At 39.8% G+C, this 144179-nt stretch overlaps 2 protein-coding genes across 2 annotated transcripts; both read right to left on the bottom strand.

The window, feature by feature from the left end:
- Positions 1 to 2326: 2326 nt before the first annotated feature.
- On the bottom strand, positions 2327 to 8637 carry OLFML1 (olfactomedin like 1; the record flags this gene model as incomplete). The annotated part of the gene is made up of 3 exons (XM_082283945.1): positions 2327 to 3105; positions 6146 to 6434; positions 8512 to 8637. The coding sequence occupies 3 exons, from the start codon at positions 8635 to 8637 to the stop codon at positions 2327 to 2329; spliced, it is 1194 nt and encodes a 397-aa protein (XP_082140071.1).
- Positions 8638 to 70575: 61938 nt separating this feature from the next.
- On the bottom strand, positions 70576 to 130910 carry SYT9 (synaptotagmin 9). The gene is made up of 7 exons (XM_082283911.1): positions 130736 to 130910; positions 100527 to 100881; positions 98368 to 98914; positions 73197 to 73317; positions 71988 to 72159; positions 71275 to 71404; positions 70576 to 70691 (listed from the first exon to the last, which is right to left on the bottom strand). The coding sequence occupies exons 1-7, from the start codon at positions 130881 to 130883 to the stop codon at positions 70584 to 70586; spliced, it is 1581 nt and encodes a 526-aa protein (XP_082140037.1). The 5' UTR covers positions 130884 to 130910; the 3' UTR covers positions 70576 to 70583.
- Between the last annotated feature and the right edge of the window lie 13269 nt (positions 130911 to 144179).

The following is a 144179-nucleotide window of genomic DNA, read 5'->3' as shown; positions in this document are numbered from 1 at the left end:
TCCCAGATGAGCACAGGAATGGGACTGTACTTTGTGTTAGACAGCAACACTAAAATATCCATGGGGATTAAGAAAAACAAAAGCAGCTCAGAAGTTCATCTTAAAACTATAAAATAGAGCAAAAGTGAACCTCAGACTGAAAAGAGCTTCCCCCTCTCCCAGCCTCCAGGGCCCAAGAACTTTCCTCAGTGGCCTCCCACAAGCTCCTTGTGTGGTGCTGGCACAGTGGCTCAAAGGATGCCAGCTCCTGTCCTCCCCTCTCCCTTGGGGCTCCATGCAGAGGACATGGAATCTCCTCACGCTGCTGGGATGGAGCCCGGGGATGGGAAGCAGGGCCCACGCAGCATTTGCCAATGAGCAGTTCTTTTGTGGAGTGCTGGGAGCCCTTGTGCTTGATCCCTTTCCTGCTGCTGGGATGTCCGGGTGCTTCTCTTACTCTTGGGCTTTAATTCATTACAAATTTTGGGTTTCCAGGGCAGCAAGGCCCAGTGAAGACCCTGCCTAAACTTTTGAGGATTGCACATTAGAATCTGTATATAGAATAGTGACACAGGCTTCCTCCATTGTGTTGTATTGTGGCACAAAGCACATCTCAAGAACGCTTTTTCTAAAGAGCAGACTCGATCCATATTTACATCCAAAGACTTTATTTCTTAAATAAAGAAAATTACACATCCTTTCCAGTGAAAGTTCTCAAAGTGTTCCAAAGGTGGCTGATACCATTTTGCATTTACATGTTTGTAATTCTACAGACGAGGAATAAACGGCCAAATACTGCCTTTAACTGGCGTTCACACAGGAAACCAGCGCCAGCCCACCTTCCTTCCAGCCTGAGGACATCTTTAGCTGTGCATCCTATGTCTGCTGTAACACTGAAACAATGCTCTAGTCATCAAGCCTGCTTAGAATGAGATAGTTTCTTTTGCTAAAGGCAGAGTATCACTGTTGCAGCCCAGCAGTCTATACACTCTTCATTTTATTCTGGAACTCCTTTTCAAAATCATTCCCTGATGTCTGGCTCTTCTGTGGGTGCTGTTTTTAAACAGAACAACAGCTCTTTCAGTGTAATGAACAAAATGGGCTTTCTGTAGGAACAGCTGTGGATCACTTTTCAAGTACCATTATTTGTGGTTTTCCTGGGGGGATTTTTTTTGGTGTGTTTGTTTGTTTGTTTGTTCGCTGTTAGACAGAAATGCAGCTGTCATTAAAATAATTTTAAAAATACAGTCTGTACCTCTATTTCACACTAAAAGCCTTTTTTTTTTTTTTTAACATTATTTAACATTTTAAAGATTATTTTTGAAACGAAATACCTGGAGTTTATCTGTGACTCACAAACCCAGGACTGAGCAGTGCCATGCCCTCACCTGCACTCTTGTGCTCCTCTGAGCCACCTTTTCCAGGAGCTGGAGGATAGGATGAGAAAGATTCTGCTATAATCAATGGAAATGACTTGAAGCGTTGGGGAAAATGCCTCAAAAGTAGATGCTGAAAGAGAACTAATGAGAAAAACACCCAAAAGTGACATGCAAAAACCTTTAAAAGTAGTGTATGCTAGAGAACACTTCACCTAGAAACATTCCCTCTGGCACACAAACAGTGATGCATTCAAAAATTAGTGAGAAGTAACAACTTGAAGCTGATAAAGGTGAATATTTGGCTGCAGCTAATGTATTGGCAGGATCAACAGTGGTCTGTACAGCTACGTGGATAAGAAATGTGTAATTTTCACGGAAATACTCTAGAAGTTCAATGATTAGAAGTAGCTTTGATGTGATGTATGAGAGTTTTATGTTAAGTATAAACCATGTTTGTGGACGTGTATATTCCTATGCTTTGTGGTAAGATAAACCTCTCCTGTTAAAACTTCTATCTAATTTCTCTGGAAGCATGTGATTTTATATTGCTTACTAGAAGGCTTTCTACAGTGATCTTTAGATCTGTGAAGGTTGTCAGACTGTGTTTTGGACAGGAAGGATTTCTTATTTAATTTCCATGGCACTGGAGCAGAAAATATAGTTTCAATAGGAAGAGAACTTGTCAGAAATGGGTTATTCTTTTTTAAATTAACCTTAAAATTTAGGACTAATTTGTGTGTGTGAGGGGGTTGTACATGTGTGGTATTTAGTCATCGTGTAATTTATATTAATGGAGTCTTCACTTTTTTTTTTTGGACATTAAGATTACTGTGGCAGGTAAGCCTTAAGTTATGCAAAAGAGATGAAAGTTGTAACAGATGGGAACAGTGTAATTTTAATACACATTAATGGCTATGTTGACCTGGGACTGGTGGCTTTAAAGTCTATTTAAGAAGCTGCTAAATATTCTAAACCTTTTGCTCTGTGTGAAGCTTGTAAATGATCTGGGATCCATCACCCCAGGCAAAGAGCTGCTTCTCCTTAGGATTGTAGTGTATGGTGGAATGGCTCCCCTGGCGTTTGGGGAAGTGCAGTCCTGGGTTCATATAAGTATTTAGGGCATCCAAAACATCATAAATACACTGGATGCGGGAGGTGCCTCCAGAAGGAGAGTTGTAGACCACGTGGAGTGTGTTGCAGGCCATGAAAGCTGCCTCAGCATCCTTGCTGCTGCAGGGAGTGTCCCAGGAGTGCTCCACGGCCATGGTTACGTGGTTGATTTTGGTGATGACGATGTTTCCCCCGGTCTCTGGTTCTGCATGGAGTGCCCACAGCCCCTGCTCGTCAACAGCCAGGTCTATTTTTGTCTGTGGAGAGAGCTGGTAGGCAGGAATCCTTCCAGCCCCCGGCAGCAGCATTTGGTCAGCTACATTTCTTTTCTGGATATTGAATTTAATGATCTCATTTAAGGAGCCGTATCTGTGGTAGAAGAGGAAACCCTGATAGATGACGTGGCCAGTTCCTTCCCAGGGCAATGGTAAGGGGATTGTGCGAGCCTTCAGTGTGTGATTGTTTTCCATGAAAGTCATGATATTTGCAAATTCCAAAGTCATATTATTTACAGAGCCACTTAATAAATAAATCTTTGTATGCTTTTTGCCAGGATCTTTCATCCAAGAGCCATGCTTTCCTCCAGTCTTCTTAACTACCTTTAGGGACCTAATACCTGCAAGCACGTGGTCACAACCTGCAAGAAACACCCAAAGACAAAAAAAAAAATTAGAATATCTGTAAATTTTCTAGTTTCTTTTCTTTGAATTATTTAGTTTCTTTTAAATTCATCTTTAAGGCCAGAGTCAATAAATCAGTAAAGGTGTCAGCAGCGTGGCTATGGTAAATAGTGCTGAAAGTAGTGTTATACGATATATAAACTATGTTATCTTCATCTATAGAGTGTTGGGTTCTGTTCTATTACACCAGTGTTATCCAAAAGGGGTTTGGATATTTGTGTGCCTGAGAGGAGACCAAGAGCACAGTTAGTGATTTTGTGATTATTCTTGGTGGTCCATTTACAGGGCTATAATTTTTACTTCAGAGAACTGACTTCTGGTTTAGATCAACGCAGTAAAAGAATCAAATTTATTTCTTGTTGGAGGCATATGAATTAAAATCCATTATCCTTATAGGCTACATGTATAGTATTTTTATTTCAGGACTGGTCTTATCCTCAGGTAGCCTCTTCTTATGTATTTATAGTATAAATAGAAATAAAAATAGATCAGCATAGCAGAAAGCCAAAACACTGGGCTATCTTCCCTTCCCATCCCCTTTCCCAACACCTGCACACAAAGGAACTAGAACTAAATATAGATCACAAAACCAGGGATGTGCATGCACTAAGGCGGCTTTCAAAGAGCTGGTGTGATGTCTGCTATCAATTCCTGTGCCAGGAGCATGGCTGGTGAAACCACACAGCTGTTTACCTCACTATAGGTTAAAATTGGCATCAGCAGAGAGCAAGTCACAGCTTTGGCTTCATTACATTTTGCGTGCACTCTGCAGGGATGTCTCAGACCAGAGAGCACCAAGCCTGTGAGGACCCAGGCATTTAGACTCTAAGACCTTTATCAAGCAAGTTTTTCCTTTCTAGGAAAAACTATTGCAAAGCATATTAGCAAGCTCGTTTCCCAAAGGCACTCATAAATTACGAGGCGCAGCATTTGAAGTTTAAGGAATTGCTTTCAGTGGAGTGTGGCCATTTCAGTAAACAGGACAAACAAAGCTCTACAGCAGGAAGTTCTGGCAGCAGATGAAAGAGAGAAAGCAAAACCAGCCCCCTGTCTGGCCTGATATGAACCTACTGAAGTCATTGGCAAGATTCCAGTTGCCTGTAGAAAGCAATCTTTATGTCATTTGTGTGTGCTGATACCCTCTAATCAAAGCTGTTGGATACTGCTGCTACAGCATGGATTTTGTTTTTCCTGGGAGTTCTCACTCTGGAAGCACCTTCCCTGAGCAAGCCACAACAGCTTTCTCAAATTTAACATTTATTGATTAGATAGGTTAAAAAAAATTAAAGCTGCTGAATCAAAAACCCTAGGAAGCCTTAGCAGCATTTTCCTCTGCAGGGGAAATAACCAGATTATTGTCTGAAATCTGTGGACAGTGTCTCTCTTCTTCAGAGAAGATTTTTAACTCTCTTTGGTTTTTATAACAGCTTGGAGGAAGACTGAGAAATTCACAGTAAACAAAAATGTGCAGAAGACAATGTCATGTTTTCTACCCAAAGCAGAATGAGGTAGCAGCTACTGCATATAAAAGCAGTGATTCTGCTTGATTGTTGTCTTTGGTGTGAACTTGAGCCAAACCTAGTAACAAAGCCGGACTTAAAAAACCTCTTTTCCACTAGATTTTTGAAGTGACTCAGCAAAAACAATCACAGATTCTGGTTAAGACATGACAGCAGAGAAGCAGAGCTGCTATTTGCTAGAGTTGAGGGTCTTTCTACTTTTTCTAAGTGCTGTAAAATCTACACAGGGACTACTTTTGCCATTAAATTCAATGGGAAAAGCATCTGACTAGTACTGACAGTAGAGAACAAATTGAAAATAAAGTTACTATGAATTGCTACAATAAAGTTAAATGTAATAATTTCCAGCAAAGGAAAATGGAAAGTAATTTTTCCCCCGCTGAAACTCACAGAAAGATACAATTTTCAAAGTGCCCTAACCGCAGTCAATTTAAAAATCCCCAGTTTTTTTCCTCTCTGAAAAAAATGCCTAATGTTCAAAAGTTCTCTAAATGGAAAGCAGAACTATTGATATTCAGAGCACTGAACTGTGGAGTACGAGGAGAGCTCAGAAGCAGAATAGGTGATTGCTTTTGTGAGCATCTGCCTTAATACTGATTTGCTAGAAAAGCTCGAGGAAGAAATTGTAAACTTATGTGTAAAATTAGTTCAGCCTGATTCTACTGAAGTCAGTGCAATTTTATAATTGATAATGCTAAAGTTTTTTCACCTGGCTTTTAAAAAAATAACAGTTTATATTTCTTATTATTTATTTTTCATTTCTTACTACTGTGAAAAGAAAACAGACTGCCTTAAATATGTATATAATACATAATTTAGACACATACCTAAACTTTTCAAGGTAAAGATAATTATAAAATGTCATTTGTTTTAAAAAAAGTATAGATTGTGCATATATTCTTCATACTGGGTACCGTAACCCTTAATTTTCAAATCAGAACTGAGCTTTGCTTATGGACAAGCCTGTGTGCTCTCTTGATAAAGGAAAAGGAGGGGAAAAGGAGAGGAAGGATGACAGAGCAGGACAGTAAAGCAGATGCAAACGGTACAAGTGAATTAAGTGTTTTTATTAACTCGTGAATTTTCTTTTGAGATTTTGACCCTGCCCAATCCAAAAAGCAAAGACCACCATTAGTTCCTTAGTACAGCTGCAGTACTCAGAAATGTGTTTCGCAAGAGCACACCTTCAGAGGATTTTACCTTACTTTATAATAAAAAGCAACTTCCAAAGAGATTAATTTCACATGCAGTAGAATTTCTGCAAAGTAAATGTTTGAACTGTATTTTTCTCCCTCCCTCTCCCATACCTTTTTTGCATATACATAATTTTTATAAATCTACTATTTCCACAGCCCAATCCCCCTTGCAATTATCTGTGGTGTTCACAAAGCTGATGAAAATCTGGTATCCCTGTATGAGCATGGGGTAGGGGTCTAGCTTCTTCACACCAAAGTTCTGAAAAATAAACTGTTCTTACTTGCATTTAGCATGAGTTTAAGTCTCTTTTTTTCTTTTGCCTCTTCAAGCAGCTGCTGTTTCACCAGGTCTTCATGCACTTCTATGCAAGCATTGGAATCTGTGACAGATCCAAAATAGTCAATGTCCCTCTGTGCATGGTCAATCCTCAACAGCAAATTCTCTACTTCACTCTTAACCTCAGCCTTAGCAGTGCTCAGCCCTGCCAGGCGGGACAGCACCGTCTTGGAAAAGTCTCGGAATTCCTCCACGTATTCCAGCACGTCTTGGTTGCATTTCTCCAGCCTCTTCTTGGGTTAGAACATGGGAAGAAAGTACATGGATAGATGTGGATATTCTGTGTATATTACAGCCTCAGTCATGATTACTTTAAAAACCACGCTGTTCCCCCCTTCCCAGTCCCCCTGCACCCATCTATTCCAACGCAATGGGCTGTTGCTGGTATCTGTGTGAGGAGAACCTCTGAGACTGGCACAAAATTCACAGGTCTGGACAAAACCCCATGTTTTTAACTTGACTTGGTTACTGACAGCCAGATGCTTTGTTTTGCTGCCTAAAGAAGGAAAAGTGCTCTGGTGGAAGCAGCCAGAGATACTTAAAGGGTTCATGATCTCTGATGACTTGATTTCCAGAAACCTTTTGGCACCCTTCCTGTAGGACCACCAGTGAAGCAGTCTCAAAGAGTTTTCTGCAGGAAATCTATAGCCATGAGCATTTCACATTTTACACCTCTTCTGACCCAGGCAGAATCTAGTGTGGCTATTTTTCACCCATTTAAATGTGAAATGAAAATACTGAAATGCTATATTTGAGGAAGTTTTGGGTTGTTTCTTTTTTTTTCTTTCTCAAGTCACTGGCTGTATTAAAAAAACCAACCCAAACCAACAACAACAAAAAAACCCCAACCAACAACAACAAAAAAAACCCCAAAACCAAACCAAACAAAAAACTGAACAGAGAAAGCAAAAAAATAATTTCTTTACACCTAAATTCAAATTATCAGTGCTTTCAAAGGTAAGTAATATGGTTTCTCTGCTGCAATGCAGCTGCTTCATAGGTGTCTTGAAAATAGTAGCCCAGCTGCCACTTGGGGAAGATGAGGAATGCGAGTGGATCTTTTAGCCCAGACACCCAATAGGTAGGTCTAACTGCTAGACTGGGTGTTCTGATTTGGTGCTTCATGCACGGATTCCAGGTGTTTTGTTTTAAGGTGAGAATGTCTGAGTTTTCTGAATGAATGGTGTTCCATGTAAACCCGGTGGTTGTGGTTGGTTTGCTTTGTGAGCTGTGGTTTCTATGTGCTGCCTCCTCTCTCCCCCATTTATACAAGACTGTAAGTCCCCAGGAAGCTGCTTAATTACTTTCTACAAAACCTTTATTTAAAATGTTTTCAAGTGCTGTCTTCAGTATCTGCCTCACCCTTTGTCCTGTTCTTTGTTTTGTGCCCCTTGCACCAAATGCCACAGGTAGAGTTACCTCATTTTTAATGGTGCCAAAGGAATAGAAATTGCCAGGTGAAGTTACTCCTAGAGTGGCAGAGAAAATGTAGATCTCAGTCTACAAAATGGAAAGAGGATATCAGGCTAATCCTTCTGTTCCTTCTGTGTTGAGAAGATAAGACTAATGAGGGCTTTGTACAAAAAGGGACGTGAAATCAGGTGAGTTAGAGCTTCTCTAAAAGTCTGCCAGTGCAAGTCAGGAGCCAGGCACACGTCAATAATTTAAGATAAACAATATATGATTATAGCACACCAATACTGAAGAGATGTTTTGCAGTACTGGTAACTTTTTACTGTAAAAGAAAAAGCCAGAACTGCTGCATTTATAGTAATTGAAAGGAATTCAAGGAATTGAAAGGACTGCATTTCAGTCTCCCAGATATTAAGGATTTATTCAAAGTGCAGATACACTTCTGATTTGCATAAATGCATCTTAAACTACCCTTTCAGGTAGGCATATCTGTACACAGGAAAAGCAGCTGATAAATTTCCATCTCCTTGCTAATAAATACTTGACAGCATTTCTACTGGTTACAATATGTTTATACAATTCCTTAGGATGGACTGTGACAGTACTATTTAAGTTTTTGCATTTTTAGCTAAATTAACTGATGCCATAAAAAATACAAGTGAAAACAGAATAAAAACATAACATTATGAAGTTATATCCTGCAACAAATGATGTGGTAAGTAGGGACCATCATAGTTAAAGTTTTAGCAACAATTTTACTCGTTCATTGGAAAAAGCTGGAAATTTACCCTCCTGATTTGGTACATCATACAGACTGTCCTGGGCTCAGAACATCCCCACATTTTCAAGCCTCTTTGCAGTTAGGTAGAGCTGCAGAAGGATTCATCAGGCACATACCTCCAGAGACAGGAAACGTTGGTCAATGTAGCTCAGCAGGGCTGCATCCTGCATCAGGTACTGTGCTGCTCCCATGATGCTCATGAGGAATGGAATTAGCAAAAAGTGGACTTGCAAGACTACCATTGTACCAGAAAATTTTGAAGGAAAGTAGTGAATCAGTTCCGTGGGCAATCCCAAACGCCACCAGTCCAAGGTCAAATGCAATTTACTGTCATCTGATGTGGAAAAATAACACTAAAAATTACCAAAAAGTTAAAAATACTGTGGCTGAAAACATTAGAAGGACTTAAAATGGCTGTTGCATTTTATCATTAAGAAAGTAATGTTGTGGCAGAGGGACTGAATGTGTTTATTTCTAGGAGCCAGATGACTACTTCTCGGTTTGTGATCCTATGATCAATCCCAGATGTTCAGCACTGAGTCACATCGAGCCTGTAGGCCAAATTTTATTAAATACAAATAAAAGTAATTTATTTTCCCCTCCTTTCCCCTCCCATCTGCTTTCCCGTGTGACCAACCCTGCAGTATGTGCTCGGTGCAAGTCAGAGTGGATTCACAGTCGGTGGAACACAGGCCAGCCCTTCACAGGGGGGGTCTGATGCTTAATGTCTGTGGCTGTAAAACTAACTAAAGCAATTGATTTCACTTCCACTATTCAGCCTGTTTACAGCAGGACTGGAAACCATAGATAAAATTATTAAAAGAAAAGTTCCTCCTCCTTTTTCTCTTGACAGTGCTTTTCCAGCTCCTTAACACAGCTCTGTGTCAGTTTAGTGGAGTCCATGACAGAAATCTCCTTTTGGAATAATAGTTGTACTTGGTCTGACTTAAAAATTAATTATAATTAACTTACATGAGTCTACTGCATTTGAGGAAATTTGTATTTATTTAATTTCATCATTTCCCAGACTGAATGACTTGTTTGGAAAAAAATCACGGCCATGCTAACACTGTATTTGCTAGAAAAACCATGTGTTAGGAGCTTAGAAAGCTCCCTTTGTATCTGAAGCCAAACTGGACACCTCTGCTTCTCAGAATTCTCCACCTCTTCACTTTTTCCCCCCCCATTTTTCTTTTCTTTTTTCCTTTTTCTACAGTTTTTTTTTCTCCGCACATTTACCGAGCTTTCTTTCTCTTTCTGACTGCCTCATGTGTAAGCATGTGAATGATTGCAGAATTCAAGAGTGTGTGTCACAGCAGGCAGATTTTTTCCTCCATGTGTTTGACTTTTGCATGGTAGCTGTGTGTGCTTTGCAGGCAAATTCCCCACGAGTGCACAGATGAGTATTCTGTATTTTAGCACTGCTCTACCCCAAGAGGTGCACACAATTTGCCAGCTCCTATTTACAGGCACGGCCAGTGATGCACAGAGAGGTTAATACTTGATTCTTCACTCCAGTGACATTTCACTTTACTCCAGAGCCCCTGCTTGAGGGGACAGAGAGCTTGCACGGAGAGCAGACACCTTAGGAAGTCTGTAGTCTTCCTTGATTCTGTCCTATGGAACATCTTGACATCGTGTGCTGTCTTCTTCTCCACAAAATAATCAGCTGCAACACCGGGGAAGATCAACATAGGAAAAAACTCCCTTTTCTAACCTCCAAGGTGAACCTGGAATCCTTCAGAGCTGTTCTCTGAGTCTTGTATGTCTGTCACAGGTAATGACTGGGAGATGAAGTCTATGAAATTCAAAATTATAAACTTAATTTCAAGAAAGCATATTTAAAAGTCAAGATGTAGATATAGAATTAATTTCTTTCCTTCATCTTAAGACAGGGAAAATTATCTAAAAGGTAAAATATCTTGAACCGCTGTACAGCCTGGATAAGCTTAAAGATGCTGTATATGGGGCTAGATTTTGGGAAGTTGCTCAATCATTTCTTAGAATCACCAGCAGCTGAAAGACCAGAAGCTTCCAAGGATTTCTGTTGATGAGGCATTCCCGTGCTTATTAAACCATGGTCTCATGGTAAATGGCAATGATGGTCCATGTCAAATGCACCATTCTGGGAAGGCATGGCACAGCATCTGGTTCAGTCCTGAGCTTTGTTGAGTTTTAACATTAATTTTGCTTTGGTTGTTATGTACTTTCCACTTCTGTTCACCCGAGATTTATACAGAAATGTGTTTTTTTCCAGCTACATACTATCTGTGTAACAAACAACCAAATAAATATCTATCTATTTGATGGTGATTTAAAGCAGGATTGCTGACATGCCCGGGAAGATATTCATCTCAGTGCAAAGGATATTACACACTAACAGAGCAAAAAGTTCATTCTTAACTCAAGGAACTCTTTTTCTTATGACCATTGCTCCCTTGATTTGAAGGACCTCTCAAAGGTCTAAAAGGAAATAAGTGTGTTAATGCAGGTGAATATGCCTTTTCACTGTTCTTGTCCTCTCTCTGGCTGGGATGTTACTCTTTTCTTCTCAATGCTGCTTCTTTGCTGCATTTATTCCACCTTTCTACCATTTGGTGTCTGTTTTGACAGCTGTTAGATATTTTCAAATGAAAAATAGGCATTTTCAGCTCCAACTGTGTTTGTGGTTTTGATTTCAGGTGCTTGATGGAGTTTTATGTGTTTTAAAAGCGATGTTGAAAGCAGTTCAGAGTGTACACTTGATTTGGGGGGAAAATGACATTTCTTTCAGATATTATTTCACTCATACGATTGCATTCTGTGTTTTGCTGTTTGGTTTTGGGTTTTTTATAAGTCAGTTTCTTTCTGTCATTTCAGGTGGTAAAACTAGAGAAGTGCCACAATAAATCAGGCTCTTTGCAGCAATTCTCAGCACTCTGTGGTGCCTGCAAAAAGTGTTACTGTCAAGGGGAACGTGTGTAAACTCTAAGTTCACTTCAGAGAAACTCTTTTCTCCATCATTCTCACAATGGAGAAATCTCATCTCCTGAGATGGGGCCTCAGCCTGGAGACCTTGAGGTTGCTGTTCAAGGCCCTTCCCTGCCTTGTCTGAGATGAGCCTCTCTGATGTGTCACGGATCTCCAGCTCTTCCACATCACTGCCAGAGCTTCTTGTTCCAGCTCTCCTTCAGTTCTTCGCCCTCCAGTCCCACTCTGGTGTCTCAGTTCCTCACAGGAATCACAAGACGTTTTTCCTTCTGAGCTTTGGGAACATCCCTGACTCCCAGGCTCTCTCACCCTTCTTGTTTGGCTTTTCCTGAGACATGGACACTGTCCTGATGGCGTGGCCTATGTTATTACAGCCCTGAGAATAAGTGGGAAGTCCCCACTCCTGTCACTTAGATCCGAGCAATGCATAGATACACCAGATTTTACTCCTGAAGTACTCACTGGCTTGAAACAAAGTTAACTATGTTTTTCAGCTTTAATTAACCTCAGCATGCAAAGCAATAATAAATGAAAAAGAAACATCAGAGTCTGATTTAGAGCTTCTACCGATTTATACACACCTGCATCAGAGTAATTGCTGCTCAGCCTGATGTTTCAGTGATATCCCAGTGCTCGTGTGCTCATGCAGGTTATTTTTTGTGACTGCAATTTTGTTTAGTTTACAGCTGGCTATTTGGGTAGGTTTTGATGCTGGTGAGTCAGACTGATGTTTTATATTAATAAAATAGAGAGTATCACTGTCTACATCTGTATTTTCTAATTTTGTTCAGACTTGTGTCCGCAGAACTTAGTTCCTTGTTATTACTGGCCACTAGTCCAGTGCTGAGATCTGTGAGGTTAGAAAAGACCTTTGTCAACATAGGAAATACACACTTAATTCCTATTCTGCCACTGCCTTTTTCTTTTTAACCACGCTCCGTTTTATACCCTACAAAGTGACTCACATTTCTGTAAAAAAGACAAACATATGAAATCCAATTGAAGTCCTTACGTGGTGCTCGGCCGTAAAAACAGTGTTGGGAGTGATACCAGTCAGGAATGCTGTACACTATGATAAGGAGGAGGTTTGGCAGAATTTTGGGATTCGGACAGAGGGCTCCACTAGGCGGCTCCCAAGCTCTGGGAACTGGAAGGCAAACTCGGCTGACACACAAAATTCCAAAGCCGCTGAAGGAGATACAACACGCGGAGGGAAGTGTGGTTCGCATGGTGCAGAATGACAGCGAGCCAGACCAATGGACAGCTGCTCCCAGGCTTTAGGGACCCGCTGCTGCAGGGCCGAGCTCGCCGTGTTCGGGGTCTGTGCCCCCCGAAACAGGGAATGCCAGAGCTCCCTGGGATCGGCAGGAGCCCGGGATGTCCAGCACCTGCAGGAAAAATGAGTCATCTCATCAGGACTGGCTCTACAGATGAAACCATAAAGGCGAAATAAACCTGCATTTTATTTGTATAGATTTATAGTTGGAGTTAGCTGAGTTGTAGAATCATGGAATACTTTGTGTTGGAAGGGACCTTTAAAGCTCATCTAGGGAAACCCCCCTGCAATGAGCAGGGACAGCTTCCACCAGAGCAGGTTGCTCAGAGCCCCATCCAACCTGGTCTTGAGTGTTTCCAGGGACGGGGCATCCACCACATCTCTGGTGCCAGTCTTACCTCACCCTCACTGTAAATAATTTCTATCCTATATCTGGTCTGAATCTACCCTCTTTTAATTTAAAACCATTGTCCCTTGTCCTCTTGCTACAGGCCCTAATAGAAAGCCTGTTCCCATCTTTTCTATAAGCCCCCTATAAGTACTAAAATAACCCAGAGAACTTCATCTGGACAGGGATCATGGAATAGTCTGACATAAAAATCAACCATGTGCAGTTATTTTGAATGGTCTGTTTGTCTGTTTGTTGCCGGAATCACATATTCTGTTGATCAAAGACAATTCCTGGTAGCTTGAAACTTAAATTTGTACAAGCCTAAAACTAAACAAACTTTGAATTGCATAATTCAATATAAACCAGTATTAAAATTTTCACTGCTTTTGGCTTGTTTTCCAGTGTGGGATCCGCTCATGAATATTGTCACTAAAATTCGTTTTGCTTGAATGTTCATGTTCATTAAACCTATTCACAGGAGTGCAGTAGTCAAAATGACTTTGCTTTAAATTCAGAGTATTTACAGGAAATGATTATGACAATTGCCCAAGTAATTTCAGTTGAGAGGGCCTGTTGTGGTTTTTTGGTTATGTTTATTTTTGAAATAGGCCTTTTAGGTGTGAGGCATAACTTCTGAAAAGCTGAAAAGGTACTTTTTGAGTTTGAAATGCCTAGGATGTTATGTTTCCAGGTGTTTTTTATTGTTTATTTGTGTTGTTTTCTTTTCTTCGGGGGTAGTAGACACTGAGATGATAACATTTCCTAGTATTTCAGCATTGTTTCACTTATTGTTGCACTGAAGAAATGGATTCATAACCTGTACTTAAGTGTTGCAAAGAACCAAGAAGGGCTCTGTATACACTTGGGAAAGCTGTTAAAACTTAGCAAGTAACTCTCCCTCTGAGCTGACTAAATGCCACCAGCTGGTGGAAGAAACGTGTTCAGTGATGACAAATAATGCAAATGCTCGTGAGTCAGTGGCAGGTATGAGGAGAGTTTGTAGCAGGGTGCTGTGCTCTGGGACTGCAGCAGCGAGTTCAGGACCCTGGTTCTGTTGTTTAAAACCAGACCTCTGATCCTGCACTGAGTTTCCAAGTGGCTGCTGATGACACGTTTAGAGATTTCAGTGATGGTTACGGTGCTGGAAACTTGAGCTGAGTAGAATGGAGTTGTGCTAGCAAGTGTCCAATTAAATCTACCCAAAACCTAAAAGATAGGAAAACGTCTATGAACTGGGGGAACTAGGACAGAAAAGGCCCTGAAGGGGCCGTGCAGGAATTGATGAGGATGGTTGAAATTCATTGTGCTGGGTTTTTTTCACATTACCAGTAAAAATGAGTCCTATAAAGGAAGACGGGCCAAGCCTGAACGCCAGAGTCATGCTTGAAAACAAGGGGTACTTTAAAAAACTTTTAAAGAAAGATCAAAATATGATAAAAGAAGAAAATGCCTGTGATTGTTTCTTGCTATTTATGTCTGCTTGCTATCACCCAAATCCTGGTCTGAAGGTAAGATTAACAAGGCCTGTTGTGTTCTCAGTTTTCTGCATAGGAGTCTTGAGATTTCAACTTCTGGAAAAATTTGTTGAATTTTTACACTGTCCAAGAATACTTCTCTTGATGAATTCAAACTTAAGAATTGCATTCAGGAACCAAGCCAAAGAGACATATTCTGACTTTAAATGGAGATCTACAGGTATAGATTTCCGTGTCTCTCTAATCTGGACCCCAAAATAAATTTCATCACTTTAAGTTTTCTATTTCCAACTTTTATTTCTGCCAGCCAATTTATGATCTCAAAATTATCCCTTATGCATGCCAGAGAGTCTAAGCAAAATAAACTTAGTAATCATAGTGCAAAGCAGGGGCTTGTGAGCTAATAAGCACAAAAAAAGTACATAAGAAGAGAGCATGATTTTTTGAGGCACGTTAATCTGAGCATTAGTTCAGAGCAATCTCCTGGCAGACAAGCTGCAGGTCAGGAAAGGGTGTGTCCATTGGACCTGCAGAACAGTCAGCTGTACAGCTTTTCAAACTGACATTTTTCAAAGGCCCATCATGTCAAGACACTTTCACATTCTCATTCAGTGTATGCTTCATATTATGCTGCACCCAATCTCTGAAAGTGAATAGAAAATACAACATTCACAGAAGACTCCAGATTAGAGAGAGTCTCTTCCAAACAAACAGAGTGAACTCTAGGCATGACACATATGCAAGAAATGGGTTTTGTGGCCTGTGTGCTCTCTCTAAGGTTAGCACTATCACATTTGAAAGTCAGTGTATCAGATGCAGTGGTCCTAGTGCCAGTTTATGATGAATAATAAAGCAGATGCACTGTGCTGCCTGGAAAGGATATAAACAAGTTAAGCTGTCATGAATAATAGATAACCATTTCTTTAATTCTTCTTTAGAAGTCAGCTTGTTGTTTAGCAGTGCTACCACTGTTACACTGAATCCATTCCCCAAGCTTTGTTTTATCTCCAAAATTAATTATCTCCATCCAGGGAAAAGGTCACACATTTCTGTGCACAGTGTACAACATTTTGCAGTGCTGTATCAAGTGGATTTGATCTGTTCCCTTTGACCTGTCAGGGCTCAGTGCACAATGAATCTGTATGGTTTGAAATGCGAGTTTCTGCTGAAAACACTTCAGTCTTGTCATAAAAATATGCAACTTATAGAGTGCTTTCTTAGGAGGAAGGCTGGAAAGGACCGAATCCATTCAGCAATAGATAATATGTGGTAAAATTTTCCATCTCTCTACCCCTCAGTCGGCCAGACAGTCAGAAACTGTTTCTGTTAACTGATTAAAATAGAAATTCAGTGCCACCATTGTGGCCTTTCAGTGGGTTATAGGAAAAAAAGGGAAAAGCTGTTCTGCCCTGCAAGCTATCCAACCTGGCTCTGTTTGTTTCTCTGAGTAGATAGGGCATGACTAACTCAGCCATATGTTCAAACATAAAATTCCTGCTGTGATTCTCTGCAACAGAGGACAAGCAGCAGCTGTACATGGGGGAGATATCTTTACTGCACTTGAATCAGCCTAGTCCTCCAATGGGACATATTTATTCCTGACACTTGGGAGCCAGCACACTGCTGCATGTTTTAGGCTGCTGGTATAACAGCGAAAATCATTCCCTTCTCTGCACATGACACGTGAGCATCACATCCAAACGTTCTGCCACAAATTCACTCTCTGCCCTGTGCACTCCTGCCCCTGGCAGAAGGACTGCACTGTCCCTGTGGCAGTGGCATTGTCCTGGGCCCTGGAACACTGCTGGGTTGATTTGGAGAATAGAGCCCGGCAAGCAATCCCTGCAGTCATGCTGTGCTGCCACGGCAGAGTTAGCAGAGAATTTGTGTGTGGTAGTGCTAACAGGTGAATTTTGGGCTGTGTTCATGTCAGGACATGAATTATGGGCTGTGTTAGTGCTAATTCATGCACATGTATTATGTATATACCAACACACGTACAGGTAATATGTATATCCTTTTAGATCCTCTGAAAAAAATTCTCTCAGTGTGTCTGTCTGAAAGGTGATTTAAAAATATGTCACTGCCTCACATGGCATAAAAGCGACACATCAGATTTGGCCACTAGCTTATTTTTTGTGACTTTCTTCCTGGTCTTCATTACAGTCTGGTTGCTGCTCCTTCAAACTCTAAAGTACATCTGTCATTTACTAATGTCACACTGAATGAAATGGCACAGGATGTAGGAAGAAATCCTCTGGGGTGTTTCTGAAGAGATTTTACAGAGAGAGACTTCAGTCTTTAATTCTAGGCTTCATGTTCTCTTTTACTGGAAATGCCTCTTAAGGAAATACTACAATTTCCTCCATGTTTGGCATGTGCCAGGTATTAAAAGGTGTGGACAACTTTGTAATCTGTCTGAAGGATATCCTTGTGTGCCACCTTTTGCTACATGTATTGTTCTTGGCTCCTAAGGGGCATTGTTGTCACACAGCTGAGGATGTGACATGGCCTGTTAATTACAGATTAGGCTCTCAGCCTGCCTTTTCCTGCCTCCATGCAGGACTACATAGTTCCTGTTGGTGTGTGTTTCACGTGGCTTTTTATTAAACCTTTACAAAACAAATATGCTCGTCCAAAGTCTTACAAACAGAAAAAAACTAGAGAGCTAAAGGTGACTTACAAGAAAGCAATGCAAGGAGACCTGGCAGCCCAGATAATGCATCTGTAGCCCTACAAAGTAACAGGCCCAAAGCTGCAAACACACAGTTTTTTGTGGAACAACCAGATGCTGCCACTGGAAACTGTCTCAGTTTGACATCTATGGCCAGATGGTCAAACCCGTGCCCTCTGTATATTGTAATGCATGCAGAGAGTTCTGCCAAGTGTAACAAAATAGGAATGTGATCCAGGCACTGTCAGCAGTTAAACAGGATTACAGCAAATTCTTGCATATACAGCCAAGGGACATCAAGTTTTTAGTGATGGTTTATGCTGCATGTGTGACCTGAGTGTGAGATCTAAGCTTTGGCCCAGCAAGGTCCTGCCCCTCAGCAGCTGTTTCAGTTTGGGGTGGGCAGATGCTCGTCCCAGGAGGGAGGTAAGAGGCACTGGGCCTCTGGTGTTGTGGCTTCTCAGTTGCTACTGGTAATGGATTTCATTGTTCCTCTTTTGTTCTGTTCTGATGTACAAAGATACTGAAACCATCCACAAATTAAGTTAACCTGACTTTGAAATGGAAACAGGAACAGTTTCTGAGAGCATATAGTGACAGGAATTGAGAGCCCTGCCTCTTAAAACCCACTAATTGCATGGAAAAATGGACTTTTGTTGTGTTTGTAATGCTGGCTCTCTCCTGAGCAGACTGCTGTGAGGCCATTCAGTGCATCTGCCGAGGTGGGCTGGGAGTTAAGGTACAAACCTGGTCCCAAATCCAGGCTAAAGAGGGATGTGGATAACTGCAGTTACCATAAATGAGGATACGCACATCCCTAAACTGTCTTGAAGTATTTGTGACAACTATTAGGGGTGGTATGGCATTGGAGGAGAGAGCTCTTGGATAACACTGGTGGATCAGTAAAGTGGTAATTACAGATCCCACGATATGCTTTGTAACGTGGAGTGTGGCTCCAGCTGGACAGTCTGCTAAAAGTGAACTCTGGATAATTTCTTTCTTATTGAAGCTGGCATCGACTAAAATGAGTTGAAACCAATTTTCCCTTCTCTCTCTAAGCATTACCTGGTTTCTTGGCATTATTAAGCAGTTGTGTTTTTCACAGTTACTGCATTTCAGTCATAAACATGGAAGGTGAAATACACCTTGGATGAAAGATGCCACAGACCACTGAGTGCCATTATGGGCCTTGTTTCCACTGTAGTTGTTGGGAATGCAATTGTACACTTGAGAGTCTTTTTTACCTACCTAATTACCTAGTTTTTCTGTCTACAACTGGGCTAATAAACTTTAAAAGCCACGGAAAGATTTTACAATGCTAGTGGTACAAACAGAACATTTGCCTTTATTCTTACTGCTCCAAAGCTTCACAAGCTGTGCTATCCCAATTACCTATTTTCAATGAACACCATCCCATGAGAAATTTCCAATCCTCTGTAATCTAACTGAATATAGACAAAATGGAAAAAAAAGCACATGGAAGAATCAGTTTGCCCAGCACGGCTTTTGCACAGACTAATTCTTGGGAAGGAATTTTAATCTACTCCTAAACACCTAGGGTGATTCCTCCAGGTAGCAAGTGCCAATTTACGCTCAGTGAGAAACACACAAGTAAATGATTGGTATGATGTACTTCTATTCTCTGCAGCAGTATCCTTGATGCTGAAGAAGAGCTGCAAACTCCCCTTTTTTTCCAGACTGTGACATATGGGCTGGCTGCTGCAGTGCTGCTTTTGCTTGTATCAGATGGGATTCACTTAGAGCAGCACTGGGAGTCGGGGGGAGGTTGTGCAGCCTCAACAGTTGAGGACACAGTCAAACCTGACATGAGAATGGAATTCTTCTGGTTTCAGCATAACATTGCAGATTACAGGAGTTAATTGGGGATTAGTGATTCAGAAAATATGGTTCTAGATCATGAATTTATGTACTCAGTGATGGATCTGTGGTTTGAGCAGTTCACACGCGTGTGGAAAAAACGTCACAAAGTGGTTTAATACAGAACAGCATGCAGACAGTTTGTGCTGGATTTAGAGCCTCAGGGTAAGCAATAGTTGCATGGAATTGTACTTTTAAGTAAAGAACTGCCTGAAGTTTGCAAACACTCCCATCTGGGACCTCTTTCAGTTTTATTTTCCTTTTGGCTCGAGTTCAACAATTTTAGGTGGTGCAGTGTGCTCAGGAGGCTTTAATGTCTGTGGTGCTCCCCTGCTGCAGCTTCCCCCAGCCCTTCAGTGTCTTGAGAAGCAAGTCAGAGAGCTCATGCAAACTTGCTGAGGTTGACAGCATTGCCTTGCTTTTGTATCCACATAAAGGGCTCACGAGAATGATGCATCCAGAAACGGTATGGGAGAGAGCGTGGATGGCTATAAACTATGTAATTATGCAGTGTATTGGCATTGTAAAGGTATGTTTTCCTTATCCAAACCCAGCAAGTTTTCTGAATAATATCCAATATAGAATAGTCAATTCAACTGAATTTTAAAAGCCTCTTTTTGAGATTTGTGCTTACCTATTTTGGAATGTCCTGATGCTTCACATGCTCTGATTTCCTTTTTCCTCCCTTTCATAGCTGCTTGTAATATTAACTATATGCTCATAAATAAAAAACCACCTCTCTTGCCTGAAGGAAGTTTATTATGTTTCTGTAAAAGATTGGTTCAGGGAGTTAAATTCCACTGGACCACACATGCTTGCAGGAGCAGTCATGAATTTTGCAATTGCAAGCATGGTTAAATCTTTTATTTATAAGTTGACGTACCTTTTATACTGTCAGAAAATAGTGAGCAGAATGTACTTCTGGTGCATCTGTCTTAATGTCAGGAATGACTGCCAGTTTACAATTTCCAAACAGTTTTTTTGTAATCTCAAACATCAGTCTCCAGCGTGAGCTCCTGGGTCCTAAAACAAACAAACAGAAACCCTGTCTTGCTATAAATAGAAGGCAAACATGTTTTGATAAACTGATTTTAAAAGAACCTTCATTTTATGCAAAATATTGTGGAGAAAACACAAATTGTGACGGTCTATTTAATTACAACTGGCAAACAGAGGGAGCTGGACAGATTGTGGCTTTTAATTCTCAGCACTGCCCATGGGGGCTGAAGAAGCTCGGTTCTCCCAGAACTCATTATAATCGATCTGACGTAGCGCTGCCATCTCAGAGATTTCTGAAATACAGGATTTCTGCAGAAAAACGGGAACAAAAAAGACTAAATCTGCACATAGATCTGTGTTCTGTGGTTTTTCAGCTCTTCCTGCTTGGCCTGTGTGCATGTATGTGCATGCACACTAATGACTCAGAGTTAAGCTTTTGCCTCTGAAAGCCTCGCTTGTCTTTTTTCCAGCTGCATCCCTTGACGTAATAAAAGGTATCATGTCTCCCAATAAATCTTGCCTACCTTATACCCTTAGGCTATTGTAACTACAGCAATGTTAGGTGATTTGCAAGCTCTTGCATGTGTATTTCAGCCAGGCTGTGGAGAAGTATAAAACAAGGTAGATGGAATTTGATACATTACGTGATCCACTACATGTTAGTATTTAGATTATTTTTAGTCTGGCTCCTGTAAAGAGTTGGTAGCCAGGACAAAGCAGGAATATCTGGGGAAGCTGCACAGCAGAAGTGATGAGTAGGAGGGCTACTTGTTTATTTCTCAGAAAAAAAAAAAGTGCACTTTAGCAATTTAATTTTACATTCTGCACATGAAACAATCAAATTTAAAAAAGCTGTCTCTTCACAGCTTTCTGCATTGAGTAGCTTTCAAATTATTAATTAATAGAATAGGAAATGTTTCTGCAAGACTTAATCTGAATAATAAATAAGCAGAATAATTTACTACTCACCCTTTGCTAAACACATACTCAACAATTCCAGTTAAAAGCTATGTTCTGCTGCTGTTCAGTGAAAGTTGTATTATGTGAAGATTTAATAAAAATTACCAGTAGGAAATTCAAAAGGCATTCAAAAGCTCCATTTTTATATTACAAACAATGTATTGTTTTACTAATAGTCTTTATAGTGAAATAAGGTGGAAGTCCACCCAGGTGGATTTCATTCTGTTTTCATTTATCACAATATTTATAATACCAGTCCTTTACTGGCTGAAGCGAGGAATCCCAAGTCTTGTTCAAGATTTCTGTATCACATGAGTTTAAAGACAGTTAACAGCACTGGATGGAATGTGTGGAATGGCATCAGTGATACAACAACCAAACAGTGAAGGACTTTGGCAGGAGATGTTTTCAGGATTATAGGCCTCCTTTGAGACAGTGATGAGCCAAACTGGGATGTCCTGTGGGGTCTTTCAGTTCCCAGTTGGACCAACCTGCTGCATCAGAGTGGCCCCACACGGGAGTTTAGATTAAAGAAGTGTTCTGCTGCTGAGCCAGGAAGAATAGCTGCTTTCTTCTCTTGCTTTTTAAAGTGTTACCACAAATCTCCAAACTGCTTTTTCTTCAAATGTTCAGGGAATGCCACAGATAAATCAGAGTAGACTATCCATTATGGGATGTATCTTGATGATTGTTTACCTCTCAGATGTCCTTCAAACTAATTTGGACTAAAACAAACACTGGAATTTTCTGTCCTGAGTGCCTCAGATGTGATTTCTGACTGACTACCTCAGATGAGTATTATGTCATTTGGCTCCTTCAAGTCAGGAGGATAAAAAATGGGCACTGTCAACTGAAAGCACTCTAAATAGCTTAACAGCCATTACCTTAGGCAGTACCTTTTACTCTTCATTTTTTCTTGATTCCAAATATGACCTTATCTTTATCATTTGTTGACTACTTTCTCAGATTTGAAGCCTCAAGAAGATGAAGGTGCCTTCCTGTACCCAGAATAGCTCCCACAAATCTGCCTGAAAGAGTATTTTCGAAATGCATCACTATAAATCATTAAATATTTGCAATGGGGGGGACACAGATAACCACCCATTAAGCATGATGCTTTTCAATGTCTAGCCTGGAAAAGATAGGAGCATATTGATGCTGCTGAGTGAAGCAACCTGATCTTTGGTTTCTATCCTTATCACTGTTCCAGGAGCCAACACAACCCATTCCTTCAGAAACTGAAGGCATAACAATATTCTCAAGAGTAATCAGTACCAGAACATGTTGCTTTCTCAGACTCTCACATGGTATTTAACAACCACAGTAGGCTGTACATAAGTGCCCCATGTGCCTGTCGTTTACAGCAAAATATTTATTTCAAAATATTTTATGGATGTTAATTGTGCATTATATCCAATAAAACATATAGGGAAAGAAAATTTATTTCGGTTTTATTTCATCTTTCTCTGAGTTTGAAAGCTCTTTCGTTTCTTCACAAGCATCTGGAGTTATTAGGAGCAAGTTTTAGTGACTGAGATATTTATTAAAACCACTTTTGATTTGAAAAGTAGAGCCCAATACTTAACCCTCAAACCCCACTTTATAAAGTAGAATATAAAACTGAATTCCTAATTCAATGCACTTTGTCAAACGTGCCAGAGTTTAAATAAACCCACAAAATTTTACAATTTTATGTTCTATTTTTGTTTATACTTCCTTGGCAGAAAGACTGAGCATTTAAGTCCCCCTGCAGAAATATTTCAAAATTACAGGAATTAGAGCTGCAGTTTAGAGGTAGAAACTGCTTTTGAGAGACTGAAAGTGTTCTGGAAGCTGTCCTGAGCACGATGGTCCCACTGTGAGCTGCACTAACTCTTTTTGGACATTGACATTGCACAAACTTGGAGTTCTGTCAGATCCCACGGGATATTGCAGGGGAATTTTCCATGTGATTTTCATGCTGAGCTGAGGAACCTACTGTAAATTTTGGGAATGCACTGAATAGAAATGGCTCCTGTTTAGCTGGAAGTGTAAAACAGGGGCACTGCTGTGTGAGGGGTTCTGTGCTGCTCTGGCAGAGGTTTGGGTGGAATTGCCCTGGGTGGGCACACAGGGTCACCCAAACCACCCTCTGCAGAAGCTCTAGGGCTCCATATAATGGTGCAGAGGGATTTTTACTGACACACTGTGAGAGCTTGGGGTTCTTTCTCTGCAGAAAAATAATAGGAATGGCATGGCTGGCTGAAGAAAAAGAAATCAGGAGGATAGAGACAGAAAATCCTTAAGAGAAGGCTGGGGTCAGCCAAGCTTGAAGAATGTGGGTTTTTTTGTTTGTTCCTTGTGGTTGTTTGAGGGAGCAGTTAGTACCAACTGTGAAAAAGCAAAATTGAGTGTGGGGGGATATTCTGTTGAGTGTTACATGGATTTACACACGCAAACAAGGACAGCACTTACTGCCTGCATCAAGGACAGGCAGATATCTTTCTGGAAATCCCCTAAAATGGACTCTGAGTGCTGGACAAACAGGCACACCAGCTTCAGGGTGTGCTGTGTGTACACTATCTGCACCCATCCCAGCCTTCATGACCTGTACACTCCATTAGAGGAGTGTTTGATTTGAAGACCATTAATCAAATTTCCCAAGGCAAAAGAAACATTAAGCAATTAATTAAGATATAATACTAGACTTGTAAGAGTGTTCCAACTGCACTAATTAATCAGACCAAGTTGGAAGATTTTGTTTAAGGAGCTCCGAAGCACTTTCTGATACACTTCAGAGAAGGGAGCTGTAGGTATTGCAGATGAGAGCTGAACTATTCAATATACCCATTTTGTACTCACATCTGCTGCCAATATGATGGATTTTGTGTTTGAAAGTCATGGTGAAATCAAGATCTTTTTTTTTTTTGTAGTCACAAAGGCCTTTGCAGTAAGTTGCAGTTTGGTGAGACAAGGGAAGCTCATCTTTCCCTCTGCTAAAGCAGAAGAAAGCTGCTTGGAACTTTGAAGGTGAAGCCAGGCTCCTGTTTTAACCAGTCATTTTGGGGAACTATGAAAAGAATATACAGTTAGGAAAAGCTAGAGCATGCTTATGCTCACAATTTTTAATGTTTACTGCAGCAGCACCTAGGATCCATGGGTTGAAGGCCCTTTCTTGTGGACACTGTACACTTTCTGATGAAGAAAATGCTCCTGTGCCAGTAGCAGAATTTAAAAACTGCAGAAGATTTCTTCATGTTTTCTCATGATGGGCACAGGCAGATACTTTGAGGATCAAAGTGGGAGGTTCTTCAGGTTTATACCAATTGGATGGCAATGTTCATTTGGCACTGTATGTAACAAGGACTGGTCTGTTAGCTAATTTTTATCTGAAAGCTTTTCAAACCAGCTCTAATTTTAGAACTCCTCTTTCTTGGTCTGTTGTATGAAGGTCCTGGATGAGGAAGTTCATGATAAACCTCCTATGGTCATTCATGCAGCAAATAAAGTCATGGGAATTAGATCAGATGATCCCAAGACTGTATTTGAGAAATGCAACCATTAGGTATGGAAAGATGTAAGAAAATATCTCTCTTGACACATTATCAGCTACAGTAAACAGGAAAACGAATGAAATATTGGTGTAGATTTTCAGACTAACAGTTAGTGTGTGAATGGATGTATTTGGTTCTTGGTTACTGGAACATATTTTGGTTGGTATGTCAAGAGGCTTCCAGAAACTCACCTGACTTTTTGGGATAGATATTGGTTGGAGAATATGCCTGTGTAGAAGGTAGAGAAAAAGTTCATTAACCAAAAAGATCTGTAGCACTTAAAATTCAGTATGGAGAGCCTGCAGTTATTAAAAATCAAGAAGTACAAAATTTCAACGTCATAGAAGATCTTTGACAAGTGAGGCAGCAAAACGGATGGGGTTTTGACAGGCTGAGTCAGATGAGAGGGCAGGAACTGTATTGTGTGGGGTTTGTGTGATGAACTGTGCCTGTCAGCCAGAAAGAGATTTGCTAACTCAATCAAGGTTAAACCAACACCAGCCAGGACTAACAGGCAAGTAACTGGCTGTAGCAGGAATTCCTCCAAAACAGGTGAGCATGAGAGTAAAATATCTTTGCAATGTTCAAGAGGAAGATACCAAAATAAAAGAACATGACTGGGAGGCTAACTTGGCTATCAGCTTGGGAAAGCAGCCAGATGTACGTTTCCATAGAAACAAAAATGACAGATTTATTTAAATGGTTGCTTCAGGGCCAGAGTCTTCCCTTACTGCCTAGAGAGGGTTCATTGGCAATGGATGGAACAGACAGGTGCCAAGCTGATGAAATCATCACTGGTAATGAAACCATTAACTGAGAGGGAAATCTTGCAGGAGAAGCTGATACATTTGGAAAAGTAAACAAGCTGTCATGCAATGCTCACCCATCTTTGCCAGGCTGTCTTTCTGAACTTTGCTAATTGGTCAAATAAAAGATACTACCTCTGCCCACAAAGTTTATCTTTCTTCCACTGATAGATTATCATGGACCAAACACTACCATTATTAAAAAAAAGTTGCTGCTTAGTTGTAGCTTAGTTGTAGCTGTTATTTATAAGCACCTCCTTCTTTCCTGAGATCTCTCAGGAAAACTTTGAAAACCAAAATTCATGAACCAACTCAAACTGTGACCTGGCTATCGGAGGGTTGTTAGAGTTTGTTGGGATATGATAAAAAGACAACATATTTTTTATGTAGAAAGAAGTCATGCTAACCTTACCCTCTTTAATATTTAATGGTTTCAGGTTTCCAGTCTCAGGCAGTTTTTTCTCTCTTAAATCACAGAATATCAGAGAGGTGCTGCATAAGACTGATAGCTGAGAGGGCAGATCATTATGTGTTCATTGTTCTGATTAAATAATGTTGAGGTTTTTTATCACCAATTTCTTCACTATTTCAAACTTAGAAACCTGATACTGCCACATTTGAAGAAGGATTAGGGCATATCCCAAGATATGAAAGCCTGAAATGAGGGAAGATTCCATCAGGATATGGTTGGGAAGGTAATTTTCATCATAGCCAGACATACGTATCTACACAACTTACCCCAATTAGTATTTATAAGTTGATTTTTTAAAGGTCATGCGTGTTGCATTCTCCTGATGAAGTTAAATCTTAGATAACATGTATTGGATGGAACTACAATGTTCATTAGTTCACATTGAGGTATTTAATTTTTTATATTTTAAATTTAAGCTTTCTGTCACTGGAATACATTAGTTCTGCTCCAGAATATTTATCAGGCTAAATGGGCAATATTTTCACATGTTTAGATAGTTTTATATTTGCACTTTAAAAAAATTCTATGTTACTTTTTGATAAAATAAAATAAATTCCTTGTAGCAAAGCTTCAATATATATTTATTTCTTTGAAATGCATAGAGTCAAGAAATTATTGTGAGTATTTATCTTTCTGGGTAATAGGTGGGACTGAAGGGGAGGAGAAAGGAAACAGGGAAAGTCAAATCTGGACTCGCCAAAGTTTGCAGCAAAACTTTCAGTTGCATGATTGGGACCAAAATGTCATGAAAGATTCTAGGAACATTATTAACAAATGAATATTATGCCTTTTCATACTGTTTCTATGCTAAATCTGCTATGCCACCTTGATCCAGTGAGGTTTTTCTTTCTCCTGTCTTTGATACTATAATGATTTATGTAACACACTTAACTTTAAATTCTTGTACAGTCAAGTTGAATTAATTGATTTTGCTAGAAGAGTAGCAAGCTTTTCCCTCTTACCCTTGCAATATGAAATATTGTATTTTAAGTGTACACAGCCAATACAAAATCTACATAAAACCAAACAAAAATTCTGATACAAGAATGAATTGTTCGGTATAAAAGCTTTTTGTGAATTTCAGCAGGAACATAAAAAAAAAAAAAAAAAAAAAAATTTGCTTTATGATTAAAGATTGAGACAACCAAGTCAAAATTACTCTCCTGCTATTTACAAATCCTCTTTCAGTAAGCCGCTTCCATCCTTCTCCAGATATTTTTGTGTGTCTCTTTTAGGAGCCCTCACTTCAATATAAATGGAGATGAAATCGAGCTATATGAAGTTTCTTTTCTTTCTTTTTCTGTGATGGCACCATTTGCACAATTTTTTACTTGTCTTTTGTTATTTTGCATCCCTTCTCAGCTTTGCTGCTATTGAAGTAAATGAATGCAGCAGCTGCCACTCAGGTTGGTTCTTCTGGAGTGTGGAGTGTGTAAAGATTCAAACATTGAATTGAGTTTGGAGAGTGCTGGGAGACTGGAATGTGAACAGCCCAAATCCCAATTTTCTCTGGAGTCCTTCTCTCAGGCACAATCCTATCAGTCAGATCACCACCAGTATACTGACATATCTAGCAAGACAGCTAATAAATCTGAAATCTCTTCTCTTGTCACCAGCTGTGAGCTCTGTGCCCCATGCAGCAGGCACATCCTTTCCAGCAGACAGAGGCAGGCTGCAGGAGACAGGAGGCACTACAAACCCAAGGAATTTACATTTAAATCCCAGTTTGCACACTGGCTTTCTTATGATTTTGGCACACCAGCTCATTCTGACCTCTCACTGCCTTTCACAAGTCTCTGTGTGCATCAAAGTCAGATAGCAGAGCACGAAATGCATCAGGGCTTTGGCTTGGAAGGCCCATGCTTTGTTATGGCAGATCTCTATAGTCTCTGCTATCTAGTGCTGACAAGGCTGTAAGTTATTCTGGAGTAAATAAGGCTTCACTTGGCTTAATCTGTTGGTTCTGTTGTTTGGCTCTTTATCATAATGACTTGACATAATGATCTTTTCACGAGGGCAAGCAGAAGTCCCCTCTATTCTCTGCTGGAGCAGAGCACTGGGCTCTGCCTTTTAAGGACATTTTAGGGTTTGCAGGAAACTTCCCAAGATGAGGAAACTTGGAAGTCAGTCCCAATATTCTGTCACTGCAGAAAAAGGAAGCAGTGACAGCCTATGATTTGTCACAAGACAAGAAATAACCTTTGAATATTGGTCTCATTAGATAGAGGCTTGTTGTTATGGTAATATTATCATCCCAGTTGATGCAGAAAACTGAACAGGGTCACAGAACAGCAATTACAAGGCATGTCAGAATGAAAGAACTGGGTAAGAAATAGTCTTTCAGGAAGGGATTGTTGGCAGGTTTCCCAGGAAACTTCTAACACAGAGGTGCCTGATTCACCTAATTCCTTGATGCAGTCCACACAGCACAGCAATAATTGCCTGCTTTCTGAATGAGGATCTCGGGATCAAGACCATTCACCAAATCCTGAATGCACCACATTGAGCTAGGAGATTCTTTTCTCTACCTGTCCCACTTAGGGACAGGTAGACTTTATCCTGCAGGCTCTTGGGGCTCCAATTATGATACTGAAAACTTTCAAAACATTTCAGAGTTTGTGAATGAGGTGATCATACTGTGTATATGCAGTGTTTAATATACACAGAAAGATGGTAGCAGAAGGGAAGATTTTGAAGTTGGTGCTTTTGAAAAGCTCATCAGAAAGAACTGAAAAGCAAAAATAGTTTCTAAAGAGATGGAAGATTAGGACTGTTAGCATGGGAAAAATCCTTTGCTGTGCTAAGATGAGCTTTGTTAGATGAAGTACTTTTTTAACCTCATTTAATGAGCAAAGAGAATGTTTAATTAAAACAAACAGCAAGATTTAATTGTTGAGAGTAAAATTTATCTGGAAGTTAAATAATATCAGGGGGCTGAAATTTGTTGAATGGTCTTGCTCCAGCCCTGCTCTTTTATCTGTATGAGCTGTTTTATCTGCTGTTGCAAGTGGTTGTAATAGAATCAGATCTAAAGTGTTGTGTGAGAGTTTGGAGATCTTAGAGGCACTTTTTTTCATGGGTTGTGATGATATCTCATAAAACTCAGTGCATTGGTGTTGAAAGTCTACAGCTGGATCATGGCTAGGTTTATAGGCAGCCAAAATTAAGAAGCAGCATTGCATTCTCTTCCTGTCCTATTCAGCCTTTCTTCCTTAGGGCAGGCACAAGCAGCATTCACAGGTTTTACAGAGGGCTAAATGCTGCCTAAAATATTTTCTTGACCTTCAGTGAGCAAGAAAATGTTTCTACAGTTTAAAACCAGGCTTAGCTCAACTTTAGGACTTCCCTCTTAGTTGAAAAGAGCCTCATGCTTTGTCTATGATGCTGTTCAAAAGACACTATGATTTGAACTAACAGAATTGGTACAGCAACTTTGGTGCTTTTAACTATTTCCTCTTTTCCTTAAAAAACACCATAATAAAACTCTTATGTGAGGAAGTGAAGGAGGAGGACTTCTGTGTTGCCATTGTCCCTTTTCCAAGCCTTCCTCATGACACAGGACATTTAAAATGAAATTTTTAGACCCCTAGAGTCCCAAACTCCATTGAGCCATTGATTCCTGTGCAACTTCTGTTTCATGTTAGCAGTGCTTAAATATGTCTAGAATACCTGATCTTGGTGTGCAAGGTACAGGTATTTATCTACAAAGAACCAGTTTCTCAGTTCAAAAGCATTCAGGATATGTTGATTCTAGTAAATTGAACAGCGCCAAGGAACTTCAGTGTTAATCAGAATATTATTTTCTGTACTGTCACACTCTTCAAAAGGTCTCCTGCTCACTTTTGGCCTGACCTCACTGCCACTTTCCCAAACAGGAGCCAGGCAGAACTCAGGCATCAGTGTTGGTCAGGAGCCTTCCCATTCTGCCATCTGAATGCAGCCTGTTTTGGCAGGGAAGAGAGTTTATTAGTGTGACATGAGCCATTACATGCCAGGTGGCCTGAAGGCCAACCAGCAGGCTCGTGCATATTAATTTATTAGCATAGCAAAGACATACTTAAAGGTTTTTTCATTTTCTTTTTTTCTTTTTTTTTTTCCCAATCATTAATTGTAATGAAATTCAGTTTCAAATTTCCATTAAAAAAAAACAAACCTTAAGGCCCTTGGTTTCAAAATGCCAAAATTAAATGTTCCATCATTAATACACAGCAGCTCTTCTTTGATGAAATCACTCAAAAATTCATTTGTGTGCAAATAAAAAGTCATTTTTTCTGAAATGGTTTGGAAAATTTCTTCAAGTTTTAGTGCTTAATATTCTTTCTAAGTGTGGAATTGCTTCAGCTCCCACAGTCCTTCCTGTTCATAACTGGTTGTATGGAATGAGAAAAAGAACAGAATTTTTCTATGATTTTCTGTAACACCGATCCTTAGCAAAATGACAAATTGAGAAAGATATTAATGGTCTGATCAAATAACAGACACATTGCAGGGGGGAAGCAGAAAAACCTGGTCTGCTGAAAGAACATGACAGAAACAGAGGCTGCACCTGGTTAAACCAATGTCTGTGAGGGGGAATGACATTGAAATGCCTGGAATCCTGCCAATCCTGCTTGGGATGCACAAGGATGGAGCCACTGGAACTGGAACGTGCTGGTAATTGATGATGATAAGTCATGGCTTGGAGCACAGCAGCAGCATTTGCGCAAGTATGTGCAGACATTCAGGTTCTGAAATGTGACCCTGCTTTTGGGAAGCCAGGATAAAAAGTCCGTGTCTGCCCAAAAAATGCTATTTTCTGCCAGGCAAGAGTCAACAGAAAGATGTGATGGGTTAGGTAAGGTGAAACTCCACTAATTTACATTTTTTATAACAACAGCCAGTGCATCCCTTTGCTCTTAGAATTTCAGGATCTTTAGTGAGCCAGATCCTAGAGTGTGGCAGAACCTCCCTCTCCAGGGAGTAGAGCAGAGTCCTAAATATAGCTCAGTCTGGAAAGTGTTTGGATGTCACTGGGGTAGGGAATGTTTTATGAGGTTTCCATGTATAAATAAAAGATGAATGCAATTAGTCCTCACCATAGGATATTTCCTTCGATGTGACCCAAATTTATTTTTTCTATGGCTTTCAGCAGGAGATGTGCCATCAAATGCCTTTTGAATATCAAACGGTTTGAATGAGCTGCCATAATCAGCTCCATAACCTTTTATGACCATCTTTGTGCAGAAAAATTTTCCCTTTGAAATCCATATTGGCTATTCTCTTTCAGGTTATTACTTCAAATATGCTCTGCAACTCTCTCCTAATTAGTGATTCTAGCTTTTTTGTAAGCTACAGATGAACAATGCTATTTTGGTCCCTCCAGGTCAAGGCTGCATGCACATCATAAACACTGTGGCCTCATCTTTGTACTTTTGGACTCTCCATGCTTTATTTGTGCCAGTGATGTTTTCGTGATGATTGCCACAGCCTCTGAATTCACCCTGGTTTGAATCTGGGCCATCAGATTAATTCAGAGCCTAAGATTTCCATGAAGATCCTGGTAGCCAGATCTGCTCAATACATCCAGTGGTCACACCTCATTTTCTCCAAAACTAGAATAAGACCAGCACTATTAAACTACTGATGTAAATTACTGGTTCTACTGCAGTTAGTCATAAAATCACTGCCATCAATTAAAATTGCTTAGAGTCCATGTGCAGCCCAATGTCTTCTCTAGGAGCAAACAATTGGAATGAACGCTGAAGGATAATGAGAGTAATAATCTGTAGGGGATGCTCTTACCCCTGTGCTGCTCTATAACCAACCAGTTTTAACAAACTTATGCACCGTCACCCTTCCAGAAGTTCCAAGTACCCCACTAATGGTATTATTGTGCATGGAGTAAAGGACAGTTGTTGGTACAAAAGGGACACTGTCTTCACTGAAAAGAGCTGGCCTTTCCACTCAATTGCAGAGCTTTGAAATCCATCTTTCTTTGGAATTCCTCTCTTCCTGATCCTAATTCCCTGCTTGAAACAATCATTACTTGTTTCTGGTATTGCCACCTCTGAAGCCTTAAGTAGTTATGAGGAAGAAATATAGAAGCAAGGGAACTTCATATTAGAGAATAAATTTTATTCCCTGGATTTATATAGCCAAGTAATACACTGAAGACAGAAATAGCAAGTCAAAGCTCAAAGTATGACATGAAAAATAAAGTGAGACATGAATGCTTAAGATCCAAAATTCTAGACATTTCAGTGAAAGAAACTTTGAGCTTTGAAGAAAAATGACTGGATGCTGGGCACGGGGTTGCTGCTGACCCCGTGTGTGGATTTTGGAGTGCAATTATTCAATTCTACAGTGGAAACCCACAGTTTTACACCACTGTTTGATAAGAAGCAATCTCCATAGAAGCATTGCGTAGTGAGGCTTTGCAGTGCAATAGAAATCCATCACACTGTTTCAGATTTCCAGTAATTGTGCTTCAGCAGTGGAACGGTTCAGTCTTCATGTCTGTAAATAATGTTGTCCGATTAATAACCTCAGTGGTTATGATCTTCCAAAATCCCTCAGGCTGACGGAAAACCAAGCAGAAAAGAATTCCTTCTGTAGTGTTGAATAAAAGAGACTTAAATGGGGGAAATGAAAAGACTTTATATAATGTGGAATCATCATCAAGCGCAGAAAGAGCATTTGTCACAATAGGAAAATTTGTACATGCTGAAGCTTTCAGTACGTTCCACTCACTGTCTTACCAGTGCTACAATCCCTTAGATACTGCTGAGTATATTATGGTTTTTTATTTGATTTTCCATTTGATTATCATGTGTTACATTGTATACCTCAGTCATCACCAAAAAAAAAAACCCCAAAAGTTTCTGAGTATGCGCTGGGTCTTCATGGTTTTGGGAAAAGGCAAGAGAGTTCTAGGTTGACACTATTGAACACAGATGAGAAAATCCAAATATTTAAACAGAATTGAAACCAGATCAGGACAGGCCTTGTGCTTTTTGTGGAAAAAGAAGAGAAATTGATTATTCAGCCTGTGACTTGCTGAGAAAAACTAGAGCTTGTTGTAGAAATAACAACAAATAAGCCTAAAACATGCAAATTTCTTTGGAGATAAAATAAAGTGACCTTCCATAATGCCAGTTCTAGCTGGAAGCACTTGTAGATGACTGAACTGTAATTTTCTATTGGAGTAGCAAAATATTTTTATCTTGATTTTTCATAAGTAAAATGGTGCTATATTGAGACAGGAATTCTAAGCTGAATGAGATTTTAGCTCAACTTTGGAGCATAAAATGTAAACAGTTCCACAACTAGTTATTATCTTCAAGGAATGTCATATCACTAATTTCATATGATTTATCCAATTTATCTGTATTACCTTGAGTTATGGTCCTGTCATAGTAACGCTTGAAATTCTATTTTATTTCATTAGAACATGCTGGCATCTTTTCAGAAAAGGTTTGTTTGGAGGGAAGGGAAAGCTTTTTTGTTTCAGGTTTTTTTTTTTTTGACAAATCCTTTGTGAAATACTGTCAGGCGACTGCACTTCACTCCCTTGTGGCTAAAGCTGGAATTTTGTGCAATGGATTCCCACTGTCTTTTCTTTTTTAATCAGTGTAAAGCATTAAATACTTGTAAGCTTCTGGCTTTTTAAAATAAGCTGTTGATTCAAAACTAATTTCTGGTTACCTGCTCTAGGTTTAGATTTCAGATTTCCCATTGACTCTGAGATTGCTTTTGCATTTGTCTTTGCTTGAAAAATTGTGTGCAGTGCAGGTGACTAGCACTTCCAGCACTTTTAGAGATGTCTGTAATTATTGTGTGTTTATGGTAGTCCTTGAAAAATAACTCACCATCAAAACAACTCAAAGTACTTTTAGATGAAAAGCACGTGGATTCTGCTTTTTGGATTTTGAAGTGTGTGAATGTAATAAAATATATTTTGCAGTGGTGAAATTTGTGTCATCATTCCAGTCATTAGATATGGTATTCCAACTAGCAGGAATTTGATGTTTTTTCATGGCAGAACCAGTAAAAACTTTAATGCTGTTTGATAAGCAGAGATCCAAGCAGACAGAACAACATGGTGCCATGAACTCTTATGGCTTTCAGTACTTCCTCTAAAAATACACAGAGATGTATGTAAAGATGCTCTGAGCATCTGTGTCCTTGTGTACTTCCAGCATCCCACTGAGATCTCCAGAGTAAGCTGGAATCATGAGTCTGGATGGTGTAGCTGAAGTGGCATTTGAGATGTTTCTTTTGAAGTGCAGCAATTTGGTGCACTTCTGCAGGTTTTCTTCTGCAAGTTTGCAAGTGACTTCCCTAATTCAACTCCTCTCCCACATAAACTCCACAATCTCTTTACAGAATAATTTTTCTGTGAGCTTTTAAGAGAATTACTCCACAGCAGCATTAAACTCTACTCCTACTTTTATTTAAATTAAGCCTGATAAATCAAGTTATAATTCCTTCCTGCATCAGGGGGTTGTTTTTCCATTCAATTTATGGCAATTGCAAATCTGTATAATTATCTGTATTCATGTCAATTAAAGACTATACTGGTGTTAGTGCTGTGTTGTAGTCAAATAATTTTGTAGTGTTTTAAATACAAGTCAGCAAGCACTGAGCATCCCTGATTTCCTTCCTTTTTTCTTTTAATTTTTCCTTCTCATGTGCTCTTTCTGTACTTTTAACTTTGGGAAGGTTCATCACTGACATCATTAGATTCAGCAGTGCCTTGATTTTTTTTTCAGTAACAAGTTCCTGAATAACTTGGTAGCTGCTGAGAAAGTTCTGTGTGCTACACTCATTAATTTTTCTGAGCAATGGTGTGACCATTCTCATTTTGGAAGGTAATGTGCAGTTGAATGGAAACATCACGTATTAACTGTGCCATTCACAGCCTGGAACAGCTCCAGGAGGGCAGAGTTCAGCAGCTTCTCTGTTAAACAAGAGAAAATTTTTATTTCTTCCCCCATCAGGATGTTCATTCATTAAAATCTTGGTGCTACATCCTGTTTTCTGTCACAACTTCCAGAGTTCTCTTCCTTTCTTTCTTCTGTCAAAGGACATCAGATAACCTGAAGGCTCAGTGAGGACCATGGAGAAAGAAATGCCTGCCAGAATCAGAAATCCTGATGAAACAGGCAATTTGGGTAGATCCAGATTCCTGTGACACAGGATGGTGTGTGCCAGTGGGACTGAGTTGCAGGAAAGAGTAAACTGGCTCTGGGGGTCTTGAGATGATCCAAACATACTGGTCAAATGTTCTTTCTTTGGGTCTAGAGAGTTCCTGCTCTCATTTTGTGATTGATAGGCACAAAAAGAATCATTTTGGTGAGCTAGTATATAATGAGAATTCCTACAGTGGTATATGAATCTATGTTTTGACTATTTGGTACAAGCTGGCGCGTCTGGTCAGTGCAGAGCAGCTTTCTGAAATCCAGAAGAACCTTTTTCTACCATTTACCAACACAGAATTTCTACTGCCTGATCATAGTACTGAACTTGAACTGGTAGATTGAATGATGTAAATGCGAAAATTAAAACACAGTGAGGTAAATAAACTGCTATCATATACATATGGCACATATCTTGAGATATATTACCAAAGCACTGTCTTGTTTCATCTGGCATAAATCTGTCACTGCCTTTGCCTTCCTGTACTATTTCTAGTATCAACTGCAGTTAATATGCCTTCCATCACCACTAGATTCCACCAGTGCTCGTTCACTTCTGCCACAAAAAGCCGGAACAGAAGAAGTGCACTAGGAATCAGAAATAAAATTAATTCAAATTCATGTACGTTAAAAAAGTTAGAAAGGTTCTTAACAACTTTTATCTAAGAGGCAGGAATAAACGTCTGAAGTTCTGCTCACCAACAAGAACAGAAATGTAGTTAGCATTTTCCTGTTCTAGCTGTTCTCAACACTGTCATAAATTATGGGGGTATTTTTGGGTCTTTTAAATGTATATTATAAAACAAGACAGAGAAGGTTATGCAAGTTAAGTAGCAGGAATGCTGTTAGCTGTAAAAATCCTGGCACAGAGACTCCCAGGGATTTCAGAGTCAGAGGGGCCGTGTAAACAGAATCTGACCAAATATTTGGGTTAGAAATTCACAGATTTTGGGACACAAATCAATAGCTTGAAGGCCAAGGTGTGGTCAAAGCAGCTGTATAAAAATGGCCATTATTTATTATATTTCATCATAATCATTAAAGATGAGCAGCTTCATCTCTGAAATTCCTGACTACTCCATCAGACCTTACAGTACTCATATGTGCATGAACCTTTTTCTCTGTGTGTTGTTTTTCAGCATGAAAACCAAACCCAAGCACACCGTTCATACTGAAGAGTTTACTTCAACTCCTTTTAGTGCCAAAGATGAACCATGAAATAATTGGAGAGCACATGTCGAAGCTTGTATTTGCCATAAATGGAAAAACTGGAACGATTGGAGGCTGCAGTCTACTTTTACTGAGAGCAACAGAGGAAAGGGACCAAAACTAAAGGGTTCTGTGAAAAACCAGTGAGCATGTGCCTATGTGAGTTAATCTCTGCCTATGTACATCCTTTGAGATAACCTGCCTCTGGGCAAAAAATAATAGCTGCATTTGTGGCAGAGAGGCGATTAAATATTTTCCATTTAAAAATTCATCATCTGAAAGTAATAGAACACTACATAAACAGAATATTTTCATAAACTATTAATAACTTAGTGATTATTTAGCTTTTTATACTGGCTGGATTTTGTTCACTGAAAATCTGTTAGAAATGCATAGTTCACACTAACTTACTTTAGTGGCCACAATGATTTACCCCATTCTTTGTATTCTGTCGCGATAATGATTAGCAATTGGCTTGTAATTATGTTCTCAATAATGAGTTTTTGCTGAAGATTGAGATATCACAGAAGAATTTTCTGCAGTTCTGGATGATGATCTCAGCATTTTCAGAACTGTTAATTCCTTGTCTTTCCCTGCACGACCGTGCTGTTATCTCTGTTCTGGTGCGATAAGGAGAAAAACCAAAGAACATATCAACTGAGAGAAACGAAAACTGAGAGCCAACAAGTTTCTTCCCATGGGCTTTTTACCTTAAAACCACTTTTCCAGCTGACTTCCCCAACACTCACCTGCATCCCCGACTGCGGGCTCTGAGACGCTCCGTGTGTTTGTTTTCCCATTATCTCACAAGGAGAAGGTGTGGACGGGTTTCCAGCCACTGGGAGCTGGCAGAAGGGGGTTTTACCCCTCACGTGCCAACACAAAGAAGCCCAGAGGTCAACGCTGAAAGCCCTCTGGAAGGCAGCACTCAGTGGCCAACACACAATGAAAAAGGGGTAGAGCTCCTCACCCAAAAGGGGCTGCATCTTCCTGTCCCTCTTTTGCAAGCAGGTGGGCGAAAACAAAGAAGTAAAGCGAGGGGACTCTCCCTATGTGTTCCACGCAGGTTTATTCCCGTGAAAAGACAGGGAGGAAGAGGCGCCCAGGGATCTTATAGTGGGTACAGAATAGGCGGGGAAAGGGATCTCAGCCAATGGGACAGGGACAAGCAGGTGGGATTGACAGGAAGGCAACCAATGGGAACAATACATAGGAGGGACTCAGGGAAGGAGCCAATGGGGCGTCGAGGAACAAGGAACTTTCTAGAACTAAAACATCTTAAAGAAGGAAAACGACTATACGTAACTTCATGCATAAAACAAGAGGACAAAATATTAACCAATCAGGGGAAAACATGCAAAGACAGAACAAGGGAATCATGGGCTCTCACCGTGACTGAAAGTTGCATGCTAAGCTTGGGTTGTTACACCACAGCTGGTGATCTGAGTTCTCCTCAGGGCAAAGAGTAGCTGCAGCCACCTGCACCGCTACAAAGGTGCACGTTAGCAAATTTTGTGTCAACCCTGCAAACTTCACCTTGCAAAACGTGACCAGTGTGGAGACTGACATCACTGACAAACTGTTCTGGCCGTATGAGGTCTTCTGGGGGAATGGATGCAAGGATAGGTGTGCTGCTGCAAACACTTCCAATGGATCAGGGGTTTTTTGTGGGTGGCCAGAGGACAGAGAGCAGTGATATTGCCTCTACCTCTGCTTGGCTCTGTGTTGCAGAAAGCAGGTAATTAAATTATGGGACTGTTCAGGCACACTGGGTTTCTCAGATGCCCTAGAAGAGATTGGTAGCAGATAGCTATTAGAAGAGCTGCTCCTAAAAATCAATTAGCTGATTACCGAAAGTGATAGTAAGAGAATGGGAGCCTTTTTTCCCAAAGGCTGTGGATGAAAAAGCTTGGGAACAGCTGTGTTTCTGTAGGTGTCTGTCTGGGCAAAGCTAAGGGAAATTGAATTTGGAATTGAGTGCAGGAAACAAGGTCTGGGATTCAATGTGATTTCTGAGTATTTTGCAGGAAGGCTAACAAATAGTGGCTTTTAGAGACCTTCTTGAGATCAGATGGAAGGTGACAGCCCTGATTAGGAGGCGTGACGGATGGTCCCTTAGGAGTTTGAGGCTGGGCACCTTCAGAGAACACTGAGGTTCTTGTTAAACACGCCTGTGAGGCCTGAGGCAGCTGCAGCTACGATTGCAGACCTCTCCCAGAGCCAGTCTGAGCTCAACCAGAGTTGCAGGAGTAGCTGAAGTGAGCCAAAGATATGTGACTGAGAAAAGTGATATCTGAAATAATAAAGTGCTCTCCAAAAGTGCTCATGGTTAGATTATGAAGCCAACACAGCCAGTTCCTCTGGAATGCTTCTTGTGCTCGATGGGAATTTATATCAGATACTTCAGGCATAAGTGCCCAGATGAATTTGATTCCAAATTTAAAGAATGCTTTATGTAATCACTGGAATTCATATGGCTTTAAATATTTTGGAGACTATAAAGATGCTGGGATATTCAGCTTTACAAGTACTATTGAACCTGTTGCAATCAATAGCAATGAGTTTTGGCTTGGTGTTTGTTGTTCCTGTCTAAAAGTGCTAGAAGCGAAAGTTATATTAGAATCCCAAAACCTCTGCCAGCAATATGCCTCTGAATGTTTAATTTGCATTTGTTGCTGTGTTGTCTCTGTCTATACATAATCTGCAGCATATTCCTTTAGAAATAAATTCCCTTTATGTCAGAAAGATCTTGGGGAATAAATCTCATAGCATGGTTGAGAGTTAGTTCTGCACAAAACTAGTTCAGAAGCCTTGTATTTGGGAAATCAGTGTCTGGAACTGGAACTCCAAAAGCAATTTTCATGATTTAAAAATTACTAAAGAGCAGTGGCTGTCAGAAAAAGAGGCTGTGCAAGGCCTGAGAAGGGAAGTGTGCACAGGAACTGTGTGCCAGGAATGTTCAGGCTGGTGTCTTATTTAGATTGGCTTTCTCTTCCTACAAGACAGAGACTTCTGTGTCAGAAATAAATATCATAAAATAAATAAAATTATAAAATGAATCTTAGAAGTTGCCGAACTCTTTTTGTGCCAGCTGAACAAACATTTTGTGACCCATGTTCTTACTGGGATCAGACTGTATCCTGGCCCTTTTGTGATAGGTTGGATCAGCACCAGTCAGCACCTTCCAGGATCAGTCCTTGTGTTTGCATAGAGCATTCCTGAGCAACTAAAGCAACAAAAACATTGGTGACAGCTTTCAGTAAGTAAATTAATAATATCTATAAAACACTCACATCTATTCATGGGTCCTGTCTTCTAAAGGTTTCTGGTACCATTCATGAAAAAAGGATTAGGACAAGAGAATGAGAGCCATGCTCACCTGAATGCTGCACTCTTGGAGTGCTGCAGATTTTAATGCTGCAGCTCTGAATCACTTGGAAAAAACACTTTCAAGAAGACAGTGAGGTACTTGCAGTCTCTTATTTCTGTACCTTGGAGCCTCTTCCCCTCTGTGAAAGTACTTAAAAAATGACCCTATAAATGGTTGTGAAGTGCTCAGAAACCATTGTAATAAGGAATGTCAAAGTACACCCTCTCTAACATTCCAGATCAAAACCATATGGAATATGGGGATGATTTAGATACACACAAACAAGGTTTCATATTAATGCAATATGAACTGAAGGGTCCGAGTTTTGGCTGGCTCAAAACTGCTGTCTGCTCTCAAGTTTTCTCTACTAGTTTGTGTTTTATTCACTTAGAGGCTCATGGGATTTTTCCATTCTCTGGACAATGAGGCTTGTTCATACACAACCCTGCCTTTTGTTGTTGAATTTACAGAGCAAAATCTTCTTTTCAAAATCTGGTTGTGAGGAAGCATGTGGATGGAAACAGTGAGAAATTAATTAAATGGGAAGCTTATTTTAAAGATAAGGGAATGTGTACCTGACTAAATATGTAGTGTAAATAATGAATGCTATATCTGTAGTACAAACAATGATAATGTACATCAGGCTGAGCTAGCCTGGGGGTCCTGTAAGAGCTATGCTGTGTGTGTGTCCCATGGGAGCAGGAGCAGAGGTTCTGCATTTCATTAGAGCTTCCGACAATTTTGTAGATCTCAGGCCTGCTGGGATAAGAGATTGGCCTTACATGACTTTCTCAGATGAGATGTGGTGTAAACATGTTTCTTTGGCTGGAGTTTTCACAATGTTTTCCATGATACTGGATGTTCCTGTTCGGATGAGGAGGCAGCTGGCAACTCATGTGTGCTTTGAGCAAATGCACTGTAAGGCATCCCCAGCCCTCCTGTAAACTGGTATAGGTCAGGTGTAACAATGGTGATATTCTGAGGGAAGTAGATAGAAACTTTTTGTTTGGTTTGGTTTGGTTTTGTTTTGTTTGTTTCTATCCACCCAAGATACTACAGAGATTATGGCCTGCATTTAGGCAGTCGATGAAATATTTCATTTAATACATGTTCTGAAGATCAGTCAAGCATTGCAGGATCCAGAATCTGGTGTCGTCCCTTTGCTCTCTTCTATTTACCTGTACCTCTAATCACAAGAACTTTATGCATTTTTCATTGTCCTGTATTAGCAGGATTTGCTGTGCTAAGAACACCTGAGCAAGATCAGAAACTCAGGATTAGTTTAGGTAATTTCTCTGATTATTTCATAAACATAGTAATCAAAACCAACTTCTTCTTTCCAGCAGCAAGAGGAATACAGTGGCAACACCTACCAGCATTTCACTTTTGTAGCAGACAGATGTAGAGGGAACTTTACTACAGCAGCTGAACATGCTTAAGCTAAAATCTTTGGTTATCTCTTTTCTTAGCTTTTCACACTCAAAGCCACAACGTGGAAGTTTCCACCACTGAGGATGTCCACAGTGCTAATGTATTCAGCACTGAATAAAGCTAAAACCCTCCCGATGTCTGTAATTGTTTTGCTCATTCTAAAGATTCTGTAATTAAGAAATAAATATTTAGTTCTGCTGGTACACTTTCTTTGGGTTTCCTACTCCTCAAAAGTATGGAATTGCTCAGTAGTGTTTTTAAATGATTGTAAGTATCACCCTCTTTTTTTTTTTCAAATGGTAATAGAGGAATAATTGAAAATATATCCACATTTATATATAAATAACACCATAGTAGATGTTACAACGCTCCTTTAAACTTTCTATCAGTGACATACACTTTGGCTTTATTGCTCTGCTCCTTCCTATATGAATTCCCCACGCCTCCAAGGTTCAGAGGGTGGAATTTCACACTAACAGTGCTCAAGGGGCCCCTGCTAGTCTTTGATTATGATCTTTTCTGGGTCAGATTAATAATTCATACAGTATTTCTCTGTGAAAAGAAATATGTTGCCTGTCATCTCCTGTCACCTTTTTAAGGTTTGTTTGAAGCCTTTAACAGGACTGAGGCCAGATATAAGTTCATCTGAGCATTAAACTTCATAGAAAGGATAATTACTAGGTTATATGGGCAGGCGCCAAGTAAAGAGCATTCTTAAGTTGGATGTGTTTTCTGGATTTTCAGCTATTAGACTGTGGAGCACCTTCTCATCGAAAATGATGGAATATCCATTACATGAGGCACTTAAAATGCAATTGATAACTCCTGACGGAGGAAAAAAATATCACTGTGGGGAATAAATTCACTCTGTGAAAGAGCTGTAGAGACAAATAAAATTTGCAGCATATTTGAGGGAAGCAATGCATTTTTCATGTATCCTTTTTCTGGTTGCTTTAGGCCATTTCATTACTCATAAGATCTTGTTCGTGTTCTTTGGGATACAAAAGTTATTTGATGTAGATTCTATATGTTTTAGATTTAAAAGGTCGTGTTTGACTTAAGAAAAAAATGAGGAAATTCCTCTCTAAGTGAGGAAATCCATTTTCAGAAGAGAAAGTAATGTCATAAACATGGATTCGAACTGAACACTTTAGAACAGAAGGTGATGCCCAGGGATCCTGGTTAGCTTTACATTGGCTCATGGGGTTTTTGGGGTTTTGGGGTTTTTTTGTTTTGCTTTTCCCCAGTCATGCTCAGTTTGCCTGTAGTACTTGGGACACAGTGTTCTTTGCTGTGCCCTTGCCTGTTGCCTTCTTTCACAAGCAAAAGAGTCCAAGTGTGGCTTGGCAGTCTCATGAGGTTTCTTATCCTCTGAAATGATGTTCAGGGATAACTCTGGACAGGGATGAGGAGAACCTCCTTGTGCAGACATCCATGGCCTGAGCATTCCTGCCTGCAGGAAACAGATGAAGAGAGAGGTTTGTCCAGCCCAAGACATGGCAATGCTTGCTGAAACCCTTGTCAAATAATGGACTTTGGTATGACTCTGGGAAAGTCACCACTGTTTTACTTCCCTGCCTAGGGTGCCAAATCTGAGGAGAAATCTGTTAATCTGATTTACTCTGTACTAGAAAAATTGGACTATGTGTGTTCTTCTTCTCCTACAACCATGGCCCTGACATAGAAGAAGGCTTCTGCTTCAAAGCAGTCATGCTTCACTCTTTAGCAAAAGAAAATAGTAGTTAACTTCATGTTGAATCTCAGTATCCAAGTCTAAAATGATTTGGAGCACTTTACATTAAATTGAATCGAATAACTGGAGTATGAATAATATTGCAGTGACAAGATAAAGTCTTGTTGTGTTTTGTTTGAAAAAGAAATGAATGTATGGAGGGTAATAATGTTAATACTTTCTGCACAGATAGTGGATGAGAACTGTGCTTTTCTTTCACATTCCAACAGGCTGGGAGAGATTAATTTCTAAAATATCAGCAGGGATTACAGCATAAAAAATACTGATATAGGAGGGGCACAGAATTCCTCTCTTTTAAAATGGTATGGATATGATTGAATTGCAGATGAGGGACTGGAACTTTTTATTATAGCAGTGTGAAAAGGTAGATAGGGCTAAATGACTCTTGGAGGCAGAGATTTCAATAACACTGAGAATAGCAATATAACTTGCAAGGGAAGTATTAAGCACAAAGAAATGTGTGTAGAGATAGAAAGGCCTAATCGTATATGTAAGTACTTAATCTGTGGCAGAGCTTGAGACAGCTTAGACTGCATCTGGAAGAAAAGGAAGTGGTCTTTGAGATTATCTGTGTTACATTTTCTGAGGAGAACTCAGGACTTTTTTTTGAAGACTAAAACCAGCAGCACCTGGTTGGCATGAGCTGGAATTAAAGGTGTCCTTAACCACAGTCTCCAAGGAGAACAGTCAGTGTTTGCTGCATTTCTGGCTCCAAATATTTCACCGTGTTCTTAAATTCTCACTGTACTAGGAGGGTGAGAAACAACTGCCATTAAATATGACCTTCCAGTGCTGTATTCTTTGAGGATTTCTTCAATCTGGGAGAATCCCCTTGTTCTCAGAGAGGTTTGAGAACTTTCTGGAGGTGTTTAACTCCCACACCTTTGCCTCACACCAAGCAAAATTGTGCTTTGCTGTTCCTTGCTCTCTGGCTGGACTAGATGCTGAAGGAAGGTTCATGTTGAAAACAATAAAGGATGTTGTAGATCATATCCATAGTGATTCATCAAAATGCATGTGTGGGATGGAAAAATGAGAGGTTTTTGGCTATGACCCCCTGTGTTTTTGCTAATTCCTTCAATGCTTCTATGTAACTACAGTTATCACCACTGTAAAGTCAACAAGCCCACTGGAAGAGCACAAAGCTCTCTCCTGTTTTTGGTCCTCTCTTATACAAGCATTTTGTGTTTCATACCAGATATTATAACACTGCTTAGAGGATAGCAACCTAATGATGATTATATGGTTCTATTGCAGTCAGTAGATCTTCTGAATAGATTATTACAATATTTTATATAAAAATTCAACAGGAGCAAAATAAAGTCAAGCCTTTTTGCTTTATCAGGAGACAGCCAGTATATTACTGAAATCAAGTACCTTGACATCACATAAAAGAGGTAGCTTAGATTACAACTTTCTCCAATGCATTTTATTCAAAGCAGAATATTTCAATGAAATATACAAAAGTATTTACTAGAACTGCAATTTGTGTATGTAAAGCAGCATTGTCAAAAATGTCTGAGCTGACAAATCAATCTTAGGTGGAATGGCTGAGATGCCTTCACTCTAGAGTACAGAATCCATTTTCAGAAGAGTTTTTTAATGGTTATCAGTACACCACCAATTACACATGTCAGGAGAAAAATGAAAACCACACGATTTCTACACTGTCCCAATTTTTTGCTTACTTGTGCCTTTGGTATGCTTCAAGAAGACTTTACCACGTGGCTAATACATAATTTCAGAGTTTCACTGTGTAATCCCCAAGGCTCAAGCAGTAAATTCACCCCCTGAGTTACCATAATGTAGTTTTGCTGGAAGAAGCTGCCTTGCTGTGATGTTTGACAAAACCCAGACCAAAGAAACAAATAAGCCAAAAGGGGAAAAAATAAAAAGAAATGAGGGGCTGCAGGTGGTCAGAGGTACTTCCCAGGAGACCTATCATTTTTCTGTTTTGAGAGTAGAGTCACTATTGTTTTTAAAGCTTTCTATAGATTTATTCATAGAGCAGCCCTTTAGTTTTTCCAGCAGTCAGTCATCTGTACATGGCAAAGCAGCAGGCTCTGGTCAGCACTTGTGGGTGCTTTTGAAGGCAGTGAGTTCTCTCTGTGGCACTGTGTGCATTCTTCAGAGGGCAGGCATGGAGCTGGAGCCTGGGGTCAGCTAAATCTGCTGCAAACACGTTGTTCTGTGAGGAGACAGGAGCAGCTTTCAGGAGAGGGATGAGTGAGCCCTTCACAGCTGGCAGCCTGTTCTGCCCAACCCACAGAGGAGTGTGAGTTTTGCAGATGAGAGCTCAGAACCATGACTGTCATTCAAGGAGAAAGATTAAAGCTTTCGGAGCAGGATTTTCTGACTGATTTGAGAAGTTCCCACAGTGCTTGCAAATTCACATGTTTCTTCCAGGGAGCACTGTCAGTGCTTCATCAGGAAACTTGACTTCAGCAGAAACACGGAGGAATAATTTTTCTGAGGAGGTCTCTAATGAAGAATTAGGCTACAGAGCTCCTCATTTACATCTTATGGATCCATTTCTTAGCAAGCCTCTCATCTTTTACATTAGCTGTCACCGAGGCTAGCAATCAGCTTTGCAGGATTTAAGATCAGGCCTGTTGGTAAATCAGCAGGCTATATAATAAATTTTTATGCTTTTACCTACTGCTTGTACTGTCACCTGATTAACAATCTTATTTTGAAGATTCAGTTTGGAGCATTTTTTGTTTGTACATCTCTGGAATCACTGTTAGCCAAATTCGGGTACTGGCATAGCTGGTGCCCCAGGTCAGGCGGTTTCTCTGTTTTTAAGCTTTTGTTGGTGGCAGTTGAAAAACAGGTATCTTTTATGAGAGAACATAAATTCTCTCATAAAGAGAATTTTACTTCTAATTCTAAAGACTGCCGCTCAAAACTACAGCTTGTTATGTTCTAAAATCTATTCTCGGTTATCACTTGTCTGAAAACGTGAAAATAAATGAAACTGAAGAAATGTTTATTGGTACCCAATCTTGTTTAGCAGTTTGTTCACACTGCTATTAGTGCTTCTGTTTTAGGCTGAGATTCTGGGATGAAATTTTGTGGTAAAGGAATAAACTGTGTGTCTGTAGCACCGCAGGATAGCAAGATGGATGGCAGAATTAATTACATGTAGACCTTCTGTGCTATATGATACTTTGCTTAGTAAAGACATGTTGCTCAAGATCAGTGGTTGTTACCCAGTCTGTAAAAAAAAAGAAAAAACTTGAATTCTTGCTGCCAAACTCTTTGAAAAAATTATTCTTTGATAAAATTACTGGTTGCACATGCATATGCTTATACATAAAACAGGTTCTCCTGCATTCCATGCTTCAATGTCATCCTTGAAATTTAAGTTCTATTTATAAAAGTTGGTATGATCCTACCAAAAGAGTAAGTTAAGAGAATCACAGAATCATTAAAAAATCAAGAAGTACTGTGCACTTGATTCATTAACAAGCAGTACATTTGATAGGTGATGTGCAGTCACAGGTGAAAAAGGACTGCTATTTATTTGGTTATTATTACCATATTACCAAGAACTGGGCTGTGCTCAAAAACTAATTACTGCTAGAATTTACAGGTTTGGGATTTTATTTCGCTTCAATCTATCATTTTGTGAAATTAATTTTATTTCATGTTTTCTTTGTATACTTGCACACTATTTTCTTTGCACACTATTTTCTGTTTGGACGCACAAATTGTCTTTTCAAAACTTCACAGCTGTAAATTTGGGATCAATGGTTTAATAGACTTAGACACATGAAAATAAGATGTGAATACCTTAAATGCACTTTTAAATTATCTGACACTCTTCATCTCTGCTGTTTTCATTGATGACTAGGTCTGACAACTTACTAGATACAGCTCAAAAAGGATTTGAAATTGCCTTTTAATTCACACCCTAAAATTGTCAGACAGGTTTGTGAAGAACATGTTCAAATGGCAGCATATTGTAAATGTATAAAATAATTTTATTATCTAATTTAAAAATTGAACTAACCAATAAAGTAAAACAAAAAAAAAGTGAAAACAAAAGCATCTTATGAGTTCAATAGACTAAAGAGGAAGACAGCACTCCTGTCTAACTGCTAAGAGATGAAAATGTGTATTTTAAAATGTTGGATATAATTTATCTTGGAACATATGTCGCTTTAGACAAGATGACACATCCGTTAAAGAGAATATCCAAATTGCTGCTCACAATATTAAAGTCACTGTTCTGTTCCAGCATATCCGTTTAATATTTTCCCTGAATAATATTTCAAGGAATATTATTCCTTTATTGATGGTGAATGCACTGGTTTATATCTCTGGCATCCAGGCACTTTGCTTTCATTGAGAAAATTTGTTTTGATCAGATTTTTCCTGTCAAAGAGGAAAATATTTGGTCTTTGATTTCCTGCATATGTCTGATACAGATAGGCAAGAAGCAAGTAGCGATCATAGTGTTGTATATTTTTACTCTTTACTGAATTTTTCATAAACCTCTGTTCTTCTGCCTTCCTGAGCTGTTTATTACCTTTTTGATACCTTGCTGAAACTTTCTGCAGCTTCTGCTAATCAGTAGAATAATGTTTGAATGGCAGACTTTAGCATGATGGTGATTGTCAACACTGAGTGCTGCCCTTCAGTGCTCTTTGGGGTACCAGAAGTGGGTTAGTCACAGCAGCAAAGGCAGACTGCTTGATCATTAAGGGACACACCCTCTAATGTGTGAGGTGAATTATTTTCTGTGTGGTTTTTAATCATTCTTGCTGTTAAACAAAAAATTGTGTGGCACTATTGCTAATCATCTTCTGAGATTCTATTTGCACTTCAAAATTAATTGTAGTAAAATCAGGACTGTTTTTCTGCGTAGGATCTCAAAAGATTTTGTTACATGACATTTTTACAGAGTGCAAATAGGAAGTTTATCTGTATTTGTCCTAATTAGGATTATTTCTAGAGACCTGTTCTTTGAGTATTCAACTCAGAGCATTATGACCTACTAGCCTGTTTTAAAGACAAGAAAATGAGATGGACTTGCCATTACATTGAAAACCTATGCAGAAATATGTGTTTCTTTTATTTATATTAAATGACATGCAAAGATGGATTGAAGCTAATTGGCTTCCTTTGAGAAGTAGGTTCAGACGATTAAAGGAAGGTGTAAATTATGAGAAATACAAAGACTTTCGGTGGATCTAACAATCAGGCATAGCTCATTTCATCTGGAGTGTTAAAAGCCCATAACAGCTTTTAGCCTGGGTGATTAATCTCTTGAGGTTTCTGTTTGGAAGCACACATTCTTTCCAAAGACCTTGCTAATAATACCATGCCACAGAGATGGAGGTTAAAAAGTTATTAGAATTATTTCCCTGCACCCCTTAATGAAGGCAAGATGCACAGATATGAGGCATAGAAGGCATCAGAAATTCAGAATTCAGCTTCAGTCTGTATAATCAAGCAGAGAGTAGTGTCAAATCAGAAGCAGAGTGTTTGTCTGATGAAACACACTCCTCTCCACAAATCGTTGATTACTCTTTTCTAATGAGAGCTGACTTGGGATACCAGCCAAGAAAAAATACTGTTTTCTTTACAGTTTAAATAAAAGCAAAATGTCTTTATTCAAATCCATCTATGGTTGTTGCAAAATCAGAAAGGTTTGAAGAGAAAAAAAGGAGAGTTCTGTGCTAACTGGTGGTATTTTTTAATCTAGTGATAAAAAGTCAAAGCTGAAGATTTCACTTGTATAAATTCAATTTAAAATATCAGAATAAGAGCTATTCCTCCACAATCATTACTTTTGGACACACAGTCATATGTACTGGCTGAAAAAATACAGACAGCATGAAGAATTATTTTACCAGATGACTACATTGCTGAAACTCCAGAAGGTTCAAATTGAAGTGTTTGAAAACCATCCTGTAGGCTAATTGTGTTTCCTCAAGCCCCAAGGGAGCACATGATGTCTCCATGGCAACTGCTCTTTACTTTTTATTTAGAAAAGTGTTTATGCATCATACTTCACATATTGTCAGGTATAGGGAAAACGTAATACTGGAGGATTTTAATAGTCAGCAGCTTTTCCTTTGGCAGTATTTCCCTTAGTGTGGATATTATAGTTGTGTTTTCTAATCTTAAATTCATTTTCATAATGAAGTGGTCATTACATTTTAGTTTTGCATTGCAAAATGCTTACCTGATAACAAAACCAAAAAAAAAAGTCTCATTTTCTTGCATTATTGCAGTGGCAGTTCAGCAGATTTGAACTGCCCTTCATTTGTGTACAAGTTTCTTGTTAATTTAGTAGAGGTACCAGAGCTGTGGTAGGGATTGACATCAATACAAAATCCAAGCACGAGAAACAAGATTCATTTTGGTTTTTATCAATCCATACCATGTGATTGGTACCTGGCTACTTCACTGAATAGGAACTGATGCAGAATTAGGACTAATGTACAAATGAAAAGGGAACTCAAGTTACTGGGAGTGAATGTTCAGGCTGGCATATTCAGGAGATGAACACCTAGAGTCTGTATTTGCCTTTCAAATGAGCTCACAAAATGAATGCAAACAACTCATTTTACCTCTGTAACTCACTCCCTGCATCTACAGGTGGCATTAATGATTTGTTTTTCCAAAACACTGCAACATCTGCACTTTTGAAAGGAGATGAATTACAGCTCAAGGCTTTTGCCTCTTGCTGAATACAAACTGACTTGCTTTCCGGAAATATTTTGCTGTTGTCAGTCCTTGCCTATTAGTGTTTATTTGCACTGATGATCCCAGAGTTCTGTGGCCATTTCAGTCATGTGCACAGCTCCTGTAATTGCAGTCATTTTAGAGACTTACTCAGCAGTTTCAGTTTTACCTGCTCATTTTTGTCAATGCAGTATTTTTGCTAGGGCTACAGAATTGTATTTCTTTGTATTTGACCAAGACCTGTTTGGAGAGCTTCTGGCCAGCTCTTACTAACTGTACTTTAACTCACAGCTGAAATTGTGCCAGGACAGGCAAGAGATCTGTTGAACCTGTTGAGGTCCCCTCCAAACCCATTTCTACTGCTTTCTGGTACTTTCCAATAAGGTGTAATTTAAAAAAAAAAATTTAAAATTCTTACTTTACTGACAGGTTTTTTTCCCTTCAACTATTTGAGTTTGAAGTTTGTGTGCATAAAATCCCACTTAATGACAGGATTTAAAGCAAGAATTGATTTAGATGCTTTAGGGAATTGAAGTCTGTCCTCTCAGTGTCCCATTCTAGTTATTCACTCTCTCCTTGAGAAACACGAGCCCAGCATGGCAATGACTAAACTGCTGCTATTGTTGTGTTTTGATGCATCAGTGAGGAATATTTTTAAGAACACTTCCTATTGTTTAAACTAAGCTTCAATAAATCAAGGAACAGCAAAACTGCTGTGTGACCTTGACCAAAAATAATACACTTCAACGACCTAATATAGAGAAAGCAGTTCCCAGACAGTTTAGAGAGTATAAATTGCTGATCCAGAATAAACACCCAGTGATGATCACATCTACAAAGAATTTCAAATTGGTTTTTATGGAAAATATACAAACAACACCCTTGCCCCAACTGTGCAACAGTAATAATTAATTTATCACTGGCATCTGGTCAATAACAAACTACCAGTCTAAGTTCTAGCTTGTAGTGATAAGAACTTTCAGTCTCCTGTGCTAGAGAAGAATAGTGGAAAGCAGATTTAGACATGCATCGTGTGCCAGCTGATCCAGGCATTTAGCTGCTTCCATTCAAACAGGTAAACAAGTTGCTTGTGTTCTTTACTTGCACAAAAGCACAGTCACAGATGTGTACATTGCCATGAAACTGAACACAAACTGGTTGTTACCAGTTGGCAGGAGAGAAAAGTATTGGCTTAAAACATGTTTGTTGTAGTCGCTTTGGATTCGTTTTTGCCAATAGCAGTAATGAGCAAGAACATGCTCCAGGGTGACTGCATCCCATTCATAATGGCATTGCTTTTTCCAAAACCTAATAGCAGCAGCCTTGGTGGCAATACTTAATGTCTACCTTTAATATCACCTAAAAGATGAGCTACAATGTTCTAGGAATGTTACAAATACATAGTAACAGTCCCTGCTTGAGACTCTCAGACCTTTTCCCTCTAATTGTGATTTGCTCATATGCCTCACTTATTACAGAAGACATTGCTTACATTTGACATCTCCATCTCTAAAGTCTTCCTTTAGATCAGAAGCATTCAGAGCTAAGGCTTTAGCTTTTGTTTTTATAGAAAAAAAATAAACGTAATCTGCTGTAGGAGTTTTTGGGCCTCCTAAAGAAGCCCAAAGAGAACATGGGAGTTGTACACTATTTGTCAGATGGTTAAAAAAATAATTAAAAACCATAATACTGATTGCACACCCCCTAAAGACTCATGTCAGCAGGCAGAGAACCTGGTAGGTAAAATCTGGCTGCTTTCTGGTGCATTCACAGTACAGAATAACAATAGCACAAGAAAATAATAGAGAATCTGCTTTCAGAATTAATAGTCATATCCACTTTAGGTATTTTTAGTGATCCTAATGGGTTCTACATCGATAGAAATGCTGGGGTTTGTCCCTTATATTACAGAGGGTGTTTCCAAAATGAAAGAAAAAATTAAATGGCATAAAAAGAAGTGAAAATGAGAAGCATTCCAGAATGCATTATTCTCTCCTAGTAGCAATTTTAACTCCTTTGGTGAAAGCCCAGCCCCAGAAACACTAAGGTTGACTTCAGTAAGCATTTCAAGCATGGCTCTTACAATGTGCTGAGCCCTCTAGGCTTAATCTGAAACAAATGGAAGTTGAGTAGTTAATGGAAATCTCTCTTTCTTGAGTGATATTTGTATCAGGTAGGATGTTTTAAATTAAGAATTTAGATACCAGTTAAAACATAGATATGCAGGGCACAAGGAGGAATGATTATTGACAAATAATGTAAATAGAGATTGATGGGATTTGAGTTAGAGGTATTGAACAAATCAAAATTATACTAAATAGAAATATAACCTCCTTTTTTTCCTAAGCAAGAACTTCAGTGGATTGCAAACAAACAGCACTAAACCTTGGGGCAGTAATTGTGGGAGAGTTGTGAAAGATGGGAACAGGAAAGTGCAGAAAATTGAGAACAGAGGGTTACAGTTTCTGTTCTTCATCAATTTATTAGTTTTCCATTCCTTTTGTCCAGGTACTAAGAGGATAAGATAATTTCTACGATTTCCATTAATTGACCAATAACCTTAAAGAGACTTGTTAATGTTAGTTTTAAGAGGAGGTTTATGGAAGAGATGTAGTTATGTGGTCACATCTGGGTGTTGGCTTGGAAACAGAACCCCTGAAAGACCTTCAATATTCCTGCCACTATCCCATACAATTCATGGGTGCAGAAATGCCAGGGATTGCAACCAAAGACAGGGAAGGAGCAGTAGGAATAGATTCACTCATAAGATTAAAAAAAAATCTGGTTTCCATAAAAAGACATTAATTTAAAGAAATGGCAGGAAAGGAAACACAGAACTCAGAGAAGCAGATTGCTTTTTATGGCTGTATTTTTAGCACTTTTCACGGGTGACAATTACGGTGGAAAAACAGCTTCTCTAGTACACTTTTTCTCAATGTTGTGTGTGTGTGAGTACAAATACACATGCAGGGCTAATAGCGAACAATTTTTAGCATGGCATCAGTCATTTAGTGCATACATTAATTCCCATTTAAACTTTATTTGATCATGTCTTTTAAATCTATGTTTCTCTAGAAAGGTAATGAAAGGGTTTTTTTTCACTAGTTACAAATATCATCTGCTAGTTTAAACCTACCTGGGGTTGGTTATCCTGTACCATAAAGGCACAAAAAAGCTGATATTTTCCATTCTCCTTTTTGGTAAAGAAACAAGTGTATTTATCCTGATATGCCTGGGGATGAAATGGAGTATCAGAAGATCCCACATTCCTTTGAAGGTGCCACAACATCCTGATGTAGGTCAGGGTTTAAGGACCACAGCAGGGACCTCAGTGCAAAATTTGCACTTTTCACTTCTGAAATGTTCTTCTTTACTGTTGTAGATATATTGATTAAACTGAGAATATTAAGAAAACTTGTTCCTCCTGTTTCCCAGCCCAGGAAGAAGCCACTCACATGCACACACATCAGTTGTATGCAGTCCAGTTAAACCAAATAAGTAATGAATTTGATTGAATCAAGAATAACGGAAACCGTAAGATTATGGTTTCTTAGCATCAGAGACCATGGAAGCTGAGGGAATTTTCCAGGAAAAACAGACTGGAGGTTTTGATGCAGGTTAATCTTTAGAACCAGTACAGGCTGCATATGTCATAAACTAAAGCAGCATTTCATGAACAGCAATTTTAGTTTATTAGGTAGAGTAGTTTAATTCTGGCATCCTGAAATAACAGATGAGACATGTTGCTCCATTTTCATTTTTATACGTATTTATATGGCTCTGCTTTTTTTGTTTCATTTGTTTTGGAGCCTTGCAGATCTTCTTTGACAACCCATTAAAGCTGTCAGGATTTTTTTCTACATCATTGCCTTTAATTCTAGTCCTGTCTCATTTTTCCCCGTCACATTTTTCCTCTCCTCTCCATCTCTCTTGCTGTTCGTCTGCTTTTTTCTTTACGGCCCTCTTGCTGCTTTGCTTTCTGATTCATTATTTGAAGTAAAACTTTCTCCATATGATGAAGAATCACAGGCATGAATAACATGATATATTCTTTCCTCAAATACAGACATTTATCCCAAATTGCAGGCAGGAGCTTCTGAGTAATGTGGTTTAAGAGTATCTGTTGAATCCCTGTAGTTTCAGCAGAACATTGATTACTTCTCTGATAATGTTGTTCAAACTCAAAAAGACTGTCAGTAACGTAGAAAAGATAAGATTAGTGGAAGACCACTCTGAATGTGATGTGAGGAGAAAGCACACTGGAACAAAATAAAATCCCTTAATAACAAAGCTTTATAAAAATAAACAAGGCTAAAAGCTGGGGGTGTATTTATTACAGCATGTGTTGCAGAAGCTCCACATTTCAATATTTTTACTCGTGATCTCTTGAATAACTGGGAAATACATAAAAAAATGCTGTTGATACATAATATAGATGGACAGATAAATAGATTTAAAATGTCTAGAGCCATGGGAGCTATTTGCAATCACGCCCCTGAATTTGTTGCCCTTAGATGGGACAAGATTTTTAGAAGTAATGAGTAACCTTGAGTGTCCACATTCTGATGTCACATGGGGACTTGCTCTAAGCTCTTGCTGTAAATTATACTCATCTCTTTCCCTAAATGTATTCCCAGCTAGGCACCAAAAATAGAAGCCCACTGAATCAGTAAAGCCTGTTAATTTTGCTTTAAAAGGAATTCTTCTAGAGAAAATTCTCAGCCTCCTCACCTGGGGCCTTCTGATGGAGAAGGGTCAGGATAACGGGTTTCATAACGAGACAATGGGACTAGTGAGAAGAATCAGCAGCACTACTAATTACTGCTCCTCCAGTGGTGTCCCTGTGCTGGCTTGGCAGAATAGAGCCAAAATGTTTCCATTTAATAATATGTTATCAGTGGATAAATGGCCTGAAGATTGTGCAGTGCAGTTTTCACAGGACTGCAGAGCACGTTGTCCGAAAACACAAGGGAGTTAATCACAGAATGACTTAAAAATGACAGAGCTGCTTTCACCAGGCTGCGTGAGGGTGAGTCCCCTGTGCTGGCTCGTGAATGATAAGCTGTTTGGAAAGTTATTAATACAGGGTTGAACACTGTCATTCCAGTCTCTGCTGGGCTGAGACAACAGACCTTGGAACTGTTCAGCCTGGAGAAGAGAAGGCTCTGGGGAGCCTTCCAGCAGCCTTCCACTGCCTAAAGCGGCTACAAGAAAGGTGGGGAGGGACTTTTTACAAGGGTTTATAGTGACAGGACATGCAGCAATGGCTTCAAACTGAAAAAGGACAGGTTTAGATTGGATATTAGGTAGAAGCTCTTTACTGTGAGGGTGGTGAGGCTCTGGCACAGGTTGCCCAGAGAAGCTGGTGCTGCCACATCCCTGGAAGTGTCCAAGGACAGGTTGGATGGGGCTTGGAGCAAGCTGGTCTGGTGGAACCATGGCAGCAAGGGGGTTGGAACTGGTTGATCTTTCAGTCCCCTTCCAACACAAACCATTCTATAATTCTGTAATTCTCTAACTCTATAATGCTATAATTCTATAACTCTAAAATTCTATAGTTCTATAAATTCTATGATTCCATGACTCTAATTTAGATATTGAATGGTTAGAATTGTGAGGTGGCAGAAATTCCCTGTGGTTCACAATGGACCTTACAGAAACCTTTAAAACTTTCCTTTGCTACCATCCAGTCCTACTTTTTTTCTGACATCTGTGACCGTAACGTATCCCTCCAAAAAGGATGGTTTACTCACGTTAATAATTTCCTTAAATGAGGATTTAGTTTTTTAATACTGAACAAAAAGAAGCACTGCAGTCTTTTGTTAATTTCCTATATGTTCTGGTCTTTGTATTTCATGTATAAAAATGAATGAACAGGTTAAGCAACACCATGTTAAGCAACTTATTATTATTTTATAAGCTGAAGCATATATTAAACCAGGTATTATTTTTCCTCATTGTAGTCAGTGGCAATATTCTCAGTAGTGTTATTAAGTGCAAGAACCAGCCAGAAAGCTGGTTGTGCCTGGGTTAAATGAGGGTACAATAGATTATTCTTTCAAGAATCTGGAGGCTATTTAAAACATTTGTTATGTGGGGTTTTGTTGTTTTCGGTTTTGATTTTGGTTTTAATGAGATAGCATTGTGCAGTCATTCTTTGCATGAAAAGTGCACAAAAACTTGATTAAAATATTTTAATGAGCCACTGAGGGACTGCACTAATGCCTTCCTGTTAGATGTGTTAGATAATGTGCAAAAGGAAGGACTGTACCATGCCATCTCAGTGCTCTAAATCACAGTGTAAAGCTGTAACAGGAATTGCTCACTGCAATAAGAAGCAGCGACAGTTGTCTGAAGGACAGAGACTCCAGGTTAGTCTAGACTAAAGGCCTTCTAGCAAACCTAATGGAAAGCTTCCCTCAGAGATTAGGTGGAGTCAGTAGCACTTTGTGGTTTCTCAGCAGATGGCCAGAAGGTCTCCAAAAATTAAATCTGAAGGAAGGGCTCTGATTCTGCCATTTCAAAGTCGTGACAAGGTTACAGCACTGCCTGAGAGCACCACAGAATCTGCCACGTGAGCTCCATACCCAGCAGACAGCCAAAACTGCAGAAACTTATAAATGTACAAACAGAAAAGGCAAAGTTTATTAGAAGTCACAAATTCAAAAATCATAGATCATGTGAAGGCTTCATGCAAATCTCTTGAAGTCTAAACATAACTAATATGAATAAGCTAATTTAGTCTCTCATTCTGAACACTCAGATTTTTCCAGATACTTTCTCAGAAACTAACTGAAAGGTGAGATGCTCACCCAGTGTCTTGGTTCTACCTTGGTTTTAAGGAAAAATTCTGAACATGCAACTCTGATGAAAAAATGTGGTATTTTGTGTCACTAATAACCAGGAGGCATTTAAAGGCATAACAAAGGCGTTTGGATGGAATTTAGGTGCCCAAATCCAAAGCTGCAGTTTTGAATCTTTCAGTCTTATTGATAGATTTATGTGAGATTTGCAAAAGAATTAGATCTGTGAGATGAAAAGGATTTAAGTAACTTACCAGAACTAAATGTGGAGAAACAGTGTCTGAAGAAGACCTGGATATCCAGTTACATTTTATATGAAAAAGATAATGAACAAACTGCAGAAAAAGCCTTGGACTTCAGCTGACCAGATGTCTGCTGGAAATACAAGAGAGAGGAAACAGTCCTGGAGGTTCCTGACTGTACACTGGCAGATCTTGCTCAAATCACAACAGCTAATGCAGGAAATATTATAAATGACACAAATTCTCTAATAAAATGTATTTAGTTTTATAAGTTTGCAAGTATTTTTAGGATTTCTTTTATTACTGTTCTTTAACATTGTCAGCAATTTAGATAATCATACTTGTACAAAATGTTGAAAATTGTAACTTCTTAAATGATGCTTATTATGTTATGCAAATGTTCCCTTTTGAAATTTCTTTTGAAATTTTATAGTGGGTTATTTCCAATTAGGAAAACATAATGATGGGTTATTAAGAAAATATCTCCATTTTCTTGAATTTGTTTCAGGAGTAATTTAGATTAATAAGGCAAAACCAACATTTTTAAAATTAATCATAAAATAAACTCTCACCCACTTACTCTAGACTTTCTTTGCCATTACTGACACCCTGTCCACTTCATCATCTGGACAGAAACAAAACCATCTGATGGGATTCCAGCTGAAGTTGTGGACATCAGCTTATAACTGTGAGGCAGCACAGGGTCTGACCTCAGTATAAATACTGAGGAACTTTCATGGATAGGCTTAGTCCTGGAACTAAACTTAATCTTGAATTGCATCTGAAGTCCAGTTTCAGGGATAGGAAGCACTAGAAACAGACTCACAGCTGTGCCACTTGGAAATGATCTCTCTTTGATCTTCATTTTCCTGGTTATGTTTAGGGTTTAGAGCTTCAAACCCAGTGATATGAATTTGTATGAATATTCACATTTGCATGTATGAGCCATTCAAAATTCATCCTATAAAGGTGCCATTCTGGGGGACCTTTTCTGATGCATGAACAAAGGCAATAATACTTCTTGCTGAGAAGATGAAATAAATGGTTGATCCTTTGAAACACATTTTGCTAGAGAAGATATGATTAGTGGGACACATTTTGAATAAATTCTGTGTGTCTGTAGGAGAAATATAGTTCTAATGAAAAATATAAATACCTAGGGAAAACCTTCTATGTACGTGCAGCCAAAGGAGTTACAGGAAGGCAGACGAAGGAGGAAATTACTTGTAAAAGGATGTATGAAATAAGATTATTTTGGAGATGAGAAATAGATCTACACTGTACTTTTCTTAGCACTTCCCAGGATATGTCCTGTATTTTTCATTTTATTGGCTTCAAGGAAATGCTTTTATTTCCGGAACACAAACCAAAGCACAGAAGAGGAATGCCCAGAGTAGGCACTGCAGAAGGAAATGTCATGGACTGAAGGCAAAACACTCATATCAGATTGCATTCTTTTGTCTAAAGTGATGCTGGAATTCATTCATCCAGCTCCGTAAAACCCAAACTTTGATCTTTCTGAGATGCAGTTCAGGGCTTTTTCCGGAGTCACAGTGAGTAACGTGAGGGTTCATGATGGAAGAAGGTCATCTTCCTTCACTGGGTTTGTCCTCTACATAACCAGGAGTGATGTCCACCAGGATGGTGGAAAATGTGTTTATGACTGATGTAATTAAAAAATATAACATTAAGGAGGATTTTTTAATAGGATTACCCAGGAAACTAAACGTTGTGATTTAAAATTAAAGATAGATAAAAGGAAAGACTGCAAAGCCCTGAGCCCTGCTGGTATTTATTGGAATTGGGGCATTCCTTTGTATCCATGCCTAACATGGTGGGCCTCTCAGAATTCCTGTAACATAAGCACAGCCATCAGCAAAGGGATGAAGAAACTTTTACACTGGAGAAAAAGAAGTCTTTGAGAGATGATCTGTATTTAAGACAGATAAGGAAAATGTTACCAGCAGAATAGGGGAAAATACTGGAAACTCAAGGCCTCACACAGCTTGCCCATCAGCTTCAAGGCACTGACAATGTCAGGAAGGCTCTAAAGGCCCATCAGGGAAGAATGAGTGCCTCCTGCACTCACTCTGGTGGTTCTTTCCACAAGTTCCCCAAAAGGGAACACTGAGTTCTCCATTGACTCCCCGCAGAGCATCCCTGGCAAAAAGCAGTTTCAGAGCTGTCACACTTGGCACAGGAATTGTGTCAGTAGGTGGAAGGAGACCAAGAGGATACTAAGCACTTTTTTTAAGCTCTTGAAATACACACCAGTCCTTTGATTTTGCCTGACTCACAGCCCTGGGCAGAACAAAGATGTGTGTTTCTGCTCCCCCTCTACTGTCCTGTTCCTTTGGTAAGCAGATCGGAATGAAGAAAGCTCAGAAGTTTTAGGCGTGTCTGATGTGTGTCTGGTTGCAGGAAAAAAAAAAAGAATTATGTTAGTGAAGGTCAAAATTGGGAAGTCTGGGCAAAATTCTGGAGCAAAAAGGCTGTGCTGCCAGACTGAAGTTGTGATGGCAGATGCAGATTGGTACCCACAAAATAGGTGTGGGATCAATTAGCTTTTACCCCATGTACCTGCAGTGGATAAACCAGACTTGATTTTACCCCTCAATGAACAACTTGGTGATTGTATAGCCCTCCATGAAGAAAAGAGGTAAAAGGCTCTGCTCACAGCTCTGATCTCCATAGAAGAATTATGCTTTTCTTTAGTTATTCAATAAACGTGGCAATTTTTCACTTGGAAACAAATTTTTGTAGGTTCAGGAATTTGGGAATCTGTGCAATTCTATTTATGAGCAGGATTAGATGGTAATGATTTAATTGATGGTTGAGCATGCAGACAAACCACGCATAAAAGATCTTTCCAATAATTATATCTTTTCATGGAGCAACAGGTTTTTTGTAATTTAGGTTCCAGACAGTAATTACAAACCAGATGCTATTTAAGGCACAGTCTGCAGCACACCCTTGCTACTTACCAGGAAATTCAAAACAAACACAAAACCACTGCTGGAACACTTAAGGCAGAAAGGTGAATTAAATTGAGGTAATGTGGTATCACACATGAATTGCTATGAGTATTGTAGATATTATTATTATTACAACCTCTATCTGGGTTCACTGTCATGGAGCACGAGTTGTTTGGGTGGAATTATTTTCTTAATGTTTTGTGTTGAACCTTCTGTGTCAAAAAGTTCGGGTTTTATTTGCAGACCTAAAATCCACTGTGTGCCAGTATTGGGTGCTTGGAAAAGAAGGGATGAATTGTTTCCTGATTTGGAGGTCTGACCCTGGTGGGAGCTCAGGCACCCACCGAAGCTGCTCCCTGCAGCCCCCCATGTACCAGCACCTTGCCATGCAAACATAATACACTGATAAAAGTGAGGCTTGTGAGCACACTGTGAAAGCCATTCCTGTAACAGGATGTTAGGAGAGTCTGGATAAAAGAAATAATGCAGTTTTGGAACAAGGTAATGTCAAACTCTGAGGAACATGAGACGTTTTACTTCTGTGAGGAGCTAGGAATCATTAGTACTAAATACAGGATGTTTTGCATTCCCTGCACATTGAAGTGCTGCTGACTTGTCTTACACCCTGAAATGTGGGGTTTACTCAGGCAACCAAAACAAATAACGATTTACAGCTTGCTTTTTTTTTTTTTTTTGCTTTGTCACAAGTAATTAATTACCCTTCTTGAAACAGTTCACAGCAGGTGCCAAAGGAGATAGGAAATTAATACAGAGCTGTAAATGCAAATCTCCTTTTAGAGATCCTTTCTCTTAAGGACAGCAACATTAGAGTTCACTGTGCCTTTGGTTTAAATAAAACTTCCAGAAGATATTTCTCAAATAATTGCTGTTTTTTGGGCAGTTGGATAGTTGTGTCTGTTCCCCTGAATCCCCTGGTACTCCTTTTATAAACACAGCTCTCTCACTTGTCTATTTGCTCTCTGTGTGGCTGAACATTACATTAGACAAGTGTCAGAACGTTCTGACATCTCAGGCTGTGTTATGGCCTCAAACATTTTATTAAGGTACTTATCCAAACACCTGAAGACATCAAAGGTTTGATGTCTTTAGGAACAGACATGAGTAGCTATTGATTTTGTGATTTGCTGTCACTTTGGATTTTGCAGCATTCATCAAAAGGGTTTCAGGCCTGGCCATTACTATTAACTCATTAAATTGAAAACTGGCAACTAATTCTATCATGTCCTCACATTCTGCAGCAGCCCTTATCTCCCTGCAATTTTGGTCAGTTACCTGAAGACAAAATACACACCTTTGTGATGGAAATGTTATTGCTGTGAGGTGAGTGGCAGATGAAATGTGAGTAAAGGTTGAAACAGCTCATTACAGCCTTGTCTGTTGGACATGGGCTCTCTGGGAGAACTTACATGTGAAGAATGAGAACAATTGAGCCTATCTGTCCAGTAAAAATCACTGAGGGAAAGAGGATGAGGGAAAGGTTTTGAGGAAAGGAGGAGGCAAAAAGGCAAATACCAGAAGTAAAAGAAAAAAAGTAATACCAGTCGACAAGTAAAATGAAAATCTATCAGGCGTATATTTAGATGCAACTTGGAAGTTATTTCTACCTGCAGGGGAATTTACCAGGCAAAGAATCTCAGATCTTGTCTGAAAAGCTGCAGAACTTTGGAGGTTTAGCTGAAATGTGCTGTTCTGCCTTGGCAGGGTGAGGGCAGAAAAGGGAGTGGGACAGAATGGCACTCCAGTTCTCAGGCAGATTGGAAGAAATGAAAATGCAATTTAGCAGAGCCCCACATCCGATCATAAAGATGCTCCAATAAAAGCAAGGAATTTCTTTTTTTGGGCCATCCTAACATATTATTTGGAACAATGAATTGTAATTTAAAGTGGATTTATAGTAAGAGTAGGAGGAAACAGCTTCCTGTCCTTCTTCACCAAGAGATGATGCAACTCCAATGTCATAATGGGAATTGCTCCTTCTGTTTCAATCCACTTTAACTTCTCAAATAGTCTACGTAGTGTAGAAAGGAAAGAAGTCTTGGGACATTTACAAACAATTGGGTAAAGATGCAAGAAATGAATTCATTTGGGGAAATCTGACAGAAACCTTAGCTACCCATAGGAAAACTTATTTTACTTTCTGGCCAAAATTGTACCCATATTTCTAATTAGTTCAGGCATAAGACTTACAGATGACGGCAGTTCCTGTAGTTCTGAAGTTCCTTTGAAATGAAATTTAAAACAAGTTTTATGTCTCTGTAAGATTTTAGTAATGGAATTCAAAATGAAGCAGAGTATCTTTAAAAATGTTATTTGAACTTCACAATTATTGTATGTTGTTGCATGGCCTGACTAAGCTGGAAGCTGGTGAGACTCCTTAAGGGTACCTGAAGAGAGAGGACCAGGGCCAGACAGCAAAGATGTTCTGGGGACTTACTGTTCTTTTCCTGAAATGTGGACTACATGAAGCCCCTTTGAACTGCAAGTACAATGCCAACATGTTTGGAGAGCTGAGGTTTTGGAGTGAGGAAATACCAGTATCAAAGGTTGTTTCCTTGCAGATGGAAGAGGTATTTCTATGGGAACAGTAAATATTTGGACTTGAGTTTCACTAAAATACAAAAACTGACTGATGAGTTTGGAATTTTTTCTAAGCTATGTCATTATTCTTCAAATGTTATCCAGGTCTTTTTTAATATTATTTTATGTTGGGAACTATATATATATATAAAAAAATATTTTTTTTAGGAAGGCAAAAGTTATTGAAAAGGGCCCACACTGTTGCATTGTGAAAAGATGGTTCTTAAAATTTTACTTCATTTTTGGGAGCCCTAATGTAGCTGAACTCTATCAATCTATTGTTTTAGAACTGGTTTTGTGTCAGTTAGCAGGGTATAAATGATAGGATTACAGTAACATTCTCAAAACAGAATTCTGGCTGCTAAACTGAGTATTACAGAACTTTATAAAGCTTCAATATAGAATTTTGTTGTTACTATTAAGAATGGTTTCTCCAACAAAAATATTTTTATTGACAGTTTTATCTTTGGGTCTAACACTAGTTGGCTTATTGACATTTCTGACACATCTAAATGATTCTTTAATATCAAACACCTTTAGTCAAGCTCTTTGAACCAGTCTGTTCAGGCACTTCCGATGCCTTGGAACATTTACAGATTTTCCTGCATGTGCTGGTATTGGAACATGAATTCACTGAATGTTTTTTGACAAGTTATTAAGTGGTTTAAGGCCACGACCTTTTGTATGGTGTGGTGGGCCTGACTGAAGTGTGTGGTCAATTAATATGGGAATGATAAATGCATAAGTGCACCCAGAGAACCTTGTGACTCTAAATGGCAATATTAGAGTACCAATCAGGGAGATGAAAACACATGTTGCTTACATTAGAAACCTCTGTTAGGGCCCACTGTGACAAATTTCAGTGGCAATATGGTAGGAGGTGAATGCAATCAGTTCTCAGAATAAGACATTTTGTGATTTCCTGCCCTGGAAAGGTTACTTTTGGGGTCACCGAGTTTGCGACAGGATCCTGTGTTTGGACGCAGAGTTGCAGCCCTGTTCTGTGCCTCTGCTCCTTTCTGAGGTACGGATTTCTCTGTAACACCATGTGTCCTCAGCTCTCCAGGGACATCTCTACACTCCCACTCCTATCACTTCAGGCACTTCTCAGGCTTTGCTGTGTCCTCACCAGCCATTCCCCCTGCGGGAAGTCACAGGCATCAGCCAGGAAAGCTCCTTACACAAGGTACCTCTCTTAATTTTCATCTCACTGCTGATTAGCTGTGCAGGATTACAAGGCTTCTCAGGTTTAAGGCTATGTGGGATGCCTTGCTGTTGATCAGGCTTTTCCAGAGAGGATTCTCAAACTTTGGCTTCTCACTTGGAGTCATTAACAGGCTACTGCAGTCACTGTCCCTTTTTTTCAAGTCTGTAAAGACTTAAAGGATGATTCTGCTGGAAAAGTGTCTCGAAAGGAGAGATGTGTGGGCCTGTTTTGACAGAGGAAGAGGCTTTTGCTTGCTTATTAACAAAGAAATAGAGACATGCAAACCAGTATTTTTGAAAGACACTAAAAGCAATTTTGAAGTTCATACATCTCCTCTGCTGGGGTGTATTTTATGGTGGCTTATGGGACAGAGAGGGATAATGAGCACTACATTCACTGCCAGGGACAAAATGCCTATAGATGTGTCCTTTGTTAATCTTCCATCTCCCCTTATCCCAGCTCACCTCCAGCAAAACAGGAATCTACCCAGGGCCTAGACGTGTTCCCATTATTAAGGATAGTATCAACTTCAAAACTACAGGCTTGTTAGGCCTGTTCTCATTTCTTTTCCATGTGTCTGCAATATCAAACAGTCCCAAGAAGAGACCGAAATGAATTTCTTAGTTGCATGAAATATTGTTTTGTACCTTACGTTACATGTCAGAAGCCCTTTATTAATGCGGTGTGAGCAAGGAGGCCAGATCTTCCAAATGAGGAGAGACTGAGCTTATCCCTAAAGACACAGAGAGGCTCTTACTTCATTAGAAGTCATGCACATGCAGGACTCTTGCTGATGGATATGTCAGTTCAGCTAGTGTGAAAAAAAGACAAGAGAAAAGGACAAGAGAAAAGGCCAAGAGAAAAGGAGGAGAGTGTTGCTTTTTTGAGTGCAGTTTGTGGGGTCACACCAGATACATCTGTGCTCTTCTCCATTTGTTTCCGGGCTCTGCCAGGGGACCTCTGGGAATTTCCTGGAGCTACATGTCAGGCGTTGACAGGAAGATTGCTAATTTTGCCAACATGACATGCTAAATACTAATTTTGTTAATTTAACACAATGCCACTTGATAGAAGCACTTCTGTTGCTTCTTGATTTTCTTCTTAATATTAAACATAGATGAGATTCACCACTGATATGTCAAATAATCTTTCTGTCATAATGACTGTGGACACGGGATGAAACACGAGGAGGTTTCAGTATCCAAACTCCCAAATGATGTGTGAGTGCTGTAAAGTTAAAAGCTTTGTCTCTCTGGTCTCATTTATTTTATCAAAACACATTATCTGTGGAGAAAAACTGAGCAAAAACGTTTTTGAACTGTTTGCTAGCTTTCTGAATAATGAACTGAACTTTAATATTTATTAAATACAAAATAGTAATAAATTACAATTGCACAATTTCTTACAGAGTTTTTATTAAGATCAAAACTTATTTGTTCAGACTAGATTTATATAAATAAATCACAGTACATTTTTACTTGTGTTTAGAAGATTGTAATACATATTACAAAATTAAGAATTTTTTTGTCCCTCAAACCATCACTGCGAAAGGAATCATGCATTATTTCTACTGAACGAACAAAATGCCCACCTAATTGAGAGAGCCTCGATACAGGTATGGCTCTACTCTCCAAAATTAGACATGAAACATAGAGATACCAGGACTATTTATTGAACAAGAAATAATAAAGTATAGTACAATGTTCATGTGTTATCAAAACCAAAAGTACAGCAAAACAACACACCTCTCTTCACGCACCTTTGCGATGGGGATTAAAGATGGCAGCTGGCCAGCATGCAACCGAGTAAAACACCTCAGTTTTACGTCTACATTTGAGCAAAAGAAGGAGGAACTAAAGAGCCCAGACAAAACAAACGACAAATGAGGAGCCCAGATGTCTACAAGTCCTCCCATCACCTTCCCCTCTGTGCCACGTGCGCTGCCTTCGCTCAGCAGCTGACGCCTTTCCTGGGCAGTGCCACCGCCGTGCCCTTTGTGGGCCTCCAAGGAGATGGATGTGCTCCCAGAGAACCGCAGGGCCCTGGAGAACTTCCAGCTGTGGTTCCTTGCCCAACCCACTGTGTCAGGAATGAAGTGTAAACACGGCTCTGGGAACTGCTCAGCCTTGGATGCTGTGGTGCCACCAGAATACAACGGGCACCTGGCACAGCTTGGCTCACGTGCTGCAAGGCTGTCACTTCAGCACGGAGTTCTGGTCGCACTAACTGCACCAAGATTCAGTGTGATGCTGTCACCAAGTCTGTCCTGCTGCTGGTTTCGCAGCACAGGGGGCTTCTATTAAATTCTACAGTATTGTGGATTATTTTCTCCGCATCCTTTTTTTTCTACTCGATAAGAAAGGCATTGTTTTCTCTCTTGATATTGAGATGCAATCGTTTGGCAATGCACTGTTCTAAACAGAAAAAAAGCATTTAATCGATGACACTTCAGATGGAGTCACCTGATCCACTTTTTTCGCTTCCTTCTGTTCAAACAAAATGCATTAACAGCAAAGTCATTTCAGATGGATTTCTAGCTGGGTCAAACAGATTTTTCAACTGAATTTCCTGGTCCCTGTTTATTGTTTTTCACTTTTAAACTGAAAGGGTTTTCAGCTATTTTTTATTTCAGCTGCAGACATGTCCCCTCAGTACTCGAATGTTGCTCGGTGACAAGCACGTAAATCAATATATCTCTTGTGTCTCTGACTTTGGGTGCTCAGGTTAACATAGCTACATATCATGTTTGGTGTTTAAAACACATGAATGAAACCAAACCAAACTAAACCAAAGAATAAAAACAACCCAAAAGCCCTCACAACAACCATCCCCTCAAGCCAAGGGTGGACTGAAATAAACTCTTCTTTTTCACCCTTTTGCTCTGCCCTTTGCTGTTTCATTTTGTATTGATCCAGGAGTTCCCCCATCAGTGGTTAAATTGGACCTCTATGGAACAAGAGTCTCACATGTACTGCTTTTGTGGTTTATGGATCTGCTGGGATGGAAAACTGAGCCATGCAATGGCTGGTAAAAACAGTTTTAACATTGGGTCTTTTATGCTACATATTGGTTTTCTGTTCTGTTCTGTTCTGGTAGTCCCCGCTTCCCCAGATTGAGATGAATGTTTGTTTATCCACTGCCAGGGCTATTTACAGGGAAAAGCAAAACAAAAGTAAACAGCAATGCTTTTAATGTCTTGTGATTTCAGTGGAAGCAGATAAAGAAATACTTGAGCACTCAGCTGCAGAGGAGTCGTCCTGTGAATGTTTTGTCATGGGAATATCAGGCCACTGTCCATGGTACTCAGCCTCATGTCAGTAGCTTGGAAGGCTTTCCCATTGCCACTCACTGCTCTTTCACAGAACAACATCTGACATGGGGGTTTGTTACAGAAAACTAAAAGCAATAATTTAATAGCACATTGTTAAAGAGCAAAATGGGATTAAAATCTTGCTGAGATGCATTTCTAAGGGATTTTCTCTTCTATCTTAGAGTTACAGTACTTACCATACAGCATAATTATGCATTCACAGCAAATAAGAAAACAAATGGGGGTTTCAGCTTTGGAATCATTCTTGTGAACCTACTGCTAATTTACCTCCGAGAATCATAGTTCAGAAAAGAAAGATTGAGCAGTATTGGGACCATAGTTTTCCCTGTGTTTCCAGTTGAGTTTGTAGCAGAATTATCTATCCTCTGCTCCTTCCAGCAGGCTGCTGTATTATTGTAATACAGTCCAAAACCAGCAGCAGTCTACTGGCCAATCAGAACCAGAACATGAAAATACTTCAGGTGTAGGGAATATCATCAGTTAAGTGGAGTATAAAGGTGAAGAGTGAAGTATCCAAATACAGAAAATATCTATCTTTCCATAGATGCACTACTATGATAAGGCAGGTATTTGTACAAAGCACATAGTAATGCCACAGCCTGAGTAACAGTTTGCAAGTCATGAGCAAAAAATTAGGAGAATTCAATAAATTTAGGGGTTTTTCCTCATCTCTAAGCCTTCGAAGTCTTCTGGATTCCATTTTAAATGCTCCCTGTCACAGAGATTTCTTTCCCTGTTTTAGTAGAACTCTGCTCAAAATAATTCTTTTGATGCCAGACCCTTGAGCATTAAATAAACTGAGTATGGTAATAAAATAGAAAAAGAAAACTGCAGCCCACTGGCAATTATAATGATACCACTTTTTAGCTGATGTCCCTTTGAGCTGCTGGGGACAAATCCTAGAAAGGCTCCTGCACTTTTCCATGGACATCAATCGAGCCTGCTTTGTGGGTGTTCTCCCCTGCCCAGGAGTTGCTGCTGCTCATGGTGCAGTGGGAAGCGTGCCTGCTCTGCATTCCAAGCAGGAATGATATGGAATGATTTGTTCAGGAAATCAGAGAACTCCACTCCAAAGGAAGAGCTCTTCCTTCTTTGGTCATGCCCATCTCCCCTTGGTGACTCCTGGGAGATGAGCCTGGGTAAAGAGCACAGGATCCTGCCCGAGGTGAGGCTCATGCATGAACAGATATGCACATTGTCATGTATCACTGGCCTCCTGACAGAAAGCTTCAGCTGAAGGTGCAGTGAAACAGTTTTGCCATGGCAACGTTATTTTCATTCTTTTGGAAATGCCCAGTGGTTGCCCTCCTGAAATTGTGCTTGGGCAGGTTTGGGAGTGCTGTTTAGTTTGCCAGGTATGCCCTTGCCTGTGGCAGCTGTATTCTCCACAGCATGCCAAGAGATTTTTGAAAACCACTGTGCTTACAGGAATTCTGATTTATAGCTGCAGCACACATTTACAACAGATCCAAGATCTCCTGCAAGTTCCAAGCTATTCTTTACCCACAAGTAATTCTGATTTTGTGGAAGATCCTCATTGATAGGTTATAAAACTAATTTTTCAGGTTTGAGGCCAAAATTTTAGATATTTCTTCAATCTGTGCATGCATATTTGTGTCAGCAAAGTTGCAGATCCAAACTGCTTGGTGAACGTTTGGCACATACAAGACGTGAAGCAATGTGTGTGCACACAGACTTATCTGAACACTATTTAAAGACCAGGGCTCCCTCTCTGTAAGTACATAGCAGACGACTGTACTGTATTAAACACCCATACTTTGCATTTGCATCTTTTAAACAAAAATTCCCATGTAAAAACGTGAGTCAAGTTCTCTGTAGAAAACACTGGAGGACGAGAGAACTCCATGCGTGGCTAAATAAGTGGCATAAAGTTTATCCCAGGGTCTCCTGCTTTGGGACACAGATTTCATTACGTGACAGAATGCAGTGCTTTGTTTCATTTTCTTTTAATGGTCAGAATTTGTCAGAATTTACAATATACCATCATGTAAAACAGCCCTGCTAATTCTACCACAAATAATAAAGGAAGTCTTCACAGGCACTATATATTTGGAACAGCATTTTCAAATGACATGGGGTGTGAGTGTTTCTTTGTATGATTCAGCAATGCTGCCCAGGACATGCTTCCAACAGTTTGAAGTGCCATGGACACAACTCAGAAATGTTGACTGGAAAATCATCTGCAAAGGTTGAGGACTAACAACCTCCATGTTATACAGATGGTTATCTCCTTTCTCAAAGAACATGCTGTCATTACAAATACCATATGCATCTTGTTCTCACCCAGCAAAACTTTTTTACAGTTTTTCAAATTTGAAGGAACCATATTAATTTGTTTTCATGTCAGGTGAAAGGAGGCACCAGCTGAGACTGAGGACGCAACTTGTCATCAAAAAATAAATATCTGATGGCAATCATTCTTGAAAAAACAATACTTAGAAAGCTAACCATTCACAATACTGCACCTTTTTGGCAAATACAAGGACAATATTTGTTGCTGCTTCCCATATTTGTTGGTTTACATTGCTATCATTTTGCTTGTAAAACCTGGGTTACTCTACTGAACAGAAATGATGAGTTGAATTTGGGTAATGCTTACGACCATACAAATAATCTATCAGTAGCAGTAGTGTCAGCTGGAGAATTAATGCTACAAGTGGATAACATCACGCTATTTGAAACCAATAGCTCTTCACACAGTAGAAGACTGAGGGTCCTATTCAGCAAATATTCAGGGTCCTATGGCTGTGGCCACAGAGGTTCCAGAAGCTCTCGCTGAGTCTAATCCTGATTCAGGAACCAAAATGATATGCTGTGTATATATTTCTCTGCACAGCCTGGATGCGCTGGACACCCTCCCCCACTTGATTCCTGGGAAGGAAAAAAATACGTCTCTGTTTAGCTTTCAGTGACATGAAAAGCAATCCACAGTAATAAAATCTAAAGAAGTTAGCCAGGCATGTATGAAAAGAACAGGATGCCTGTGAAAAGGGAAGAGCTGTCAAAACCTAATTGTGGGCTCTGGCTGCAATGAAATTTATCAAAGAGGGAAGACAGGTTGGATATAAGGATGTAGACAATTTCTGCTAAGAAACACTTGCATTCTGGCCAATAGTAACCCTTACACTACACCTCGTGTGTTGTGTCAAACATTGCTATCAACACTTGGCTACAGCTGAAAGCTCCCAAATGCCCAGCGTGGCACTTCAGCCAGTATCTGCCCTGTCACTGGGGGCACAAACACCCGGGCAGAGCTGCCCCACTGTGTCCCATCCTCTCCCACAGGCAGCTGCATGCTGGCAGCACCCGTGCTGTGAGAAGGCATCGAGCCTTCCCGCTGCCACACAGCCTGTGGCCACTCCCTGCTCAAACTGTGCTGCTGTGGTGCCCAGGCACCAGGAAATGCAACTCCCTATGGACACAGGACAAGACTGTGGGATTCTTCCCAGCTTGTAGCATCTTCATAATGCCTGACAATCATTTCTGGAACTGCCTGTGGCCAGTGCTCACAACCAAATAGGGAAATCTTTGGTGGCACTGTGGTAACACAGCTGCACTCTGGTGCAGAAAGTAACTCAGAGGGGCTGTGAACTGCCTGGCTCCAAGTATTAGTGCTGACAGCATTATTCTTGGCTTCATATGGGTACTCTGCTCTTTCCTCTCTTTAAACACTGGGGATAACTCCGGGGCTGTTCATAAACAAGATACTTCCTTTTGACTGGGAGTACTGCCTGACTTAGCCAGTGAGAGCAACAATAGGAGTAAGTCATGGTAACTTCAGGAAGCAATTTACTTCGATCTTTGATGAATTTCTGTGTCTCATGAATCAGGATTAGTGTTCCCTGTGTTGGGGAGAGGATTAGACAGAGGGATTAAAAGGACATCTTTACCCCACTGGACTCTGTGGAATAGCCCCTGAGGATATGGCTAAGAAAGAGTTCAACAGGAATGCCAAATTTCTGCTGAATAGGTTAAAAGGGTGAGGAAGCCTCTTCGGCAGCCATCCAAGCGCAGAAGACCTGCATAACATTCCTGCTGAATAGGGCCCTAAAGACAAAAAACAAAACAAAACAAAACAAAAAAAACCATAGGAACCTTGAAAAGCTTTTCTGACTGTGTCGATTCTTATCAGCGCCTCAGATCTCCAGAGACACTTAAACATATTTTTTCACTGCAGTTAGGCATCCTTTGGGATGTGCTAGTGCCATGGATGATACATTGTTACAAGAAAAGAAGTCAAATTAGGTTGTTGTATATAAAAAAGAATAGATCTTGATTGTTCTGTAAACAAGGTCCATTTCTTTATATCCATTATCAGCGAAAGATATTACCCAAGATCTTGTTTAAAAAACAAAACCAAACCCTTAATTGAGTGTATAATGCTTGGTGTTTTCCTGTATATATATATTATAGACATCAATTACCTTCTGTCTCCCTAAAATTGAAAGGAGCAGACTTAACTTGCATGTTACGTCTGAATTTTAACATCAGCATTTCCAAGCCCTTTTCTAGGATTTACTTCATGCACGTGGATTTTGGGTTTGCTCATAAAATTTTATCCACCTTCTAATGCCGTGTGGGAGAATATTCACAATTATTTCAAGGGGGAAGCAGGAAATCAAAGCCTTACCTCCACAAGAGGATGCCAGTGAGCGATGGGTTTCCGAGGGTACGAGAGCATTTCGTTCCAGTGGTCGCGCCCTAGACTCTCTGCATCGTTGCCCACTTGACAAACTCCAATGACCTCATTGTGACCTACACTGTGAAAATGGCCCATAATATTTTTTTCTTAAAACTTTACCTTCAGAACCACACCATTTACATATTTTATCAGAAACATTAATCCTGGAATTTTAGGATTAATTCTTGCCTGAAGAATGTAGTGCGTTAGGAAATACGTAGGTTTGCTCTTTCTGTTTCCCACTGATTAGAGTAATTTAATATTTCCCCCCTTACAGCACACAAAAGGTTCTTTGCCTGTGTTCTGTAATTAGCTGCAAAGGCAAACAAGCTTTAAGACACAACTTTACAAATGGAGCATGTGTGTAAAGGCTTAAATGCACAAACAGAACAATGCATGGCCTCTCTGATTAAATGCCTGGCTACTTCAGTTCTGCTAAACACATACATAGCTTACTTATGTCAGTTATGGATGCAAATCTGTATTTTAAAATTTAGTAAGGAAATTCTACCAGACAAAACAGAAACAACTGGAGTCTTCTACCAAGCCCAACATGACATTAATTCCCCGCTTATTGGGAAAAAATGGTAATTTTCTTTCGGGATGCAAATCTAGTGTGCAAGATTTTATCAGCCAGTATTTGACAGCTACAGGTATCTCACCGGTCATAATCCATAACAGCTATCGACAAGTTAATTTGGTCAATGTTTTCTGGAGGGATGTCAAAGACTATGGCTTCATTGTAAACGGGATTCAGGGTGTTCCTCTTGGTGGAAGTTTTCCTTTTCTTTAGCCGCCTTCCTTCACACATTAAAGAAACCTTCACGTAGGGATCTGTGTGGATCATAAGAACAACGTTGCTTTTCTTCTGATGCTTTTAGGCAAACGCAAATGGAAAGTGAAGGGAGCAGACTTGTGTGCCCATATCTGCTTGTGGAATTAATCTCTTGGACCTGACTGGAATCTGAGCTTGTTACCACGAGAGGTAACATGTTACCTTCATGTTACTGCATGAGAGGCAGTGGAGCTCTGAAAGCTTTACCTGGCTGCTTACAATGAACAATTTAGGTTCAAGAAGCTCCTTGTTGTGTACCAGCTTCTCAAAGGGTATTAAAATATCCACTGAAGCGTGTTATACATGACTATTTTACACAACAGCCTATTTATAGCAGCCTAATTACTTGTTAGATTTGTAGAACAGACAGAAGATGACAATGTTTTTCACAACGGGATTTACTGATATATGGTTAAATACAATTCAAAGTATAACAATTAGTGGCTTATATTTCTCGAGAGAATTGTAATTATTTTTAAACTCCTGAATGTAGCAATGTTTCTTTGTAGCTCCTTTCTGAGAGTTCTACAACTCCCTGCTAGTATTTAGAAGTCAACTATGAAATCTTATTTAAGTTAGTTTGCAATTTTTATAGTCGAATTTTGAAAGGGTTGCTGAGAGGATTCTGGGATGATCACTGCTTTGTCCATATGCCAGCAACAGCAGAACTGGCTCAGTGGCTCTTGGGGACTGTCAGAGAGGGTCAGTCTGCCTCTGTGTCATAGCTGTAACTAACAGACTGTGCACAAACAAATTCCCAGTGTTGGGAATGCATTTTGGCCACCTTGTTCTACTCTGAGTCACAGTGGCATTGGAAATAATAATATTGCAGTCTTTTTGAAAGAGCAACTTATTTTAAACCGAGCAAACTAAAATATATTATTTAGTTCTCATAAACTCCTGTACTCAAGTAACTCAAGAGCTCAAAGTATAACCCTCCTCTCAAAAATCATTCTGGGATTTGACAGTGTTGAATTCTGTATCTTGGGAGGGAGATGGGACAGAAATCCACACTGAGCTTTAAATTCATTCATACCTGATGCTCCTGTGATATCCATTGCCTTTAAATTTCTTGCCTTTATTATTGTAATAGTTAGTCTACCAGCTGTTGGAAGGTAGCAGAGCGAAAACATAAGGTCACCAAGATCCACGTTATCCTGTTCCAAGGAAAGAGAGATAATGTGAAGCAATAATTACAAATTTTCTACTCATAGCAGGACTTAAAGATAAAAATATACCTTTGGGGATCTACAGTTATGCAGTAAAAGCTGAATTCTCATTCTGAAACATATCTGAAAAAAACAGCCATCCATGCGCATACAAAATTCGAGTCACTATGTTGCTAGACCAGCAAAGCTCTCCAGGGTAAATGAGGTTATAGTTTCTAGCACTGAGTCCTTGGAGATGACACACATTTAAATGATGAGGTACCCTGTGAGGGACTGGAAAACCTTCATGCTATTTTATGTTTTTCAGTGATTTGCCTGTACCACTGACAAGCAGCCACAAATGTCTGCACCTTTCCTTCTGGTCTGCAGGAGGAAACCCACAGAGACGTTCACAGAAAAATAACGTGGTTTGGGCAGGGCAAAGCTCTGTGCAACTCTCAAAGTGTGCATGAAGTCAGGCATGATAGGTGTGAAGTGTCTGTGGCAATGGGACAGCCTCCACCAGAAGCAGAGGAAGGGTGATTACTAACTGTTGATCATAATAATAATAGCAACCACAAGTTCCTGTGCCTCACACAGACAAGTTCCCTCAAGTAAGCTTATCCACCTGCTTCACTGATAGAATAATTTGTAACCCTCTCCTGTGTTAATGGCATCAGGGTTTCAGAAAGGTAGTAGAAAACGTGCAAACCTTGTTTGCAGTTACAAAGCATCACTGTATTTTTTTTTTTTTTGTAAAGAGGGAAATCCAGCTCTTTAATCAAAAAACTAGCAAAGAAAAGATTGTATTAAATGATTTCTGTGATGTGATTTGCATTTTTTTCACGGAGCAGTGAGTTCACACTTTCATAGAACTGCTTCCTGCAACTTAATACTTCATTCTTGACTGAAAAAAAATTTACCTGATCCAGCAATTTCAAAGCTACATTCCAGGTTCTATAGGGAACGGAAATAACAGCTCTTGTGGAGTATGTGTATGTTGCTTACTTACTTACTTACTTACTTACTTACTTACTTACTTACTTTGTGCGATAGCTTCTTGTCTTTCCCAAGCTGGATCCTTCTCTGTCAGTCACCAAAAGATGAAGAGTGGTGGATGACATAGAAGGAGAGGGAAAAGAGCCCCTAGCACAGGTTTGTCTCTGAGGCAGCTGCTGCACAGAGCGATGCCCAGAGCCTGTGCAGTTCCTTTGTGTCACTTCATGAGTTAGCAGGGGACATAAGCAGGACAGGAAGCATTGCTGGCACAGAGTTGTAGAAAAGTGTTGTGTCAGAAAGGAATTCTAGAGGTCACTTGATCCAACCCCTTGCTCAAGAGAGGCATCTTTGCTTCAGCTCACAGCTCATTCAAGGAAAAAAAACCAAACATGTTCATTCATTCAAAAGTAGGTCCTTTCCTCATGCTGTTATTTAAGAGAGATGCTGTCAAAGAAGGAAAAGGCTGATATTATGGGCCATTTGTCAGGAATAACCAGCTTTTAACCCTACCATCTTTTCCATTCTAAAGATCAGTGTTTCACGGTAGGTGAAAAGCAAATAAAGGCTGGGACAATATTGAGGTGGCTGCTATGACTCAGCCTGTTTAGTGCCTCTTGATAGCTCCCACTTGGAAGCAAACCTGCTGCAACAAACTGTGTCACTGACTCACTTGGTGGGAGGATCAAAGTGCTGCTTGAGATGCTGTGAGAAGTCCTACAGGTTAAAGAGATGTCAGCATATCCAGGGGAAATTTCTCTTGGCTAACACCTGCCCTTAACATTACAGGAAAATAACTGATCTCTGAAATTTTCCCAGTGATCAGCTGGAGCTTGATACCTATAACCAGGAAAACAGGAAGCAAAATTTTCACTTATCCTTCCCATTGTGAGAGCAACTTCCAACATTTAAGTGTACTTGCCCAGCTCTGACGTGCTGAGATTCATAGCTATGAAATTCTCTCTTGTGCTGCAACTCTGAGGGGAGCAGAATTTCATAAGCCATTTGAAGAAATTATTGACTGAAGCCATCTTTTGGGAATTTGTCACTCTGGCAAATTTTGATAGGTTGTTTTTCCTGAATTGGTCACTACCCTTTAGAAGGAGACAGCATTGTTGAATTACTCAGGTTTTCCCTGAACACAAAAAAGCCCATCAGGCATCTGTTGTTTTAACTGTGTATTTTGGCATCCTTCAATATTGTCAGCTGTGGCAAAGTCACCCTGTGTTCAACTCCAGTGCTCCACACAGTGACATTCATTCTGTGAGTACTGTAAATACTTTATTGTCACTACCAAACACAAAAGTTTCCATTCCAGACTTGATCATCCCGAATGAACATTTTAAAAACTTATTATGAGTTTTTATCAAGAAGTTTATAGGTAAACGAATTACTACACAATTGTTTTAGGTACAGATGCCAGGAAAAATCAGAGAATCATAGAATATCCTGAGTTGGAAGGGACCCACAAGGATCATAGAGTCCAACTCCTGGCCCTGCACAGGACAGCCCCAAGAGTCACACCACATGCCTGAGAACATTGTCACAACACTTCTGGGACTCTGTCAGGCTGGTGCTGTGACCATTTCTCTGGGGAGCCTGTTTCAGCCCAACCATCTGTTGGTGAAGAATCTTTCCTCATGTCTAACCCAAACCTCTCCTGATACAGCTTCCTGCCATTCCCTCATGTCCTATCACTGGTCACCACAAAGGAAGAGTAAAAATGTAACTGCATAAATGAACTGCATAAGTAAACTGCTTGGGAAAAGAATGGATCACATGTGCTGAATGCAGTATTAGGAATTATGCCATAATGTACTTACCCACAAGCTTTGATTGAACAATTTGACAATCGAAAAGTAATTGTCTCCTGCACTGTGATATTTTAGCAAATGCTGCAATGACAATACTTTGTTTATGCTTTTTGAAAAATTGCACTGGGCATTATATGGGAAAAAATCAGTTATACTGGAAACAGAGCCTGTGATTTCTTTAGTGTCTTCCAGTTCTAGAAGTTGTAGGTGTTGTAGCAATAGGTCACAGATGATTGTGAGATTGTTTGTTAGTAAGCCAATGCCTGAGAGTGTGACTGAAGGGAAGACTGCAGGCAGCAGCAGGATAGAGACACCTTTTGCCATGCAAATCCTTCTCTCAGTCTGAAAAAGAAGCCCTGTCTTCCCAAACTTTCATTTTAAATTGTAGGGAATTAATGACTACTCCATCATACCGGCTACTTGTAAATGTTTTCTAAAGTTTGGAAAGAAATTTTATAACAGAGAGAGCCTTTCCCCATGACCTGGCTATTCCTCCCTGTCTTACCCCCATTTCCTGTAATTAAAGGGCAACATTGAAAACTGTTCCAAACAATGGGTCCTCGAGGTTCAAGTTAGGAAGGTTTAATGAGGGACTGATCTTCAGAGTCCCACAAACTGTGACTGCTCCCCAGAATTTGCACGTGTGTGTTCATCTCTCTGATGATGGGCAGCTGCAGGAGAACAGGCACCATGCTCTGACTGGAGATCAGCGTTGTCACAGGCATGACCCTCACATCCAGCAAACACACAGGTCTTTTCTACAGATTCAGCTTTTTAACAGAACCAAAGCCAATGTATCAGAGTGCAGAGAGGATTAGTGTACATCTTCACAAGTTTAAAATCACTGAGCTACACGGCTTAAGCCACGGATTGTCACTAAAGGTGTGCTGTATTAGCAAGCAGTCGCTCTGAGGAACAGAATTAACAAGCACAGAGGGTAGGATCTTCTGCAAGGATTAGTTCCTGTTTGAATGGAGTGCTTCTGCACTACTGTGTACGCTCCACAAAATGGGACACTACAGGCATTACACTGCCAGAGACAGTTTGAAATTCCTGCCTAGGAAAAGATTTCACAATAGTGTAGGTTATCAAGTCATGCATGTTTTCCTTTCCAAATTTGTGTCTAAGCTCATTCATGTGTGGTTGTAATACCATACTGGGCATGTTACAGTGCAATCATGAAAGCCCTAATATAACCAGACCAAAAGGCTGGTCAATTTTACTAATAATCAAAAGAAAATAATCAGAAGGTAATTAAACTGCAATTATAATTTACTTATATGTATATGCCCTATATTATTTTTCTTTTGGTCCCATTCAGCAGGAAGCACAAAGAAACTGAATAAATATCCTGTAACAAACATACCCCTCTCTCATTTTCCTCAAAAACTGCTCAGGTTCAGGGGAAGAAAACACAGCCTTTATTTTTAATCTGTAACCTGCCTGTTCCTGTATGCTAAAAAAGGTAAAACAAGATGGGGATTGACTTTGCTTTTCCAATGCTCCAGGCTTCAACTCCAGGCTCGGGGTGAGGGCTGAGTGCCTTGATGTTGTGAGCTGTGCTTTACAGGGAGCCTCTGATAATCCCACCTAGATTTGTGTCTGAGCCCTTGCTGTGTTCATGAAGTTCTTTATTCAATGGAGCAAGAGCATGAAGCTTCTTCCTTGAAAATGTCTCAGTGTTACCTGGGAGAGTTAAATGTATTCAGTCCAGGTGGGGAGTTCAAACCAAAGGTGTAAATCACAAGGTTTGCCTGAAAACTGCAAATGGGATGAATCCCGTACGTAATCCATGAAACCTCACAATAAATCAGTTTGTTAGGAGCATGGAGCCAGTCACCCCTCTCACATTATGCTTCCTTCTTCCTCCGTTTCTGGTGGAAATTCTTGATATGTTATAAAAATCTTATTTTTTGAATAATTTTCAGTGGCTTCTATTGAAAGGGTTAGTGTTCCTGCTTTTCCCAGAAAATGTTTTGGGTTTTCCCCCCTGTAAAACTAACCCAAAATAAATGTATCTTTGAAACCGCTGAATTCTAATAGTAACATTAGTAGGTTTTTAGTCTATAATCACACAGTATTTATAGATTTTAAACTTATTCCATTTTGTTGGAGATTAGCCTGCAGGATAAATCCCTCCCAAGTACTGTGTCAGCAGCTCTGTGCTGTTGCTTAGTGAGTATAACTCAGCATATTAAACAGGGAGATGTGTAACCTTAAAGAGGATGGTGACTAAGGGCCCCTGAATGGCCTCACCTTTGATGCCTTTGAGGCTGCATTAAGCAGCTCAAGTGGGATCAAACCCTCTCAGTGTAAGTCACCTGGTTGTTAGGGATATTCTGACAAATGGGGATGACATTTGGGATCAGAGTTCTCCTCTCCCTTCTCATAAATACCTTTGAGTGCAGAGAATGGGTATGAAAACTCATGGAAAACAGGCAGAAGGGATGGAAGAAAACAAGACCATTTATAGGTTCTATCTTCTGCTTCTGCCTCTGGTCTGGGAAAAGATATGCTGTGCTCAAGTTAGGCATTCACAAGGTTTGTGCCCATTTCTTTGGAAAACTGAGTTTTGTATTTCTGGAACAGAGGAGCTGTGATAGGCCTGCACCACGCAGTGCCTGTGCCACTCTAATTAAAGCATATGTCTCAATTATACCAGCTTCCTCAGCTCCCCAGCTATAAAAAGACAGACACTACTTTTTCACTTTTCTGCTATGTTGCAAAACTAATTATGGGTTGTGAGGTGCCCACATGTACTTTTATGCATCTCACCAACCTAACATTAACTGGAGCACTTAGCAGGCACTGGTGCCCTTGCTTATTTCCCATTAAGTTAGTAACTCTTGAGAGAGGTTTCCAAGGCAGAAGTGGTTTTAGAGATTTGCTAAATTCCTGCTGCTATGTCAGAGCTGTACCGCTCAGCTAGCTTTGCATGCTGCCTCCTTTAGGAGTTGGACATGTCCCTGCAAAGGACACTGGAAAACAGAAACAGAGCAGAGGTGTCATGGAATGAGATGGGATCATTTGAGCTTCTGTAGGGCAGAAAGGACAGACTGCCACTACTTAATTAAAGTCTTTCTTCTCCCCTCCAGGCTGAGGAGCATTAGTTGCATTTTAAACAACAAAAAATTCTTCCTGGTTACTTTCCAATCTTTCCTGGAATTAAGGGAATTATACTGCTATAGTGCAAGATAAGTTTCACTGCACATCATTCTAATATTTGCTAATGTGGGGATTTGAATTTTGCAAGGATTTATTTCAGACGAGGTTCACTCAGCTAAGACAAGGATGAGTTAAGTACACTAGGTATATGTGTTAAGCCTAAATGATTTAAAGATGCCTTAAGAAGTGCTATCTGCTTTTTGGGACATACATTTATTAAATTGCTCATCTGTGTTGAGAAGTCTGGAGTAAGATTTGAGTGATAAGATATTAATTCTGCTGAGGAACATGTCCAGGACACAGTATTATGCAAATCCCATAGACTCTAATCTGTTTGGGAATGATAGTAAATCTAGAGTATCTAACATGAAGAATTTGTGAAGTAAGCTCTACATTTTTATTATTTCATCATAAGAGTTATTTTGAGCTATATCTATGAGAAATATATACTGATAAAAACTCTTTTGAAATGTTGGATTTTAATTGAATTTACATGTGGCTATAAGAGTGCCAGTTGCTTCTCATTACATATTTTGAGATGAATAGAAAAGATATGACTGGAAAATTCTATTTTCATGACATCTTAAATCAAAGAAATGAACTCTAGTAAAGTAGATATTTATTAATGCCTGAATCAATCTGTATCTACAGAAATGTGATTAAGTAAAGTAAGTGGAAAATGGGAATAGCCTATCTTTTATAATTATTCTTTCAATACATCAATGTCAGACTATATTTAATGCTTTAAGTTAATTTTCAAATTAACCATTTTCTCACTGTGATTTCCTTTTTTTTTTTTTTTTTGTATTCCATTGTCTCTATTTCTTTACTTTGTGCTTTTCTTAAAAATGAAAGCAAGTAAGTAATGAAGCCTTTGGTATGTCTGATTTCACTTACTGGGAAAGAACACTGACAAGCAATTCTGAAGCATGGTTTCAGTGCAGTGAAGAAATACGGAAAAGCTGAAGTGTTGCTGTGTAATTCACTCTGGATTGTGCACTCACTGTGTGCTGAGCATGCTGGCAACTTCTCTATAAAGACTGCATCAGAAGTAAAACCAACAGCACATCCTCTGTCTTCAGAGCGTGAAGAACTTTTGACATGGATTTTTAGTGTTTGAAGGTTTTTTTCTCCCCTGATTCCACTATCCTTGTGTCATGACTACTTTTCTTTAATCCAGGCCACGTAAGTAGGATCCTCCAGACACAACTTTGTGTTGTGCCAGTCATTCAAGATACCTCTGAAATGAGGGTAGTTGAAGCCAAAGTAGAAGCTTTCACTTCATGAATGCTTCAGAACAAATCCAGTCAGTGTCCTTGAGAGGAACATACTCCTAACTTTCCCTTGCCACAATGTCCTCAGTAGCATCAAGGACAGAGGCCTTTTCCTGCAGGCAGTCAATGTACTTATCTCTCTAAAGAACCAACATCTCCACTGTCATCATTTATATCCTATAAATAGGGTGGCAGTGATTAATTGAAACTTTCCAATCAGTGAGCTGCACACGATCCTCAGTTATTGGGATGTGTTTACAGGATACATTTGTTCTTAGAGTAATTTAAGGCTTTATTGATAAATTATTCTGTATTAAGATCCTTTAACAACAGCCTCCATTCAGTACAGATAAAATTTATCCCGTACTTGTTCTTAAAACACATGCTTAAATCCTATAGATTTTACTGGCTTTGAATCCTTTATGCAGATTTTCAATTCACAACAACTGCAGTGGTTTGCTGAATCTGGGCCTAACAGTGAATCTAATGAATTATCCTGTAGCTATTGAGATAGAAATAATTTCTTAGTTTGTTCCTAACTAAATTGATGAACTGGCGAGATAGTCTGAATTGAGCTAATGAAAATCAGTAGAGACATGACGGGAAAAGCTGGAGTACTTGCCCTGTTTATGTGTGTGTGCCTGTGTCAGAAATTGATTTCATGGGAAAAACAGAAATGAGGCCTTCTGAAAGTGAAACTTCAGTAGAAAGTTAATAGAAGTAATTTTTAACTTCCTCATCAGTTATTAAGAAAAGAGTGAGTACAGAGTTGGCTCTGAAGGCTCGCTACATGGCATTGTTGCCCAGACAAAAGTTAACTGAAGTTTAAGTTTCTCCTTGCAAATTAAACTATTCCTCTGAAATATATTTTAGTTTCTTGAATGGTTACTGCTTTTTCTTTTTAAAATTATTCTATGACTTCTCACTTTCTAGAAAACGAAAGGTCAGTATAGATTTAATAACAGAAAAAGTCTGCCCTGGCCCTTGTTTTCTAGGCATTACAGGCTACCTTGGATAATTCTGGTTGGTGCTGGGAGGCAAGGGGTGCATGTGTGTGTGTGTGTGGCTGTAGGACAAGGAAGGCTTGAAAAGTAGAAGAAACAACTGCATCTTCACGATGTATAAAAATGTCATAACCTGCAAGACGTGAGTTTACAAGCAAGGTGCTGTGGAAAAATTTGCTTGTCCTGTTCTCCCACCTCAATGTATCCCACCTTGTCAGGGTTCACAAGATGCCACCTTTGGAATGGCACTTCCAGAGTCTGCTGAAAGGGAAGCCTTCTGAAGGTGGGTTTGATTTCCCACTGCTAAAGCTTTAAGGAGGAGCACTCTGGCACAGAGCTGACTCAGACCTTTCCCTCTGCAGGGAAGGCAGTAGTGCTTCAGAAATCTTGACAAGCTTGGGAATAGCAATGAAATGCAAATTGCCCTAGATAGGAATATGTGTTTGGAGGGCAAGTGCTTTCTTGAAAGGAAATGAGGAGGGAGCTTCCGCTGGGAAAAATAAGAGTTTTGATGTCAGGTGAAGGTGGTAGAAATGGCAGGACAGGTAAGTCAGGCAGACAAGGGACTGTCTCACAGAGGGAAGTGTCCCAAACCAATTGAATGGTGCAATCCAGAAAACTGGGCAGTGGTTGCCTAAAGTGAGGAACAAAGTTGTTAATAAATGTCTATCCGGATCTGTCATTTCAAGCCAAATAATTTTTCCACAGGCTTTTATTGGTTTGGATTAGACTTCCATTTTTTGTGAAATACTGAGGCTGAAAAAACCAAAGTGAAGCAGAGGTTAATGGCATTGTAGTATGCAGTACCTTACCATGCAATTTAACCTGGGTGGGCCAACCTTGCAGACTTGACAGAAAACTTTTGGTGAACATCACAGAGGTGGAAAGAGATTAGAAAATAAACCCCCATGGTTTCAAGGCTAAAGGCTGGCTTGTTGTATGAAGTGGAGGTTAAATTATATGTTAAGTGTTCACTATCTTTAGGCAAACATGAGCTTGAAGAAAATGAAGCAGCAAATCCATTCTAATACATAAAATTATTTCTACCACAAATTACTTGCCAGTTACCTCTTGCTTCCATTCTGACATAAGTTGAAAGATATGTTCAATTATCTCCATATACCACTAACAATGAAAATTTCAAATACAGCCAAGAAAAATTGCAGGGGAGGAAGCTGGCTTTAAAAGGAAGTTAACTAATCAAAATATTTTAATCCAAAACGTCTCGCCTGTTAATTTTATTCCCCTAGTGTGTTAAAATGAAAATGTCAATTTAAACTAGATCTGTATGCAAATGAATGGATTGGCCTTTCACTCTACCTTGATTTATGATGGCTGCACGTGAACTTACAGCTCCACTAAAACATCAAAAGATCCTCCATCTTCTAACCCCACTCCATTATCTGTCCGTGTACAGGGACTGAAAGCAATCAGTCTGTCAGAGCCCTGAGGGCACCAAGAGCCCTTCATGGCCCTGCCTGCCCGCCAGGGCTCCTGCCCACCTGCCCCTGGCCCAGCTCCCCACTCCCTAGGGAGCTGGCAGATGCCAGGGGCTGCCCCCCAGGTCCCCACCTGCCCAGGTCCCTGGCTGCGGTGGTGGGATGTGACCTGGCTGGCCAAGTCCTGGCCAGCAGCTCCAGGGTCCCCCACTGCTCCTGACATCCCAGCCCACAGGAAGCAGCCAGCCTGGTGTCCTGACCTAGTCTTAATTAAGGATAAAGTCTTGCACAGTGGCACAGTGGCCATTCTGTACAAAAAAAAAAGCTAATCAGACTGGCTTGAAATTATATCAGAGGTTTTTGGGCCCTACTAAAAATTCCTCATCTTCCCTTGGCACTGAATGTCATTCTCAGTGCAGGCATTTTGTGTTGTGCAAAGCAGCTGTCTGTTCTATCATGTATTCTGAGCACATCACTCTGAGAAGGAGACAAACTACGTACCTGGGTAGTGCTGAAAAAAGATGGAGAAAGTGATAGTAACACGACAAAAAAATGTTCTTTTCAGTCTGCAGAAGCATCTATAACGTATTGTGGATGTATTCATTACACTCACATTAGGTGCTCTGTACTGACTTTGCTACTCAGGCTTAGCACAGGCCATTTTCACAAATCTGAAACCACTGCTAGTATAAGTTTGCTCTACAATTTCGAAGAAATTGATGCAAAAAAGAGAGCAGTCCAAATAATATCATGCTTGAAAAATAGAAAGTTAATGTCAAACTCTATGCTGCAGTAGCATATCTTGCTTGCTACTCTAGAAATTTTCTCTGAGATACGTTTAATTTTTTTATTTAATCACATGTCTCTTGATAGATTTTGCCATCTGTTGTGGAATTCCAGTCCAGGTGTGATTTCAGTGGGGAAGCTATGGTGGCCAGTGTAAAGAATGCAGAAGCCAGAGAAGCACATGTGCCTTGGTCCCTGGAAACAGGCAGCAAAGCAGCACTTTGCCCCTAGACTCTGACCCCTTGGATATAATGTGCTCCTTTCACAGACCACTAAAATAAATGTTAACAAACACTGCAGTGCCATTAATCCAAACCCTGGCTGATCATTTAAAAATTCTACTGATTGGAACAGGCTATCCAGGGAAGTGGTGGAGTCACCCAGCCCTGGAAGGACTTAGAAGACATGTAGATATGGCACTTAGAGACAGGGTTTAGAGGTGGCCTTGGCAGTGCTGGGTTAATGGTTGGACTACGTGATCTGAAGGGTCTTTTCCAACCTAAACAATTCTGTGATTCTGTGATACCAGAATATCAAATCCATGTTCAATGAAATCCCTGGTGTGCCTTTTCTCTCTCTCTCTGATCCTTTTTGGCTTCTCATCCCACTGTAAAGTAATACAAGAATTATTACCTAAGTTGGACTTTTCAAAAGCAGTATTTTCTGTGAGCAGCTCCTTTTAAGTTCGGTGTCAATTTAGCAGGTGGGGAAAGAAGTATGGGCTTATGAATCTATTTCTCCTACTTATTTTCCTATGAGTGACAAAGTGATTTTCTTCATTGCTATTGAAAGTTACTTTTTTCTTTTCAATAGGTACTTTTCTTAGGTATCCTTGTGATTCTAAAGCCAATGATCAAGTGTCTTTCTGCTGAAATTTCTCCATGTCTTTTGTTTCTCTGGAGACAATTCTGTCACGTCGTGTCATGCACGCCCTCAGGTCAGGCAACAGTGAGAACACTTCATGTGTTTGCTGCCAAAAAGCAGCTTCATTTCTAGAGCTCCCTGATGCTGAAATCCTGTTACCTTTGACTTGGTTGCCAGTAAGTGGTGCCACTAAATACAAAAAGTTGGCTTTTTCTGATCTGTCACCTGTGTAACAGTAACCTATATAACAGTAATACCTGGATAACACTAACAGTGCCAGACTCCACTGCACCATCTACAGAAAGTTTCCTCCACCAGAGAAAAGGTGAAAAGGGATCATTATGGCTCAAAACCACATCTGAGAGCATTCCATGTCACCTTCCATTAGAACAAATGCATAACTAAACTTCACAATGTGCATTTTACCAGCAACACTCCTCTATAAAACTGCTCACTTTTAACAATAGAGAAAACGATTTCCATGGAAGTTTTATTTACTTCTTTATATGGGTAATATAGAAAATATCTGCAAATTTCAAAGTGAAGCAGCCAAGGTAAAGAGACTGCTTCACTGCTGGCACTGTTCTGCTAATGGATGGGGTGCAAAGGAGTGCAGCTGTACTGCTTCGAGTGTCCTTGCACAGCCATTCCATTTTAATTGCAAGTTAAATGGAAGAACAGAATCATGAACTTTAATCCTACAAAACACAGTTACTAAACAAGTCAATATGGATGAAGCCCCTACATCTTCAATACTGAAAAATTATAACTTTGAATCTCTCTGATTTCCAAGTACAAAAGGAATTAAAGCAGTAGAGGGAGGAAGAATGAGGATGACAATAAAGTTAATGCTAACTAGACAGCATCATTCCAGAAGTGTGGACAAGAGGACAGTTTTCAACCTTTGGTTCTCAAACCATGCTAAAAAGAAAATGGCACATTTGAATTAGGAGAGATGTTGGTGTTTTGGTGATAGTTTTTTTGGGGTGTGTGGGGCAAACATGGGAGATGAGGCTCTTCCTCCTGGAGGAAGGAGCTTCCTCCTGGAGGTGCTACTGATGATTTCATAACAGACTGTAAAATTTGCTGACTGCATGACATGCTGAGATGCTGTTGCTATCTAACCCTGTCAGGGTAAACCTCCCTGCCTCACCTCCCAAATTAATGCCATGGAATCTGTGGTGACCCACTTCTCTCAGGCAACACCAGGAACATTTCACTGTTTCTTGGTATCTTCACTGCTGGTGCTGCCCAGAAGTTCATGCAAATCCAGTTACTTGCTTTTCTTCAGAGACAGCTCTGGACTACTGTCATTAGGACACCTGAGCTATGTGGATCTGGTCATGGAGAATTTATGCTGTTGCTGTGTATCATCCACCTACCTTACAAATAAACAGAATATTTTAATCTTGGAGCTGCTAGGCAGTTTACCAACCCAGCACTACGTCTACTTAGCAGTACACAGAAAAAAAAAAAAAGCTTTAAAGCTAAACAAAAGACTGAGGAAGCTGAAGGAAGGCAAAGAGAGAAGACAGGAATCCATTTTAGAAAATGCAGACTCTGAAATCAAGTGTATCATCTATCCAGGTGTCTACAGCATGAGCAGAGGAAGATGTGATTGTGCAGAGTGTGATAACAGTTCTTTTTTTGTAACACTTGTTCTCTGTCAGATGTGTTTGTGCCTCCCTATTCTATTTAGACGTGCACTGGAGGCAATTTTAGGGCCACTTCAGTGAGCATGTTTTTTCTCTTAAAGAATGCACAGAGGGTAGTGTAAGATGTGAGATAAAGAGAGCACTAAATATAGAAGTGCTTTAGTGCTTTAATTCCATAAAAATGAGTCAACAGAACTCCCTCCTCTTCAGAGACTTTTCTTCTAACTTGTTTTACCTTACACGTGGTACATGTGAAACACACCTAGAGAGGAAAATTGTTTCCTGCAGCTTGTTCTTCTGTTCTTCCTCATGGAATCATGAGCTGAGTGTGGTGAGCTGCCCAGACTTAGACTTGGTTATGTCTAAATTGAGAATAAAAAGTATTATTCAGTATATACTCACCTATGGATAGGAAAAAAAGTAGCACTTTTAGGCAGCCTGTGACTTAGAATCTCACGGTCACTTAGATGCCTTCTCAATTTAGATGCCTTCTCATTCTAGATGTCATTTAGCTGAATTAGTTTGATTAGTTTTGTAATTTAAATAATTTGATGGTTTTTAGATGAATCAAGAGTTGTGAACTGGCTTGTCCTAAGTGGTGAGTACACTTTAGAACTCTGTTAATTTGATTTTGGGTACTTGATCTGATACCTTAAAAGGGCCCAACTTCAGTTTTTTTGAAGTATGATTTCGAAAGAATTTAGTGTAGTTATCTCTGACCATCCTGACTCAAAACTGTCAGACAAGGATGGGTGTGCTGATTTAGCACTGAAAGGTTTCCTAAAATAAGTGACTTTTGAGAAGAACATGATGATGGGGATGAAGACAGTGAGTGTCTACTGACATAGATAGGCTTGTTTTTAAAAATATCTGTATTGGAATGAAAAAAGTATTACTGTTACAGATAGGATAAGAAGGTTTTTATATATTCTTTTATGATGAAAGCTTGGTGTCAAATGAAGTGGTTTTTATGGCTTTCCCAAGAATGCTGGTGCTCTGTAGATTAAGTAAAGGGAAGGATTTGGAAAAGAGCTGGAAAATGAGAAAGGATGCTGGGGTACCAAAAGGAATGGGTCAGGGGCGCTCACTGAAGAAACCCTGAGGGAAAATAATCTGTTTTCATTCCCTTAGGATGGCTGCAGCCAATCAGAAACTGAAGATGCAGATGTAGAACTCAGGTAATGTCTGAGGGAGAGATCTCTATCTGCTTTCTCCAAAACAAAATTTGATAGCTTGCTCATATGTTAATCACGAAATTTGGGGGAGGAGTACCTTCAAATCTTTGTTGAGTAGGTCATTGTCAGGTATTTCTTTTGCAGAGAGGAATAAAGGATGGTAATTTGCTTGTTCTTCTGTTCTAGTGCATTTTGTGACATACATCTCAGGTTACCTGTTTACATTATTTCATTTGGCTTTTTGTAGTGTTTACAAGATACTATTTCCAAACTATAGCAAGAGGATATGCATGAAATCTGAGCTTCAGTGGGAAATCTTTCTCTGACTTTACAGTAGAGTCAGGATCTAATCCTGAGCACTACTCATTTCTACCTGCATAAAATGCTGTGGTCCCAATAGAGTGAAGTTTATTGTTAAATTAGCATTTACTGTAAGATTCTGTGCCTGGTGTGCAGATATTGAAAGGTTTACATTATTTTAAAGTAATTTCTTTCTTCCTGATGATCATAAATAACTCCCTAGGGTGCTTGAAACCAAAGTCTGCTAGTTTTTTTCTATCATTTTTGTAACACTTTTGTTTCACTTTACTGCACACATATTTATTTTATTGTTGGGGTTGTTCAGAAGAGTTATCATAATGCAGATCAGATGGTTGATTAAATCACAGCTGGCTTTTAAAAATACTTATAAAACCGCAGCATGCTTTTAAAGAGAAAACACATATAGAGTTCAATGAATTTTGAAAACAGATGTACAAAATACAGTATGGAGAACTGTTCTTTTGTTCTTTGGAGTTAACCTTCAAAGTGTTTCTCCTATTCACTGCTCCTTCCAGAATAATTTTACTGCAGGAAACAGAAGAGATGTTAGGCAGGAGGGGCAATGACTTCAGTCACACGTTCTGAGAATGTCAGTAATTGGTTGCCTGGCAAGCAAGGTTATGTTTCCTGATGTTGTGATAAACTGCTGGTTTTTAGATGCCAGATTTGCCCCAAATATCTGAGTGGGGAATTTTATCCCAATAGTTCATATAATCGACTGTGAAAACCTCCAGCTGTCTGTTGTTTTCTGCTTCCCTGCCCATCACAAGCAAGATCCCATCACTAGTCAGGAATCTTCTTCCAGATGGTGTACGTAGCTTTAATTTGAAGTTTGCCTGATGGAGTAGCGAATGATTAAGCACTCACCAAGGTAAGAGGTAGCTTGTGAGTCCTGTTCTCTTGAGTAAATAGAGCAAGGTGTTTAATCAAGCAATGAAGGGCCAGGAGAATGTAGCTACACAAATCTCAAATGTCATGATAGCACAGACATTGCTAATGCATTCTTGTCATCCGAGCATGTCACTTCACCAGAGTACATGGTGTGAAATGCTCACTCTACATCTCTGTTAGGGAGCCATGGGAAGGCTCAGACACTGCAAAAGCCTCTCTGCCTCATTTACCCCTGTAAATACTTCCAGTAACTTCAGCAGGACTAGCTACAGGAGTTGTAACACCCCTGTTTTTAGAACTGGAGTGTGCACTGAGTGTGCATTGCCTTTCAGTGTTTCTGACAACCAGTGCAGAATTCGGAGATTTCTGTGTCTGTCATTTAATCTTCCCCAGGCAAACACAAAGTGATGTTGCTGTGGCCTGTTGGAATTTTTTCAGGAAACACTGTACTTTATATGTTGTTCCTGATACACATGTATTCAGAATGCTTAGAGAAATGAGCATACATGATGGGAAATGAAATAAAACAGTGAGTTAAAATGAAGTTCTCTGCTGCAAAGACGTCATAAACTTGGGGCTGATAAATCTTGTTGAAAAAGCTTTCAGTCAGGTCCTCAGTTTTGCCATTGTTTCTTTAGTTCTGCTCTCAGGAAACAGCTCACTTAGCACGAAAGAGTGATGCCTTTCTGCCCCTCTTCCCCTGGATGGTCTGGCTACCTATTTTTCACAAAGTGAAAGAATGGAGGAGCAGAGCTATGGATCTTTCTGCAATGACATGAACAAAGTTCTCTACAGAGCCTCAGCAGCGGCCCTCGTGCTCAGAGGGGCTGTGACTGAACATAGAAAAGCTGTCACATACCTCAACCTCCAAGACCACCCAGGGACAAACAGGGCCTCCACAATATCTGGAATTATACTTCACAGCTTGACAGAATATTCTGAGTTGGAAGGAACCCACAAGGATCATCCAGCCCAACTCTTACGTGAATAGCCCTTATAGGGACAGAACCCACAACCTTGGCACTACCAGCACCATGCTCAAACCAACCGAGCTAATCTTGCAATAAATCTTAGAAAAAATGGTTTGTGTGTCCTTTGAAGTTTCCACTGTCATTTTATGTCAGTTCGAAGTTTCCTGGACGAGAAGAAAATCTAGAAAAGCTACAGATACAAATACAGATATGTACTGTGGGAAAAATATATCCTCCACAAGTCAGCTCCCAGTTCAGCTGCAGCTTCTAATGCCTTCCCCCCACAAAGGCAGTGGGGAGGTCTGAAGACAGCCCTTGTGTGATTATTTAGCAAATGGTATAGCCTTAATTTTGGCAAGCTCTGTAACTTAGCCTGTAAGCACAAACCCCATGCCTCCTAGCACCAGTTACGATCCAGCATTTCTTCCCTTCTGTCCAGATGATACCTTGTCCTCTATTACAGATCCTGGACTCCTGAAGGGTTAAAGTGTGAGACAGGTGACATCCTCTAACAAGACTCTGAAGGGGGCCAGACAAATCTTTTGCTGAGAAAAGAGCCTGTGTGTGGTGGCACTTTCTTTCCTACCTGTTTACCTGGGTCACAGGCATACTAGGAAAGATGAATTCAGGACTGTACCCCAGCACATCCACATTTTAGCTTGTGTTAGGATGCCAGCCTGTCAGATAATGGTGTGCTGGAGGTGCTTCCCGAACAGCTCTGCTATCCCCTGCCCCAATAACCAGGATATCCTGCTGCGAGTTCAGGGCACAGTTACAGTGAATCCCTAAGGAAATTGTAATAAAAAAGTCCACTTACTGTTAAATAAAAGGCCCTGGGAAAAGAACATGAGAACTGGGTAAACAGACTGCACAGAGAGGGAAAATGTAGAACTCTGAAATACCCTGTTTGGTGGAGAAAGATGCCTGATGGCTGTGATATCTAGTGGGGATTAAAGGCTAAAAATGGCTTGAGGCTTTTCACATAAGCACAGTATGTTCAGCGGGAAGAATACTTTCAAGTTTGGCTCCAAATATTGAAACTTAATTTAAAGAGTAGGATTTTGCAGAAATTTTGATAAATCCATAAGCTATTGAAATGCTTTCTGTGACCTCTGCTAGAAAAAAAAAGACAGAGTAAGCATTCCCAAAACTGTTCAATAATTAAATGCGTGTTTGAAGCCATTTTTTTCTTCCCCTGCCTGGCTAAATACATGTTTAAATTGAAAGTTATATAACCCTGTAGAAAAAAGGCTATGGCACAGTCTAATCCTGAATTATGTGCAGAATGGTTACAACCAAGATCCCTTTAATACAGCTATTTTAGTCTTAGCGCTGTGCGAATGCTCTTTGCTTGTCTTCAAGAATTGCTGCCTATGAATTGTAAAATACTGGAGCCAGATTTCTTTTTGTATTTGCAGCTCCTACTGACAATTTTGGATGGTGTAATTGAAGGACAGGCTTGGCTGACCGGGATCACATTTTGACTTTGGTTTATATGCAGTCAGTGTCACTGTGAACTTTTTCTCTCCTAGAACCTTGTTCGAGAGAGATTTCTGGGAAAAAAAGGATTGGCAGAGGAGGGTGAGAAGAAAGGAGAAGGGGGACGTGTGGAACAGGGACACTTACAGACACTTCCACTAACCAGGAGGCAGGAACTTAGGGTTGTGTCTAACCTTTTTCAGCATGCAGCTAACGTGTGGAGGAAAATGTTCTTCACACACTACTGCTGTTCTGGGGCTGTTGTACCAGGGAAACATGGAGGATACAGTGACCATGGAGAACTCAAGATGCAGCACTGATGGGCAGGGAAAGTATCAGTTTAGAAAGCAGGATTCTAATTTGCTAAGGAATTTTCTGTTATTTCCATATTGAAGCAGAATATCCATCACTTGACTTGAAACAATTTGCTTTCAAAATATTTTAAAATAGAGTCATAGAAATGCAGTCCAAATGAGAAATCAAAGTATCTTATTTTGAAATTTCGGTTTTCTCAAAATGCTAACTTTGAAATATCTTTTTTTCTATTAAATTTTTTAACTGGAATGATGCCATTTCTACTACATAGGTTTCATTTTTATTCTTTTGTCTGCTTTAGTTTCTTTTGTTTTCATGGTTGGTTGTATGTATAGGGTTTTTTTTGTAGAGAAATATCCATAGTGAAAAAGCTCCCTTGGAAATTCTGATGGCCATGCTCCCGGGCTCTGTAAACTTCACATGGTGCACACACACACACACGGACACAACTCTCTGAATTATTATTTCCTTAAACTGCTCCCACACCCCCAATAAATGGCAGCTGAAGCCTCAGTGATATTACAAGATCCATCCTGTTTCTGGCTGTGCCTGTGGAATTACAAGGCTGTTGGGTAATCCCTTGCATGGAACAGTCGTCGTTCCTTTTACAGCCAAGCATGCAGTGCTTGGACCACGGCCTTGGGACCCACAGAGCTGCATCTCAAACCACTGCTCTCCAAGGCATTTGATCTTTTTTTTTTTTACTTCTGACCCTTCCCAAGTTTTGTTGTTTATTATTCTCACCATTATGCAGTTCTCAAGCAGAACTAGGCATATGCTGCTTTTAGTTTTCTGAAAACTTGTTAATATTTTATCTCTACCCTGTGTCATTGTACATAATCGTGTCTGTCCTTTGTTTAGCCATGCTGAGTGCTGACCTCGTATCATTTAAATGTATGGCATGCCCGACAAATCTTCCCCTACAAAGTAATTATTACAATCATTAAATTAAGAAAGAAAAAAAACCCCCAAAGACAAAAGGAAAAGCCCAGTGTTGAAAATTAATGCATTTAAATAGGTGGTTAAAAAGATGTTTAAAAAGAAAAACACAGCAGCTGTTCTCCACTGTAGACTGAGTACTGTACCTGTTGTGCTGATGCTGAAGCCTAATTAATTTCTGTTTCATCCTTACTGTGGTGACCCTTAGGAATCTGAAGGATTAAAGATCTATGACTTTCCAGCATCTTTTGGCTATGAAATGATTCATTACACATGCACTTTCATTTTTTTCTGTGCAGTTGATTAAGAATAGACAGAAAAAATCATGCAACAAAGGGTGACCTTGTGACTCAGGAGAAGATGAATATCCACTGATCTGCCTCTCAAAGGCAATTTTGCTTTCTGGTTTTGGGTTTTTTTGAGTACTTCTGGGTTTGATTGTGATTTTCTTTTTTTTTTTTTTTTTTTAAACAAATTCATTAAACGAGGTGAATCTTATCCCTTGTGTTTACTGCCTTAAAATAGCCATGAAATAGTTACTTTTGCTCGTAAGCCTTTGCCATGTTTTAAAACAGGTAAGACTCCTGGGTTTGCAAATCTGTCTCTTGTAAAGAGACTTGCATTTGCAAATCCATTAAATAGGTCCATCTCCACATCCATAACTGGTTGCTTCCCTGGTGCCAAAGCCTACTTGCTTTAAAGAAGGAGAACACCAGGTCAATACAGGATAGGTTTTCTGTATTAAAAAACAAAACAAAACAAAACAAAACAACTTTTGTTTCCCTTTTACTGACACAAAAGAAGTAGATATGGCACTCAACATTGATGCCTTGGATTTGAATTTGTACACAGAGCCAGAGACTTGGTTTGTTTCTGTTCCTCCTCAAACTGTCAACTCAAAAATTTTGTTAACCATTGTAAATATTTTAAAGGCTTTTCTGAGCTCTTTCTCAATGCCATCACTTCTCTAAACCCTGCAAGTTGCCAGAACAGGGATTTCAGAAATACTAGCTAAAATATCTTGACAAGCTAAACAGTTTTTAGAACTGGAGTAGGTGGACTTAGCTGACTTCCTGCCAGCTCCAGAGTCTGCACACTGTCGAAGGAGATAAGCAGAGCAAACGGAGCGGATTAAGGCTGCTGCCAGGAATCTGCAGATCCTGGACCTGCTCTCACTTGGGCCATCAGTAGTGCCATGTCAGGAGGAAGTTACATCCTTGTTGTCCAAGCCTGTTCTGCTGTAGGTGAGCTACGGGCAGTATTGACCTATTTCTTTCAAAGAAGGATGTTTATTTTCCTCGACTTTTGAGGGCTTAAGAGCCCTAAGCCTTATGACCTGCACCTCTTCATGCACATTTGGCAGACACTGAACTGCTCACAGCTCTTAGCAGGAACGGACCTGAGCAATACAACCTTTGAGAAAGTTTGTTTCAGTTGGGTCAGATTTCAGTATTTTATACTTTTATTATGCTTTCCATGAACAACTGACTGAAAAATTTAGCCTCTTTTCGTCTTTCTTCCACACATACTGTGGTTAGCATTAACATCTCTGAAACAGGGAACTTGAAACTTCCTTCTGGTGATGTTATGATTCCAGTTGCATCTCAGTTATACAACATAAATGCCTAAAAATACAAATTCTCAAATCTTTCTTGCTCAGGCAAACTCAAGAACAACAGCAGTGAACAATTAGCATTTTTAGAACGAAGAATTTCAAATACTTATAACCACCCCACTTTTTAACTCTCACTTTGTCAAAACACTAACATGCATATGAACATGCATCTTAAATAAATTTCTTTTTCAATATGCTTTTATTTTCTGGATCTGTGCAAAAGGAATTCAGCATTATCTGCTGCATTTTTGACCCAGACCCTAACAGAGCTTGAAGAGTCTTACGAACAGAAGAAATAAATTTCTTGGCTTTGAAATTTCTGGCATATGCTGGCTCTTTCTGGATGTCAAAGAGAACAACTTGATATACAGCTCATGTCTCTTTATAGCTTTGAACTATCCATAACTCTCTTTTGGGTTTTAGTAAACACATTCCTTAAAGTCTGTGCCATGTTACTTCTCAAATTCTATGTACATTCTATGTGTATTACCCAGGGTCTTGTTTCTGTACTCTCTTCTCTCTCAGATTCAGAAATATTTCCCTTCTATATTTCCAACCCCATTTTGTACCCTGATATATTGGTTGTTTTGAGATGAGAGAAAGGTGCCAATGGAGTGCTAGGAATAGGATTTTTTTAAAAGTGTATATCTGAGCTCAAACATTCAGAAAAAAGAGCAGTTTTTGTTGTTCCATGCCTAGATATTAAATGTAACTATATTTGACAACTGAAAAAAAGAGCATCAGTGGCAGAAACTATATACACTGTAAGGCCAAAGCCACAAACTGCCTTCTAAATGCCTTTCTTACTACAATTACCCACCTCCTCTAAGTTGAGGTCACTTTTTAAATACTTGTCCTCTCTAGAAAGTTTACCTGGTTATCAAGTGGCAGTGGCTGAGCACTTTGAGAATCCAAAGAGCCAGGAGGTACCAGAGCTGGATTTCCAGCTGGCAGAAATTCTCTCTGTACCCTGCATCAGCCCAGTGATGTTTAACAAGCAATTCTTGACAACGGATTTTCCTGTCTAGGGGCACAGCAAGTTATACAAGGGGATACTTGGCACCTTCTGAAAGAGAAGGTTTTCCTTTCTCTGGAATGCACCATCTGACACCTTCCTGTTTCATGTCTGACACCTTCTTCTTTCATGGTTTTTCATTTTATCTTGTGACAAAGCCATGTGTCTTTGCTTGATCACATTTGAGTTTGAAGATGGCAACCAAGGAAATATCAACAACTTTTTTTTCCTCTTCAAACATGCCATCAGTCTGTGAACAAATACAACCAAAAACCCCCACCCCAAACCCTGATTATGTTTTAGATGCTACTAAACAAAACATGCCAACAAGAGAAACCCAGGCTAAAAATAAAAAGCATCTTTTTTTTCTTGATAAGCCAGAAATCAGTGTAATCTGACTAGTACATACATATAAAAAAAAGCTTATCTAGTTCATTTCATGCTCATGCTAAAGTTGATCTACTTAATTATCTCTACCATTATACAGCCCACTGCTGTCTTTTATCTGCTTGGAAAAAGTGTCAGTTACAGGAGGGAGATGTTATGCTCAGAGGACCTGGGATTAAAAGAAGAGTCATTTTGATATTGGAGATTCATGTTTGGCACCAGACTGCTTTTAAGCATGTAAAAAATTTTATGCTGATATGCGTCTGTGTTAAGAAATAATTTCAAACTCTGGGATGGTAAAAGATGTCATAGTCCAAAGAATAAAAACTGCTGGTTTAGGACAAAAAAATCTTCCAGTGTTATTAGAAAACAGAAGAAAGCACATGACATAATAGGTCAGTTTAATGGCATTGTTTGCAGTAAAGCTGACATTTCAGGCATAATCTTCAGTGCTCACTTAAGTAGGACATTTAGCTGGGCAGAGAAGGATTTGATACATTCTTTTATATTGCTGTGTCAAATTGGATTAGAACATAATAAAATGAAGAATGTAAAATAAAGGCCTTTGGGCTCACTGGTTAGGCAGTGTAATAAGATGCACAAGGAATTAAAATGAATTGCACTCTTCAGAAGTATGGGAAACTTGTCATGTGCAGTTTGTGTGGAGCTTCCCTTTTTCTCATTCATTTCCAAGGTTTATCCTTCCTGTGTGCACTTTTTGTTGACCTACATAAAATGAATTCCCTTCAGTAACTTTGCCCAGCATTTTTCTGTTCTCTAATTATTATTTGAAACAAGACAACGTTCAAAGATGAATTATTGAAAACCTATTACAGCTGATACAGTTTTGGTTTCCAATCATAAACTGCCCAATGGGGCTCAACACTTTGCCAGAAATTATTTCTGAGTTTCACTAATGCTGCCTGCTGGGCTGGAGTATATAGAGAATACACGAGTATTCACTGCAGCAGTGTCAGTGGGTTGCCCTGCTTCAGGATCCAGCTTCTGCTGTCAGACTGAGAGATATCTCAGCTACACAGACAAGAAAATGGGCAGAAACTTTGTTTCTTAAATGATGCATGGAGTATTTCTCAGAACCTCATGGAATGAATTCTAACCTTTGAAATTTTGGAAATGTTAATGGGTAAGCTGAGTACTCCACGCTTCCATTTACCTGATACTCTTATCTCAGAACTCACATTACCCAAAATTGGATGTGTCTCCTATGTACCATGAGTCACTTGCTTTGAAAAGACCTCTGTTAGCTGGAAAGCCATTGACAAGTCTAGATGGCAGGTCGTGTGTTCTGTTTGGATAAACAGGGTTACACTTCACAGGAGAACTGGTATCAGGAGGAATTAATAAATGACTCATGTTTCAGTCCTGAATTTAATTTCAGATATTACAGAAAATCTGAATACAAATGATATGCTGCATCACTTTTGAAATTTGGAAGAAGTGGTTCGAAAGAAAATACCAGAGCCAATCTTCTGCCTAAGTTAAAGCAGGAAAAAAGGACTCGTCCCTACCAAAGTAGCCCCAGTGTGCATGCACATTCCACTTTCAGTTGACTGTAAAAAATGAAGCTGATCTTGGGACACTTAATGCTGTATGAAGGCAGCCTTTCACTTGGAATGACTGTCAGCTGCTCTGTCACAGCCTGACTTTTCCCTTGCAGCTGAAAAGCAGTAACTTCTCCTACAAAAGCCAGGTTTATCCTCCCTGACACCAAGTGTCCGTGCCCTGCCTGTAACCTGAGTGAGGAACTGCTTGTGCTGCTGCTGCACTTCCATCCTTGTGTGGAACAGGATTGTGCAGAGAATTCACCTTAAAACCAGGAAAATACAAATTTTAATAAAGAATTTTCAAAGAAACAAAAAAAGGATTTAATCAGTTTGGTCTGTAATATGGACATGCTACCAGACCACAGAGGTGTAAGGTGAGGGTCAAGTTACTTGTCTCAACATCCTTTACTTTTCATTGGCTTCTTATTCTCAGTTTCAGTGCTCTCCTGAACTGAGGTCTAACAAACTTACCCTTTGATCTTACTGCTAATGATGCCTGGTTTATTTGACTCTAAAATGTGCACTCCACCGGAGTATGGTTTGACATTAGCAAATGAAATATTTACTGACACTCGGCACCGGTGCCTTCACCTCCGTGGATTTCTGTAATGTATCATTCTCACTGAAGGTCCGTCCTCCAGAGGATGCTTGGGATTCATCTCTAATGGCATTACAAGAAGGTTGGCTCCTGCTCTGAGTAGAAAGCTCCTTCTTTTGTGGAAGTAATTTCCATGATTTTATACCTAATCACTGTTTGGACTCCTGCACAGAATTTGATAACAGAGACTTTGGGATAACAGAAATACACTTTTAAAAATACATTCCCTGTTTCCCCAGGAACAGAGTGATGCCAAACAAAGAGTTAAACCAATTCAGTGTTTCACTGCTTTCATGGAACAGCATTGTCTGAACTCTGTTTGGCTGGATTATAGCTGTGGGGTTTTCTGACTTTATGAGAATAGTCTTTTGAAGAACTGAAGATCACTACATAAGAAATGTTGAATCTGCAGTTCTGGCTGATTAGTGTGCTGTAAGTTACATAAAAAATCATGCAAAACAGGAAGACAGGCAAAATAAGAAAAGTAGTCTTTCCTTAAGTAAATTTCAGATTAAGTAAGATTAAAACATTCTCCAGCATTTCTACCCTATCAGCAGGGCAATGACTAAACCCACTGTCTCCTACATAAAACATTCTTTAATATATCCAAAGAACAAGAAATGAGAACTGAAAATGTACTGTCAATTTCCCTGGATTAAGGTCAAAGCTTGAGAAAGAGAGAGAATAGAGTATTTTCCTTCACAAATTCAACAGACAATTTCAGTTATAATCAGATTAGGGAAATGAAGTCAGAACAAATAAAATTCAAGAAGAAAAATTATAATACTTACATTGGTGACATATTCAATATCCTTCCAAATATTACATTCCCTGGGAAAATCTGCCAAATCTAAAAAATTATCCACTACCACTTGGCCAATCAAGTCGTGCCTGGAGAATCTGTCAAAGTCATACACAGAGAAATGGAGTTTCCTTGTGTTGAGATCATTGTATGGGACAGTAAATAAAAAAACTTCATCAAATACTGGATTTAGGGTCTTTCTGTGCACTTTAGTCTGGTGTTTTGTTTTCCTGTCGGGAAGCAGATAGATCTTCACATACGGATCTGAAGTTCCAGAGAAGTCCTTTGCTGGCAGGTTGATGGCCTTGTGAATCTTCACTATCAGCTGCTCTAAATCACAGTCATACTTCAGGATAAAGTTGAGTTTTCCACAGGCCTTGCTGTTACTCCTCCGGCCATCGTCAGTGTCCAGTGACCTCTGCTTGTACAGCTCTGGCTTAATGCGGCCAATGCCCGTCAGCTGCTCCTGCTTCTGGACCTGCTGGATGTTGAAGTCAGGGTTGGACAGGTTGAGCTGTCTCTGGATTGAATTGTGCCTTAAAGTGAGAAGGAAAGAGTTGAAACAGGCTGTGCTGAGGGGGGATAAGGATCTGTGCATGCACACTAAAGATCCTGTTCGCATCTGACATTATTTCTGCAACGTACAATGGGGTCAGATTTTTAACAAAGGGATGAATGCAACAGTTGGGAGAGCTGACCTTCACACTGCTAATGCCACATCATTTTCTGTTCCCGTGTCTTAAGCTGGTCTGAAATGGTTTGCTGACCATCCCAACAATTGCTTTCCTTTTTTCTCTCATAACTGATGAAATAAACTCTGTGGCACTTTGGCTGAAAAGCTCCTTTACTTTCATTAGTTGCGGATAAGAAGTTGCTTTAAGCTTTGGTCCAGTGAAATTTATTAATTCACACTTACTGTGACTGAAATTTCTCCTTCATGGGTGGTAACAAAAAATCAAATTTTCAATCCCTTTTCAGGTAGCGAGATGTGAAAGTGAAAGTTGGATTAGGTAAAATCCTAATCTTCTATGAGTTCCATTTTACTGTCCTATTCATATGCAGCAATCACTCAGAGTACTGGAGTACCAGGAGCTCAGGTTGAACACAGAAAGAGCACGTGGAAAATGCCAGCACAGGATTAATCCAAAGCTATTTATACTGAATCTAATCAGCAATAGTTCCTCTGCTATAATTGTTCATTCATTCCCTGTAAATATCTGTTTACCCATGCTTAAAGCAGGAACAGCCTCTTATGTGCTATCCCAATTTTTTTTTTCTCTTATTGCATAATAAATACATAATCTTATGGCTGTACACTAGTCATTTCCACGATAAAATATTGTCATGTCACCAAAAAAAAAAAAAAAAAAATTCAACCCTTAAGCTCCTTGTGGCAGTGAGAGGTGCAGAATATCCTGTGGAGGAATAAAAAGAAGAGGCTAGCAAACAGCCACTGCACTAGTGCTGTACCTTCTCCAACTGAAATGCATCTGCTTTGACTCAGATATTTACTGGCTCTTCACATGCTGATCCTTATTCTTGCTGTATGAAACATAATCCTTCTATCACCTGCCCCTGCACACACTCTCACCCTCACCCTTTCCTCTTCCCTCTTGTACCGGTTCTCCAGTTCCCCTGGAGACTTCACTGACTCTTGTTCAGTCACTTTCCCCCCACAGTCATGACTGTGGCTAAAATCTACAATTTTTAATCCTATTTCTAACTCTTGCAAGTGTTTCATTAGCTTGCCCTACTTTTCTTCTTTGGTTGTTTTAAAAATCTTTGAGGAGATATTACCGAGTGTTCTGCACCAGCGCTAAGTGCAAATGAATATACTTTAAAAGCTAAATCTAGGCTGTTCTGGTGCTTTTAAGGGACACAGGACTCTGTGTTATTCAGCTTCTGAGGGAAGAGCACCAAAGAGACAGTAGTTGAGAGAAGAGTGGAATAGGATTGTGATCCTGTCCCTTCAACCTACGAGGTTTGTGCATCTCAATGAGTAAATTTGTGTCTTTTTTTTCTTTTTTTTAAAGGAACATGGCAAGAAAATGATACATTTTTTTTAGATCAGTACGCTGTATAATCAAGCTGCACTTTTTGAACTGTGCTTGCACTCATTAATAACAGAGAGAAACTGGAGCTACTGACCGGGCAGACGAGGTTGGCTCAGTGACCTGCCGCTGCATTCGCACATTGGGCACGCAGTTCTCCTTCGCTCCCGCCTGGGTGTCTAATGGAAGATCAGGGGAGGTGTGGCTGATCTTCATGGAGGAGGCCTCGGGATAGGCGGCAGGCTGGCCCAGGTAATCCTCACTGTAGTCACGGTCATTGGGCTCCGTGTCCGTGTAGTGCAGCGGCTCCTGCTTGCTGTCCTTGTTCCCGAAGGGCAAACCCCGCTCCCGCCAGGGGATCCAGCACAGCTTCCAGGACACGAACAGGGACACGCCGAACAGAGCAAGACCACAGGCCGTGACAACTAAGGAGAGCAAGCTTATTGAGATATCTGCAAACGAGAGAAACACATCCATGTCACCCTCTGTGCTCCTCGGGTGCTGCATCTCCAGGGCATCAATATGGGAGGCAAACACCTCTGGATTGCAGGGCCACAAAAATCACATTCTAGTCCCTGCAACCATCATCAAATATAAACTTATTAAAAGTTCTAACTTTTTTTCCCCCCCAGGGACAAAAAATTGTTTGGAATATATAGCATAAGGCTACCTCGATAGAACTTAGCTTAGGAATTCAGTATAAGACTTGAACCTAGCTTATAATTTCCCTCCAAAAGCTGGGTGGGATGAAAGGTCATCCTAAATATGAAAAGGGTTGCTCACTTGCTCACTCAACTTCCTACTGATGAAAGAGCTGTGCCTGCAGTACATTTTTTTTTTAAATTTCATTTAGTGCAGTTTCCTCCACCTGCTTTACCAGTTCTTACTAGCTTCTCTTCCAGAGCCTGTATTAGACTTAAACACCATGAAAATATGCACACAAGCACATCCATGACACAAATTTTTTTCACTGATGTATCTTGGTTTATTATTTTAATTCAATTCCATCTAATTTTAGACTCACTCCTATCTTTGCAAATTATTTTTGACTATCAATGCATGGCTTGCTCTTTGTAATTTAATTAGGATACCAGTATCTCTTCAAAACTGAGATTCTTCTGGGTTTTTTTAACTCCAAAGGCTTTTTCTTTTCTGTTTCCAAATTTCTGGTATAAAAAGGAATGTGGAGATGAGTTTTCTGTTGTTTCTCCCCACATTTCCAGCATTATCCTACTCCATCAACACAAATAAGCTACAACTGGGAGTGGATTTTGCTCTGTTTTGCTTTAAGTTGCACGTTGGGAAAATGACTCAGTAGAACAGCTGTTTTTGTGGTTACAGTGTTTTTGAAATGAATCTCTCTGTGGATTACACAATACATCGTGCCTTAAACACAATTAGTGAGAATTCCATTTTACTGCCTTAAATTATAAACACAAGCTGATCAAAGCAATTTTTCACACTGTGTGTAGATTCAGAGTGTCAGGCTGCATCTCTCTAAGCAAACAGCCAGGCTGAATTTTCAAAGGATGGCAGGAGGCTGAAATGTACTGCTTCTACTAAGACAATTATTTAAGAATGACAATTCAAATGAAACAGCCCCAGTCCATTTGAAAATAAAAAAACCGTTTTTTTTAAAAAGTGGAGAAGTCAATACCTTCTGCCCCTGCTGTGTCTCATTCTCACCAGCCAGACAGATTAAATTTCCACAGTGGGGGGAGTGACACTGCAATCCATTTCACACAGGGGCTGTCCAGTTTATTTTGCATGCTAAAAACCAATTTCAAACAATTTTAGCCAGCACGGCCCTTTCTGTCCTTCTCCAAGTCGTATGAAGACAAAGCTCATTAACAGTGGGGACAGCATAGCAGCTGCTTGGAATTACAGCAAAGAGTTTCAGAGCTGAAATTAATTAAAGAAATTCCTCCCATGCATAAAAGGGAATCTGGGAGAAAGCAGAATGGTAGTTCTTGATAATTTTTGAATATTTATTGGTAAACAAATCTGGCAGTGGAGGCAGAGCACAACCTTTCCTTGATTAAAAAGCTGAGGATCAAGGATGCAATATTGAACGAACACCTTCAGAATAAAGCAATTTGTCCTGGCTTCCCTGGAGAAGAAGCAAGAAATACTTCAGAGGTCTGCAAAAAGGCCATTTTTTAAAAAGAACTGATTAAAATAAATGATCCAGCATTAAAAGAAATAAGAAACTTGGAATTGTCAGAACCAGCCAGCAGATTACAAGGTGAAAACAGAAGACTGCCCAGTGCTAAGGGTGTGTGAATAAGAAGGTGAGAAACAACTGGAAAAGCAGACCAGCAGTCCCCTACCCTACCCTGAAGATGACTTTAGCAGAGGAAGTTTTCTAGAGAACAAACACCATGAGAAAAAAACCGAGGGCAATATGAACTGTTTTTCATTTGGAGAGTTTGGGGGGCTTTAATAACACACCTCTGAATTTGATAATATAACAGCATTATCTCACAGCTTGCATCCAGAGAAGCTGGGTACTAAACAGTGCAGGTCACAGCATGAGAGGGGATTGTTTATCCACCATCTTGGTCCTACTTCTTCCTTGTGTCAGGAGGAAGTTTTTATATGGCAGTTTTGTTTCTGTGGGGGGAAAAGGGACCATCACGTTATCTGTCTTACTTCTGTGCAAGACAGCAGGACTAAAGGGTAGTGCTCTAAGCTGTTCCCTTTCATCAGACAGTAATTTTCACATCCTGCATGCCTGGCTGGCAATTTTCAACAGTGCAGATCCATTGTGAATAGCTGAGGTGAGCAGTCCCACGTGAAGAGATTTTGGGCTGCATCCTGGAGCTGCTTTTCCATTAGCCACTTGTACTGTTACATACTGTATTTTCTGTATAATTTTTACTCCATCTTTCCAGATGTCTCAGTTTTTCTAAGCCTGTTTATCTGTATTCTCCTGTGGTAGCAGTACTCATCTGATGCCAGTGATTTCCTCTGCTTTGTAATGAGAGCAGGGTAAGTCTACTTTTTTGTCCTCACAGAAATGAGATCCGCAGCACAGAAATGTGTTCCCCAGAAATCCAGCTGCTTCTAAATTCCCTCTGTGAATGCCATGATGCCAGCCAAGCATCTTGAGGGGGTGATATGAATCCAAGTCAAAATGTCTTAATTCCACCTTTGTCATCATGGCTGCACTAAGAGCTGAGCTCCCAAATTCCAGTGTGTCAGAATACTTGGACAGTATTACAGCATATTGATGCTGGACAATGTGCTCCACACTAGCAAAGGAGGCCTTTTGACAGACAGAAAACAAGAGGACAGACCTTCAGGGCAGCCCCAGCTTAAATATTCTTGAGACTTGGTAGCTTCCTCTAATTCTTTGTCTGTTGAGACCGTGACTTCATTGTTAGGGGGACTCAGGAGGCACTGCCCTTATTTCCATGCAGTTCCAACAACCAAGAACTCAGCTATCGTTTCCAGAAAGGACACAGGCTCTCTGAGTATCTTGCTCAAGGCATTGTCTTACAGATATTCTGATGTCACGATCAATTTTTGACCAGGTTTCCATGTTTCAGTCCCAGGTACTCTACTGACTTCCACCTTAGTTACCTACTGTGCTTATCAGCATAATTTTTTCTGGGGTTTTATGTGGTAGCAATCACAAGGTTAAAAATGATGTGGAAGTAGCAAGTGAAATAGAATTTTCTACCTATGGATCACACCATCAGTTGTTACCAAAGACTGGAGAGATTAACGTGGCCTTTCGGTCTGTGACAGATTTTATTACAATCAGTGACATAAAAAGCCCCTCAGTCCTTTTATCAAAAAGACTCAGTTTGGTCATTGCTGAATGATGAATCTTTTAAAATTTTTTTACTTACAATTTAAAGTAGATCTGTTACACAGAAAAGAAAAATCCCACTTTTTATGTCAAGAGATTGTATGACAGGAATATAAATTACCTTGTCTTCAGATTCTACTCTTAAACAGAATCACAGAGCCCTTGGGGAAGGGACCCTCCAGATCATTAAATTCAACACTCTGCCCAAGCAAGGTCACCTCACCTGGGATGCCCACAATGTGCCCAGATGAAATTTCTCCAAAGATGGTGACCTCCCCAGCCTCAGCGGGCAACCTATTCCAATGTTTGAGCACCACCAAGTAGGCTAATAGCATAATCTGACTTTGGTAGGGATAAAATACTAAGTGGGTAACATTTTTTTAGACCACAATAACCAAAATTTCAGTAACGCTGTAAGATATAACTGCACTTTGTAGGCTAGCTAGTAAAGAAGGAAACAAAATTATGCTTCTCTTTGTATTCCAAAGGTTTTCAGTATAGATCCACTGAACATAAACTTTTATATTGACTTTGAATGAAATCATAGATTGTTCTAAAATAATTTTAATAACGTTGAATTTTTACATATATGTTGCATGATTGTTGTTCAGTATGGGAGGCTGTAAGACCAAAGATAAACGTATAATGATTCCATCCAAATTCTGACAGTACCACATTGCAGGCCTGTGACTTGTTTTTTCTGGAATAAATGGTTGTGCCTTACCCTCTAAATCTCTGATGTTGAAAAACCTCACCAAAAAAAGAGACAAGCAAAATACAGAAATAATAGTGGTGGCTTTGTCTGTTCATATGTGAAACGAGGATTGTAGTATTTTTTTTCCTTCTTGTGTTTATCAAGTTAACATTTGGATTGCTAAATTTTATACAGAATAAAATACCTAAATTAGCCAACAATGGGTAAGGTCAATAGCTAACAGAGATCAATTTATGTGTCTAGACATGCAATTGGAGTTATGGAGTCAAAAAGCATGAATTATACTATTTGGATTCATCTGACTCCAAAAGATTCCAGTAAGAGCCACCACACGAAAAAAAATCTATACTGATTTACTCTCCTGTTTTTATTAAAATGACTATTCAGATATTCAAGCATTATTGTAATGTACAGTTGGTCTGTTGGGTGAAGTTTGGCTAGCAAGTAGTGAAACAAACCCTAGCCATTAAAAATCTTGCAATACAGATATTTTTAGTCCAACAGAAGCAGTCATCCCCTATTTATACCCAACAAATTTCAAAAGGCATTCAAATAAAATAATAATTTTTTTTCTGAATAATCCTATTTCTAGATTTTAGGATATATTGGGACAGATCAGTCAATCTCTGTGAATATGATTCTGTCTAAATTCAGTGGAAATTTCAAGCTGTCATTTCCTGAGGGGGGGGAAAATTCCTCCTCTTATTACTTTTTTGTTGTTTAGGGGGAGATTTCAAGGAATGTGAAGTGTTTACAAGTCCACTTTCTTGCAAAACAATGAAGACATCAGTACCTATTGCTTAAATCCTAGCTGTGCTTTTGACAATCTAAATTGTCTTTCTTTTGTGCAAATACATCCAGGTGAGCTATAGTTCAGCTCAGTACTGGCATTGTAGGAACAACTGGATTTTTTCCAAACCTAGAAGTCTAACACCCTAACTTTTTCAGTGGAGAAGTGTTCTAGGATCAAGTATCTGAAGCAGTTCTAGCCTGATTGCACTGTAGTTTCCTCTGTGCTTCACAAATTTTCCTTAATTAACATAACTGGCACTTGTTCAGGACGGAAGGTGTCCCTTTGCAAAGACTCCTGGGGCAGAGGAATAATTCTCAGTTAATGTATTCTTCTCTGAAATGCTGTTAATTATTCTTAATACTGTGTTTAGAAACTTCCAGTGCAATTCTTTAAAGGAAGGCAGCTGAAAACCAAGGGAATGAATCTCAGATTATATTAATTTTATAACACATACATGCCCTGACTCTTCTCTGTCTGACCCTGAATTTGTGAGTGTGGACCAACAAAACATGCCTAAATGAGATCACTGTCAGGGCTTCACAGGGTAGTAACATTCTCCATGCTCAGAAAACGTATTTGTAGCTGGGTCTCACAGGTATTTGAGGCTGTTATTAGCTTTTAGTGATTTTTTTTATTCCCTGGCTGTGTGTTCTACATCTTCTAGGTAGGCTTTAGGGTATGTAAAGCTCTTGTGTTGGTTAAGACACTGTTCTAATCCTCTGAGTGGCCTGCATGTCTTTTTATTCCTGAATAGTGTTACAAATTCCAGTTTATCCATATATGCTTTCTCTTCATCTGCTTTGCTTTGGTTACAAATTTGTTTTTTCCAGGTATTTCTTAATATTAACTAAGTCTCATAAATTAACCAGATCAATGAAATGTAACCTAGGACTTCACCAAGGTACTTGTCAATTACTTTAAATCTACATAAATTCCACAGCACAATTTCAATATGAAATCAGGATTACTAAATGGCCATACAAAATATTCACAACAAAAAGTGCAAAAGCAGTAAGAGATTTGTTTAGGCAGAATATTTTTCTAGAAGCAATCGCTGTGATACAATTCAAAACTGACATAAGATTGACACAATAGTTTATTGATAAAATCACAATACTAAAATTTGAAGCAAAAAAAGAAAGCCCAACAAAACTTAAAGCAAATTGTTCATGAACATTAAATAATACAAAAAAAGTACCCAAAACATAGTAAATTACCCCTCTTTTTGTTTTGTAAAAAGAAAGTTTTGCTTATTAAGAAGAAAAATTATGTAAGCAGAATGTCTTGTTTGTAATTCATACTTAGATAGCTGATTAATTAAAATAAAAATTGTATGTGAACTTGATCTAAGAAGAATTTATTACTGGTTGCACACCAGACCTCCAATATACTTAGTCTGCATTAAAGTGAATTTCTTTGACAACTTAGCTGACACATAATATTCTGCTACAGTTTGGAAGTGACAAAAAAGCCTTTACTAATCGGACAGCTGGCTGGATGAGCAGTGATTTTTAAAGACAGAGTTGAGAGGAGTCATATGTTCAAGGGCTTGCATTTTTCCCTGACATCCTGCAGTAGTATCTACTGACAAAGAATGATGCTGTTGCTCTCGTGGAAACTAAAGCTTCTGCTTCACAAGTGACATGGACACAAAGTGCAGTAGAGAAAAGAATTTTTCATGTCTGCATATACTTGACTGTAGTAAGATTTACCCAGGTTCCCATGCCTCATTCTTGGTTCTTTTTGGTTATTACCACATTCTCTTGCAATACTCACCTCATAGAACTGATAAAATGTGCAAAATTACTGGATACTTTTGGTTTTCTAATACCAAGTGTAAAATACTATAAACTGGGGGAAAAAATCCCATAAATAATAATATAACAGAAGAGAGGACAGCAGTTCTAAAGATACCATGCCAGACTTTCAAGTACTCTGTGTATCGAGATGGGCTTTAATGGCTCTATTTTATCCTGTTAGGAAGAATCACTGAGAGTGATACATTTGCAGGACAGGAAAAGTAGCTGGAGCAAAGTAACATGAAATCTTCTAAAAGCCATTTGGCATTTGAGGCATGCTTGTGTCTCATTAGCTAAAAGGGAGAGCTGGTGATAAGACGAGTGGGAAAGAAATTTTGGGGCTAGACACTGATACTGCAAATTCCAATGACCATCAGGCCTGTGAGCAGTGAGCACTTGTGTTTTGCAGGAGTAAAGTTCCTGTGAGTGCAGCCAAAGCCACAATGCCTATTTCCACCCACACACTTTTTCTCCTTCTTCTCTGGATGTGTTAAATCCTAGAACCAGATTATCTATTCTGAGAAAACAATTAATAGGATACACTTAGACTTTTCTTTTTCTTGCGGGATTCTTCACAAAGTGAACGGAGTTGTTAATTAATGTTTTGCAAGTGTTTATCCTGGCTTTTTTTATGGTATGCAAAATAGAAGTTCATGCAGTAATTGAAGGATTTAACTTCTCATCTAGTAATGGAAAATGACTATAGTCACTTTTGGCAAATACTGTGTGTGTTCCCTCATTAGCAGAATGAAAGGTTTTAATAGCAAAATGAATGATGGAGAATGAATAAAGAATAACCTAGGAGAAATTTTCTAGTAGAAATTTTTTTGGACAAATTGTGTGTGTTAAAAATTACAAAACCGTCCAGATTTGTGAATATTTTAATGACTAAGGCATCAGAGCACACATTAATCTTGAATATTATGACCCTATGAATAATAATGAAGAGAAATTGCCATTTATTTCTGCAGTATATAGCCAGCAGCAGGAAGTCCCCAGGTTATGGAAGAGCAAACAGCTTATTTGAACCACACCAAATAAGCTCTAAGTTCCATTATAGTCCTTGAAAGCCCAGTAAGTTGCAATAATAGTAAAGTGTTTTAGAGTACTAAAGGAAATGACAGAGCAGCATTTCATTTCCCATCTGTATAAAACTGTACAGTAGTATTGTACCAAAGTGGTAAAACAACAGTTAGAGAGATCATAAAATCATAGTAACGTTTGGGTTGGGAGGGACCTTAAAGATCATCCAGTTCCAACTCCTCTGTCACAGGCAGAGACACCTTCCACTAGCCCAGGTTGCTCAGAGGCCCATCCAACCTGACCTTGGACACTTCCAGGGATCCAGGGACAGCCACAGCTTCTCTGGGAAACCTGTGCCAGGGCCTCACAACCCTCACAGTAAGGAATTTCTTCCCAATATCCCATCTAAACATACTCGGTGAGAAGCCATTCTTCCATGTCCTGTCACTCCAGGCTCTGTAAATAGTCCCTCTCTCTTGTAAGCTCCTTTAGGTACCGGAAGGCCACAATTAGGTCACTTTCTCTTCTCCAGGATGAACAACCCCAATTCTCTCAGCCTTTCCTCATAGGTGAGATTCTCCATCGCTCTGATCATCTTGGTGGCCTGATCTGGACTGGCTCCAACAGCTCCATGTCCTTCCAGTGCCGGGACCCCAGAGCTGAATCCAGCACTGCAGGTGGGGTCTCACCTGGTTATGTTAATAACCACAATAATCTGGTTATGTTAATAACCATCAGTGATATCATTTGTTATGCTAATAAAAAATAATAAAGAAGTAGCAATACTGCTTTCTTTTAATTTTGGTCTCCTTCAGGGCATAATCTTTTCAGGGGTAAAACAACAACAGAAAAGTAATTTACCCAAATCTCTCACTGATTGACTTTCTTTTGGTGGGAAAATGGGTGAAATTAAGTTACTCCAAAGGACTATAGGAGATGTGGACAGAGCACTAAAGAGTATGAAGGGCTGTTTGAGCTTTAGCAAAATTTAGGTTTCACATTAATACCTAAAGACTAAATATATACACACAAATCTATAATGTGATGAATAGGACGAAAAGATACTTTCACAGAGATAGCCAAATTAATAGGAGTTGTGTTGCTCACATAGTTCTAGTCAGAATCTGTAATTTTCATTCAAACTTCCAATCTTTTTCCTGCTGGAAGCATTGAATTTCACATACCAGTGGTCTCTCCTTCTCTATAATATTATTTAGCCTGGTGGAAACCCTTAGCCTTCTTGATTTTGAATAACCTAACAAAAAAGATCTATTTTTGAACCTCTCTTAATTTGTTGGGGTATTTCTGTTCTTGGTTTTTTTTTTTTTTTTAATAAATCTGTAAGAAATAAGAAGACAGTGTTACTTTTCTGGACAATTTACATTGAATAGAAGTGCAAGCTTCTCTTTAAAGTCAGATTGCTTGGAATGGAAACGAGGTCAATTATTTCATTAGCTTCCTTTTCAGAATCAACTACTCTAAGCCTTCATTATGGGAGTTTGGCACATCACAGTGGTTCAATATTTACAATACTTGCTTTACATTTAAGGAAGAGCCAAAACTCATTTTCTTTCTCTATACTGGCAGATCATAAAAAGGTTGTCGCAAGTGTTGAAACCTCACAAGGGACTTCAAGAAAGTTGCCTGCATAGACTAATAGCGATAAAGAGGAAATTTATTGCTTATTACTGTCACAAATCACTAACATCTTAAGCTGATTAAATAGCCTGATTTTTCTTTTAGGAAGGAGTTGTTGGCACAAAGGGAAATAAAGACAGCCTTGAAAGCATTTATCTTTCTCGGATGAGGAGCCAGATGCATTGGAACGTCACACTGACTTCTTTTAAAAAGTATTTGAGCCACGGCAAACGTATTCTGTGTCTGTTGTTCTTTGTGAACTTAGGGTTCCCATTTTTAAAAGGAAGCTTTTTGGGCTCATCCATATGTATTAGGGTGTGATGGAAGCCTTGCTGACAGGGATATTTACTACTAGGAAAGATAATGAATTAATAATTTACAATCAAATCATGTCTACTATGAATTCACTGTTAGAAAAAAAAAAAAAGGAATGTATTTCTTTTCCATTCATACTCCATTACTAGAGAGAAAAAGAAATAGCTGAAGACTTCCACAGACTTATGAGTGGGTAATTCTGGAAATAATAAAATCATAGAATCATTTGGCTTGGAAAAGATCTTTAAGATCAAGTCCAAATGTCTTGTCTGTCGACAACACTGTCTAAGAGAAAACTGTAGAACAGATATGAAAACAGAGAAAGTCAAGAGAAATCTAAAGTGAAACATCTTAGGAATGTAGCAGCTAAAGAACAGAACTGAGAAACAGATTTGATAAAATTATCATTCAGACTGCTCTTCTGCTTTCTCATTCCTAGACACGGATTATTTTAAAGCTGAGATGCTCTTGGAAGCCTTCCTAATCTTGGCAAATCTGAATACAGAAAAGAACTCCAACTTGCTTATTTTTGCAAAGCATATACTAAAGAATGTATGCTTTGAGTAAGATTTGAATATATCTGGATTTCTGTTTTCTTGGGTTTAAGTGTACAGCCATGCAAGACATTTTATTAAAAGAAATCTGTAGAAAGGACAAGTAGCAACAACTCTTATGAACTGAACAATTTCTTATGAACAGAATAATTTCATATTGTACTTAGTTGTGAATGTAAAATTGAAACTGGAAAGCTTGAGGGGTTTTTCTTCTTGTATTTCTCACTCCACAGTGGGCAGGAGGCATAAAATGTGCAGCTTTCTCAGGGAACAGCAAACTGGAGGTACTGTGCTGTACTGTAGTTCACTGAGGGATGAATTCAGGGCTTTACTCCCTACAGCTGCTGATTTATGCACGTTGATTGAGCTATAACAGATTAAAAAGAGGAAAAAAATCAAGATGATAATAAATCTGAGCCCGGCACTTCAGCATCAGTGAAGCAATTGTGGGATTGCTGCTCTCCAACATAAATGTCAAAGTTCATGGATGAGATGCAAAACTGCTGTCAGTGATTCAGGAAAATTAATGTATTAATATACCCTTAAATTCCCTGAGTCAAATTGAGCACCTATACCTGGAGAAACGTGGCCCTGACACACAGCCAAAGGGGCACACTCAACAAATCACTTACTGTGAAAAGGTCAGGAGTTGCTGAGAACCTGCTGGATTCATAAGGAAAACAAATCTTTAAAAGGAGACAGGTGGGGGACAAGGGACAAAGATGAAACTTGATATAACGCTATGGGCTGTCAACTTCCACATTTGCCAATCCCTCTTGTACCTTCCTGTCAACAACACCCACAGCTTTGTATCCACAGAATAACGAAACAGAAATGCCACAGAACAGTATTGATAATGAGTTCATTAAGTCTAGAAATTCTGGCAACCATCAAGATTAAGGTATTTCAGTTTTTATGAAAAACAGCCTATTTTTGCCCTTCCACCTCTATATAAAACCAGACATCTTCCAACAAATGCAGTCCTGCAGAATGGCCTGCTGCCTCAAGTTAATTTATTTTTCATTCATCTTGACATAAAGGTCAAGATAGTAATGCTTCAGCATTTCAGGGTTTTAAGGCTGATAGTAACTCCACCAAACACATTAGCCTTGCATCTGCCTGGAGGTTTCAAAAGCTGCAAGGGGCCTCGCGGTGGATTTTCCACCTAAGAAAAGCAGGAGGTGTTTTTATTTTAGATATTTAAAACCACAGTGAGCCACAACTCAAGAAACTTGTGAACACCAGAGACTAGGGCCAGAGAAAGGATCAGAAGCTCTTATGCTCATACAGAAAGTCATTTATACAATGGCTGCATTTGAACCCTATTTACAAGCATCAACCACTTCGAAGAAGTTAGTTACTTTGATGCATCTAAAAATGCCCAGCAATTCAAATATTAACAGTAATAACTTAAAACCATCCTGAAGATTTTAATCTATTTCCCTCAATGACAATGAACAGGCACATTTCATACACTCCATCTTTCCAACACTGCAGATGGATCCACACCAATTTACATTGGTTTGTGTGTTCAGAGGTCTCTCCTTTGCTTTCTGTTCTTCTCCCTCACTCCATCCCTCCCCTCTGATATACACGCTCACACATGACCATCCCAAGTCTAAGATACATCAGCATGGGTGGAAAGCTAAGATTTTGAAGTATGTATTAAATACATGTGTATTGACCACTGACATAAGCTTAATAAATGATGTTGCCTGTAGGGCTACTGTCCATCAACTTACAATATGCCTCTCAACCTCTTGGATTATGACATGAAGGTCCATTAAAAATATTTTTTCTCCAGTGCTTTCAAATATCATATGAATAGGAAAAGATATGAAAATAAAGATTTTTAATTGGAAAGATGTAACTTATAATGTTTTAAAGAGCAATTTGCAAGCTATTTTTCTTCAGTCTTTATTTAAGTTTAGTGACCTCTGCTACACATCTGAGACATAAGTGACAGCCTTCTGTCCTTATTTAAATAATCAATGAATCTTCCATTGTTTATAAGGTGAGTAGTTTTTTCTTTTTAAAATCAAGATTTACTCATGAAAGCTGCAAAAAAGCATTAAAATTTGTCTGGACATACACAGTTTAAACCACTGTGAGTAAATCTGGATCTGAAGAATGTTAATGGAATGTAAACAGTGCAGAAATGTGATCAGAAACCCTAGTAGATATTTGAAGAATTGTTTGTTTTTCTATTCACAATACCAAGTAGACTGTAGGACAAAGCTGTTAAATTATCTCAGTGGTTAAACTGTTTCTCACTAAGCAGCTTTTCCCTTTATAAATGTCAAAGTTACTTACATGCCTTTTTAGAAACAGGAGCAGAAACCAAGATACAGCACAGTTCTCAAGGTGAGACTTGGTAAAACAGTTTGGAAAGGTAAAAATGGAGCCCAGATGTTCTCACTTCTCATTGTGAGTCTAGCAACTTTCCAGTTTCTTCTAGAGAAGCGCGATGCAACTAAATAGAAGGGATGCAGGGAGTTTGACAACCATTGCTTAGCACACAAGCAAGATTTTGACCACTAGACAGATGGGATGGCTTTTTCAAATAGCCCAGTTATAAATGAGTTAATTAAATAACTGAGTCCTGAGAAAGCTGCCATCTCTCCAAATGCACCTGCTTTCTGGGAGGCGGCAGGCACACGGCCAGCACGTGAAGGGCTGACAGAATGAACAGATTTTGCAGAAGAAAAGTGATACAGGGAGCTGAAAAGCCACATCACCAACCCTGCAGCATAAAAAACTCGTGCTGAGCATCAGTTCGTAGGTTGTAAAACAGAAGAAATTCTTTTTTTCCAGAGTAGATTCCAGGAAGACTGAAATACCATGAATCACAGAATGGTTTGGGTTGGAAGGGACCTGAAAAATCATCTACTTGCAAACCAACTGCCAAGGGCAGGGACACTTTCCAACAGACCAGGTTGCTCAGAGCTCCATCCAACCTGGCCTGGGACACTTCCAGGGATGAGTCACCCACAACTTTTCTGGGCCTCATCACCCTCACAGCAAAGAAATTTTTCCTAGTATCTAATCTACACGTACTCTCTTTCAGTTTGAAGCCATTTCCCCTTGTCACTACATACCCTTGTAAAAAGTCTGTCACCCTCTTTCTTGTGGGCTTCCTTCAGGTGCTGGAAGACCACAGTTAGGTCACTTTCTCTTTTCTGGGCTGAACAAACCCAATTTTCTCAGCTTTTCCTTGTAGGAGAAATGCTCTATCTCTCTAACCATCTTGTTGGCCTTTCTCTGGTTAATGTCCCTCCTGTGCAGCTACAAAGTTCCAAAGCAATCATAATCAACATCTGTAATAAAAAATTGTAAGTAGAGGTTTTGGTAAGTGTAGCAATTCTGGAAGATCTAAACAGAAAATCCGAGGAATGGTATTTACGTACAATCTTAAATGGTTCCTACAGTAAAGATTTGTAGTTGTCTTCCATGCCGCAAGTGATGCATCCCATCTTCTTTTGGAATATTTAATTGTAATGGTACATGCCATTGCTATCAAAGTTAATAGCCTCTTTCAAGTTGGAATTCTGTAGGTCTCAATCTTGCTGTGCTTTCTTCTAAAGCAAACTCTGCAGCATTTCTTTCATAATCTTTTATTATCAAAAGACCATTTTACATATTACATAAGAACCTTAATCTGATTATTAGCTGAATGGAGAATCGCAAAATAATTAACTGGATTAAAAGTAAGATCTAAACTAGTTTGAATATCCTGGAAATAAGTCCATGGTATTTAAGCTTGTTTTTTCATTTGCAAAAGTTTAAAAAAACAAAAAAATTTCCTCTTTTCATCCAGCATTCTGGTAGAAGATATTTTTAATGTTTTAGACATATAATTATTGCCACTATTTGTCATATCCAGACTCTTGGAGATATTTTGTGCTTGCAGCAAGTAGAAACTACACTCTCTACCAGAAAATGTATTCTACTGGATTTGCATTTTCTTTAATTAAGTTAATTTAGCCCGATTGGTATCTTATCTCCTGGAATTATTTTCTCCAGAAAAAATGAGAACAGCTAGTTTCTTAACATGAGGAACTAAAGAGCATCCTCTGCTTTAGCAAGGACAGCAAGGAAATCTATGATTAGGTCTTCCTTGAACATTCCACTATGACATGAAAAGAGCAGGTGCTCTCAGGCTAAACTTGAGAACCAGACCTGTCCTCCAACATCCAACCTGGATGACAGCAGGAGACAATACAGCTCTTCATTCCTGGGAAGGAAAATTTTGCATATTCCTGTTGTTGATCTTTGAGAAGGGCTTCACCTTTTTTTTGCTGTCCTAGACTGTTTCTTGGCAAAGCTCTTTGTTTTATTGAGGTTTCTAGACAGTCCATGCTAATTCTGGAGCTTTGGCTGTTTAAATAGAAAACATTGCCAGGATAAACTGGCAGAAGAATTCATGTGAGCCATTCAGTGCTGCTTCCACATTGTGACCTAGAGGATGTGGAGCAAATACATTCCTTTAAAGAATTCCTTTCCAGTTCTACATGCAGAAAGAATTGCTCTGTCTTACAGACAGCACAAGAACTTGTTAACTTCGGTCCTTAACCATACTGGTGTGCAGCAAATCCAGCTCCTCTCTCTGTGCCACACAAGTTGGTAACAGAGATTGACTTGTCATGCCTTTACACACAAATTACAGTCCCTAAAGTCAGGGAGATTTCAAGTACAGGAGGGCCGTGAGTTTGGAGCGTGAATGATGTTAAAGTCTCTGTATTTTTCTACTCTGAAGAAAAGTCCCTCACCACAGAGGTCCCCTTATTTTGAGTTGTGTTTTTGTAAGCAATTAAGTCCCCATTTCTGAGAACCAAACAGCAAACCAGTAACGTGCTGTGTGCTTTAGAATAAATACAATATAGCAAATACAGTTAATTGCATATGAGATTCTCAGTGAGACTGGGGATGAAACAAAGGTGACAAGCAATTTACCAGACTGCACTTTCAGTGCCAAAATCAATTACAACATTCCAAATCCTGTAAACATTAATAGTAAACTATGTGTCATCGTGCATCTTTGAGTGGTGTCCAGCATGTAGTGTCTGGTGGCTTTTAGCTATAGGGAAGATGCAGTTAACAACTCCTTTAAAAGACAGTCTACAGTGCATATTTACAGAGGGAGAACAAAATATCTGCATGTATATACATTGCTGCTGCTGCTGCCAGCAGCTCCAGCATGTTTAGGCCAGCCTCTGGATGTCATTGATAGCGTAAATACAGAGTAATAATTAATTACTAGGCAATGCTAACCAAAGCAGAATGAGGCTGAGTATGAGGCTGAATTCATAGCACTGAGCTTATTATTCAATTTGGCTCACTATTAGATGATAGTACCAGGGGATTACAAATCCCTCTGGGGGTTATTCTGCAATGAAATACCACCAGTTGCACAGTATCCTACTTCTTCTAAAACAGAATTTCAAATGTGCTATGTTCACTCAAGCAATAAACAAGAAAGAGAAGATAAACAACCTTTCCAGAGAGAGAAATTATAATCATGGTGTAGGGCACAGTTTTTTCAAGACGGGTTCAATTATAATCAGTGATAACACTTTTCACATGACGCTCGCACCAGGCTCTCCAGGTGGATGCACACAAACAAATGGGATGTAGAGACCATCAGCCTTGCAACCTTCTTCTTGCAGACTCATGGCTGCTCTTCCTTGGGCCTATTCCAAGGGGAGAACCACTGCTCTCCTTACCTCCCTCCCAGAATTACAAGGAGTGTAAAGGAAATGTTGGTGTCAGGCCCTTGTTCCTAGAAACCAGAGCACCACTGCTGCGAGATACTTAAGAAAACAGCATGGGAACACTGAGCTTTCACGTCTTCTCTCCTTGCCCAAGACCTGCTCAGCTGGATTGCTCTCAGATCTGGGGAATTCCTTGGCTTTGAAGAACTTAAAATATTCTGCTACTTCTAAGGGAAAAACAAACACAATGGGTGGTAAATTTATAGCCACAGTTTTTTCATCTTCTGGTCTCTAGAAATAGTAATGGGGGCTCCTCACTTCTCCAGAGACAGCTACATCCCACTCTTCTTGCTAACTGGAATGCACTGATGGGATTTGCTAATTTTTCAGCCACTTCAGTGGAATGATTTTACGATAATTTTTTGAGAACTTAATACTTTTTTCTTTGTCATCCAACACAGGTAGATAAGGACCCACCAATATCTACTTCTTATCCTGGCTCCACATGGCCCCTCAATATAAATAAAGAAAATTAGGCTGAAAGAATAAAATAAAATTACTCGTCTGATAGCTTGATTATATTAGGAAAAAATATACCTAAAACTGAATTACTTGAACGTTACTTTAAATCTTTTCTTTAGAGTCAGGTGTTTGTATACATCCTTTTCTCAGGAAGTCCCTGTGATCCTATGTCCTTAAAACAATTCCCACTACTGGGTTGACTCAGACGATTGTAGGAAAAAAGGAGTAATACTTTGAACGACTAAAATGTAAATGTTAAGAAAACAGAAGACATTTGTAAGCATGAGATTACATTCGTTAAGAAACAAACTGAAAAAAAGAAAAAAGAGGGGAAAAAGGACCAAGCACTTCCAAAAATTGCATGTTCCAAACTTCCAGAATTGAGAAAGCTGTGCTGTTAGTAGGTTGTTGACTAGAGTTACCCACTGTTAATTTCTCTAGACAACTTTCATGTAAGGGGTGGGTGATTAATTCTGTAAGTTTCCTAAACATGACTACAACATACATTGAGGTATACTGAAATGAGTAAACAAATATATCTCCTTAAGAGCAAATAAACTGAGTCAGTAAAAATATACTGTTTAATCTCAGTTGTGAGGGGGACACAAACCAGAAATGGGGCACATTAAAAACATGTCCCTCTCCAAGAAAAATACGTTTTATACTGCATTTCTGCTACAATAATGTGAACAGGATTACCATGACCATATTCCTTTCAGTTTCAGCTGCAAATGGTGTCACACCAAGAAGTGCATTTGCAATCCAAGCCAGGCCATGACCATGAAAGCAAACACTCAAAACTCTTATGCTGAAAATGGGGCAGTAAATGGCAAAATGCTGGGATATGCAAAAGATTACCTAAAGTTACCCTGTTGGAGCTGTTGCTGTGTCAGATATAGGCTGGAGTGTGTGGCATGATTTGAGTCTGAGAATGCAAATCCAAGCTTGCAAAAAGGTATCATGAATAAATTCCATAACTAAACATATGAGGCCCAGCACAGAAATAGAAGTTTTGAAATCCTCCTTATGCTTTTATTTAATCCCATTTGAATGTGTATTCCACAAAATCACTGCCTCTCAATTATGGCTTCCTTGCTGATAACAAAGGCACATTTCTATTTGCTAACCTACACAGGAGGAAAATGTATTCTGTTTATTATTTATGAGTAAAGGGCTGAGAGGCCCCAATAGAGCCAAAGCCCAGGCTCTTGTTTTGTGTTTGCTATGAAAATAGAGAGCCATATCTGGCAGGCTACTTTCCACCTAAATCCTTGGGCCCACTGTTTTCTCTTGGCTGGTTTTTAGGCAGTTTTCTGCTCAATGCTTCACCGACATCACACTTGAGACATGCCCTGCTTTCTCTGCTGATTACAGACATGGCATTAGATGGAATTTTTACTGCATATCAGTACTGAAAAAGCAGATGAAAGGGCGGGGAAAAACAGCACTGACAGATTTCTACAAGATCATATCTCAAGTGCCTGGCAAAATTTAAAAAACAGCCTTAGTTTTCACAGTCCCCAAGTAGTAATCTATTCCAGCCAACTAAACCATGACTCCTGCCTCTAAACAATATCCCTGCATCAAACACATATGTCTCAACATATTGTTGAGTAATATTTGATTAGGAGGATTTACAGGCAGGCATCTCCTGTGCTGTTTTGTTGTCCATAGACTTTCTCAGGTGGGGTGAAGTCCTTCCATTACCTTGAACCAAGTGTGTCAGCATCGTTCCTTCCATTCAATTGCTGAGTCAGGAAATGCTCTGTCAAAGCTTGCTTTTTCCCCTTATTTTTTTCCCACGGTTAACAGGTAAAAGAATAAGCAACATTTGGGTTTTTAAAAACAACAATATTAATATTTACCTCAGGATGACCTAGGGATTCAGGATCTATTTGCTGTCATTTACTGGGAACAGTACTTCTTGAAACGCTGTAAAAGGGGTGCTTCCCTGTTCATCAAGGCTGGTTATGCAACACTTCTGTAACTAACATTTTTTCTATTCCTGTCCTAATAAAACTATTTTTATTTATTAGCAACAGTTCCAAATTTAACAACCCCAGCACGTGCTATACTATGCACAATGAATCCAAGATCTTACGTGAATACCCACTTTGAGGTAATGCATCTTTTAACATCAGTGATTCTATGATTGCAATTATTAGTTGCCAACCATGTTTCAAACTGCTGGGACTGCCACAAAAAAGAAAGAATTGCTCGTTTTTTACAGCTTGGGAAGTTTTATACTGCTGGAGTCCAAGGACTTGTATATTTCCCAGATGCAGCTGGCTGTTCTTGTTGTCACGCATTCCACTGCACTCCTTTACTGATGGCTTTATCACATCCAGTTTGCTCACATTTCTTTCAGATAGCATTTTAAGGCACTAATTTTTCAGCTTTCTGATCTGCTTTGCTTGGTGAGAAAATAAAAAGAGATTTTCACCGGCCTTGATACAGCAGTGAAGACTTGAGAAAGGAAAAGAGCAGAGAGGATGGAGGGACTGCACAGCTTCCTTGTCCCTCCATCTCCTGTACAGATATGTCATAGCAGATACTGTCAACAGGGTTGGGGAGAAGAAGCAGACAATGGAGAAAGAAAAGAGAAGACAGCTGTTAAATTTACCCTTGGCAAAAACATCTCACAAAGTCAGCAAGACCATTCTGAGAGGAAATCCAGTGTGGGAGAAAATTAGGGATGCTGCTCAAGAGAGCAGGACCTGGTGAAGTAAAAGGCAGTTACTGATTTGGGGTTTTGAATTCCCTAATTCCCCTCCTCCCTGGCTCTCATGATTTTGAATGAAACATTAATACTGCTTCAGATGCTTCTTCCCTCCAAGGCCAATCAGCTGCTCGGCAGGGCGTGAAGCGGTTGTTCATTTGAACAGCTAACGAGGGAGTGGAAAGATAGAGCTAATTCTAAGCCTTTTCCAGCACTGCTGAAGCTCACATTTGCCTTGACACACAGGGAATGACCTGAAGAGCCTCTCTCCACTTTGGAAGAAGAGGAGTGGTGCTGTGTTAACTCTGCGTAAACAAGCCCGACTTGTCAGAAGGGATAATTTTTCACAGTACGGCCGTAAACATCCAGTTTTAAGACTCGAGTAGACACCTCGTCCTGCTTAGTGCCATGGCAACAACTACCACTGGAAATCTTCCTCATAGAGAGGGGTACAGAAAAGAGGGAGGTAAAACTGCCAAACGACCAAAATGTCAAATCCCAAGCCTTCCATTTTAACAAAATTACTGTTCCTTCTCTCAGTGCACAGAGCCTTTAGGATAAGAAGTGAATCCTGAGACTGAATTCTGGATGTTCCTCAAGGTGAAAAACTGCTTCCCCCTAATCTGGCAAGGAAAGTAAAGTTGAAGTGGTTGAAGATGCTGCTGGTTTTGTTGCTATTACGGTCTGTTCTGGTTTCCAGCTCCCAAGAAAAAGAGAAAAGAAGGAAGAAAAATACATCAAAGGAAGAACGAGCAGTTTTTGTTCACAGTGCTGGGTCTGACTTGTAACACTACAGAAGGACTGATAGAGTAATCACTATCAAATCGCTCTGGCAAACCTATACCTGTGCACTGCTATTTTAGGAACTGCTTTTAGCTATTTTATCATCACTGGCTCCTAGCAGCAGCAGGAAAGAAATCATCTTGACTAGTCAATTCTCTCTTTATAACACAATGACAACAGAACAAGAGACAGGTACAGAACGAATAAGGTAGGCAGGAACAAGACATTAACTTGAGCATGAGAGTAGATATAAAAATGTTACACCTTCTGCAGCTAAGAGAAGCTGGCAGGAGCAGTGATGCTGCTGCACAGGGAAGAGTCAAGGTGACAGGTTTTCCTTATTAAGGGAAGCCACAATGGCCAAGCTTCCTCTTTCCTGATTAGCCACAGCCCAACTGTCAGCATCAAATCATGAATTCTCAGGCTGGCTTAGAAATCTACTGAACCCACAAACAACCCCCCAGTCAACAAACAAACCATTAATAGGACCCCAAGACAGACAAAGAATATGGACAGATCTGCTTTATCTTCTTTTATTCTACAGCAAACTCCACAAAGAAGCTCAAAAGGCTTCTAAAATCAGGACAAAAAAAGGGCAAGTTTTAGTGTAACATAAAATGGAAATAGAAATTCTTACAACAGAGATGTAATACAGTATATCTATCCACAGCCTTCCCTGTCCACTATGTCCCCACAGGCAGGCCCTCCAAACCCCAGGCTTCACCTCTGCTAACTCTAATTTCCAAGGGACATCAAGTCTGCTTGGTGCTCTTTGGCCCTTAGGAATATGGGTGATATCTCTCTCTTCAGAGGCTTGGCTGCTTGTTCTGCTCCTCATGTCCATCTCCTGAGCAGAACAATTGACAGGCACCACGCTTGTGTCTGCTGCACCTTGAGGTTTCACCCCTCTTTATTTGTGAAACACCTATGAGCTTAGAATAAACAAAACAAATGGACAAAACCAGGTCAGCCCCTCACCTTCTGTTTACCTGCTAAGCCTGATTTCTCATCTCCACTTTTTTTAACTCATTAGTCCTCTTTAGTATTTGTCAACTTAAAATGAAAACAGAAAGGAAGAAAAGTTTACATTAGATTTGTGTTACCATGGATGCCTTAGTGGCATCTGGAGAAATAGGAACCTTTCTTGATAGCATGATCTATTGCAGGAGAGAGCACAATCACAGAAGTAAACAAAATTTGAGCAACTGGTTTAGATTTGTGTCTTGTATTACCCCAAGTAAATTGGTATAGCTTAAAAAACCAGAATTGTACGGATAAAAGAATTTTCTGTTTAGAGCTTCACATATTTTTGAAGCAATACCAGAACTGTTTTCTCTTGTATTTAGTTGCTAATGGACCTAAAATCTCTTTATAGCAGGTAAGAACTGCCACAATGCCACTACTACACCCATCCTACATCAGCCTTACTACACTGAATAGGACAGCACTCAGCAAGAACAACTCAATACCTGCTGCATTTCCATGCAGTCAGGCTCAGGAAACACTCTTCCTTTATGCTGTGGAGAGAGGACTTAGCATAATGAGTACTTGAGATCAGCCTGTTTAGGGTTGGCTTCCCAAAAAGAGCTAGAATAACTAGGCATTAATCTTATCCATTCCACTTCTCTAGGGGAAAAAAATAAACTCCTCTTTCAAATGGGTAAAACATCTGCTACAAATGGAAACAGAAGATCATAAGACTGTTGGTCTCATTGATCATTTTCTAATTAGCATTGTACATTCCTTTCTATAACAGTAGGATAATTTGTACAGAGTTGCAAGTTATAATTATTATAAAATTGGATAGATGTGAGAAACGGCTTTGGAACGTCTTAATATGTATTGGTGAAACCATGAACTCCATAGCCATGAACCTCTTGCAAACAACAAAAGAAGCAGAAAGCTTTAGAAGGAAACTCCTGAAGGAATTTTCTATGGCTGCAGACAGATGCCCAGTGAGACAACAAGGGTGTAAGACGGGTCAAACCTTATGTACTGATTGATTACACAGCTACTGAAACTCTTACTGCATTCTGAAATCGCACCAAATGTGGCAAGAAAAACTATATTGTTGAAGTCAGAGAACTAAAACACAAATGAATTAAAGAGATTAGAAATGGGGCAGTAAATAAAATGAGATACTGCTTGAAAAATGGAGTGGGAACACCCAGATGGGCAAACAACTGAAACACTGGTATATGCACATGTAATTTAGGAAAGGGATGGAGAAACCAGGCCCACAGTAACCTGGGTGGGAATGATAAAGACTGGCTTACCAGAAGAAATTTTCAAAGACAAATATTTAGTGTTTTGTATACACACAGGAGCGGTCCATCACAGGGGGAAAGAAAGTATTTAGGGAGTTTCACAGACTGTAAGGTAGAATTAGGATATTCTAAACAAACTCCCTGATGGAAATGTAACAAACTGAAGAAATGTATTTCCAAGAGAAGTCAGCAAGGCTTTCTTTTTGTGTGCATGTGAAACTCAACAGGAAAAAAAGGAAAGTGAGAAACTATCCTGGCAGGAATTATCCTACTTCAAATCCTCATTCTTCTTATTTGAAAGTTTTAACTCCAACATCATTAGTGCCTGACTTTTTTTTCTTACTATGGTGGATTTACAGCAAGAATCTGAAAGCTTTTTCTGACAGGTTATAGACTCTTCCAACATTTATCTTTGGTAGACACACATCAGCTGTAAATTGGTTTAAAACATACAGACACACATGCCAGTTTCGACTGCATCTACTGTATTTCTGAATTCCAGCTAACCTTGGGAGGTACACAGGATCAAATCCTGCAGTGCACACGTCTGCCAAAGGAAGCCAAACTGATCTAACTTGGCTAATGAATGCCTAAATCCAAAAAAAGAGGCAGCTGAACGTCTTGAGCAGCTTAAACCACACAATACCCAGGGTGACTACAATAGCAATTGTAACGAATGTGCAAGCCACCACCTGTTCTACACAACACTTTCTTTCTGCACTCTCCAAATAAATGGATCAAGCACTTTCTACTTAACAGTACAATAAGCGTGCAAAAAGGATTGATCCTGCAAAATGATGAAATTTAGGAACTGCAGTTGCAACTGACAGCATTCCTTCCATCTACAATTAATTATTCTAAATTCTTATCCCTTGAACTAAAATTTTGTTAGCAATATGAAAGGGACATAGAGCTTTACGTCAAAATAATCTCTCTTTATCTCTTTGGTCTAAATAAAGCCACAGAAGAGCTTAAATGAATGACAAAACATAGCAAAAGATGTACAGTGCAATGTTCTTAAGTACAGCTTTGCACTACATCAGCAATGATCATTATTTTCAGCAGGGGAAGAGCTAAACCCTAGAAATGTGGTTTTAAACAAAAATACATGAATTGCAGTTTATGCTCAGCCTCTATGTATTACACACCGAAGTTGGCACAGAGCTGCACAGCCTCGAGACTGAGTTTAACCAGATCTGCTGTTATGACAGCAATAATTTCGGACTCACATTTCTACGTCTCTGAATTGTCAGTGTAATTAAACTCACACAAATTAGTTTGGAAAGGAATTTTCCAGAAAGCTATTGGGGAGAACATGTGGCTGATCACTTGTACTTGGGTCACTAAATGTGTGGATCACACAAATACATAACAATTCAGTATTCTACCATTATAAAATTCTAAAAACATTATTGTAACACAAACTCATGGGTTTTTAGGAATTAATAACCCATAAATCTGTTACAGTAACACCTCTGCTTAAGCAGTCAGAGCTTTGTGTGCCCAATGTAAACTGTGGCCTGCTCAAAGATTATGGGTAATTCTAAGGAAAGCATAATTTAAAAATTCTTTCCCCTCTCCCCCCCCCCCCATGAGGAATGTGCAAATCCCATTGAAATAAGAGCTATGACAAATACAGTGATCAAGATGTAGTGGCAAAACCAGTTTGTATGTACAAGGGCTAAATTTAGCCTACTGCTCTTCATCAGCAAAACTGGCACTTAAGATGGAAATTCAGGTGTAGGACAGACTGTATGCTATTAGGCTTCCTAATTTTCCAAGGTCATTACTTTTCAGGTTGTTTTCAGTGATAGATATTTGTGTTACTTGCAGCTGAAAATAACCCATTTTCCTTAATGTTCTCTGCACACTTGGAAAAGACTTGCATAAAGTGTGTGATGACTGTAGAGATGACCGATTTCAGATTCAGTTGGCAGGTTATTTCTAACTTGTAGTATTACTTCACAAATGGGCTTGCAATGGCTTCAGGAAATAAGTATTTAATATATATATAGTGTATAAGTAAATACATTTTTTTCTTTTAAATACAAAGGGGTATAGTTGGCATCAGTCTATCTAACACAGTGCTACACATTGTTATAGTTTCAGTGTATAAGGGCAGACTGTAAACAACAAACATTTGGTAAAATCCCCATATAAATGAGGATTAAAACCAAAATGGAAACGGGAGCCCCAGAAAGCTCCTACTTTCCGCACCTGTACTGAATCTGGATGCAGAGGCCAAGAAGGACTAGAAGGCATCTTCCTCTTGCCTTTTTCTCATAGACTGAAACCTTTCTTGTCCCCACAGTGTCCAGGAACAGCCATGGGACAGCAGTGGAGTGAGTCTGGTCACAGGGACTACAGAAAACCTACTCAAGTTTGGCTTCTCAAGTAATAGTGTTGCTACACTGCAGTTGCTTTGCACCTCTGAGAAACATAAACTGATTTCAGTAGTGCAGGGCTCTTTCATATCTGAAGAGTATTTAACACGACTGTGTTCCAGCCTGATCAAAGCTCAGTTTTATCATGAGGAAAATCTTTGTAGTCTTCCTTTTCTCTGGTTCTGAAGAGTAAATCATAACTTAAACACCTAAACATCTTTATCTTACCCATAAAAAGAACAAAACTACATTCTAGGAAAAAGTTGTATGCAGTTACAGTAAATGAAAATCTTCATTTTTATTTACATTTATTTACCTTAATTATAGTTTCAAGCCATTATTAAGCACACAGGTAGTCTCTTTGAACATGATTTGCTCTTTTCTACAATTTGTTTCAAAGTTTAGCTATCTGTTTAAAATAGATTTCCAAGGGAAAAAAAAACCATATTAAACTCCTCCAGTATGACAGGAAAATTTCTGAGAGCCTCTTTGTTTAGAGGAAATTAAACTAGCAGAACAATTTAGAATTCAAGCAACAGGAAGTAATTGGTTTTGCCTTCTTCAAACTTGTTCCTGACTTTTCAAAAGAGAAAAAGAATACCTATTTTTAGTCTAAAACACATAATATCACCTTATTTTTTTAAATTCCTGAAGGAGCATTTTGGTTCTTGAAACCCAAAGGAACTTGGGTCTCACACGTGTTCATTAATCTGACCTCAAGAGAGGGCATATGAATCATGCTTGCCCTCTATCCTATGAAGTCTCACACTAGCAGGAGACATTGAATACCATCAGGAAAAGAAAATTAAAAATATGGAAAGCAATGACTCACAGTGAGTACCATAAGCATAAAAAACAAACTGGAAGTTATTTCACCCACTTATATGTTTTTCATGTCTTTACAACTTCCAAATGTTTTTTATCTAGATAAATCTAGATGCACTTAGCGTCTTGATGCAAATATTCAGCTTGATATGCTCCTGGAAGATTTGGGGGATGAGGTGGGAATAAATCAGGAAGTAATGTGAGGTATAAAAATTTTAAAATACCTTTCTAAGGAATCAAACCACCTTTTCAAGACAGGTTTTGTTTTTAAACTCAGTTCTGAATTAAAGGGAAACTTTCTGAGGTACGACTTAACTGCAAGTATTAGCTTTCTAGGCAATGACCAGTCTATTGGAACAACACTCTCCACAGAATACCTTGGCTCTCACATTCAATCCCTGGGCTGGGAGGCCACGTTTATACCTCTTCGGCTTTTTGTTTCTTTGTGCTTTTCTCTGTCGTGAAATTGAAAGTACCCATCAAAATATAAAGTACTGATTCGTAAGATCCTTAAATTCCACTCAAGACCGTAGCTGCAGCCTCTCATACATTTTGTCTTCAATATCCATCATATTTCCACTCCCAAATTTTTTAATTTCTTGACTATCAACTATCTTTACCTCCATCAAGTACTAAAATCTGGCTTTCTGTCACTGTGCAATATTGATCTCATACTTACGACCTGTAGAATACTTTATGCCTAATGGCCATCACTATGCCCACAGAATTCATGATGTATTCTGTTTTAGCATCTATTAGTCAATTTTAAACAACGTAATTAAGAATATTTTAAGACCCTGCTGGCTCATCCTCAAGAGGTGCAATCCAAAGCAACAGAAAAGTTTACTTTTTATTTCTATTCATTTTTCTACTACAAAATTAATGAAAGTTCACTATGATTAATGGCCTGGACTTTTTTTATAACCTTTACCTTCATAAGCAGCTTTTTGTCTTAATTCCTCTTTTAATGGTCAGTCTCTGCATTTCTGCTTTCATGATTTTGTTGTTGTTGTTGTTTTGGTTTTTTGGATTTTTTTTTCTTTTTCCTTCAATGAATTCTTTTGCTCAAGCAACACCCATTCCTCCTCTACAATATTTGCTTTATCTGGTGTCATGATCTTGGAAGGTCCTCTGAGAGGTCTATCTGACTCTCCTTTATGAATGTATTACATACTTGATGTGTTCAGACTTTACAATTTACCCTCATAAAGCCCTTCTATGATACAGAAGTATTATTGACATTTTACAATGGAACAGAAAACGAGTCAGCTTATTAAGGTATCTAAATGCTTAAGGATGCCTATTGGGATTTTCAAGGTTGCTCTGACATATAACTCTTACTGAACTAATTGAAGATTTTTCACTAAATGCCTAATTTACATTTTCAGTTTTCTGAAAAGCTTTAAAATCTGACTCACTCGTGTCACCCTTTAAATCCAGTGGACCAGCACATTAAACCCAGATCTCATTAGCCCTTAAACTCATGCTCGAAGCACGTGCAGCACTCCCCACAACAGGGGGAAACTGCATGAAAAATAAAGATGTGGTGCACACCACAAGCATCCAGCCCCTCTTGGCCTGAGTCACAAAGCAAACACTCAGATGGCAGGGAGCCACAGAGCCAAGCGCATCAGATGTCAGGCAGGAGAGGAGTGGATCTCCAGGGATCTGGCTGCTCAGTGCTGGGACTGAGGGGCGCCGGGAGGCTGAGCTTGGAGACAAACACTGGCATCAGACTCAGTAGCCCCTCAGCTCCCTCCCTCCCTCAGTTAGGGGCTGGTTTTTCTAACAACTCCTGATGGGGCACAAAGCCAACATCCATGAATGGCTTCAACCAAATGTGCTGCAGAATTGTCTGTATCCACCATGTCGCTGGGTTTAGGCAAGCGGCAACTTTATTTCAGAAACACTTTTAAAAGCATTGCCCCATGCACTAATTCCTGTAAAATACCTAATCATGTACCTAATAATGCACTTTTCTCCATTCTAATGGTGTAGACATTTTTACTTTCGGGTGGCCTAAGAGCGAGTTACTCAGTTTGACTAAAGCCCATCACACCTCGGGGGGCAGGAACAAGGACAGCTTCATCTCTTGCCGGGTTCTGACAAGGAGATGCTGTCCTTCAGCACTGCTTTTCTTCACATCCCTATGTTTAGGCCACTAGTGGCTGGAAAGGGAACAGATCAGCTGTCAGGGCTTTTTAAGGCCATTTTGCCCTTGTTAAGTCAATGAAACTCACTACATGAAGCAAGCAGGGTTTGGTCAGTGTACTTACTGCCCTTTGACTGCGAATCGTATTGCTTCATTTTGGAAGTCATGTGCCCTGCCTTCTTACAGCCCACAGCATCACAACTAAGGACCAGCTAAACAAACCACATGAACAGCCAGTTTACTAGGATAATATATATTTTAATCAAAGAAATATGAGACTAGGTAAATTAACAAATTCCTGACATTACCCCTTCACAGAAGTATTTTCCAAGTCAGGGCTTATGGGTAGCATGTTGCCCGCTAGACCCTCTGAGACTGGCTGCAGCTGCAAAAAATAAAAATGTTCAGATTGAGGCCAATGGGAAGATGCTGCCTGCAGCATAATTGCTCACTGTTGTTGCACATTGGCTGGCGAAGGTTAGGGACTGCTGCTCTGTGTAATCGAGCAGGTTCGCAACAACACCGGAAGGCTGTTGTATAATAACAGTTCAAGCAAAACAGGTAGAAATAAACATACATTTAATTTTTTTTTTTTTTTCACCTTTAGGTAGAGGTGATAAATTTTTACTGAGCACACCATGTTTTAAAATCACTCCCAAACAGATGCCAGGTACTCTTTTTTGCCCGAGGCTGATGGAAAAAAAAAGCAGGTAGCTTCTGAAAGGAATCTGAAAAGCTGTTATCCAAGTAGCGGAGGTTAAAGTCTCCATATGCATTTCAAGTAGTTTCGTATCCAAAGTGAGGACTGATTTAAACAGATGTCTTTGGAGCCATGACCTGATATACAAATATGTGATTGATCCTTTAGTAAATGAAAATTACAGAAAATCACAGGTGTCTGTCACAAAAATTACTGCTTATATGAACAAAGTAATTAAATCTGCCTATATGAACGAAACAATTAAATTTGCCTACTTTTAAAGAATCCTTATCAAACATTGCATGAATCACTCCAATTTGAATATTTTAAGTAGTGAAAAGCCAGAATGGCTGCAAACAGCTTTGCCTACAAGCGAACTGAATGACAGAAAATTCCTTATTCATTTATTGTGATAGCACATCTTTTTCCCCCATCGAGTATGTTTTTACTTAGTTTTAGTTGTTTTCTCCAGTCCTTTAGCATATCCAAGGATTTGTCAGGAAGTTGCACTCTGAGTGTTACTCACCGAATTACAGAAAAATATTTAAGAACAGAGTGTCATTAGACTGCCCTATGCTAAACGGAGTGATTTATTTCAGAGAATAATGAAGCAATGAATAGAGTCTTGTGATGACCGGCTGATCTAACAGCAAGGCTTCCCAGTACTGCAAACGTTTATCAACTTCTCTTTTAACTCTCTAAATTTCTCCTCATACTGAGCAAACTCAACTTGATGATGTAAAAATAAATATAATAAGCTGCTACTCTAAACTGCAATTTGCCTTTCCCTTCTGTCCAGAGACATGTCCTCAATCTTTTCACGATTTTGTGCAGCTGGAGCTCAGCTTCCTTATGAGAAAGCTTCCTTAAGTTAAAAGTTTTTAAGTAAGAGTGTTTTGCCATGATGCGGAAACCGTAATCCTGACATACACACAGAAAACCACCCAGTGTACACCTTGTCAGACCTACAGCCCCCCCATCTGCTACAGATATGCGAGGAATTGTCTTTGTAGCTTGTGACATACAGAACTGGGAACTGGGGAGTTGGGTTAAATCGTGTTCCAGTTAAACCGAGCTACGAGCCCCCCGCGCCTCTGCGCTTCACCCGGAGCGCTGGGAGGGCCAGGGGAGCAGCAGGGCAGCCCCGGGCCCCCGGCACTGCAGCAGAGCCGCGGCGGCGCCGGGCAGGGCGGCTCCGGCCCGCTCCGGGCTGGCAGCGGCCGCGCGAAGTTGCCCGCCCGCCCCCCGCGCCGCCGCACCCGGAGCGGGCTCGGGGAGCGCTGCGGACTCGGGCTCCGCATCTCCCCCAGCGCCGGGCGCTAAAACCGAACCTGGCGGCACCGAGCCCGGACCGGCGTCCTCCCCCGGCCGGGCCGGGCAAACCCCGCCAGCCCCGCGTCCCCGGAGCATCCCCCCGCCACCTCCTTCCCTCCGCGGCCGCCCGCTCCCGGGCAGCCCCCGCCGCGCCGGCAGGCCTCGCCCCGCGGCTCCCGGCCGCCCGGGGATGCTCGGGGCAGCTCGCCCTCCTCCCGCAGCCGGGGCCGGGGGGAGGCCGCCGGTGCCCGCGCCCCCGAGGGCGGCGACCGTACCTGAGTCGCTGAGGCGGGGCCGGGCTCTGTCCCGCAGGTAGTAGATGAAATCCCGGCAGTTCTCGTTTTCCACCGCCCCGACGGAGCACAGCTCGGCCAGCAGCTGCAGCGCTTTCTGGCAGATCTCGTCCTCCCTGTCGCCGGGCATCGCCCCGCAGCATCCTCGGGAGCGGAGCGGAGCCCTGCGGTCAGGCGCCGCGCCGCTGCCCGCCGCCCGCCTGCAGCCGCCGCGCCGCCGCCCGCATCCTCCTCAGCCGGCGGCGCCCGCCCCGCCGGGCCGGGCCGGGCCGCCCGCCGCTCCCCCCGGTGCCGCGGCCGTGGGCGGCCGGGGGTCCCACCAGTTGAACGCGAGGGCGGGGAGCGCCGGCGCCGCGGCCGCCCAGCCGCGCTGGCGCAGCGCTGCCGGCGAGGGAGCGGGCGGGGGCCGCCGCGCCCCTCTCCGCCCCGGGGGCAGGACTGCCCCGCGCCCCGGCCGCGTCCCGCCCGCCGCCCGCGCCCCCCAGCGCAGACGCTCGTCCGGAGCGGGCGCGGGTGGAAACTTCAGAGGCGGCGCAGGGGCTGGCGGAGGACGGTCCTGGGCGCGGGTCCTGACGGACAGCGCCCCTTCCCCCTCCTCCCCATGGCGGGCAGGCCCGGCCTTCCGCCGCCGGCCCGCGGTCGGCTTGTCCCGTGCCCGGTGCCCTTGTGCCTCAGTGCCCGCTCCTGCTCGGAGACGATCCCGTTCTTCGGCTAATTGACCGCGAATGCCTCGCTATCCGGAACGCGCGCCCTCGCAGGCGGGACCCGGGGAGGAGAGCATGTTAGAGATGTACCCCGGGCGGAACGGAGATCCTCATTCAGCAGATTCATATTTTGGCCCGGGTGGTTGACGGGGTAAAAAGAGTTAAAGCACGGCTGAGAAACCTCAGGCACCCGAGACCCAGCCATAGCTGGAGGGGACGGCAGGAGGTGGGGGCTGAGGAGATGTCTGCCATTAGGCATGTTTATCCTGACAAGTAGGAGATTCGTAAGGTGCTGCTTCGCTTTCTGGGTTTGTAGGCTGGGAGGCTGGTGGGTGTCATGAGGGGAAAAGCTGAGAACTGGCTGCTCCATTTAACTTCATTTTCTTTTTCTCTCTCTCCCTTTTATAATAGTTTAAGCAAATATCAAAGGTCACGATGAGCTCAGAAAGTTCAGACTGGTGTGGATGTTCAGCCTACTGTTTAAAGACTGCTGATAACAGTTCTAGAAATAGCATCATCTTCTAGTAGAAGCTTTTCTTCTTCTTAAAGAAAAAAGTATATCATCGAAATAAGATGCATTCTGGGAAAGGAGAGGATATTAATGAGAAAAGTTGTTTACTAGTATAACTTGCCTCCTAGTGCTTTGGCAACATTGCTTATGTCTGAAAGGCGTTCCCCCCTTTACAATAGAAAAATAATATCTGTAAAACATGATTGTATAAGCCAGGCATAATTCCACCAGTGGTCAGGTGACTCACTCATGCTGCCTTGTTGTTGTTAAGAATTAGTAATAGATAGCAAAATAGTATGTAGCTGTTACAGTTAGCATTGTAATCATATTTTTGAGGGACAGAGATTTTAATGACATTGGTATATGTTTTCACATCTAATCATGTGAAATTCTCTACTAGTCTCAATAAATGCCACACAAATATTCATCTTGGCACTGGAAAAACCAATGTGATTTGTTTGTTTTGCCAAGCATGCAGGGAGAAAGACAATTCTTAAGAGGTACTGTCAGTCAGAGTGCTTTCCCTGAAATGAAGGATCAGGCTTCAGCAGTCCTGCCGCTTTACCTGCTCCAGTGAAGAAGGGGCAAATTTTATAGAACTTGGTAGAACTACAGATACCAGAATGTCTTTTAGGGAAAAGCAGGTTCATGAGGGCTATCAGGTTATTCATATGTATGTAAATTCTCTAGAGACAGAAACTTTCTAATCTGTAACACAAAATCAGGTTCAGGCTAATGCTGGTGATATGTCGAAAGAGGAGGGAGGACAGAGGAGCTATCAAGGACTACTGACAGATACCTATAAAGTACAGTCAAAGTCCAGTGATCATGTGTGACCAGATTTTGAATTACTGTACAATTTGCCTTTAGTTTTTACATTATTTTATATATTATTTGGCTATATTTTGGTAGTTTGGCCCTGACCAAGATGGCTGTTCTGTTCTATAGCTTGCCCTCTGTCCAGGACAGACAAATATATCAACTGCAAAGTGATATTAATGCATTTACCAGAGTGTGTTTTTTATCCTGTGGGACCACAAGCTCATTGCTACCTTGGGATTGAGGCTTGCTGCAGAGTGATCTCAGGGCAGCCTGGTGATGAAGTGGTAGTTTCTTTATCCTTCTCCTATAACTGAAATATCTTGCTTTGTTTTTTTAAATAGCAGCAATTTGAACGTGCTGAGATGTTTCTAATACAGGTGCTTGGAGATGGAAATTTTTCAGTCTGGTGGAGGAGAGACCGTGAAACTATTTGGACATCACTGCTAGTAAACAAAGGCATCTATTCTCCAAAGCTCTAAGTGCACTGTGTAAGCAAATGCCTATGTCTCTGGAGATAACAGCAGTAAATGTAATGTGCTGTGCCTCAAAGCAAGTGCAACATTTCCTTCCTGAGCCTGTTTGTGAAAACCAGGTTATATCTGCCATTTTGTTACCACTGATTGCATGTTTCTCTTCTTGCAGGCACTCCTAGTTGTGTTGAGCTTACTCCTGTGTCGGCTGCAGATTTTCCCAGTTGAGGGGACTATGTTATGTTTGAGATCCCTAATGAATGCTGCACTAATTAACTTTGGTCCTAGAAGGTCATTGCGTGATGCAGTGGGATGATCTTATTAACCTTATCCTGAGACTTACAATTTGTACTGATCACAGTAAGTCTGGGGTTTTTTCTGTTTAGCTCAGGCTGCCCTCGCATAATACAGTGCACTCAGAAGTTAGGAAAAAAAAAATCCCCAAGCCTGCTGCACACAGAGTCGGAATAAGTTTAACTGTTTGACCTACAACAGTTCTGTCATCATCAATTGACACGTTCGTCTTTCTTTTCTTGAAATAAAGCTTTTCCCCAGTGTTCTGGCAGCAACACAAGGATTGCTGGCAATGAAGTCACCTTCAAAGCAGAGACATTCATGAAACAAATGCATTTCTGGAAGAAAGTAAGGCAGCTTGCACCAGAATTTTTATGATGGCTGTGCTGCAACCGGAGCTTATCAAGTATCTGTGTTGAGTATTTATAATTGCTTGACTTGCATTTGCCCATTTGGGCACAGCTCATCATGGGAGTACCTTTTTCTTTAACGAAAGGGAAGTAGGGAGGCATGGGGTATTTCAGGAAATCAAGAAAACACATAGAGCAACTAAGTTATTAATGCAACAGAACTAACAAGATTTTTTTTAGCCCAAAAAATCAAAGTGTGAGGATCTGTAATTAAAGAGTAGCACCAAAAGGCAGAGAACAAGGAGAACATTGCTGTGGTTAAAGGAGGCCATTTTGCCAAAGGCAGTCACCTGCAGTCCAGGCTGGAGAAGGGAAATGCCATTGTAGGCTCACAGATTGATACATCTATCAAAAATTTTTTTGTTACTGGCTGTGCCAGACTTTCTGCCTCACTCTCCTTCATACATACAGTTACCCTTCTGTTCCTGATGGATATATCTTTTTCTGCTGCTGAAAAGTAGAAAATGCTTAGGTAAACATACAAGAAATGGAAATCTGAGTAACAACTGAGGTTTTATTTGAGATGATGCTTTTCTGAGCAGTGTCATTCTTGAGATGAGTTAGATACTCTTCACAGATTTTGGGAATGCTTTTAAGGGGAGGGTAGTTAGAAAATAGGTATGTGGCTTTGGGCTTTCTCTCATCATTGACTTCTAGACATCACATGGAAACAGATTAGTGCTAACTAAAGGGAGGGTGGTATCATCACTTTGATGATGTTAACATGAAAAAATAGCTGTTCTTGAGTACAGGTAATAATGTGGAGTCATTTGAAGATGTTGAGATCAGAATTACGTACTTTGAGGAAGGAAGGAATAGTAGTGTAATTTCATTATGGTTTTTATAAAATCTTAGGGCTTTTTGTTTGAAATCACATGTCACTTATTGACATCTGCTCAGATTTTAAAAACATAATGCATAAAAACAGTGTTAAATGCTAGATAGTACTGATCTTTGTCCTTTCCTCTGCAGGAGGCCTGTAAGCTGTTCCCATGTCAGAATGAGTAAAATGTCATTTTGGGGTTTTCTGAATGATGGTAGGTAGCTTTCTCACAGCAGGTCCTGAGGGAAGAGCAAAGTGTCTCTCTTGCACTGAGCAGAGGAGAAGTGTGTCAAATCTCTGAGATGCCATCAAATATCACTAGAAGCTGTGCTGTACTAGAGGATTAGGAGTATGCATCTGACAGCGAATGTCCTGATGCAACTGGGACTCAGCTGCGTTTTCCAGAGTGAGCTGAAGGGGTGTGGATAATGAATGAGTTGTCTGAATGAAGGTTATGAGGAAAAACAAGACTGCAGCTCATCAATGGGATTTTTGGTTTCTTTTTTTCTTTTTCAGTTGTTGTTTTCCCCGTGTTGCCGTTGGAGAAAACTTTACTGCCTAAGGAAAAGTTGCAGGCTCAAAGTAGGACATACTGCCCAGAAGACTGCAAACAGCTTAACATGAATACAAGCTCTTTGATATGATGGACCACTTTCATGACCTCTTTATAGCAGATTACCATTTTTTTCTTTATCTTTATACCATTCACATTGTTAATAGAGTACTCTGCGTGCTGCAGCTTGTCACATGCAATTTTAATCTATCTTGAGAAAGCTTCCTTAAAACTTGAAAAAGAGGGAGGAAAACACATCTCTTCTGATTTGCCTTCTAATTTGACAATCTCTTCCTTGACAGCTTTTGCAAACTCTACCAGGAGAAAAAAAAAAAGAAGTGTACTGAATAATTCAGCCTTGAGAGTGAATTGAGTTTGAGGAGAATTGTTGAATTCCCAAGTCTGTGGTTTGTGGTTTTTGTTATCGACTGCTCACATGGATTTAAAGTCCTGTCTCTGCAGTTGGTGGTTTTTGTCTCCCCTTTGGATGCTACAGTTTTGTCTGGCTTTCGACCCTTGAACACCAGCTCTCTGATCTTGCAAATAAACATACAAAAACTCCTGAGGGACCTTCCTGCTTCCAAGGTGAGCCATAGGTAGCATGCTACATCAATAAATCGGATTTTAACCCTGGACCTGAATGTTGAAAATAGTCCAGTGAAAGTTGATGGTGTCATCATGCTGAGTATGAGGCACTCTTCCTACTATTCTCCCCTCACATGCTGGAGTATCCAAATTCTTAAGGATAATGAAAGCTTGATATCAGAAAAGAACCTCGTGAAAATGGGGTGTCTTAGCTCACCCCCGATATACCCCTGAAATTTGTTGTTTATATTAACATGCTAATGGGAGCCAGACAATAATACAATAGGAGCTGGTCCTGCATTTTATGCATCAGCAGCCAATAAGTAAAAAACCCCAAGTTTATATCATTTGAGTGTTTGTGAATGCATAAAAAAGAGAGTCCATTTTCTGCAAAGTGGAATGATGATGTGCTACCTGTCACTGAAAGTAGCTTGCCCAGAAAAAAAATTATAATTGTAAGAGTCTAGCCGGTATTCAGGACTCTGTATAAAACCTGAAGCATGCTCATCATTTCTTAAAGCCACTGAATAAAGTAAATGTTATTACCTCTAAAGTATTTTTTCCTAGCTCAAAAAGCAGAATCATCTGGAAAAAAAAAAAAATCGAAAATTGTTGTCATACTGTCTAGTGGAACCTTTATATAATTAACTCTTATTGACAATTTCACTGAGTGGTATAGTTCATATGAGTAAATATCTGAGCTCAGTCATAGTGTGGACTGCAGGAAGGCTCTGCTAATGTATTTCCACTCAGCTGCTTACAGCTACGTGTTAACATTTTCTAACCAAAAGAAGGAATAAAAATGTTTGGTGGTTTTGTGATGAATTTGTAAGAGAATGCTAAGGAAGTAACTTTCAGTGAGGAGGATATGGTCCCTTATCCTTGAACTTTAAAAGATAACAGAACCTTAACCTAAAAAAGAAAAAAACCCCAAACCAAACAATAACCCAAACTAAATCCTGAATACCAAAGAAAAAAAGCTCTTTTTTGATTCATGGTAAATTAATGCTTTTTAACTTACATTTATCACTAGTGTTTGTGTAGTCATGGGCTTCTTTGAAAGACAGCTAAATCTAGAAAACTTTTTAAATTAAGTGACAGATCAGATGGGATCTGCTTGCAAGTAAAATAAACCCACAAGTCTTGTGGATGGATGAAAGTTTTTATTCCTTTTAGTTCTCTCTTTAGTTCTGATTAACATATAATCAAATAAGCTAGAGTCCATCCAGAACGCAGTTTTGGTTAAAAATCAGTTAAGTGCATCAAGAATATGCTTTTTGCTAGGTATTCTTGAGGTAGGAAATGCAGAAATGGTATCTGTTCCGGGCTCAAGGCAGAGCTTGGGTGTGCAATCCCTTTTCCCACAAGTAGGAATTCAAGTCAGAGTTGAAGCACATGCATGCACACTGTGGTTATAAACATACTTCTGGTTATAATTAAAGGGAACAACCCATGTCCCTAAAGGTAGATGCTTCCCAGGAATCAGTCTGCATTGGGACTGCCTATGGAGTGCTCCCGGAGTGCTGGTTTGAGGATCCTGAGGTAAAATCCCTTTCTCAAATCTCTGGCTAAAGATGAAAAAGTTACCTTGAGTGTCCCCAGTTTTTTAACAGCTGACTTGGGCACAGCCTTGTTATGGGGCAAGGGAATGGCAGGAATAACAAATCCCTCCTATCCACCTGAAGGAGATGAAGGAATCCCAGTGGAACACGGTGCTTTGGCCGCACTGTAACTTGTGGTACCTCAGTGCAATGTCTGCCAGCCTCCTGCTCCTGTGCAGCCACAGGAGCCAGTGCTGGGCATAAATCTGTGCAAGACAGGGAAGATTTTATGGGATCTTGGACATCTCCCTTCCCAACAGACTAACAAACAAATTCTCTCTCCTATTGGGGGAAATACTGGGGGAATAAATGAGCTGTGCTGCTGTGTGAGATACTTTTGAGGGAGAACCAGGTAAGCTGTTTCTGTGGCAGAGGCATAATTTAAGCTTATGACTGAGGTCCCTTGTGTAAATGAGTTTTTTCAAGATTTACTGACAACACAATATAAACACTTTCATCAGAAGAATAGTGATTTTTAAAAATGCATCTCTTTGTGATGCTGAGGCAAAAGATTCTGCAGTTTCTTTATTTGTTGTAATAATTATAACCTATACTTTAGAACAGTTTTTTCTTCCACCCTGTGATCATCTCCCCAAAGGGCTGGGAGCTATTTTTCCTTCTCTGAGGATGTTCTGATGAAGCTGATGCTATGTGGTAGGTCCTGGCCACCTGCTTTACTTGGTCATGTGAATGTTTTCCTGAGTCATACTCCCAAAATACATTGTTGCCTAAATCTAGGGAAAGCTGACAATCGGTAGCAGTTGAACTTTCATATTACAGCAGAATTGATGTTAAAAATAAATTCTTGCAAATGATTACTGTCAGGAAAGCATATGAGTTTGCTAAGAAACTAGGTAAGCACCTAGTTTGCTGTGTGAGAAGGGTTTCTCTTGGCATTAATTACTCCAGGAACTAAAGTTCACACCAAAACACTGCATAGGAAATCAAGATGCATGTTCCATACTTTACTGGTTAAATATTGAAGCTGTCACAGAAATGTTCCCCAGCCTGTGTCAGCTGCTGTTAGCTTTCAGAGCCATGTTCATTCTTCTTTAGGTACTGAGACTTTTCAGCTCTTTTCAACACAGTAATAACTCTTCAGCCAGAAGAGTTAAGGCTGCTTTAGCAAGGCAGAGGGCCCAGGCCATCTATAAGTTAAGTTGTTCTGTGAGCCAGAACCTGTGGGAAAAAATATTTTCTGTGATGAAATGACTCCTGGCCTTGCCTTTTCGAATGTGATCTAGGCGAGGTGTGTAGATACAACAATGCTGCTACCAAGGATTTTCTTGCTATTTTCTAAGTCCATGAGAGACTTTTCTCTCTCACAGAAGAGGTAGCAGAGTTATGTAAACAACCAAGCCACCTGCAACCTTGAAAAGTCTTGTTTATGGTATAGTAGAAAATATTTTGACAGTGGATGTTTTAGGATTTTAGTCAATCACCCCAAGGGGTGGCTGGTCCTTTGTCCAATTAGACTATGAAGAAAAAAGTCTATAAAAGAATTTGTAAAATGATTAAATCAATCAATCTTGCTGCACAATTCCTGCCTGCTGGATCTTCTCCTCCTCCTCCTCCTATTGGCTGCAGGACATGGTGATATACCCTAGGGCCAAGGCCTGTGGTGATAGAGCTGCTGTTATACTGAGATCCTGCTCTTTTTGGCTGCTATGGTTTTTGATTTTAACCCTCCTGGAACAGTGCCTGTCTTCGGGAGAGGATTCTAAACAGTATTCCAGGTGGCTGATAAAGCCCAGCTTTCAGTCTGGAGGAAAGAGGGGGAATGTAAAGTGTAGTGCTGGTCCCAGTATTCCTTTGGGCTGTCTGCAGTGGTACTTGGAGCAGGTTGATGCCAGCAATCTCCTTGGTCAGTAACTGAGCTAGTTTGAATCTTGCTGAGGCGTGTGCCTGACTCCATGGATTATGTGTGAAAGTCAGTGGCCTCTTTCCCCCGTATTAGCAAGTGGAAGGTGAAGAATGCATTATCCACCCTGTAGTTGTGCTGCCTAGGGCAGGATTTGGAACACAAACTTCGGCTCATGGGGAAAAACAAACAGAGTGAGTTGACAATGTGAAGCTATTGCAAAAAGAGACAAATGTGATTCTGCAGTTTATGGTGAGGAATGCTGCATGAGAGACAAAGGACATAATTATCCTGATTTGGAATTGCTGACGCTTCATCTAACACAAGTTTTAGATACTGCAATTTCAGGTAGAGATGAGTTGAAGGGTCTCCAGAAAAAAGAAACAAAAAAGTAACCTTAGAAAACAATGATTTTTAAGCATTGCCTGTGAGAAAATGCTAAAAAAATAGGTTTCATAAGCTTTTCTAAAGAAAGAGAATGATGTTATGACTGTGGAAATATTGTTGGTTTTCTGGCCAGGTTTTCTGGCCTCTTCAAATAGAAATTGAGTATGATTACATAAAAAATGGGGCAAAATATAATCAACACAACATATAGGAAAGCAAATTTTGCTTTCTAAAAGTTTTCTATGCAGTAGAAGGAGATCTAACCAGATAAGAAAAGAATTTAAGTGAGCAATGCCTTTTTGTCTCCAATGAAAAGTGTGCAAAAGCATTTTACATTGATGTCTTGAAAGTGGTTTTGCTTAGCAAAAATTTATTTTGATTTCAAGTATTTTTCTTGAGTAAATAAGCATACCTCTGCAGTTGCTGTTGAATGTGTATTAAGTTTAGAGAAAACATAAAAGGTTGTCTTAATTGTTTCAACAGCTGCCCATCTCAGGTCATTCAATATCCAGTGCAACTCCCACCAAATGCCTTGTGAAGACTGTGGTGACTTTCTCCACACTGCACAACAGCCTTTACTCCCAAAGCTGGGTAAAAGCAAAGTGATCTGTAAGGGTGCCTGTATTTGGTGGGTTTCAGTACTTCACAGCAGTCAGTTCTGAGGTTTATTTGTCTGTGTGGGGTCTGGGTATTTTAGCTCAAGATGGATCTCATCTTGTCCTCTAGATCTTAGGTTCCCGTTGAGAATTGTGGATTCACTTCAGCACTGCAGTGTTGCATAGAACCAAAGGATTAGGAGATGAAACTTTTACAGTTCTTTCTTCTGAATGACACAGTGGACTGATCACACTTTCTCTTTTTTCATTTTTACTCTAAAAATACAAAATTATAAAACCAGACAGGTATGTCTACTTCTCAGTGTATGCTTTATCAAAGTATAGATGTGAGCAAACTAAGGAATGTGTGATACGACTTTTTTATTGGTAGCTCTCCTCACTGAACTGTCAGTGGTGACTTAAATTTCTCTGTGTTACGTAACAAAGATATTATTGGTAATAACTTTGCTCTTCCTTGGCAGATATGCCAAATACCAAGGGTACAGAAATTTAATCTTGTTATTGATAGCAACTAGACAGTTTTAAGATATTCATCAAAAAGATCCTTGAACTTTTCATTCTGTCCAACAACTTGATAATCAGAAAACAAGGAGAAATCATAATAAAATGTGATCACTGTGTTTTTTCCAAATGCTCATCTGTCTCTCACAGGAGTTTTTTAACCTTTGATCGAAGTATCTAAAACTACACAGTAAAGACCCTGGTAATTAACAGATCAAGATTTACACTCAGTTATGTCTCACAACATAAGCCATATTTGTGTGAATGTAGAAACAGTCTCTTCTGACTTGATGTGCTACTTTTCACATTGAAGTGAACACTGATTAATAAATGTTAATTAACTTACTATAGCCTTACATAATCAGAGTATAATTTCTTAAGCTGAGAGTTTCTGACCTGAAAGTTATATTTTTAGTTTGTATCTGAATTTCAACTTTCCTTTTGTTCATTATCATGCAGCCAGAGATGAATGAGAAATGTCTTTATGATTATTTGAATTTTGGAGGAGTTTCATGATAGCTCCTATTCTAGCATGGGGAGAAAACATGCTTTTTTCAAAGTGTTGTGCTGGTAAAAGTGGGACTGCCTTCATTTGACCAAAGACTTTGTCATCTTGGGAAGACAGCACCCTGAAGCAAGTGCCTGATACCTTCTTCTACATGAGTTTCCTCCTATTGTGATGTCCAGGTGGGAGGAAGGAACAAAGACTTCACCTTGAAATTCTTTTCTCCTTCACTCTCTCAGAAAGTTTATTTTTCTTACTAACATTCCTAAACCAAATCAACACACTGGCATTTCCTTACAGAAACCTGTTCAGTTAAAGCATTTCTGGCAATTTGTGTTGCTGTCTCTCGAAGGCTTTGGCAGAGCAAACGGTGAGTGGGACTTCTCTATTTTAGTCCCAGCATCTGGATTTGGGTTGACTAGCAAGATTCTTCTTCCTCCCTTGAGACCTAAGATGACTTCCCATTTCTTTGTATTTTTGTTGGGTTTTTTCTGTGTTGTTTCTTTTTTTTTTCTCTTGTGTAGCTCATAAAGTCTTTACTTACAGACATGAGGGGTTGGATGATCTGCTTTCCCCAGGAGTCTGAGCTCTTCATTCCCAGACTCCTTGTTGCCATTAGGTCAGCAGAGCTGGTACCAGCCTGCTTACTGTAGATTGTCTTCACCCAGTACATCCAGCTATTTTTCCCTCAAACTGTGTGGAGAAGGAGAAATGATCCATAGCCAGGCAGAATCTTTGTTGTTTCCCTGCTGTTCTGTTTCTGTTCATGCGCAGGCTTTTCAATTTCATGAAGCAGCTTTACATGAAAGCTGAAATGTAATTGCATCCTCCTGAGTAAAATGGACAATTTCTGTGCCAACCATGTTTTTAAAGAGTAAGATTACATCATTCACTCTGCTGCATGCTTTCTCTGTGAGTGAATCCCTTCGCTGATGTAAAGGTATTAAATATTCCAAGACACCAGCCAGACCAATTCTTTATAATGCCATGAGTGTGGAGAAGATCACCTTCATTATTTTTGTCAGGGGAAAAAACAAAACATGAAAGGGAGGCCTCTTTCAGTACACCTTGCTTTAGTCTAGCAAATACTAGTGAGGATTCATTTCAGCATACATCATGCTTACTGTTCCTCTCAGCTCTCCATGTTAACTTACACTATAATTTCCTTGCAGAATTTGTGGCATTCTGATATACCTTGTAGATCTAAGGCAGCACAATAAATATTGTGTACTTTGCAGTTTTTGTTTCTTTGTTTTAAACTGAAGCTCTGGAGTGTGGTAACATTTGTTGCCATAGGGAAAAAAAAATTGAAAGTGTGCAGGGTTGCAAACAAAACAGTTTCAAATATCTTTTTACACTACTGTTATGGTTTCTAGTACTCTATGTATTGCTCATAATATCTTTATATGGCTGTAAGAAATGGGTGGTTTTCAGTATTTTGTCTTTCATTGATTGCACTTTGTAAGATTTCCAGAGTTCACTCATGCATTTTATGTTTGACTATGGACAGTTATAAAATAGTTTTCTTATAGTTATGTTGTGAGCCTAACAGTGACAATATATCTCCCTTTCTTGGAATAATGTCTGGACTTCTTTTCTCCCTGCCAGATGATGTCACAGACTTACCAGGAAGAATACTTGATAGCAAGATTATGCAGTGTAGTTCTTGTTCCCAAAAATGTGCTTCTCCATCTCAAATCTGCACAATACTGCCCTTAACACTGAAATTTATTCTCTCAAAGCCACCTCTGATCTCTCCCAGAGGGGTGCAAACAGCTTAATGAACAGAGGTTAGGAAAAGCAGCACTCTGGCTGTTTTGAAAAAGGTTTTATTTCCAAAAGTGGGAGAGGTTCCTAAACTCAGAACAACCTGAATTCAAGAGACTGGGCTATCTGGGGTAATAAAGTTCTACTCTGGACACAGCAAAAATAATTGGAGGTATGGTTCAATTGTAAAACTTGTAGTCTCCTTTTGGGAGCTGCTGAAGGGCTAATTCCCATTGATGTACAGTCCAGCAGATTGAGCAGATGTTCTGTGTCATGGGATGAAGGGCGTGACAAGCTGCTTCTCCTTTGGTTATTGTCATCCCTTCTCATTGCTGATTGCTGCTGCTGCAGGAGAGACCCAGTGGTGCCACATCAGTGACTTTGTGAGAGCGCTGTGTGTTCATCCCAGCCACAGAACACAGCAATAACCAGACAACCCCTAAGGAAGCATTAGAGCCTATGTCTATAAGATTATGTTCTGAAAGATGCTGAGCATCAACTCTGAATAAAATCAGTAAGAACAGAGAGTGTGCAGGGCAACACAGAGAAATACAGAGGAAGCACTGTGATTATGAAAGCATTGGAACTATGAAAGAAACTGTTACAAAATTAAAAACAGTGAGGTGTATTTAACTACACTACAGTAGACTGGATTATAAACCCATGTGAACACTGGTACTTAGGGTCTTGGGGGAAGAGAAGGTGGGTGGATCATCAGAAGAACTGCAAATGCCAAGAGAAAGGACTAAAACATCATCATACTGTAGTATCTTCGTGTGGTGTCAGATTAAAAAATGAAACTTTAGAATGAGATTGTCATCTCTGTATGTGGAAATCTAATGGGTTCTGACAGCCTTCTTTTTAAGGAAATTCTGTAACTCCTATTTTTTCCCCACTAATAATCATAGAAATATTTCTGTCTGAAATGTAAGGTGCTGCAAATGCCATGATTTTTGCTTTCTCATTACGAAGCACAAAAAAGTTGCATTTTCAGAGAACAGCTGGCTATTACAGT

The sequence above is a fragment of the Coloeus monedula genome (assembly GCF_965178545.1).
Source record: "Coloeus monedula genome assembly, chromosome: 6".
NCBI classification, from domain to species: domain Eukaryota; kingdom Metazoa; phylum Chordata; class Aves; order Passeriformes; family Corvidae; genus Coloeus; species Coloeus monedula.
Note: the sequence above shows the minus strand (reverse complement) of the source record. Positions and strands in the feature narration are given on the sequence as shown.

Coding starts and splice junctions, on each gene's coding strand:
- SYT9 (XM_082283911.1), bottom strand. CDS start 130,883: ATGCCCGGCGACAGGGAGGACGAGATCTGCCAGAAAGCGCTGCAGCTG. Junction 73,318..98,367: donor ATATTGAATATGTCACCAAT/GTAAGTATTATA, acceptor TCCTTGGAACAG/GATAACGTGGATCTTGGTGA. Junction 71,405..71,987: donor GCTGTTATGGATTATGACCG/GTGAGATACCTG, acceptor CCATTTTCACAG/TGTAGGTCACAATGAGGTCA.